The 144,179-nt window shown below is 34.6% G+C and overlaps 1 protein-coding gene across 1 annotated transcript; it reads right to left on the bottom strand.

The window, feature by feature from the left end:
• Nucleotides 1-30,632: 30,632 nt before the first annotated feature.
• On the bottom strand, nt 30,633-76,009 carry FAM174A (family with sequence similarity 174 member A). Its single transcript, XM_003920724.3, has 3 exons — nt 75,366-76,009; nt 53,787-53,921; nt 30,633-31,255 (listed from the first exon to the last, which is right to left on the bottom strand). Exons 1-3 carry the CDS (start codon nt 75,797-75,799, stop codon nt 31,252-31,254), a joined length of 573 nt encoding a protein of 190 aa, XP_003920773.1. The 5' UTR covers nt 75,800-76,009; the 3' UTR covers nt 30,633-31,251.
• Between the last annotated feature and the right edge of the window lie 68,170 nt (nt 76,010-144,179).

Here is a 144,179-nt window from a genome sequence, read left to right on the forward strand (position 1 = left end):
TCTCTGAAGTGTAAAGCATATTACTATACTGTGTACCTCCCGTCACTAGGAAAGAACTCATCGGTTGACCCAGGAGATCCCAATTAGCCCTGTTGCTTTCACTTTAAGCTGGCAGATGCTGTTATAATCTCTAAACATTCAGAAAATAGATATTTAATTTAGAAAAATAATTTTAAATTCTCAAAATAAAAATTTAAATATTACTCAAACAGCTATGTCTTGAGAAAACAAGACAAAACAATTAAAATCTCTACCATTCATAAAAAAGATATTTAATTTAGAGAAAATAATTTTAAATTCTCAAATAAAAAATTTAAATATTGATCAAACAGATGTATCTTGATTGGTGTAAATATGTTTATTGGAGCCATAAAAAAGAAAATATTAGGAGTTAAGAGAGACTCTTGAGAGTTAGAACAGAAAATCTACCAGAAATGAATAAAAGGAATTACAAAACACAAGTAAGGAGTCAGCTCAAGTCACAAATATCAATATGTATTTACTTTAGCCAGGAAGTTACATTATTCCCTCAATAACCCTCAGTGGACACATAGGAGGAGAGAAGACATTATTCATATAATAAAGATTATTCATACTGGTTATCAGCAACATACACTGGAGATGGACACTAAGGAAATGTGGGAAGGTTAAAGAGTGGAGTGGGAATGATTTTAATTAAATTTAACTGTATATCAAATTACTATCATAACCACACAGGAAAAAAATTCAAGTGGTTTTTAAGCACAATTCTGACTATACATTATTAGTGAATTATTCCTTAAGAATAAAATATAATTTCAAAGAAATCTTATAAATCTTACATTTCTCTCAGTAGCTTTATTGTTAATGAAAGTATTGGAAAGTAAATAGAAATGTATATGCAGTGTAATTTTATAACAATTGTATATTCAAATTGCTGGCCAAACCAAATAAACAAACATATTCTTTTTTGTACATTTTATGTTTTCTTGTTTTAAGACAGAGTCTCACCCTGTCACCCAAGCTGGAGGGTAGTGGCATGATCATGGCTCAATGAAGCCTCAAATTCCTGAGTTCAAACAATGTTCCTGCATCAGCCTTCCAAGTAGCTAGGACTATAGGTACACACCACTACACCTGGCTAATTAAAAAATCATTGTAAAGATGGATTCTCCCAATGTTGCTTGGGCTGATTTTGGAATCCTGGGATCAACCAATCATCTTACCTCAGTCTCCCAAAATGCCGTGATTATAGGCATGAGTCACTGCACCCAGTCATATTATTGTTAATAGTTACTAAGATTTTTCATGTCAAGTGAAAAAAGGTGCAATTATAAAATCAAAGAATTTAAGAAGAAAGTCTGTAACCATCTAGTAGTAGTGAGTACTCCTATAACTTACATACCCAAAGTTTGGTCTCCATATGGTCTACTAAAATAAACTTTGGACACATTCCAAAAGTATATCAAAGAAAACACAACATAAACCTGGAATTTCTGCTGTATAAGAAAACCAGGGAGCCTAATGGAGAAGGTTATCAAAAGGACACAAAATCAGCTTACAAAGGTTCCTGCTGGCCACATTTTGGATAATCAAAGCATCATAAGTGACAAGATGAAACAATGATACACAAAAATCTATGAATCCATAGTATCACTAAAAAATGATAAAAATATTTACATTTATACAACAGAATAGATTGCAAACATAAACATATTACTATATAAATGTTCAATAAATGCAAATCATTGTATTGCCTATATTCAGAAAATAAGTGATTTCTAAGATACATTAATCAATTTCCTGGTAAATATGAGAGGTTTCACTTGTAATAATTTTTACTTTGCCACAAAATGGAAGGTCATAAACTTTAATATGTACATTACACAATGTTTAACACTTAATTACAGGATAAATTCAAAATTACTTGTATATTTCCTACTGGTACAAATCCTGGTTTCTAAAAACTCATTACTATAGGAAGATAAACATATATGAATTGCGAAATATTTTCAATGAAAATTATATACTCTTAAATAAAAATATATTTAACATATGTATTAATATTTATAATACTATTATAAAGTCTTTTTTATAATTATAACAACTTGAATTATTTAATGTAAAAATAAGAAAAATCAATATTTTTATCACAATAGAGATACAATTTTTAAAAATGAATATGTCATACATCTGTCAATAGCAAATCTAGAAAGAAATTCTCAAAGAAGATTCTTCGATCTTGCAATTGTTTATTTCTAATAAATACAAGCAGAGATCTATCAATTCACAGGATAATTAAAAATCTCCTTTATTCAGGAGGATAAATATGAAGAGATCATTAATTCAGGGCACTGACAAAAGAGAGCAAATGTCCACAGTTTTTATTTAGCTGTAAAAGTCACAATAGTAGTCTTTAAATAATTTATGTGACTGGGTTGTCACTTAGGGAGCTGCAAATATGCCATTTACTATCCTTACTAAGAATCTGCATAGTTTCTCCATGAGAATTATTTGACTTCCAGTGAGAATTGTCTTTCTTTTTTTAAATAACTTTGTGCTTTCTGCTTATGAGAGTTTGATAAAATTCCTGTTTCTGTAAGTTCTCATAAAACCAAATGCATATATGTGTAAATTCATGACATCTCATTATTCAAAAGTTATTACTGTTGCTTCTCCATGTATTTAGAGTCTGATTAGCAAAAACAGAAGAGATGACAGAAAGAGTTTCTTTGTTATGGTTATCTGCCAAATGAAAGCAAATACTTGGTAATTCTAAATATATGTGGCAAAGGGAACAGGAGATAGGGATAATTCAAAGCATTTCCCTTCGGAATTTAGATATAATGCTGCATGTAATAACATTTCAGTTCTAAAGGTATGTGGAAAGCCTTCACAGGTAAAACATAAAAAAAAGTAATCCAGTAATCCAAACCTATCAGTCTGTGACATGCTTCAGAATGCAAAGAACAACGTTTAAGGGTGTGTGTGTGTGTGTGTGTGTGTGTGTGTGCGTGTGCAAGCATACTTGCATACTTATGCATTGTGTGGGGAAGAATTCCTCTAGTAACCTCTCTGGAACTATTGTTTCTCCTGTGTAGATAATATAAAAATTTTTGACCAATGTTTTAAAATGCCTGGACTCAATGGGTATAAGCAGACAGAAGAAAAGACACAAATAATCAGAAAAGGGCACTTCCAAAAACATAAAGGGCTTTCAGAAAATTGAGGAGAATTGTTAAGCAGCATGCTAAATATTTAATGCCCAAGAATATGAATTAATTTGCTTAGCTGGTGGCATGTCTTCTGGTACAAAAGCAAGTTTTCAGTTCAGTGTTTCTCATTCTTGGGAAATTTATTAATTTACATCTTCATAATATATTGATGCAGTTCTATGCTAGATACTACACTAGAAATTGAGGAAAAATAATGAATGATGCAAAAAGCTTACCTACATGGAGTACACATTTCTGTGCTTATGGTAAGAGAGAAGACATATAATTAAATTAAATAAGTAAACATATAGGCTAATTTTATACTGGAATTACATACAGCAAATTAAATAAACAAGAGTGGTATTAGGGAATAACTTGGCTAGATGATGGTTAAAAATCCACAGGGGAGATGTTTTTGGAGAAGGGACATTTAAATTGACCCTAAAAGATAACTGGATCTGACTAGCTATGTGAAAAACCAGTAATGAGTTCCCTTAGACTAAGTAACTTGCCCATAGCCAACTACTCCATTAGAATAAAGCTTAAATTTAAACTCAGGTTTTCCTACTACCAGATTACTCTTCTTGGCAGTAAATATTTCTATACATGTAATCACATCCTATTCAAAACATTCCAATTTCTTTTCTTCCCCTTTTATCAATCACCTTTCAATGTTGGAGTGTCCCAGGACTTGATCTTTGACACTTCTCTTTCACCTATCTGTGCTACAAGTATAACCTTTGCATTCATGTTTCAGCTCATGATTTAAATAATCACCTATAAGCTGATGACTAAACATATCCTAAAGACATATCTCCAGTCTGACTCTCTCTCTGATCTTCAGATTTATATTCCTAATTGCTTATTTGATAACAGCAGTGTCTAACAGATATACCAAAATTAACATGCCTTGAAGTGAAATATTGGTAGCCCTCTTCCAAACCCACTTCATTTTAAATGCAATTTCATCCTGCCATTTGCTAAATCAAAACAATTTGGAGTTATTCTTGACTCTTCTCTTTCTTTTATAAACTGTCTCCAATTCATGAGCAAATCTTGTTAGATATACTTTCCAAATATGTCCAAAATAGGTTACTTCATAACAGAGTAATTTCTTCAAATATATTTTCTAGTTTCCACTATATATATTCTATGATTTTAGTATATTGTTGATTTTCTTGTTCTAATATTGTGTTCTTTCAATGTCTATCAGTTTCATTTATCATTCAAATTTGCCTATACATTTCTATTAATCTTTATTTCTTCCTTATCTTTGTAATTGTCTATTTCTTCTTTATAATCCTGTAGAAAGATTATCTAATTCCTTTTTATAATTATTGTACTTAATAATATTTTATGCAAAGCCTCATAAATCCCCTCAACCAGTGATCTCCCAACCTTTTGGCACCTGGTACTGGTTTGGTGGAAGACATTTTTTCCACAGGTAAGGGGAGGGGCGAGTGGGGGTGGTTTTGAGATGGGCCAAGCGCATTATTACATTTATTGTGCACTATATTTCTATTACTATTATTAAATACATTGTGTTATATAATGAAATAATTACACAACTCACCATAATGTAGAATCAGTGAGAGTTCTACACTTGTTTTCCTGCAACTGGACTATCCCATCTGGGGTGATAGAAGACAGTGCAAGATCATCAGGTGTTAGAGTCTCATAAGGAGCATGCAATCTAGATCCCTCACATGCACAGTTCACAATAGGGCCCATGCTCCTATGAGACTCTAATGCCTCTGCTAATATGACACAGAGCTCAGGCAGTATGCAAGCAATAGGGGGCTGCTGTAAATACTGATGATGAAGCTTCACTCTCCCACCAGCCAGTCAACTCCTGCTGTGCAGCCCAACCTAGTTCCTAATTCCATGGACCAGTACTGGTCTGTGGCCTAGCGGTTGGAGGTCCCTGCTGTAAACTACTCTTAGTTTAACCCTTAGTATTACAAATATGATACTTTATTTTTACTATTACTGATGTCTCCTTGAAAACTACTGTGTTTTGTTATCTTTGAGTGTGAGCTAGTGACTTCATTTTAATTTGTGGAAGTCCTGTCGGTGTAAATTAGGAAATCTTTCCTGTAGAAACCCACCAGCTACTTCTGGTAGCTGGTAAGTAACAATTAGATGGAGATTCTCTTTAATCTTTTGCTTGTTTTTTTTCCCCAAGTGAATATTCTCACTAAGAAGTCCCAGTCATAGTTCCTACATCTTGCTTTTGGCCCATTGTTCAGTATTCAGATAGTCTTTATAGTACTGATATTGATTTTGCCTTTACTGATGCCAGCATCTCTAGCACGACTTCATGTTTTGTTGCATGCTTACCTATTTGAGGAGGAGTTATCCTTGAAGACCACTGCTACTTCGTATGAGAACAGCATTGCTTCAAAATGTGTGTCATGTCTACGATCTAATGGTTTTAAAGTTAGAGGGTTTTTTATATCAACAATCTAGAGTAATATTGGACAAGGGGGAAAATAATATTTCTTATATTTTAGTTTTATTTTCAAAAATGGGTATTAAAAATATGCCATGGTTGTTAATTTGTTTTTCCCTTAAATAATTACCACCGGTTTTACCTTATTTTCTGTAGGCTATGTTTTCAGGTACATACAAGTGTATGATTGGTATTATTTTCCTTTTAAAATTAAGTAAACTCCTTATGTTCTATTTAATTATTTTGTGTTAAATTATATTTTTTAGATAATGTCACTTTTCTTGTGAATCTGGAATCTTTGTCTAATGAATATTTTTTCATTCTTTTATTTTCAGTCACTTTACTTTGTTTTACAATGGGTGTACTTTTAATAGAGTTATATTTTTATAATTTCAACTTCAGAGTTTGTTATAAAAGACAAGTTTACTTTTTCTTATTGTGAATGTTAATATTAATGTGTACTTTATCCTTTTGCAATTTTGTTTATGGTTCATGCTACCTTTGGTACATTATTTTCTTTTTACCTTTCATTGAATTTATAAGCTCCTCCCTTTTCCTATTACTCATAATTAACTTATAATTCTACTTTTAATCTTACTGATTAATCTTAAATATAAAACAGACTTATTTACTTTCAAAGTTTTCTGACAAATTTCAAAGCCAGCACAGAAATACATTTTACCTTCTTTCCTGTTTATTTTCCCATATTCTTCTTTTTCTAAACTTATTTGTATTAAACAACATAGTTTACCAAGTAACTTTTTAATCATTTCTTCCTGCTTTCCACTCTGTTCTTCTGGATTCATTTTATTTCTTGTTGAAGTGCATCTTTTAATATTTTTTCCTTAAACTACTCACATCTGTGAAACTCTTAATCATGTTTTGCCTATACATGTGTTTATTTTATATCTACTTTTAATAAAAGATGATATGAATAGAAAATTCTAGGTTGCACAATTAGAGACAGCAAAGGGGATACTGTTAGCCTCAGAAAAACACTTCTCTGCACACAAATTGGAAAATCTAGAAGAAATGGATAAATTTCTAAATACACTCCCTAGACTTAATTAGGGAAATTAAATTTCTAAACAAATCAATAATAAACTCTGAAATTGAATCAGTAATAAATAGCCTACCAACCATAAAAGCTCAGGACCAGATGGATTCACAGGCAAATTCTACAAAGAAAAGCTGATACCATTCCTACTAAAACTTTTCCAAAAATTTGAGGAGGAGGGACTATTCTCTAACCCATTCTATAAAGCCAGCATCATCCTAATACCCAAACCTAACACACACACACACACACACACACACACACACACACACTAAAAAGCCTCAGGTCAATATTTTTGGTGAACATTGATGCAGAAATCCTCCACAAAATAGTAGCAAACGGAATTTGTGAGCACATCAAAAAGCTAATCCAACACAATCAGTAGGCTTTATCCCTGGAAGTAAGGTTGGTTCTACACAAGCAAATCAATAAACATGATTCATCACATAAGCAGAACTAAAACCAAAAATCACATGATTATTTTGATGAATGCAGGAAAGACTTTCAATAACATTCAACATTCTTTTATGCTTTTATGTTAAAAATTGTCAATAAACTAGGTATTGAAGGAGTATACCTGGAAATAATGAGTCATCTATGAAAAATCCACATCAAACATCATACTTAATGTGCAAAAGCTATAAGCATTCCCTTTGGAAACCAACCTAAAGACATGGATGCCATCTCTTACTATTCCTATTCAACATAGTATTGCAAGTCCTTGCCAGAGCAATCAGGCAAGAGAAAGAATAGAAGGCATTCTAAATAGAAAGAAAAGAAGCCAAAGTATGCCTGTTTGCAAATGGCATGATCCTATACCTAGAAAACCCTAAAGTCGCAGCCCCAGAGCTCCTAGTGCTGATAAACAACATCAGCAAAGTTTCAGGGTACAAAATCAATATACAAAAATCACTAGCATTCCTATATACAAACAACAGCCAAACTGACAACCAAGTCAGCAACACAATCTCATTCACATTTGACACTGAAAGCCAAGTCAGGAACACAACCTCATTCACATTTGCCACAAAAAGAATAAAATACCTAGCAATACAGCTAACCAGAGAAGGGAAAATCTCTACAATGAGAATTAAAAAAACACTGCTCAAAAAAACGATGAGTATACAAGCAAATAGAAAACATTAGAAGAATTAATACTGTTAAATGGCCATACTGCCCAAAACAATTTACAGATTCAATGCTATTCTTATTAAACTACCAATGACATTCTTCACAGAAGTAGAAAACAATGCTATTTAAAATTCATAAGGAACCAAAAAAGAGCTTGAATATCCAAAAAGAACAAAGCTGGAGGCATCACATTACCAGATTTCAAACTATGCTAAAGAGCTACAGTGAAAAAAACAGCATGGCACTGGTACACAAACATGCACAATGGAACAGAATAGAGAGTCTAAAAATAAGGCTCCACACCTATAACCATCTGTTCTTCAACAAAGCTGAAAAATAAGCAATAGAGAAAGAACATCTTATTCAATAGATGGTTCTGGGATAACTAGCTAGCCATATGCAGAAGATTGAAACTGTACCTCTTTCTTACACCATATACAAAAATCAACTCAAGATTATTCGAAGACCTAAATGTTAAGCCCAAAACTATGAAAACTCTGTAAGATAAACTAGGAAATTTTGTTCTTGACCTACAACCTGACAAAGATTTCAGGATAATCCTAACAAAAGCAATTGTAACATAAATATAAATTGACAAATGGGACCTAATTAAATTTAAGAGCTTCTGCACAGCAAAAGAAACTATCAACAGAGTAAACAGACAACCTACAGAGTGGGAGAAAATATTTGCAAACTCTGCATCTGACAGAGGCTTCATATCCAGAATCTGTAAGGGACTTAAATAAGTTAACAAGCAAAAAACAAACGAGACCATTAAAAAGTGGGCAAAGTACATGAACAGACACTTTTCAAAAGAAGACATACATGCTGCCAACAAGCATATGAAAAGATCAACATAACTGTCATTAGAGAGCTGCAAATTGAAACCCCAATGAGATATCATCTGACCCTGGTCAAAATGGCTATATATCAAAAAGTCAAAAAATAACAGATGCTGGTTGTGGATAAAAAGGAATGCTTATATACTATTCCTGTGCCTGTAAGTTAGTTTAACCATTTCCATAATTTAACCATTATGGAAAGCAGAGTGGCAATTCCTTAAAGAGCTAAAAACAGAACTACCATTTGACCCAGCAATTCCAGTCATGAGTATAAACCCAAAGGAATATAAATTGTTCTGCCCTAAATACATATGCACAAGTATGCTCATTGGAGCAGTATTCACAATAGCAAAGACATATTTTAATTTTAAAACTTAAAAAATGTCTGTTTATACTACAGTTCATATATATTTATATATTTATAAGCTTTTGTACATATGTATACAAAAATGATATAAAGTTGTTTTACATTTGTTTTCTCTTAAATTGCCATTTCCAAAATTTGTATGATAAATATTTTTAATCTCAGAAAACATGATAAAATGTGAATTTTCAATGGTAATGACAGACTTTCACAGTGAAAATAGAGTTGGTAATAACTGGCAATATACTTAATAACTTATGATTAAGACATTGTTTAGCTTGTGAGCTGTTCATTCTACTGTTTCTGGCAAAACAAACAAACAAAACCAATACATATGCTTTCTTACAACACTCCAGGCCTAAAATCTAGGATACTGAGCGTGCTGGTTCATCTGGCATATATGTGAGAAACAGATGGTTCTTCCATTATGCCCCAAAAGCCAAAAAATAAGGGCTCTTACAAGCAAAGCAATAAATTACTTGCCAACTTCTTCATGGTTTAATTAATTACCCAATAGATATTAATATGTAAATCAGTGAAATATGTAAAGTATATTAAGTTGGAAGCAATGTGAAAAATTCAATGACTACAAAAGAAAGTAACAAATTGTTCAATAAAGCAGTAGAAGAAAATTTGCCATATAAACATACATTCCTTGGAAAATTCTAAGAGAAATAATAAGTGAAAGTGGAGGAAAAAAGTATTAGTAAACAATTAGTTTGGAATCATCATCAGATATTTTTTTGGTCACATGTATGATTAGGAGAAAATTAATATAGAAAATTGTGTTTTGATCTATGTCTTAAGGAGACATATTTGAAACACAATGGAAATGATTTTTACACAACTAAAGAAAATACTGGGTTAGATTTATTTTAAATCACTATATATAATCTAAGCTCCTTAACGGCTGGGAAAATAATTCTCACTTTTAGTTCCTAATTCGTCAGTCTAGTAATCTCCATGTAGTATGTGATCACTAAGTCATTGCCAAATTAAATAAAATTTATTGAATTTTCCAGAAGTAAAAAATAGTAAAAACAATTAAATACATGTGAAAAATAATAAACGTTAACTTAGAATACCTAACTTTATTGGATATAAATATTTTGACCTTTAATTTGTATTTGTCTTATAGAAACTGTCTTTAAAACTATTTGGATTTTACAAGATTTATCTTTGTTTTAATTTTTCCTGTGCCATATACTTATTTATTACCATTTCTAGTTTAAGAATTGGGAGTAGCATGTCAGTCAGATGGCAACTGTTAAAAAGTCATAAAACAATAGATGCTGGTGAGGCTGTAGGGAAATAAGAATGCTCTACACTGCTGATGGGAATATAAATTAGTTCAACCATTGTGGAAGACAGTATGGTGATTCCTCAAGAAACAAGAAACAGAAATACCACTTGACACAGCAATCCCATTACTGGTTATACCCAAAGGAATATAAATCATTCTACTATAAAGACACATGCACGTGTATATTTACTGTAGCACTATTTACAATAGCAAAGACATGGAATCAACCCAAATGCCCATCAGTGATAGACTGGATAAAGAACATGTGGTATATATACATCATGGAATACTATGCAACCATAAAAAGGAATGAGATTATGTCTTTTCCAGGGACATGGATGAAGCTGGAAGCCATCATCCTCAGCAAACTAACACAGGAACAGAAAAGCAAACACCACATGTTCCCACTTATAAGTGAGAGTTGAACAATGAAAACACATAGGCACAGAGAGGGGAACAACACACACTGGGGCTAGTTGGGTCTAGTGGGTGAAGAGAGAGAACCTAGATGACAGGACAATAGGGACAGCAAACTTACCATGGCACACATATACCTATATAATAAACCTGCATGTTCTGCACATGTATCCCGGAACTAAAAGTAAAACAAACAAACAAAAAGAACTGGTAGTAGAAGTGAATTTTCTTTTCAAAGTGAAGCACTTAAAAACTAAAAATAAGGTGTATTAGTACATTGGCATAGAATTTTACTTATGAACCCAAGAATTGGCCTACTCTGCAAGGCTGATGTATCCCTATTCTTTTAAGGCAAAAATAGCTTTAAACTTTTCCAATGAAGAGAAAAAAAGAAAAAAAAAAGCAGCATCCAACTAGAGGGTAGCTATGTTTATGAACCCTAATGCTCGGCCAGTAGATATTTTTGCATAAAGCAAGGCCTGCTAACCATGGAAACGTAAACCTAAATCGTGTTGCCAGCCAGCTTTGATGGTGAGACACAGCTGTAATGTAGAGCCTGACTGTAACAACAGCCTTGACAGCTTTTATGCTGCTTCCATTAATATATGTAAGTATTCACTCTGCAAGGGAGCATGTTAAGAACCAAAGGCATGCAGCTAGGGTACAAAGATGAAATAAAGAAATAAACAGAAAACAAATCCCCACCATGGAACAAACAGAACTTATTGAAATTCCCTTCATGATACGTGTCACATCAAATACCATTCCTCTTTATTCCTAATTCTTGTAATTAATTAAGAATTTTTGATAATGACATTCAGTTTTTAAAGACAATATATTGGTATCAAACTATAGAATAGGTCACTTAAGTACATGGTGATTTCTTTATAATATATCATATTTATTTATGATTTCATAAGGTATATATTTTGCAAACAGTCTACACATTATATGTTCTGTATCTTTTTATTTATAATATTCTCCCACAACTATCTATTTCATACTATTATTACCTGAGTTGCCTATAAAATCTTAATAAAATGCATTATAGTAGTTATTTAATTCTTCAAAATTTGAAACTGTGTCTACAACCAATTTTCATAATCCATAGAAAACACAAATAATCATGGGCCCTATAATTCACTTTTTAAAACCACATTTCATGAGAACACAACACATATTAAAAGATTAATTAGAATTTATTTTCATTATTCATTTTTAATTTCCACTTCTATTTTAGATGTGGGAGTATACCTGCAGATTTGTTACATGGGTATATTGCATGATGTGGAGGTTTGGAATATCGATATTGTCACCCACATGGTGAGCATAGTAATCAGTAGGTAGTTTTTCAACCAATATTCCCTCCCTCCCCACCCATTAGTCCCCATTATTCTAGTCTTTGTGTTCATGTCCACTAAATGCTTAGCTCCCACTTATGTAGAATCTATAAAAAACTTAAACAAATCAACAAGCAACTTTTAATATATAGGCACACACTTCTTAAAAGTGCATGAAAGAATCAAAGAATGCACACTTCTTAAAAGAAGACACATGAGTAGGTAACAAAAATATGAAAAAATGTTCATCATCACTAATCATCAGAGAAGTGCAAATCAAAACCAAAATAAGATATCATCTCACAACAGTCAGAATGTCTTTTATTAGAATATCAAAAACAAAAAACAAAAAACAAAAAAACACAAAAAAACAGATGCTGGTGAGGCTGTGGAGAAAAGTGAAAGCTTATACACCGTTAGAGGGAATGTAAATTAGATCAGCCACTGTAGAAAGCAGTTTGGAGATTTCTCAGAGAACTTAAAACAGAGCTACCATGTAACCCAGCAATCTTATTACTGTGTATGTTCAACAGAAAATAAATAATTCTACCAAAAAGTCACATGCATTTGTGTGTTCATCTCTACAGTATTCACAACAGCAAAGACATGGAATTAACCGAGGTAACCATCAGTGGAGTATTAAATAAACTAGAATAAATAAAAGAAAATCTACCATCCTCATAACCTCAGTATTTTTTTAATATTGTTTTATTGTGATAAGAACACTTAACAGGAGATCTATGCTTTTAACAATTTCTAAATATACAATACAGTGTTGTTATCCATAGGCACAGTGTTGTACAACAGATCTCTAGAATTTATTCACTTCCACAAATGACATTTTATGCTGTCCCTTTCCACCAGTGCCCCAGGTCCTGGAAGCCACCATTCTGTTCTTTGAGTCTGTAATTTTGAGTATTTGAAATATTGTATAAAAGTGGAATAATGCATTATTTGCCCTTCTGTGGCTGGCTTATTTCGTTTATCATAATGTCCCTCAAGGTTCATCCATGTTGTTGCCTACTACAGAATTTCCTTCTTTAAGACTGAATAATTTTCTATTGTATGTATATACCACTTTAAAAAATCAATTTGTCCATCCATAGACATTTAGTTTGTTTCTGCATCTTGGTTATTGTGAATAGCACCATAAGGAACATGGGAGTTCTATCTCTTAAAGACCCTGATTTCAATTTCTGTGAATAAATACCCAGAAGTGGGACTGTTGAATCATAAGGTAGTTCTATTTTTTCCTTTTTTTAAATTTTTTTATTTTTTATTTTTTATTTTTAAGATGGAATCTTACCCTGTCGCTGACACTGGAGTGCAATGGCACTATATTAGCTCACTGCAACCTCTGCCTCTCCTATTCAAGGGATTCTTCTGCCTCAGCCTTCGGAGTAGGTAGAATTACAAGCCTGCACCACCACACTCAGATAATTTTTTTGTATCTTTGGTAGACACAGGGTTTCACTATGTTGGCCAGGCTGGTCTCAAACTCCTGACCTTGTGATCCACCTGCCTCAGCCTCCCAAAGTTCTGGGACTACAGATGTGAGCCATCTAATGCGGCCAGTAGTTCTGTTTTTAATTTATTTTAGGAACTTCCCTACTGTTTTCCATGGTAACTGCACAATTTTACAATTATACAGTGAACAAAGTTCTGATTTCCCCTCATCCTTGCCAACACTTGTTGTCTTTTGTTTTTTGATAATAGAAAAACTAATAACCCAATTAAAAATCAAGCAAATAGTTTAATACGTATTTCTCCAGAGAGGCCAACAGGTGTATGAAAAAAAAATGTTTAAAATCACTAATCATCAGGGGAATGAAAATCAAAACTACGATTATATTACATCTATTAAGATGGCTATTCTTGCAAGCTCAGTTTCAAATACCTCACAACCTCAAGTTATTTTCCATTCAAAAGCCTCACTTTAGTAACATTCCCATCAAGTGCATAATACTTTGATTTCCTTAAGAAATGAAAAAATGATGAGCAACCCATTGATCTCTCTACTTTCACTGCCCATCACAACTATCATTTTTTCATTTCTTTTTCTCTACAGCTTAGATTCCATTTCTAGTCATTTTCTATAGAAAATGTTCATTTTTTTTAACTTTTAAGTTTAGAGGTACATGAGCAGATTTGCTTCATAAGTAAGCTTGTGTTATGGGGGTTTGTTGTACAGACCATTTCATCTTCCAAATATTAAGCCTAGTACCCACTAGTCATTTTTCCAAATCCTCTCCCTTCTCCTACTCTCTACCCTCTGAAAGGCCTCAGTGTTTGTTGTTCCCCTCTATGTGTTCATGTGTTCTCATAATTTAGCTCCCGCTTATAAGTGAGAATGTACAATGTTTGGTTTTCTGTTCATGAATTAGTTTGCTAAGGATAACAGCCTTCAGCTCCATCCATGTCCCTGCAAAGGACATGATCTCATCTTTTTTATGGCTGCATAGTATTCTGTAGTGAATATCTACCATATTTTCTTTATCCAGTCTACCACTGATGGGCATTTAGGTTAATTCGATGTCTTTGCTATTGCTATAGTGTTTCAATGAACATAAGCATGCATTCAGCAAAGGTCTAATATCCAGCATCTATAAGGAACTTCAAAAAACTTACAAGAAAAACAACCAACCACAAAAAAAGTGGTCAAAGGACATTTAAAAAAATGTATGTGGGCAATCACTATATGAAAAAAATCTCGACATCACTGATCATTAGAGAAATGCAAATCAAAACCACAATGAGATATCATCTCACACTAGTCAAAATGGCTACTATTAAAAAGTCAAAAAATAACAGATGCTGATGAGGTATGGAGGAAAAGGAAAGCTTATATACTGTTGGTGGAAGTGGAAATTAGTTCAACCATTGTTTAAGATGGTGTGGTGATTCCTCGAAAACTTAATTACAGAAATACAATTTGTCCCAGTAATGCCGTTACTGGGTATATACCCCAAGGAATATAAATCATTCTATTATAAAGAAACATTCTAGTCATTTTATTATCACTTGCAAATACTCACAAATGCTTTGTCTTTTTTTTTCTTTCACACTCACTTGACAAAACATCAGCGTACTTTAACCAACTCTAACAGAAATAGTGTATTGCCTGCACAATAGTCATTACTCATTTCCTGTAAAAGAGAACTCCATTTTTTTTCTTTATAGTCATATCATTCATTGTATCCAGGTGATTTAGGCAAAGCTGACTCAGTCCCAGAAATAGGTCCTAATTAGGCTAAGCTAATCATATTTTCCTAATCCAGTGACTGGGAAGAGGTTGAAACATGAAAATACGACTGTTTTGACTAATGAAAGAACATTTTCTATGTGGCTTCTGAAAGCAATTTCTTCACACTTACAGAGACAACAGTGTTATCATCCCTCTTCTTTATCTAAACGCTGAATGCATGTGGCTCCTAAAACTGTGGCAGCCATTTTGCAACTATGAGGGGAGCTAGTCATAGAAAAGTCAACACCAGGAAAAAGCCGTGTGAACTTAGGTTACTATGAATCACTGACTTAACTAACCCTGGTACAATACAATGTTGGGACTTGGTTTTGTTTGAGAAAATAAATCTCCCTTACTGCTTAAGTTGTTTGGAATTTTGTCTTATGTGTGGCCAAAAGTATCCCGAGAAACCCAAGATATTAATCAGCAAGGAATCACATACCTGGTTTCTGTTTCAAATTATGATCAATATCTTTGGATAGGCACTATTCACTATCCCACATTCTTCTGGTAATTTTACTTTCCTATTGGCTCAAGTTGCTATTTTATCCATCTGTTTTTAAAATGATGATCATTTTCATGGCTCCACTCACTCTACTGATAGTCTCATCAAAATCTCTCACTTTTACATTACCATTTTTAGTCTTATCAGTATCTGCCTCCAGCTACTTCTCTCTTGTTACATCTTAAGAAAAGTTTGTGCTCATATAAAATCCCAAACCCTCCACTTGAATTCTAGATCCCCATCACTCATGCTTTCTAAAGGACTTTGATTTCTTTTCTGAGTCTCATTTCTTCACCAGCATTTATGGAAACGAATAAGCATTTCTATATTGTCCCTCTATCATGTCAAATGCAGTCTTCAAATTACCTTTATCTGGCTTATGTCCTCATCATTGATATTACTCTAATAAGTCCAGTGATAACCTTCATATTTCTAAACTCAATACATAGTTTTATGTCGTTATTGAAATTTTCAGCCATCTCTGATACAGTTGACTACTCTATCTTTCCTTAAAAATGTTCCTTTCTCCCATAGTATCACTACCCTTATGTTAATTTTCCTATGTCAGTAGTAATTTTAAAAGATTCTTCTGTGTATCTGTGTATCTTCCTCCACTATGCCTTTGAAAACAGAAATTTCTTGGAGCTCATTCTGGGCCTTCTACCACTGTAAATCTATGTACATTCCCTAGGTAAGAGGTGATCTCATGCATTCTCATAACTTTTTCCCCCTAAATCACATGCTACTCACACAGACACATACATAGTTCTTTTTCTGCAATTTGTAGCCTACTTAGTCAAAAACATGTAATAAAGAATTATTCACAATCTCTAGATGAGGTTTCTCCAAAAAAGATCTTATAAGTTTTCTTTTCTACAACTAAATCTATATAATCTCCCTAGGTTATTTCCTTTTCTACCCATGATCAATATTGTCATTATGTTGATAATGCACATTAAAAAAAAACTCTAGTCAAGAGCCATGGATGTAAATACTATGGTATTTTGACAATATTCAAAGCATATTTCAATATCTCTGAGTTCCTGATCCATACCCAATTGTCTACTTGATATACTCACTTGGCCATCTTATCCAAATCTCTTTTTTTTTTTTTTTTTTTTTTTTTTGAAACAGGGTCTTGCTCTATTGCTCAGGCTGGAATACAGTGTTGCAATTTTGGCTTACTGCAATCTCTGTCTCAATACAGCCTTTGCCTCCCAGTAACAAGCAATCCTCCCACATCAACTTCCTAAGTAGCTGGGACTATAGGCATGCACCACAACAAGCAGCTAATTTTGCTTTCTTTGTAGAGACAGGGTTTTGCCATTTTGCCTCGACCTACAAAAGTACTGAGATTATAGGCATGAGTCACTATGCCCAGCAAAAATCTTACATTTAACATGATTAAAGCGAAAATCTGGAAATTGGGAAAATATTTATCTCAAACCTAATCTTTAGTTAATCTTCCCTGTTCAGCTGGGTATACTACAACTTAGCTAATTACTGCAGTAAAACTACTGGCAGTCATTTTGACTCCTCCCTTTTCTTTGTCTTTCCCACACAATCTATTAATAGGTCCAGCTGGTTGGTTGTATGTCAAAATCATATCAGGCATCATTTGCTTAAATCCATTTCATGTGTCACCACCCTAGTCCCATACATCACCTATATATTTCAAAAACCTCCTAACTAGTTATAGTTTCTCCAATTTTCTCCACTTACTTCAGTCTAATATATATATATATACGTATATATATATATACGTATATATATATATATACGTATATATATATATATATATATATATACACATTAGCCAAAGCCAAAGGCAACCTTTTAAACCTAAATTGAATTACACCATTACCCTACCCTAGGTCTTTCCATTGCTTCCTCTTCACATTTCAGTTATAATGAAAGCAAAAGTTTTTGCTAGACCTTTATAACCCTGCATAATCTGGCTTGTATTGCCTTTTAGTTTTGTACCAGACTTCCTCCAACAGCTCACTAAACCCCAGGCACCCTCATGTTCTCTAAGTTTCTGTAACAGTTCGAATTACTTACCATCTAGGGAATATTGATATTGCAATTCCTTGGAATGCTTTCTCACTAATTTTTTACATGTCTGTCTCTTCTTATTCCCACAGGTCTCATTTTAAATGTACCCTCTTTGAGAAGGGTTTTTTGAAAAGCTTTTCTTTTTTTCAATATTAAGTAGCTTAACCTCACCTGCCAAAACTTTTCAGGCAAAGCAACTCAGTATTTTATTCAGAGTACTTATCATAATCTACGGATTTTACCTGCGTGTGTACACTGCTTTACTGTACAAACAGTACAATAAAGTAAACACTGCTTTATTGTCTGTTTTCCTTACTAGAATAGAAGCTTCATGTGGTTGGAGGTCTTGTCAGTCTTTCCCCTCTGTGTGAATGACTAGCACATGGAAGGTGCTTAATGAAAACTTGTGAAATTAGTGACTAAGACTCACTTACCTTATCTGTGATTCAAAGAGAAACATGAAGTGATACACCTTTTAGGAAAAAGCCTCTTATAGCTCTCCCTGAGTACCCTGAGATACCACCTCTCATTTAATACCCTGAGATACTCTTATTTCTAGCTCTTAACTTTTCTTGCTACCTGTCAATATTCTAATACTAAGGATTACTTATGTTTATTTAAACCATGTCTTATTCTAAAAAGAAATTTCAAAATATCTGAAGTACCTTTACAAAACAAATATCAAGAAAATTTCATACTGAGAAAAATCAAAGGAGATTGCCTCAAAGAGGAAATAATGTATCGGTAACTATCATTCAGTGAGAATTTACTTCATATAGATATTATACTAATAACTCTTCATGCTATCCTTTATTATCTTCCCAATTAAACTTATAATATAGGTGATTCATCCAAGTTTTTCAAAAGAAGGATACTCAGGTTTATAAAAATTAAGTAATACTGAAAGCTATACAGCTAGCGAAGTACGGCTGTCACTGAAGTCTGTGTGCTGAACCTATTATGCTGTATTTGTCACTGTTACGTTGTTTTTCAACAAGGAGAGAAAATACAATGAAGCCAGATATGGCAAATTCTACATATCCACTTATTCAACATCCATTCTTGCATCTTTTTTAGCTTGTCTTTCTGTAAAGTTGAGTCTGAGAAGCTAAAAACAGCAATCCCTAGACTGCTTTGTGATACCAAACAGAAGTTTGATGGAGCAAAATGAGGCAGCCTCTGGCAGGGAGATCTGAACCTTTGGCACCTTTAATCACAGAGGTCTATTTTTTCAGGGGCAGCTATAGCAGTTCCCTTATCCAGTTCCTAATGCCACAAATGTTAAGTGACAAGTGTGGCAGCAGAGATGTGTCCCTTTAGACCAGGCATCCCCAAACTATGGCCCGCGCGCATGCGGCCCCCGAGGCCATTTATCGGGCCCCCCGCCGCACTTCAGGAAGGGGCACCTCTTTCATTGGTGGTCAGTGAGAGGAGCACAGTATGTGGCGGCCCTCCAACGGTCTGAGGGACAGTGAACTGGCCCCCTGTGTAAAAAGTTTGGGGATGCCTGCTTTAGACAATTCTGTCCCTGGCCAACCTACGGATTTTAAGAGATAACAGTTGTCACTTAAATTAGCTAGAATGCATTCTTGTTGCATTAAGTACCTCAATTGATTTAGTAATTGTTACTAGAAATACATTGCTATAAGAAACAGAAACTAAATTAGAGTTTAATGGAGAAAGTGGAGAGATGAAAATTCCGGTTTTGGACACCAGACACAAGAAAGCTGAACAGACTTTATATACAATGGAATATATTTGGATTAAATTGTCACTTGATGTACTTTGTAAAGCAAAATACATGCTGACCGAAGGTATATTATTTGAAAGAGTAGGGACTGATTAGAATGTTGGCTAGTGCTGGCTCCTATTGCCACCATTAGGAAAATTCTGCAAGAGCAAGATGGACCCAAGTGAGAAGTAAATAGCCTGCAAGCACAGACGGAGCGAAATGCCACTTAGATAAGGAAGCACTCTCTGCCCACAGCCTGACATTTATATTGCCAGAGAATCCTATAATTTGAAGACATAGAAAAAGGAAGAATAAAAGCAATTTTAATACTTTAAATAGAAGCCATTGCAAAGATAGCAAAGCAACAGACTTAGCAAGAGATAAACTCATAGGCAGCCAGGAAAATGCAGTTCATCTGAAGGCAAAAATGAGAGTAAGAGTTTAGCCTCTTCCCAGGTATATTATTTTTCAATTATCCCAAAACAATGGACATAAAGGCCCAATCATAAAGCAAGAATATTCCATGTAAAATATTTTGACGAGGTAAGATCTTTAGCTACAGTTACTCCTACAGGATACTGACTAGATACAAGTAAGCTACAAATGCTCTAACAGAACTGTATAGTGACCAAACACCCTGTCTGGACTGCAAACTTTCATGACTGTCATTGACCCACTTAAAAATTTACCAAAGAATCACCACACTCTTCCAACACACAACCACAGACACTAGTTACTAGGGGCTGTACAAGAGTTCTTCAGGCTTTTGAAGTATCAGATCTGTACAACATCTCAGAAGGCAGAGCCAGGGAACACAGAAACTGAATGAAGAAGTAAAAGACTGACTGACCAAGAGCTTACTCTGATGATGGTCCACGGAGTCTGTGTCGTTCCTGATCAGCAGGATTTGAGAGATGTGAGATCAGTAACCTCTCTATATTTGCTTAATTCCTTCTTTTACTGGATGACATTTCTCAAAGTAGCGAATCTATTTCTTCTCAAACATTGTACATGTTTTGAGAATAGATACTTTATCTTTTAGGTAATACAATGCCAGACAAGTAGGAACTACTAGTTGTTCTACTGTTGAGATTAAATATCACCAAGATCACACACTTTGAACTCTGAGTTGGATGGCATAACTAGAAGACAGTTTGAGATGTCTCTACTGGAAAAGAGGTAATTATATTACATCATTTAAAAGAAGACTGTTTAAAGAATGTTAAGGATTAGTCAGCCAATGTATGAGCTACAGAAAATTTTGTTAGATTCCTATCAAATATCCATTTTCATCTTTCTCACTAAGAGAACTCCTCATTTATTTTGTTTGTGATTTGGCAATGAACAACCCCCCTCTCACACACACAAACACACATACACACAGAAAGCCATATTTTCCAGTACTTTGCTGCTCGCTTTCTGAAATAGGAAACAATTCTTTTCAATGAGAAAAGGTTAAAGAGTGCTGAGAATTTCTGGGAAGTTTTTGCTTTAGCGCATTAAATAATCTCTGACAATAACCCACCATAAATTGCCTCCCTTTCTTTACATAAATGCTCCATCATATACCAGGAGGTGAAGTTTAATTTATCTTTTCATGAACCTGAGAAGGCCTTAGTGACTAATTTGGCTGATGGAATACAGCAGAAGTTACATTCAGGAACTTCTGAGACTAGGTCTCATAAAGCCTTTCAGTGACGAAAAAGTTTATTTTCACAGCAGTCAGAATTTATAACATGCTGCAGTAATGCAGTAAATAGAAAATGGTCCTAATGAATTCTATATCAGGTTAAGGAGATTTCCAGGCAGAATGTTGAAAGTATCTGTTGGTTTCTGTTGGATGCATAGCATTAGGTACTTACAGAGAGAATGAGATTTTTCAAAAGACAATATTCAGTGTTTTTTAGAAAAATTAAGGGAAAAAAGATTTAAGACTTACTGTGTTCAAAATACAATTATTTATCATTGCTAGGTCCTCCAATCAGCAACATTTTTCTCAAAATAAGAAATATCCTCAGAGTAAAACTCAATCCCAAAGTGTTTTCAGTAACACATGACATCAGGGTAGAATTCATTTCAATTGAGCAACTGGAGGGCCCTTTACTGACATCTCAAAAACATGTATGGCAGGGCTGCAACAAGAAAAAAGGCATCTGTGAATAAGAAGGGGTATTTTAAAGACTCTCTCAACTAGACAACAGGGCTCCTAGGAATCTTAAGGCTGTGAATTCACAGTATCAAGACTCTAATTCTAAAATGAAGAGGACCCTGTCTGATGAATAAATTGTGGGGCTAGCATTTGTCTAATGGTGTGAACCTCATTAAGACTGAATTAAAAGTCAGAGAGGCAGTTCAGAATTTTTTTTAAAAAAAGAGCCGGTGGGGACTCAAACTTTTTGTAGGAGAAAGTAGGCTGAGAAAGATATTTAACAGCAAACACAGGTCGTTGCTAACGGAAAAGAACGGAAGTGTAGGGCACAAAGACAAGTGCCTGTAAGGCAGAGCCAAGTGGCATAGAGACACATTCTCTGGGGCAGGACTGGGCCCCAGTCAAGGAACTGGTGACATGTGCTCAGTTAGACTTCAAAATTGCCATCCCTGAGTGACTGCTATCTGTCTCCTGCCAGAGCACAGTCTTTTCTAAATTGATTTTTTTTTTCTGCCAGTTTACTGGCCTTGTATCACCATTGTAATATGGAGCATTCAGTTGAGAAGATAACTTATTGTGCTACTGAGCAGGTAATTTGTCTCTTTGCTTCAAAATTCTTCTGTTGAAAACAAACTATGCTTTAGGAATTGCACCCGAGAAGTTGGACCCTCATTCCCCTTGAACTTTATTTGAATGATGAATCCTGGACTTCAAACATTAGTTGATTTTGCATGTGGGAAGAACATGACTATTGGTAGCCAGAGAGCAGACAGTGGTGGATAGTTTCCAAAAATAGTCACCATTGAATCCTTTCTCTGTGCCCACATACGCTATTTTTCATATGATGAGGTGGGATCTAATATCCTTTCTGTGAGTTTGACCTCACCTTATAGATTTGCTTGACCAATAGAATGTGATAGAGGCAATATTCTCAAACAAGTGAAACCAGATTATAAGAAGACTTACCACTTACATTTTAAATGCTTGCTACTGGGAGGCTTCCTCTCAGAACCCAGCTGCCACGCTATGAGAAGCCAAAGCTGTGTGCAGGCATTTCAGCTGAGCTCCCAGCCAAGTGCCAGTATCAACTCCCAGCCTCACGAGTGAGTCATCTTGGACTTCCACCTCAGCTGAGTATTTAGCTGATTCCAGTCCCAGACACAATCTGACTGTAATCAGAGGAAAGACCTCAAGTGAGAAAAGCTAGTTAAGCTTTATCGATCCACAGAAGAAAAGACGATGATAAATATTTTTAGCTACTAAGTTTTGAAGGGTTTTATGTGAAATAATAGAAACCTGAAACAGCTGTTCAAAGGGCCAACCATATTTCTTTCGGTCTTTCCTCCCGACTTTTGCAAACAAAGGCAGGACGGTTGAGCTGGAACAGTTATCTTAAGATCACAAAGAAAATAGCAAAGCATTTTTAGAGACCCTTGAGCCTGGATCACCTGAGCTATAAAGAAGCACTAGAACCACAGATGCCCTGAATTTAAGATATAAGAAAACAGAATCTCCTATTTGGGTTTTTGGTTACATGTAGCCACATAACCAAACTGATACTCCAGGGGTAAAGTGAATACATAGAATGATATTATACAGTCGTGTACTTTGATAAACAGGGGTTTTGGGTCATCTCCCGAGTTTTGTGGACAAAAAGAAAGAACCAGCCATATAATTGCAAACTCCTCAGAGTATGTAACTTAAAAATAAAACTAGCTGCTCAAGGAAACCCCAAAATTTTTGATACTGAAGTAAAATATTGCTCAAAATCCCTTATAAAACATATATGCTGTGATATATTGTACAACTTACCCATTACTAATACGTTAAATATAACCTTATTGTTTACAGCTATATATTTGATAGCATATCTGTTCAGCAGCGGCATAATAACAGATAGTTAAAGGAAATTCTACAAGAGGAAAACAATGTAGTCGACTTGTACAGCTGGTAGCAGTCTGAATTAACCCATGGATAAAATTAAGAATGTAGAGAAATTGGGGGTCAGTGATTTCTGCTGCCAGTCTTTATAAAAATCTCTTGCTAGTAAGCTTTGGATAAATGAAGCTGCTAAAATCTTGCAGTGCAAACATTACGTGTGATTAAGGATGGACTCAAATGCTTAGATGGAGATAGAGTTCAAATTCTCTAATGGAAAATGGAGAGCCTAATTAGTGTAAATGCCTGGATGGAAGGCCCCAATTCAATCTGGAAATTGGCTCAGATGGTACCCAGTAGAAGAGTAAGGACTTTTCTCATAGAACATTTCTGTTCATTTCACCACACAACAAAAGACACAGAAAACTGAGATGTTAGTGGTCTGGCCTATAGAATATATGTCCAATAATTTTAACTTGAAAAAATTAATTGGGTATTGATAATTTCCCTGTTTGATTGTATGCATATATGAACAAGGTATTGCTTGGGGTATGGGATGTGATGGAGATGCTAAGGGATGATTGCCTGACTTCTGGCTTGTGCACTTGAATGATTGTTGGTGCCCTTCACTGAGATTAGTAATACAGAGACTTTGTATGAGGATGATAATCACCATCAATTTGAAGTATCTCTGGGCCATCCATGTGGGTTGGAAGGTATATGTGTGTGTGTGTGTGTGTGCGTGTGTGTGTGTTTGTGTATGTGTATATATACATGTGTGTGTATGTATATATATCTTCTTGAAAACATCGCTCTTAAATATCAGATAAAATTTAAGAAAATCCACATTTCTGATTAATCTGCTGTCCAAAACAGCATTAATGTTCCCTTCAGCTTGACTGAACTTTAGACAGGCTTCTATCTAACTTGTGGCCACTTACCTACTTTTTTTTTGAGTATATGCCTTAGACAACATAATTATAAATTTACTATTTGTGCATTTCAGATGTAAATATTTTTTAAAGCCTCTTGACAAATTTAGGACACAGGCATATTTTACTCAAGGACCAAAAAGTTGCCTTTTCCAAGTCTAAATAAATGTCAAGGGAGGTAGCACCAACAGTTTCTATGATAGAGTTTATGACACTTTATGACAGATTGTAGTTTTTCAACTTGGCTCCTATCTTCTTGAAGCCAAGTTGCAAAACTATCCTCTATCATAAAGATGTAAGAAGTTTAGTTTTCCATTGGGTAAAGCCAATTAGCAAACAAACACAGATGCCCTATGATTCTCCAGTACATTCTGACCAGGCATCCCGGTGCTTAAAAGCCATTCCTGCCTTTTGTTCCAGAGACATTCAGTTTAGATTTAGTTCTGGCATCTCACCGTTGCAGCAGCCTTGAATAAAGTCTTCCTTGCCTGTTTAACTTTGGTGCAATGTTTTATTTGAAACTGGATTAATATCATAACTGAAGTAATGGGTGGTTATGACCCGGGAAAGATGAGTGTGAAGATGAGAAGATCTAGGAGAAACATAAAAGACAGATACATAAGTATGCAGAGATACAGAGATACAAACAAAAAGAGAAAGAAAAAAAAATGAAAAAGGAGGATATCAGAGAAACTAAGGAAAGATAGTGATTGTTTTATAGGTTGTTTCAGACTGTATTTTGGGAAAGGCTGCCTTAGATAGCACTAAAATTTATCCTTCAGTTAATATAAACTATTCAATGGTTGTATACAAACAAGATTATGTTACTTCTCTGAAATGAATTTTACTGGATTATATTGTAGTGTAAGTACATCTAGTATAAGACACACTAGTCTGTGTTAAAAGACATTATAAGAAAGATGTGCATGATAGTTTTCTGGAGTTACTATAGATATATTGAGGAAAGTGTTCACTACTTTGTACCATAGAATCTCCTTACATGACTCCTTGAGAACCTTGGAAAACAAATTTCCTCTGGTTTCTTCACTAGCAGTAACTGAACAGCTTTTGCCTCTCTCTTGAGTGAAATTTATGCCACATTTTCAGCAACTTACAGATTTGAGACCATGCAATTATGCTGTGACCTAATTTTCCTACTTTTTGTTTCCTTGAGCCTCAATATCCTCACCTCCTCAAATTGATTCTTTTTTATTTTACATGCATTTACAAACAAACTTTTCCTTTCTTTGGAAACAAACTGAGACTTTTCCATTGGCAAAAATAAATTTTCTGAACTCATTTAGCAGGCCATTTGCTACTTTTTAGCTGTTTGATTTGGAGCAAATTCTGCAATTTTTCTGAGATTTAGTATCCTTATTTGCAAAAATAGGGATAACTGTCCCTGCCTCAAAGTTACTGTGAGGATTGAATGAATTAACAAATCTAAAACATTGAACACACTAGTATTCAATAGTCTTAACTATTAATTGTATGTGGAAAACAGTGGGCTGTGGAAAAAGAAACAATGAAGATAAGGAAGATTGGAAAAACAACGGAGCCAGAATCTAATATAAGGTATGGTCACCTCTGAACTCTGCTTTAGATCACAGTGTGATTATCTACACACTAATAAAAAGTTCTCCATTTGGAGTTACAATAGAATCACTCATGGAGCTTTCTAATTGTTATAGGTATTTAGGCCGCTCCTTATGGCAATATAACATGAATCCGTAAGGATTGGACCAGTACACATCTATTAAGAAAATATATATATCATAGGCTAGGTTCCATCACATTTCTCCTACACAAGTTGTCTTGCTCTGCAGCACTCCTATGAATAGTCCCTTTGGTTCAGCTAACAGTTTTTTGGCTTTCAGGTTCTTAGATATAATTTTATACAAAGACAGCAAAAAAGAGGTAAAGGTAAATAAACTGTGCACAGATGTGCATGGCAGGTGCCTTTGTTAGGAATAATGTTCAGTGCCTATCAACTAAAACAGAAGCAATAAGTATTCCTGTGGATGCAAGAAATAAAATTGATGAAGGTACCTTAATCACAAAAGGCTAGTTCACCTGTAGAAAGTTAAAATAATAAAAGTATGTGGTATTTTAAAATAATTCACATATCTTGAAAATGGGATACTAAAATTCATTAGACAATACAAGTCAAATAACTGGACTGCTTATTTTCCAGCTAATCTAGCTGAAGTCTAACAATAAAATAATTATCAGCAGAAATGATGCAGAGTTTGTCTTTTCTGAAAGATTATACCTATTGATTTTACCTTAGGATTTAGGATTTGTTAAATCCATAGCTGTAGGTATACTGTATTGCAGATCTGACAAGCCAAGGACAACTAATCAAAAGTCACATCTGTTGCTTGGAAACAGGTAAATCTGCAGACTTCCTGCCCTTTCTGACTGCACTGGGAACAGTCTACCTAAACATTAGCTTATTTATCTGTGAGAAACTATTGGCTCATGATAAGTTTCCTAGTACTGGGAAAACAGAGTTAGAAAATGTGTCTGAGGGTCCAGTTAGAAGGAGGAAAGGTGCATTTATTTATGAGGCTGGCTGAAAGGGCACAATCTATCCTGTTACAAACAAGCAAACAAACAAACAAACAATAACTGGAGTAGGGAGTCTCCCTCTGTTGCCAAGGCTGGAATGCAATGGTGCGATCTCGGCTCACTGCAATCTCTGCCTCCCGGGTTCAAGGGATTCTCCTGCCTCAGCCTCCCAAGTAGCTGAGAATACAGGTGCTTGCCATTATGTCTGGCTAATTTTTGTATTTTTAGTAGAGACAGGGTTTCATCATGTTAGTCAGGCTGGTCTCAAACTTTGTATTTTAGGAAGGGGGCTTGGGCCCTGAATGGATGAATAACAATATATTCAATCATGCACAGATGAGTAAAAATATATTCAGTAAGCAAAATACATAAAACAAGGGAATAAGAACCAAAGTCTGGATGTTAAAACATTCACATACTTCTTGCTTTGGAGACAAAGAATTAGAAAAAGTCAGCTGTCAGCCAAAGCTTCATGCTATGTCAAGAACTTTTTTCCAGTAAAGGACTGAGAAGAGTCAGAGGATAAAATAAACTTCCATTCCTCTTTAGGTAAATAGTAATACCTGTGGGCCCAGTTTCACCTAAAAAGAACCCTGACAGATTAAGAGAAGTTAACTATCAGAGCTATTTTGCTTACTTTGCTTCAAAAAGCCTATTTAAGAAACAACACCTGAGTAATTTCAACATATTCCTGATGATACGACGTGGGTACTGTAAGAATGTGCATAGTAAGAATGAAGTGCAAATATGAACACATATACTAGAATCTGATGCAAAAATGGAGCCAGAAAACCAGGATACAGATCCTATACTGTGGATCTACAATGGGATCTTTCAATGAGAGATGCAGCAGCCATAGTTTCTTACCAGTCAGACATGAACGTTTTAGAGACAGTTCCTCCCCAAATTCCCTCTCTTCTACCTTTACCTCTTGACATGTAACATGTGACTGGCATAGACAGATAAAATATGTTAAAGACAATGAATTTAAAATATTCAACTTCTAATGTAAGAAATGGTGAGAACTAATGGAAATAACATACATCTTAGCAAAATTGGTATTGAGAATACTTTTTGCTTGATTCTTCTAAGGCACAGAATATAAAGCTGTTTATTTTAAAAAAATCTTTGAAAATGATGGGATAGCCAAAGGGGTATTTAGGGAAATAATAACTCTAATTGCCCATTTTTATGGAATAGATCATTCCACTGCCTTCATCCCTTCATTTATTTCCTTATAAGCTATTTTTCACCTCCCCACATAAGAGAAAACAAACTATATTTTCTTTATTGCTTCACATAATGGAAGTCATTAGATAATTTTAGAAAATAGAAAAGTAAATAAGGTAAAAATGATAAGACTATAATGAGTAAATTAAAACGAATATAATTCAAACTAAAGTACCAAAGAAAAAACATTAAGAAAAAAAGACAGAGGATAGGTGATAAAGGACAGTGAGCTATATCCTTTGTAAAATAATGAAACTCAAACACCAACTAGAGTCTGATGAGGTGCAGGATGACCACTCAGCCAAGGCAACCCAAGGATTTGTTTCCATAGCAGTGGGTATCCACCTAATAATTAAAGTGGGCAGAAAGACGCTACTTAATTTTCTACCTCCACAAACAGTGGGTTGGTCAGAAGCTTCAAGCATAAAATAACACCCGTAAGTTATTCCAAAACTTATTCTTTCTTCCCATTTTTCTCCTGCTGAGCTATAGACTCAACTATACCAGTTCTACCAATCTCTTAACTCCTAGGTTTGGCTAAAAGCAGTAACACCACTAAAAGGAGGTACCAAATGGGAAAGGAGAATAACAACATGTTTTTGTTTTATCTCAGGTATCACCAGTTATTTTTAAAGGTACATATAGAGTTTTAAGGTTTTAGGCAAAAATCCTAACAATTTCATCAGCATGCTTATTATGTATCTAAAGAAGCTAAAATTCAGCCTAACAGCTTTGTAAGTGATTTTGTAGGTGTATTATCTGAGTCTTTAATAAAAATGTGGCTTATTATGATAATTATAACTAGATTTACAGTATAGGAATCACTATATGAAAATAATAAAGGAATTTTTAACAAACATGACAAAATTTCCATGTCCAGTTGAAGGATATCCTTTTCAAAGTAGTCATCTAGAGAAACTGTATATTTCTAATTCAGTTGGTGCCAGTGATGAAAACATTTTGACAACATCCCCTTTAAAAGCAAATTGGAGAGCATTTATGAAAATATTCCTTTAAGTTGCCTTATCAGAATTCTTATTCTTTGATTCTTACTTCTAATTAGTGTTAATGAAAAAGCTAGCTTATAAATGACAGCAGTTATTAAATGAATTATTTCCAAGATACTATAAGATTTTTTCCACGTCACAAAATATGAGGTATGGGGCCATATTTAATCCAAACATGTGTTCTGTGCTAATAACCTTTTAAAATAGGAAGATTTCATATACAATATCTAGAGGCTTGACTTCTCTTGAAAATTAAAAACTAAGAGTTAACAACACAGGCAAGTATTTTCTCATGGTAACTATTAGTGGGATCTGAAGAGAGGCCAATTCCTTTAGAAGAAGAAATACCTTCCACTTTAGTCCCTGCTCATACATTATACATATATACATTGCCATCATGTTGACTTGATTCACCATGTAAAGCCAGTTGGCACACAGGTAAAAGTAACTTTGCATTGTGGATGGCCAAATACTCCAATTTACTTCCTTGCTAGAGGATTATCTATCCTTGCCTTGTAGAACTTGGATGTAGCTTTAAGGTTTGTTTTGGCCAATAAAATATGGGTGAAATTGAAATTTATCACCTTGAGGCAGAACCTAATAAACTAGCATGCGGTGCATTATGTCTGGATGCTTAGTTATGAGCCGATATCTGGGGCAGAGGTTTTCCCAACGTCTTTGGTCCTAGAGAAAAGACTACAAAGAGCAGAATCAGAGTTCATAACAAACACGTAGTAGAAGTGAGAAATAAATCCTTGTTGCAACCCATTGTGATTTGGAACCATATGTTAACTCTCTCTGACCTAGCCTATCCTGACTTACATGCATATTTAAATTAGTTCCATGGTCCTAGCAAGCAACAAAAGTCATGACCCAGCTTTTCCTATAAATTCTCCTCTAACTTCTAGAATGTGAAAAACTGAATCTCAATGCGGTTAAATAATTGTTCAGAGATCATGATGTTGGTCTCTACATATAGATCTGACTCCAATGTCTATGTGTTTACTTTAATTCCTCAATCTCTTGTTGCATAAAACAGTCAAGTATTTGAAATATGCCATTATTTCCATATCTACCTCTTACTGTACAATAAAGATATAATATGGCTTTGAAATTCACAGATTTCTGAAATATCTAATCAAAGTACATACATTACTTTCACATAGTAGTTGCTAAAACAGAAGAACATTTTCATAGATTTTTCAATAAATCAGTTACAAAGATATATATTAATTTTCAATTCTATAGTCTTTAAGTTTATTTTATAAACACATTATTTGGACCATTTTAAGAGAATTTTAAATCATATTTATTGTTTTGCAAACAATAACTTAGACATTTCTTAATATTTTAAAAACCCCAACACAAAGTAATAAATTTGGCTTTTCCCCACAAAAAATGGGAAATATCTTTCAGTAAAGGAAATTTTAAATGATTTTTACACACCGGTTGGTTGTTGGAATTTACAGCTTATTAACATATGACACCAGCAAAAAATAATTAGCATTAACTAATTAATACATAAAAGAAAACAGTTTACAATCATATGGTAAGCAATAAACAAAAACTGATCAGAAAACACCATTGTATAGTAATTGTCAAACTGATAAACTATTACGGTATAGTTTATCCCCAACATCTCTGAGCTTATTAATAGAGTATTTCTATACATATAAAGATATAATAAAAGAATACAGTATTTATTGCAACAACAAATTAAAGGTTGTCATAATGTATGAAACTTAAATACCCGCCCCAATATTGATATAGTGGCTTCTTATTCCTTAAACATAGAAATTCCACTCTTCGCTGTAGAAAGATAAAGTCCTTTCATCAAAAGGCACATTCTTATCTGGAAGAAAAAGAAAAAAAAATAAATAAACGCCCTTTCTGGAACACTTTAAAAACATTTAAAAATATTCAGAAAGATTTAGAGAGGAAGAAAGAGTATAATCAAATTATTCAGTCTTAAAAAATTATTAAAAAGAACACCAATAAAACACATGCATGAATTGTCTAGATTATTTCAGAAATTATCTTTTAAATTGAAATTCTAACTTTTTAAAGAAATTTTATATTTAACTATTGTGAGTAAAGATTATCTTATATTCACAATAAAGTTTACCCTCATATAATATGCATAAATGACTTTAGTTGACTTAACTATACAATAAAGTTGACCGTTGAATGACATGGGTTTGAACTGCGTGGTACCACTTATGTGCAGATTTTTTTTCAATAAATACATTCTAAAGTTCTTTTGAGATTTTAGAGAATTTGAAAAATATCACAATAAACTACATAGTTTAGAACTATCAAAAAAGGCTAAGCACAGTGTCTCAGACCTGTAACCCAGCACTTTGGGAGGCCAAGGTAGGCAAATCATTTGAGGTCAGTAGTTCAAGACCAGCCTGGCCAACATGGTGAAAGCCCATCTCTACTAAAAATACAAAAATTAGCCAGGTGAGATGGTGCACGCCTATAATCCCAGCTACTCAGGAGGTTGAGGCAGGAGAATCACTTGAACTTGGGAAGTGGAGGCTGCAATTAGCACTGTACTCCAGCCTGGAGAACACAGCAAGACTCCGTCTCAAAGAAAGAAATATTTTAAACAATTAAGAAAGAGGTATGCCATAAATTGATAAAATAAAGATAGATGCTGGTCTATTTTATTACTCATAATCATAACATATATATATATATATAAAAATCTATAAACTGTTAAAATTTATCAAAATTTATGCACATAAGCACAGATTGTACATGGTGCTATTTGTAGTCGAGATATGTAAGTAAATGTAAGGATGCAGTATTATAACTGCATAAAATTAACTGTAGTACATAGTATACTACTGTAGTCATTTCACAGTCCCCTCTAGTTATTGTTATGGTGAGCTCAAGTGTTGTTGATATTTACTTAAAATACCATGTGACACTAATCATCTCCACATGGGCAATTTGTATCTCCAGTAAATTGTGTACTGCAGTAAAAGTGATCTCTCATGATTCTTGCATAGTTTCTATTGCATTTAGTGCAATATCATAAATCTTGAATAACATGATGGTACCCATACAAAATGACACTAGTGATGCAGGAACTGCATCTGCTCGAAGCAGAAGTCATGATATTACAAAAAAAAAAAAGTTAGATGGCTTCATATGTATTGTAGATGAAAGTCTGCAGCAGGGGTTGCCTGTCATTTCAAGAAAAATGAATCCAGCCTGAGGATCACTATAAAAAAGGAAAAGAAAAAGTTGTGAAACTGTCACTGCAGCTTCATCAGAAGGCACAACATCTCTGCACTTTTTGTCAAATAACTTTTTATATCATATTAAAAATTCAGCTTTTACATGGTTGTATGATTGCTGTAAGAAAGACAAACCTACAGACTCTAATATAACTTGAGAAAAAGCAAAATCATTATACTATAATATAAAGCAAAAGGAAGGTGAAAGATCTAAAGCTGGAAGATTTAATGCCAACAAAAGATAGTTTACTAATTTCAGAAATGGGTTTGGCTTAAAAAAATATATCAAGATAAAAGGAGAAGCAGCTTCTGCTGACCAAGAGGCAACAGACAAGAGTTCCCAGAAATCACTGAGAAAATCATTGAAGAGAAAGGACATCTGCCTAAACAGTTTTTAATACAGATGAAAGTGCCCTATTCTGGAAAGAAAAAATGCCACAAATGACACTTATTAGTAAGTAAGAGAAGTGAGCAGTATGATTTAAGACCGACGGGATAGACCAACAGTGCTGTTTTGTGCAAATGCAGTAGAGTTTCTGATCAGGATTGCCCTTGCATACAAAGCTGCTAACCACTAAGCCTTGAAGGGAAAAGATAAACACCAGCTGCCAATCTTTCAGTTGTACCACAAGAAGACCTAGATAATGAAAACCCTTTTTTTTTGGACTGGTTCCACTGATGCTTTGTTCCTGAAGTTAGGAAGTACATTGCTAGTAAGGGACTGACTTTAAAGTTCTCTTAATATTGGGCAATGCCTTTGGCCTCAAAAAAACTCATGAATTCAACAGTGAAGGTATTGAAGTGTTCCCCTTGCCTCCAAATACAATGTTTCTAATTCAGCTTTGAGATATATTTTAAACACACATATTTTTATAGATTTTAATTCTAATTATACAACTTACTTTACTACTAATCTAAATCCTGGCTTCCAAAAAAATTCCTGCTAGTAAGAGCTATCATAAAGAAAAGCATTCAACCAAACCAAATTAAAAAAAACCCAAAGTGTACAGATTTTGCAAACTTAACAAATATTCCGTTATAATCTTCCATTACATTTAGAACTTCATTGGAAAAACATCTGAAAACAAATAATGCTCTTTTTCATCTTGTCTTATCTAAATCTTTAGTCAGCAATCTGTAATATTTCTCTGAATAATTAGTATAAGCAACTGAGGGTCTAATATAGTTTTACTTTAAAAGTAAATTTAATCCTTTAAAAAATATACTGAAGGTTATTTAAAAAATAACACTTAGAATTCTTTTGCACAGCTCTTGTCCTTTTAATGCTTAAAACCGATAATATTGATAATAAATTTGTGGACTATGGGAAAAAAAGTCAATCTGTAAAATCAAACTTGTAGTTTCATAACTTAGGAAAATAACTCAAAATGACTAGGACCTAAGCCAAATTCTATCACTAAATAGCCTTTTGAACTTGACCCTAAGGAATATCTACAAGATTTTTTTCGAATAGAAAGGTACCTACCACATAGAGTCTCTTAAGGTATGGTTTCAGAAAGGCATTTTGAGACTCATAATTAACCTTAAAACATATGCAAATAAGCATAACTGTCTATTATGATCTACTGATCATAATACATGTGCGCAACATTTTCTTGAACCTGTTTATATTTATAAGACCGTATGACCAGTTCTCTCATTTAGAGTATTACATTCCTTGAGTGGGAATTTCCTCAGAATTCCATTCTAGATGTTTTCATGCTGTTCAACATCTACTACAGGAACTACCACTCCCCACTCCCTCCCTGGTATGACTCAACCACAAACCAAATGTAATACTGAAGAAGGCATTCTTATTTATATGCCCAACTGAAAATATTTTAAACTCATCAAGAATTAATCCAATTCTTTTCCAGCCTTAAGCAGTATACTCTTAACTCAAATAATGATAATGTTATCCATTTAGTCACCACTCCAATAGGATTAGTGAGGTCATCTTTACTTTTCATGTCCTGAGTATTGCATAGTAGCATTGTCTTGTCAAGGTTTTTCAATTCCTTACATTGCTAAACTAGCCTCTGCCTCAGCTTTGACACCTGTCACCTGAACAACTGAAATGACCTCAAAATACTGGACCTTCATTTTTTTCCCCCAAACTTTAACTCATCTTTCACAAGGTTACCAGTATCATCTTCTAGAATATAAATGTGACAATTTCACTTAAAGCATTTGATGATCTATAAGCATTTTTACAACGGATGAAACCCAAACACTTAGGAAGGTTTTGTTTTGTTGTTTTTGTTTTTTTAAATATGATCTTCCTGATTTTGCCCCAACTCTAACAGTTTATTTATGACCCCACCATATACACTACACTATAGAGAAAGTATGCACACATTCGCAAACATGGCCATCCCATGGATCATATTTTCAACTCACCTTGACAGGCAACTTTCTCTCTTTTCACAGGCCTATTCTTTTCTTTTTCTTTGTTTCTTTTTGGAGACGGAGTCTTACCCTGTCGCCCAGGCTGGAGTGCAGTGCACAGTGCACAAATTATGTATGCTTCCACCATATATCCTGCACTCTTTAGTTGCATATTCCCCAACAGGGCTGTTCCATGGCTTATATTTTCAACTCGCTTGACAGGCAACTTTCTCCTGTTTCATAGGCTATTTTCTTTTTCTTTTCTTTCTTTCTTTGTTTTTATTTTTGAGATAGAGTCTCACCCTATTGCCCAGGCTGGAGTGCAGTGGCATGATCTTGGCTCACTGCAACCTCCACCTCCTGGGTTCAAGCATTTTTCCTGCCTCAGCCTCCCAAGTAGCTGGAATTACAGGCGCCTGCCACCACGCCCAGCTAATTTTCATATTTTTAGTAGAGATGGGATTTTACCATGTTGGCCAGGCTAGTCTTGAATTCCTAACCTCAAGTGATCCACCAACCTCAGCCTTCCAAAGTGTTGGGATTACAGGCGTGAGCCACCATGCCGGGCCTTCATAGGCTCTTATTTGATTAACGTAGCTTTTAAAAAATAACTGTAACTCAACTGTCACCTACTCAAGTAAAATCTGTTTCGCTGTCCCTCAGTTGTTCTTTCTCAGGAATCCCAAAGCAATTTGAAAAAAGTGGAGCATTTAACATGGTATGAGAAAAATAGCTAAGGATTCCTATTCTCTGGGGAGGTGATATACAAGTGTAGAAGGTAGACTGTTGACTCAAAAAAAATGCTGCAGGCCAGGTGCAGTGGCTCATGGCTGTAATCCCAGCACTTTGGGAGGTCAAGATGGGTAGATTACCTGAGGTTGGGAGTTTGAGACCAGCCTGGCCAACTTGGTGAAACCCCGCCTCTATTAAAAATACAAAAAACTAGTTGGGTTTGGTGGTGGGCACCTGTAATCCCAGCTACTCAGGAGGCTGAGGCAGGAGAATTGCTTGAACCTAGGAGGCGGAGGTTGCAGTAAGCTGAGATCATGCCATTGCACTCTAGCCTGGGCAACAGCCAAAATCTATCTCAAAACAAATAAACAACAAAAACAAACAAAAGACTCTGCAGACAGAACCAGAAGTGCAAAGTATAATCCTAGTTGGTCTGTTAACAGGAGGCTCTTTTGGCAAGAATAGCAGGGATAGAGGCTGTTCTCCAAAATCAAGCAGAACAAGCCATCCCTCACCTGTGGCCAGCAAAGATAGAAGACTGTAAGTGTGATGGTTGATACTGATTATCAACTTGATTGGACTGAAGGATACGAAGTATTGATCCTGGGTATATCTGTAAGGGTGTTGCCAAAGGAGATTAACATTTGAATCAGTGGGCTGGAAAAAGCAGACCCACACTTAATCTGGGTTGGCACAATCTAATCAGCTGCCAGCATGGCAAGAATATAAGTAGACAGAAAAGTGTGAGAGACTGGCCTAGCCTTCCAGCCTGCATCTTTCTCCCATGCTGGATGCTTCATGCCCTCAAACATCGGACTCCAGGTTTTTAGTTTTGAAACTCAGACTGGCTCTCCTTGCTCCTCAGCCTACAGATGGCCTATTGTGGGACCTTGTGATTGCATGAGTTAATACTTAATAAATTTCCGTGTGTGTGTGTGTGTGTGTGTGTGTGTGTGCGTGTAATCCATTTGTTTGTCCCTCTAGAGAACCCTAATACCGCAAGTATGACCTCTTCTATGAACAGTACTATATTTCACAGTTTAGCAGACACATATTTTTCACATTTTAACATCTCTGAACTTCAGATGTATCTTTCAATTGATGGCATCTTTCAGTAGTTGTCAGACAGCTGACAGTTCTTACACACTTGCCATTGCCTGTATGTGTGGATCAAAGCTTTTTGCATTGTTGTCATTTTGAGGGAATTACATGCATTGTTGGTATTATAAAGGATGAATTTAATGAGGTTTAAAATACCTTCAAAAAGTTTATTTCATGAATCACCACTGAAGCAAGTTTTTTTTTTTTTTTAATACATAGAATGACATAAAAGAGACTAGTAAACTCTAGCACTGAACAATGGCATGAATCCCATACATTCTTGCCAAGAAACAAATATCTCTTAAGATAAAAGATACCCCAGATAAATGAAAACTCTGCTAGTTTCCGTTTTGAGAAACTATTATATACCAAGCAATGCAACTGCAAATATAAACAGCCAAATTCTGTAGAAGGAAAGCACAATGAAAAAGTACTGAGAGGCTAGTGTGCATGATTCTTGTATAATTTAAAAATCTTGCCAGGTTATTTTACAATTTAATTGACAGCTATTCCTTTTCTTTCTTAATGATGTACTTAAAATTAATGGTGTCTTAGATTAAATGAATAATGAAGTATGTCTTTACAGAACTTGGATCAATTTCAAGTGAAGAGAGGGGAGAAAAAAGGAGTAGAATCTTTTACTAATAATATTTACATCCTGAATTGACAAAACTTAAGTGGAAAATAACTGAACAGGAAATTTTCAGTTTTCCATCATTATAATATAAAATGAAGACTAAGAATGTTATATTCTTGCTTAACTACATTCTATGGCAGTGAAATGGATTATGAGTATACATAAATCTATTTAAAATATATAGTCTTGCATGAAAACAAACACAGGTAACCACAACATTTAATACCTTGATGGCTTTCAACATATTTAAAATAGGTATGCAACACATTGGGCTATGCATGCTGCTAAGTTTAATAGGTACAAATATTTTTTAAATTACATTCATTCTTTTAATCACTAAACATGTGTTGAGTTTTTATTAAGGGTGAGAAATATTGCTTGGTACTGAATGAGATGATGAGGATCAACAAATAGAAAAAATACATTTTTTAAAAAGAAAAACATAATCTCCTTCTTTATTACTGCAAAACTACAAATAAATGTTGGAAATAATTCAGAGGATAAAAAACTCTGGCCTAGAAGGGAAGCCTGAATTCTAGAGTCATCTTGATCAGTTATTGCTGGACATTCTCACGTTTTTTGGATTTTTGTTGAGGTTTTGGATAAACTAAATAGTTTTCAATTAAGATTCAGGATTGTCTTTTTAGGGTAGTCTTCAAGATTAAAACAGCCAATTACAGAGACTAAAAACTGGGAAAGATTTAAAAGTGCAGTCCAATACATTATTTGGCAGGCAACTTGGTAAGGAGGAGGAATCAAGATTCAAGAGATTGGTCTAAGGGCATTCAGTCAATAATAGGCACACAAGAAGCACTTAAGTGTATATGATTATGCTCTGTTACTCCTTATTTTATCATAATACTTCTCAGTTCTGGATGGTTTAGTCATTGAAATCTGAAGATTAGATCCTATGTCAAATACTCAGTTTTCTATCATTTACAGAACTTCCACTGTACTAAAAAAAAAAAAAAAATGCTACTCTGGTTATAGCAATAAATTCCTATTTCTTCTACAAGCAAACAGACTATAAAATAATAAAAAACCAAGACATTCTACTAGTATGGGCTATACTCTATCCTGCTTACTTGTTGTCCTGGATACCTCCTCTTTCTTTACAAAACTGCTAGTCATGAATAATAATGCCTTAGAATTCATGCCTTCATTCAGTGACTCCAATCCCAAATATTTCTCTTTTATCAGTGGACAAATTTAACCTTCAAAAACTATTTTGAAGAGTCAAATAGTGACACACTATAAGTTATCTACTAAATATTTATTTTCTTTCTTTTGTTCACTAATAAAAATGTTCGTGTGTTTGTGTGTGTGTGTGTGTGTGTGTGTGTGTGTATGTATGTGTCTGTGTGCGTGCATGTGTATGAAGGATTGGAAATTCTGATTTCCAGATATAGAGGTAGATGTGTGGATTCTTGTTTTCCAACCTCTTGTTGCCTAAAACACAGATGTGATGGCTGAAACTACATCAGCCTTATAACCAGCAAAAGACAAACATAACGAAAGGTTTGAGAAAATTTAGATCCTGTAATCAAAGGGTCATTGAATTAATACCAGGAGCCAATCTCTGCAGACTTCTTATGATAAGAGAAAAACTTTTAAGTCTCTGTAACACAGGGTTTACTATTACTTGTAGTAAAAGAACATCATCCCATCCTACCACATAAAATCTTTCTCTATGAGGCATAGCAAGCAAATGGTATTAATATATTTCATGAAAACCTCAGTTTGACTATTTCCCAAGAATCAAGAATGTTCTACCTCTATATATCACATGACACAATTAAAAACATAACAGATATTTAAGGATAATTTAAAGCTAATGCAGATAAAGTATCAAAATGTCTATAAATACAAATTCAGTTTGAATAGACAAACTGTTCTAGTGCAGTCAAGGGTATCATCACTTTTTGTTCATTTAAATGAATTTGCAAATATTAGACTCTTGGAGTTTTATTCTTCCCAGGTCTTTTTAAATAAGATATAATGTCTTTCCATTTTAGATAATAAACACTGTTCGAGAGTGCTGGGAAAAGTTAACACCTAATAATCGCATTTAGGACTTTTTCTTCCCATAAACTTGAGGTCCTGGTTTTCATGTTGTCCTTCAACCCCATCTACGGTTGGTAATATTCTCCCTCCTATGTCCATCCCTTCCACTTTACACCTTAAAGTTTCTGCAATCCAAAATTAAAAAAAAAAAAAAAAAAAAAAAACAGAGAGAGAGAGAGAGAGAAAAGACTAATTCAGCTTATCACTTACACGTGGAATCTAATAAAGTTGAATTCATAGAAGTGGAGTGATATATGATAGTCACCAGAGGCTGCTGTGTTTGGGAGGAAGGGAATGGGGAATTGTTATTAAAGGGTGCAAAGTTTCAGATACATAGGAAGAATAGATTTTGAGATACATTACACAGCAGGGTGACTATGGTCAATAATAATGCATATTTGAAAATAAATAAGGCAAATTTTCAAGTGTCTTGCCATAAAAAATGACAGTTAAGTGAGATGATGAATATGTTAGTTATTTCATCATTCCATGTCATATGTGTATAGGAAAACATCAACCTGTACCTCATAATTAGGATTTTTTAATCAAAGTAAATTTTAAAAATAAAAAAATTCTGCAATCCAAATAATTACCAAAGAATTGAAATCTGAAACTAAAGTAGCAACCATTTTATTAAATAAGTCAACTACTATATGAGTAAAAACCTGTGATACATTTGTTCTGTAAGAGCATTCATTTAATAGAATTCATTTAAACTAGATCAACCAAACATTTGCTCTAGAACTGTGAGTGTCCAACACAATAGCTACTAGCCACATCTGGTAATTTGAATTAAAATTTCAATTAGCTAAAATAAAATTAAAAATTCAGTTATCCAGCTGTACTAGCAGCATTTCAAAGGCTCAAAAGCCACATATGGTAACTAGCTAGCAAATTAGCACATTGTGATGTCTAATTGTTAATGGAGCAAGGCAAATTTTCTCCTGTGGCTCAACGTCCACAGAAAAGTAAAACTCACAGAAAAAATTTATATGAAAGTTTTTTGCTACCTGTTTAATGACAAACACAGCAAAGTTCCCTTTAAGAGAATATATAAGAATTATCCTACTAGTAACACACCAGTGGACAAACTAAAATAGAAATTTCTAAAGTAAATATGAGCACTTTAATACAGTATTATATTCTATTTACTTTGATGAAGATTAGTGCTTATTCTGATACTATGCTATACCCAACCGTTAAGGCAATGTTTTAGAAATTAGAACTATAGTATTTTCAAATTGATAACTATTTGAATAAGACCTTAATGAGGGTTTCTCACTAAACACTTATATCGAATCTGCAATCTGGTTCTGATATACTCATGTTAACAACCAGAAAATATTTTATGGCCAAGTACCACATTGAGCACAAAATGTAATCAACACATACGATACAATAGTATATTTAATGAAGCATAACAGCAGTAGCCAAAAATCAGATTTAGGGCTTTTTAAATTACATACTTGGCAGAAATTACAACAATAACATGAAATGACAGACGTATTAGCTTTCAGAAGCTGTTACCAAGATTGTCAAAATGTCCTCTAGTTTATATCATTATAAAATAATAAACTAATTATAAAATAATTTTAAAACTTAATTTTTATTTATAATTATTATGGATATATAATAGTTGTACATATTTATAAGGTACATGTGATATCTTGATACAAGCATACAATGTGTAATAAACAAATTAGGGTAATTTAAAAATAATTTCACTAAATCAAACAAAATAGCAAGAAGAGATTGTTTCCAATTATTGTTTTATGCTGTAAAGCATTCTTTTAAACTGTGTTTCTTGAGACTGGTTATAATAATTTCCATTTTGCTTTGAGAAAAGAAATAATTTTTAGTCAGCATATGTGGCCTCTGATTCCTCGTCAGTTTTTCTGTCTGGAAAGCTGAAAACTCTACTAACAGTTCAAGAACTGAGATTTGTTTTTCAGTTTTATAATTCTTTTGTGTAAAATGATTGAGCAACTAAACAAAAAAAAATGCCTCATCATTAACAAAATTAGGATAATAATAGCACATTCAAGAAAAGTTATATTAATCAAGCAGCACAAACTTTTTTTCTCTGATACCTACAATTTTTTCCTCATTTGATTGTATTGAACCTCAGCGGTTAACATGCAAGTCATAGTTGGTGGAATGGTGGTTAGCTACTCGGTATCTGCTCCACCTGAACTGATAAGACTGAGCTAATCATGCTACTTCCATTTTCCTCCCCAGGTCTAAGTTGCTTAGTTTATGAATGATCTCATAACTTAATCCTGGACAATGATGTGAAAAAATAAAAATAAAAAAACGACTGTGTTGGAGGACCCTGGGGAAACCTTTCTCATTCTTAAGGAAGAGACATAGAAGAGCGTGTCCCTAACTTCCAGTTAAAGTCAACATCTGTTTGTAATTATAGGAATTGTCAGCATGATCCTCTTATCAGCCTAAGAATAAAACCAACACAGAACAACTAGCAGAACCACGGGAATCAGAGAGGAGAGACGCAAGAGCCCTGAGGTTCCGTGCCTGGAGAGGCCCCTATCTGTGACATTCTGTTACATGACAAAATACACGTCCTTTAGGAAATTTATATTAAACCATATATTGGCATTTCATATGGTTCAATCTAATATGAAGAAACAGAGAAAATAATTACCCCACACATCTTAATGACCAATAACAATCTATTCTGATGTATTTAAGGCCACAGTAAAAACACCCCTCTCAAAAAAAGCTGACTACAAAAAGCTAGTTTTGTAAAACTGTAAGCAAGGAAATTCATTTGCCTCTCTGGAAATGACTTGCTTCCTGTTATTTCATGGATAGAATTCAGAACATGAAGAGGAACTAATTTTAAAAACACTTAAACAATGAAGACAGCACCAGTAAGGGATGATCTAACAACAATTATTAAAAGTTATACTAGACTAATTAGATTCTGTACTATAATTGAAAAGGCAGACAAATCATACTACTTATATGCTTTACTTTAGGAGTCTGTATTTCAAAAATCAACAGTAATATAAGTAGTAGTATAGAAGACAGAATGAACAGAATTTAGAATTATCCTCTTTAGGTATAAATCAAACAAATATTAAACAAATGGAATGAGATTAATTGCAGGATACTGCAGATGATGAAGTCACTTGAACTAAGCCTCAGTTTTCCTATCTTTCCAATGACAGCAATGGGAACTACTCTGCAAGGAATGTTTTTAATGATTTCATAGTGCATTTGGATCCTAGCATAATGTCTGATACATCCTGCACTAATGTAGCTATTTATTAACAAGCAGCTGTCACAATCACTCTTTTGCAGTTCTGTTACTTGACTCTGTTCAGGACAGAAATAAAAGTTCTCTTTTATGAAAAACTACACCATTTACTTAGATATTCTTTTCTGCTCTTTTAGTTATTTGAATATTATCCCCACTCTCCCCAGTAGAATATAGGTTCTTTGCTAATTTTTATTCAATAAGAGTCAAATTTGGGTGAAGAATTTTAAAAAGAGAGAAGTAAACAGGAATAGAAGTAAAGCTAAAAACTTTATTGCTAAACAAGATAGATGAAATATGACTTGGTAATTTCAATAAAATATTTACTCCAAGAGTGAATGTTGGACCAAGTCATCATAAGTCTGAGGTCAGGCATGTAATCTGAGCACTTTGGGAGGCTGAAGAACGTGGGTCACCTGAGGCCAGGAGTTCCTGACCAGCCTGGCCAACATGGTGAAACCCTGTCTCTATTAAAAATGCAAAAATTAGCCATGTTTTGTGGCACACCTCTGTAATCCCAGCTACTCAGGAGGCTGAGGCATGAGAATTGCTTGAACTTGGGAGATGAAGTTTGCACTGAAAAACTGTTAAGTCTGGAAATCTGAGGAACTGTATGTTTCTTTGTCCTTTAGAATTCAGTTCAGTAGTACATTGTGCTCATATATAGAGTTCATTAACCAAATAAAAATAATCATTGTTTTACACATGACTGTCTTAACCATGTGCTTAGGATGTTTTCAGAGAGTTTTAAACTGGCTCAAGTGTTGTTTTAATAGGAAATGTCACATTCTATTAAGAAAAAACTTAACTTGAATCAACTTTACTACCTTTAATTAGACAGATTAATATAACTTCCAACAGCAGGAATACTACTAAACTGATTTATTTATTAAATCATACTGGGGCTTGGGTGTATTAACAATGATATTTTAAAGTACTTCGATAAAACTTTCAACAGTTCTAAAAAATATCAATCAGGAATATCAGAGTCAGTAAGGGAATCATCCTTTCAGTTCAATGGTAAAATCCAAACTGCAACACTTTTATGTTTCCTGATATTCTTTGATGGCAGACTTTAATTTGCTTGGGTTAACAAAATATGTGACTAATATAATCAGTACAGCAACATATAACACATGTAACCATAGCCACCAGACTTTGCTGTTAAAATGGTTGTAAAACCTACTCTATCCGTTGCAGAATATTTACAGCAATCTTTGCAATTGAAAGTAGATTCATTTATAACAATAACAACGGTAAAAGATGCCACATTTCTCGACTTTTCTATTACTTTATGATAAAGTAACAGTAAAGTAATTGTGCATACACACACACACACATACATAAGAATATACTTTATATATTGAAGTAATATATAATCATAAACATATGTTTAAATAAATATTTTTATATATTTGTATTTACTGGAATATATATGTATATACTTAAGGATTTAATCACAAGGAAAATCAGTTATGTGAAAATTATGCATATAATTTACCACTTGTTTTCTAAAATCCAGTATTTTATGGACAAATTTCTTGATAAAACAATTTACAATTACATTAAGAAGTAACAGAAAATCGAAATAGCTCTATGTCTACCAAAGAACTTTTCCCATCTAATAAAAAAGTTCATTCCTTTAACAATGTCAGTCATTTGTTCTATCAAATACTGAAGGCAGAAATGACGGCAGTGTTACACAAATTTTTAAGACATAGTTGCAACGGGATCACTTCCCAACACATTTTATGAGAAAGGCAAACCCCAATATCAAAATATGACAAAGATGCTACAAAATACACACACACACACACACACACACACACACACGCGCGCGCGCGCGACAAAGGAAGACTGGTCTCAGGAATATTATTTTGGTTTAACATTCAAGAGTCAATGAAATTCAGCATATTTATTGACTAAAAGGCAAAAAACAATCCCTTTCAGTACATGCAGAAAAAGTATGTGACAAAATTCAACACCATTTATGATAAATACTCTTAACAATCTAGAAATAGTAGGAAATTCGTTTATGCTGACAAGCAATATCGCCACAAAAACAGACAGCTAACCTTCTACTTAATATTGGGGCTAGCCCTATCTGATATTTACTTCCTATAATGCTATGGCAATCAAAATAACTGGATATATAATATGCATATAATCCAGGATGTCCAACTATTTTAAAATCCACCTATTAGCAATTTTAATTCCCTCTGCAATCTTTGATCATCTTTGTCATGTAACTTAACTGATTTATAGGATCTAAGGAATTAGGATGTTGGCATTATATGGCTGTTCTGGGAAATCTTTGGTCAAGTTCCTCTTTCAGGGCTGAAAAAGATCTTATAATATATATTCACATAAGTATAGAATTTTTTTTTCAATTTACTGGGGGTGGGGAGAATGGTATTAACCATGAGTATCATTTGTTACTAAAATGAGCCACAGTAAGATCAATGTGCAGCTTTCACACAAGATAAATATAAAATGTTTAATGAATTGATAGTTTAATGCATGTTTAATCTCTAATATCTACATTAAAAAATCAGATAGGGTTCTTCTCATTAAATTAAAAAGTCAGATAGGGTCCTTCTTCGAATAAAGTAATGGTGTTTGGAATGTATATCTCATTAAAGAAAATAAATTCTAAGCCACAGAAGGTAATACGAATAACCACACCTCTTCTCACACCTCTTTAAAAATGCTGTTACATGCTAGAAATGTGGCCGCCTTCCCCAAATTACACTCACACTGATTCCAGACCTCTGTGCTTAGACCTTGAAAAAAATAGCAGAGGTCTAGAATTAGTATGAGTGTAATTTAAATGATGTTTCATATTGTTTCAAGAAGAGAATAAAAGGAAAATAGAAAAACGGTATGACCATTCTTTGCTTCTTTGTGTCCTGAAATATCCATCCTTATTGTTCATTTTTAAACAAGAAAAGTGAATCTGATCTAGAGAAGAGCATTATTCTTGAGTTAGTCCAAAACCAAAAACTGTGAACCCCAACTCTGTATCTAAGACTCCTTTGTTCTGTATTGTGGGCCTATATATACCCATTAGATTTTTAAATGCATGAGACTCAGCATTTTGTTCATTTTCGTGCACTACTGCATGCATGCCAGAGCTTAGTAGAGTGCCTGGGGCACAGGGTAGATAGTTAATCAGTGCTGTTAATGAAAGAATGAATCTATCCAATTTGCTCTGCCCAGTGGGATATCATCTTACAGGTACCTTCAATTCCTCATCATTAGAACTGAGTTCACATTATCTGATCCATTATTCTGTTCCCAGAAATTTACCCTTAAAAGATGCCTCCAACAACACAAAATTACATTTGCATAAAGTTATTCATTGCAGTACTATTTATAATTACAAAATGACTAAAAACTACCTAAATGTCAAACCATAGGTGATTGAATAAACCATGGTTATTATGCTATAACCACCTTGGAGTAATATGGAGCTGTAACTTTATATATATATATATATATATATATATATATATATATATATATATATATAACCCTGTAGAGTAATATGTAGCTCCAAATAGTATCATATATGTTCATATATATATGGCATAGTATATGGCATGACTTATAGCTACATATTACTCTATAGTGAGTATAATGCATACATATATGGTATGACTTACAGAAAATATCAAATACAACAAAAAAGTATAATAGAGCATATATAGCATATTACATATTATGTAAGAAATGAGGGAAACATAAGAAACACATATTTCTGTCAACTTTTACCAAAATAAAAAAAAAATACAGGGAAAATAAACCAGAAAATAATGAAGTTGATTAGCTACAAAGGATGAGGTAGGATGAATGGAGTGGAGAGTAGAAGGTACACGAGAGACTGGAACTTTTTTGTGTGCCTGTATATATTTGTATGTGTTTAAATTTTCTGTATGGTATTAACTTTTGGAAGCATGCTAGCATTTTTCATATAGAAAATAAAAATAGGAAAGGAAGTGGAAACCTAAAACAGAAAGCAAACTAAAATAAATTAAATTATTTTTCAAATGACTACTATGAGCACACTGAAGAGGGGTGTGGGAAATACCTAAGCCAAATTATTTATGAACACAGTATCTGACTACATACCCTCAGTACTGGACATGATGGGACTGTGAGGAGAAAACTGCAAACTTTCATACATTTTTTTAGACCAAAGTTTTTTTTAAGCAAAGAAATTCTTTAATAAGCAAAGAAACTCAGAAACTAATTCAGTTTTATTATAAGACTGAATGAATTAGTAAAAGTATTGAAGCCAGAGATCTCATGACAGTAGAAAAACACAATTATAGAAAGGAAGAAGGCAAGCAAGAACCTGGCAGAGATAAACTGGGATGGGAGGTATGAAGTAATAGTATCTAAAGTATGCACATATGTATGTATACGAAAGCAGATGGACACAGGTATATTTTATGTATATATACATACATTTAATGGAACTGTGTGCTGAAAGGCCCAGAAACAAAGTCAACCCAGTTCCAAAGGCTTTACCTAGTGTCCATTCAAAGAAACCAGGGCTCCATGGAGAAATGCCTCATTTCAAGGCTGAGTCCAAAAGTGCCTACATTATCTTTTGAGGCTGGAAAGTAAGGTACTTAAAAAAAAATGAGACCAAGTTACAAGGACAGAAACCATTTTGAAGAAGCTTCCACTGACCACATCTGGAACCAAATGTGCACTAAATTAAGTACAGCAATGAATTATGAACAACTTACAAAGAGAAAATTATCATTACATTTTGATGATAAACAAGGAAGAAGGGAAGGTTTTTGCTTATAGGAGAATGTCAATGCTGATTGGTAAACAGAAGAGAAACAATTAAGTTTCAATTAATTATGTTCTAAGTTTCATAATGAAGACTAGATTAGGCAAGAATTGTGATGAATAGATGTTAAACATAGGGAGAAATTTAGATGAGAAATAGGATATTTCCATGATTGTAAAATGTTTCCTTATTAGTTATGGAGGGGAAAAATCATTAACAGAGTGGAGAAATTGGACAAAGCTTAAACAGATGAAGTACAAATGGACATCTGTGTTTCCAGATATGATACCTTTAAGAGACAGCATGAACTAAGAAGTATTTCAACTAAGAATGAGGAACCTGAATCTAATTATGAGGAAACATCAGAACATCAGATAAACACAAAAGGAGAGGTATGAATTCTTCTGTATACATATTATGACAGAAAAAAGAACACTTAAGAGAATAGCATAAAATGCTAAGAACTAGTAAATCTGAAAAACAAGCATATAATATTTTGTACTGTTTTTATTCTTGTAAACTTTCTGTAGGTTTAAAATTATTTCCACACAAAAAGGATTTTTTAAAAAGTAATGCATGAATATATGCTCTTTGAAGAAAAATATCAGATAGGTATAGAAGGAAAACTGAAGATGAAAAATGAATTGTTAACCTCTCTAACTCATCTTTTCACAGCCAAACTTCACAAAGTCAGAATTTTTTTTTTGTTTGGTTTTGTTCTGCTCTCGATTTTATATCAAACACCTAGACCAGTGCTTGGCAAACAAATAGCTGCTACATCATTCATTTGTTGGATAAATGAATGAATAGGTAAATAGAAATGCACTGTTCCTGTCAGTTTATTTAGATATATATTAAAGTTTTTTCTTATTAAGTAAATTGGGTCAGATTATTAAAAAACTCAAGATGACTTCATTCTTATCCCTGAAACATGCTTTACCATTATTATAACCAGTTCTCACTCTTTCACTCTTAAAACAGGACACCTATATCTTGCTTAAGATGGTAATTAAGGAAGGTAATTTAATACCTTCCAAAGCTGCCTAAATAATTCACCCCTCTCTGCCTTTCCTGCTGTAACTGTAATGCGAGTCATCCCATGCATCTGCACCATCTAACTACTTTTAATCCTTGTCACTTTACTCTTCATCTTGGTCTCCTTCAACCCATGCAAGTCAGAGTAATCTTCAAAACACAACTTTGTAATGAAAGTTTCCCTTGTGCTAAAATTTTTAAAATGACTTTTTATGACCTATAGAACTGATGATTAGCATAGATTACAATTGCTTCATGAACTTTTTATTTTTCCATCTTTACGGAGGTACAATTGTCAAATAAAAATTGGGTATGCTTAAGGTGTTTACCTTGATTTTATGATATACATATACTATGTGAAACAATCATTGCAATCACACCAATCAACATATCCATCACCTCATGCGATTACCATATTTCTGTGTGTAGCAAGAACACTTAACATCTACTTTCCTAGAAAACTTAAAAGTATACAATAGCATATTGTATTGTAAACTATATTCACATTGTTGTACATTAAGCAGTTACTCATCTTGCATAACTTACTCATCTTGCATAAATGAACTTACTCATTTTGCACAACTAAAACTTTGGACCCCCTGACTAACATCTTCCTATTTTCCCTTCTCTGTAGCCCCTTAGCAACCCCTATTTCTATTCACTACTATAAGCTTGACTATTTAGATACCACATGTAAATGAGATAATGCAATATTTGTCTTTCTATGTCTGGATTGTTTCACAAAGCGTAAATTCCTCCAGGTTCATCCATGTTGTTGCAAATGTCCAGATTTTCTTCTTTTTTTAAAGTCTGAATAATATTTAGCAGTGTATTATACATATAATTATATATATACATATACATATCATACTTTTCAAATTTATCTGTTGATATGGGTTGGCTGTGGCCCCCCCCAAATCTCATCTTGAATTGTACCTCCCATAATCCTCATGTATCATGGGAGGAACCTGGTGGGAGAAAACTAAGACATGGGGGCGAGTTTTTCGCATGCTGTTCTTGTGATATTGAATAAGTCTCACGAGATCTGTTTCATAAAGGGCAGTTACCCTGCACATGCTGCCTTGCCTGCTGTGATGTAAGACATGCCTTTGCTCCTCCTTTGCCTCTGCCATGATTGTGAGGCCTCCCCAGCCACGCAGAACTGTGAGTCCAATAAACCTCTTTTTCTTTATATATTTCCCAGTCTTGAATATTTCTTCAAAGCAGTATGAAGGTGGACAAATACATCTGTCAGTGCACATTTAGGTTATTTCCACAACTTGGCTAATGTGAATAATGCTGCAGTGAACATGGTGTGCAGATCTCTCTATGCAATACTGATTTCCTTTGGATAGATATCTAGCAGTAAAACTGCTAAATCGTAATTTATTGAGGAATTTCTATACTGTTTTCCCTAACAGCTGTGCCAACTTACATTCCCAGGTCACGTGCCCATTTTAAAATTGGATTATTTGAGATTTTTGGCTACTAAGCTATATGCATTCCTTATAAATTTTAGATATTAACTCATACATACATACATATATATGCATTCTTTATAAATGTTAGATATTAAGTCATACATACATACATATATATATTTATAATAATATAAATATTTTGTCCCACTTTTTAAGCTTCTTTTCACTTTGATGATCATCTCCTTGGCTGTGCAGAAGCTTTTTAGTTTGATGTAACCTCATTTGTCTCTGTAGGTAGCACTGTCAAATGCTTTTTCTGTGTCTACTGATATGATCTTGTAGTTTTTTCTTTCAACCTATTACTGTGTTGTATTGCATTGATTTTCATGTGTTGAAAGATCTTTGCATTCCAGGGACAAATCCCACTTAGTCATGGTGTATCATCATTTTAATATGCTGCTGAATTTAGTTAACTAGCATTTATTGAGGATTTTTGTATCTATGTTCATTAGAAATATTCACCTGCAGTTTGCTTGCCTTATGGCATCTTCGTCTGGCTTAGGGAAATACTAGCCTCATAAAATAAGTTTTAAAGTGTTTCTTCTTCTATTTTTCAGAATAATTTGAGAAGGACTGGTATTAATTCTTCTATAAATGTTTGGTATGATTTACCCATGAAGTCATATAGTCCTGAACATTTCTTTGTTGGAATGTTTTTGACTACTGATTCAATGTCCTTATTTGTTACTGGTGTGTTTGGACTTTGAATTTCTTCTTGACTCAGGTTTTGTAGATTGTATGTTCCTAGGAATTTATTCATTTTTCTAGGTTATCAAATTTGTTGGCATATAATTGTTCATAATAGTCTCATGCCATTTATTTTTTATTTCTGAGGCATCCATTGTAATTTCTTCTCTTTTATTTCTGATTTTATTTATTTGAGCCTTTTCCTTTTTTCTTAGTCTAGCTAAAGGTTTATTGATTTTATTTTTTTTATTTATCTTTTCTAAAAACAAAATCTTAATTTATTTTTTTTTCATTATTTTTCTCAACTCCATTTAATGTATTTCTACTATAATCTTAATTATTTTCCTTGTTTTAGGGTTATTTTTATTTTGCCACTTTGTTAAAGGGCAAAGCTAGGTTGTTTATTTGAAGTCTTTCTTCTTTCATAACACAGGCTTTTACTGCTATAAACTTATTTCCTAGCACTGCTTTTGTTGCATCCTGTAAGTTTTGTTATGCCATGTATTTTTGGTCTCAAAATAGCTTTTAAAATTCCCTTTGATTTCCTATTTGACCCCATGATTGCTCAAGAGTGTGTTGTTCAGTGTATTAGTCCATTCTTTCATTGCTGTAAAAACATATCTGAGACTGGGCGATTTATAACAAAAAGAGGTTTAATTGGCTCATGGTTCTGCAGACTATAAAAGCATGGTGCCGACATCTGTTTGGCTTCCAAGGAGGTACCAGGGAGCTTTTACTCATGGTACAAGATGAAATCGGATCAGGTACTTCAAATGGCAAAAACAGGAGCAAGGAGGAGCAGGTACTACATACTTAAAATAACCAGATTTCATGAGAACTCACTATCATGAGAACAGTACCAAACCATGAGTCTCCATGACCCAGGCATCTCTCACCAGGCTTCACTTCCAGCATGGAGGGTTACAATTGACATGGGATTTGGCCTGCAGTTATATTCAAACTATATTTTTTAGTTTCTACATATTTATACATTTTTCTGTTTTCCTGATGTTATTGAATTCTATTTCTATTCTATGGAGTTTGAAAAAGATACCTGGAATAATTTCAGTCATCTTAAAGTTGCTAAGACTTTTTTTGTGACCTAATATGATTTATCTCACAATGCATCCCATGAGCACTTAAGAATGTGAATTTTTGGCCGGGTGTGGTGGCTCAAGCCTGTAATCCCAGCACGTAGGGAGGCCGAGACGGGTGGATCACGAGGTCAAGAGATCGAGACCATCCTGGTCAACACGGTGAAACCCCGTCTCTACTAAAAATACAAAACATTAGCTGGGCATGGTGGTACATGCCTGTAATCCCAACTACTCAGGAGGCTGAGGCAGGAGAATTGCCTGAACCCAGGAGGCGGAGGTTGCGGTGAGCCGAGATCGTGCCATTGCACTCCAGCCTGGGTAACGAGCGAAACTCCGTCTCAAAAAAAAAAAAAAAAAAAAAGTGAATTTTTCCGCTGTTGGGTGCAAAGTTGTGTATGTGTCTGTCAGGTCCATTTAGTCTATAGTGTTTAAGTCAGTGGTTTCTTTATGGATTTTCTGCCTAGATATTCTATTCATTATTCTAAGTGGAATATTAAAGTCCCCTAAATTATTTTATGGCTGTCAATTTCTTGCTTCACATCTGTCAATATTTGCTTTATAATTTAGGTGCTCTGATATAGTCATACTAATTGTCATATCATCCTGTTGAATTTACTCTTTTATTACGTAATGATCTTTTTTTGTCTCAAGAGATAGTTTTTGACTTAAAATCTATTTTGTTTCATATAAATTGAGCAACCTCTGCTTTGCTTTGGTTACCATTTGCATGGACTATCCTTTTCTGTCCCTTTTCTTTCATCTTACATGTGTCTTTAAATTGAGAATGAGTTCTTAATGAACAGATACAATTGTTTTATTCATGTTTGCCTATCCAGACTGTAATACTATTAAAATGTATAACTGATGAACATATTTTTATTAAATGAATAAATGACCAGCATTACTAAAAGTTCCTGTGTGTGTGTGTGTGTGTGTGTAAACAGCTTAGCTATATAGATAAATAGACAGATGTAGATATAGATATAGATATACAGGATATAATAGTCCAATTTTTGTTGAGTCATCATCCTTTCTGTATTCCCAAGATTTCTGTTTTCTCTGCATTTGTACCTGACTCTGGACTCTAATTCTCTTTCACCCAAGTAATCCCTCTGTATTCCAATATGTTTTTCCTTATTAGGTTGAATCTTTGTTGCCCTTTTTTCCCCATTCTATTTGCATTGGCATTTATTTTACATTCATGACATTTTATTTATCCAAACCTCTTAGGAAAGGTCTTAACACCTAGTGAGAATAGATCTCAGTATAGATATTGCAGCTATATGATCAGACCATAAACAATTAGTCCCCCAATTCTGTAAGGCAACACTATTTACACAACACTGGAACCCAAACTAAAAACAAAGTATCTTCAGAATACAAAAAGGAAACTAAGTTTACCAAGTATCACACACACAGACACACACAGACACACAGACACATACATACACACCCAAGTTAATACAAATTGCAAGAATGAAGAAGTTAACGGGTCCTAAGGTTAATACCTGGGTGATGAAATAATCTGTATGACAAAACCCCATGACACAAGTTTACCTATGTAACAACCCTGCATTTGTACCCCTGAACTTAAAAGTTAAAAAAAGGGGAAAAAAATTTAAGAATTACTTTGAGTTGGTATCTATTTCAGCAAAACAATGTGAATGTGAGCTATGGGGTAGACAGGAAAAATAACTTCATTAAACAGAATTGAAGAAAATCTGTGTTGGAATATAAACTGTTAAATGAAAGTCTACTTTACTTCTTCAGTTTACTTTGCAAGTCTTGCTTCCAGATTCCTGGAATTAAACTATTGGAATACTTACCTTCGAGGATGATTGGCATCAAACAATGTGTTATCATCATCCTCATCATCTTGTTCTAAAGGAGTCAATTCCATGTTTTCTATGTTAGTGTCCAAAACTCCGTATCGCCTAGTCTTTCGGTTTCTTCTTCTCATCCTATTAAATACAATAAATTAATGAATAAAAATTATTTAATATGGCATAGATGATCCTTAGTTTATATTTATTTGTAAGTTAAAATAAATTCTCATTCTGTTTCTGACATAGAAAGCACTCAATATCAGAATGATTACATTTCAGATACGCAAGAAATTTACCATCTAGGATTAAACTTCATGAAACAAAACCTACTCCTATATGTTTATGTGCCATCACCTGTTTCTTCTGTTTGACATACTCTCTTCTCCCTGTGTCAACTGATGGTCTTGACAAATAACTTTTAAGCCTTAGTTCAGGTACCATAATTCAAGCCTCAATTTTTAAAGGCTTAGGTCAGGTACTTCTTTACTGAAACCTCCTGTTCCAGCCTTTTCCCCGTGTCCTCCATGCTTTCCTAACCCTGTGTAGATGCCCCTCTAAGAAACTGTATGCATATCCATGTTCACAGACTAGACTGACAGCTCACAACTCTAGCCATACACCGGAACTACCTGGGGGTGTTTTTTTAGAGCCCCATGTTTAGGCCATAACTGAATCAAAAAGCAGAGCAAAAAGAATTACATATCAATATTTTGTTGAGGTTCTAAATGTGATTCCAGTGTGATATAAGACCACTATCTCAGATCAGTGGCCCTTGCAGTGTGGCTCTCTGGATCAGCAGAATAACAGTCACCTAGGAACTTATAAGAAACGCAAATCTTCACGGCTAGCCCAGACTTAGTGAATAACAAACTTTGAAGATGCAGCCCAGAAACTTGTGTTTTAACAAACATTTCTTATGCTTTTGATGCATACTCAAGTTTGAGAACCACTGCCTTAGAAGTGAAAAGATTCAAGGGTGCTTAACATTCATTATTATTACCTATGTTTTCGAAATCTCATGATTTAGAGCCCTACTTCCAGTTTGTGTCTCAAATAACTGATTCTTTTCCTTCAAATCATTTACCTTAATTTGCATTCCTACATGCCGATGTATATATCTATGTGGTGTTTATTCACCTGTCTCTCCCACTAAGTGCTATATGAGCAGCAACCAAAACTGCTTTATTCACCACTATATAACCACTTTCTAGTACAGTGATGTATCAATTAAGATGTTCCTCAATTAATTATTGAGGGTCTGAGTGACTTCTACTGTGGCAATCCAAAATCATGACCCTGCAAGGAATGCCTAAATCATCTCCAATGCAGTAACTTCAACTCCACACACAGGAAAATGTGTTTCACAAGTGTCCATTGGAGTTTAAAAACAAAACAGAAAATATTTCAGCAAGTTATCACAAATGAAATCAGTTTACATAAATTCTGATTTACTTTGCATGACATAGTAAGTGGGATAAGAAATACTCAAGCTATAATATCAACTGTAAAGAGCAACGTGAGCCTCTTCAAACATGACAGTGAAGCCCCTGGGGGGAAAGTACCTTGAACAAATACTTGAGTCTTACTAAGCATCAGGTATGGTATTAGCTTCTGCGTATAAACTGCCTGGTCTCAGTGTTAAAATTTATAAAATGTTACTAAGTGTGAATGAACACAAACCAAGAAAATTTCTATCAGTCATTACCTATAGAGCTATATGTATACACATACAAAGTGATGGAACAGGAAATAGAATTAAGCATAGTATTTAAAGTTACAAATGTACCCAATAGAAGAGTCAATAAATATCAGTACTAGCAAAAATGAAGCAGCATGAAGTAAAAAGTACTCGTTCTTTTATAGTGAGAAATTAATGTTTAGGTTGTTACATTAAGTATATGTGTGTATGTGTGAACACACATTCACACACACCATGTAGACCAGAGGTCTAAACTTCCTCTGTAAAAAATTATATAGTAGGTCGGGTGCAGTGGCTCAAGCCTGTAATCCCAGCACTTTGGGAGGCCGAGGCGGGTGGATCACGAGGTCAAGAGATCGAGACCATCCTGGTCAACATGGTAAAACCCTGTCTCTACTAAAAATACAAAAAATTAGCTGGGCATGGTAGGGCGTGCCTGTAATCCCAGCTACTCAGGTGGCTGAGGCAGGAGAATTGCCTGAACCCAGGAGGTAGAGGTTGCGGTGAGCCGAGATCATGCCATTGCACTCCAGCCTGGGTAACAAGAGTGAAACTCTGTCTCAAAAAAAAAAAAAAAAATTATATAGTATCTGACAATCTGTAGGACACATTCTGCTATGTATTCATTTAAATTTTCATTTTGTTTACCATCCTTAAAAATCTATAGATAGATGATAGATAGATAGATTGATAGATAGATATCTAGATAGATAGACATTCTTAGCTCTTAGGTCTTACAAAAACATTAGCAGAAGGAATTTGGCCTGTGGGCTATACTTTGCCAACCTCTGATTTAGACTCATAAAAGTAATTAGCAAACAAAGAAAAAAATAATAAAATCATTGTCTATGGAAAGTAGAACTAGAAAAATAGGCCGGGTATGGTGGCTCATGCCTGTAATCCCAGCATTTTGGAAGGCTGAGGTGGGCAGATTACCTGAGGTCAAGAGTTCATGACCAGTCTGGCCAACATGGTGAAATCCTGTGTCTAGTAAAAATACAAAAATCCGCCAGGCATGGTGGTGTGCACCATTAATCCCAGCTACTTGGGAGGCTGAGGTAAGAGAATCGCTTGAACTCGGGAGGCACAGGCTGCAGTGAGCTGAGATGGTGCCACTGCACTCCAGCCTGGGTGACAGAGTGAAGACTCTGTCTCAAAAAAAAAGAAGAAATAGAAAAATATAGGGAAGTTAGTTCACTATTGTGCTTTTGAACCATATGATTTAATGATACCTGCACGCAATCATTTGATTTTAAAAATGATTACATAAGAGTGAAACTAGTTGGCAACATAAGTTAAGGATATTGAGAGTTATAATTTCTCTTTCCTTTTGTCAGTCTTTTGCTAAGTCTTCAAACCCATATGGGTTCCAAACATTCTGACAATTTTAGTCAATGAAAAAGAAGTTAATGCCATGTGAAATTATTTTTGGAAATAAACCAGATCCTCCCAGGTCATATATCAAAGAGTCAATATATTAACCTGTCATTGTTAGTCACAGGACATGTTGGCAAGTCTTAAAACAAAAAATGATGAACAAAGAGCTTAAGGACTTCAACATTTAGCTCATCTGATGTTCTTCTCTACATTCAAAGTTTTTACCATACCTTCAGTGATTTCCAATCTTTCAATGAGTGGTCAAACTAGTTTGCCTAATAATACTATTTTCCCTATCCATGTATAGCCTAAACATTTGACTGCAGTGGTTTGGACCTTTTATTTTATTCTAGCTTATACTGTTCTTTAATTTAATTTTGTATGTAAATACTGTCTTCTAAAAATGAATCCAAACTATTTAGAAACAAGTTTGGATTGTTGTTTAGAATCTATTCCATATACAAAAACAGAATATTGTTAGGCATCAAGTAAATGGGTGATGCAGTTCAAATTTAAACAAATTTGCTGTTTTAGTATATGTACTGACTCATCTAAAAATGAGTCAAGAATATTGTATATTATTAAATAAAATTTAAACTTGAAATGTAATTTCTCTGAAAATGTCTTTCCTCAGTCCAAAGATATAGGCAGTCATAACTATGAGGTCATATAGCTACATGGCCACATAAAAATATCAAATATAATATAATACATACCATATTACTATATTATAGGGGTGATTTAACTCAAGGAAGGAAAAAACAATAATAAAGCTTTAGAATAATTTGGGTGATTCAACAAACACTACTGAACATACTAACAAACACTAAGTGTAAAATAAAATACATATTAAAATACACCAAAATTTTAAGTAAAAATTTGACTTTTTTAAGTGACTGTCTTTTAATATGCATTGTATATGATTTTTTAACAAAAGAAAAAGAGCTTTAACACTTATGCAATTTTAATAACAGTTCTTTTCTTACAAATTAATGTCTTTATTAAGCTTGTGATACCCAAACTCATCTATATGTGTGCTGACAATTACAAATATATACACACACATGTAGATACAGATATAGATATGCACACTTTTCTACTAGACATAGTAAATGCATTTGGAAATACAGAAACAAATTTTGCCAGCTTCTAATGAAAACAAAAATAGGGACTTTATCTACAAGTGTTTACAGAGGAAAGTATAAAAGCCTGAGCAGGCAAAAGAAAATATCTATATGATTATTCACATAAAATTACATTCACTCATCATATGGTATGCTCAGATAAATTATCCTGGTCAGACACTTTCTAGGTATTCAAGTTAATATTCAAATAGCTGCCTTAATATAGATGCTGATTCCTTAATGTTCCAACATACCCAGGTTGGTAAAAACTATTTCTCTTCCAATAACATATATATAAGTTAGAGTATCAAAATAAAACTAAACCACAAAAGTAAGTTTTATAAAATTTTATGTAAAAATATATGATGACACATAAAGAAAACAGAATAAAATTCCATTTCATTTCACTGCTCTATGAAATGGTGAACACCAATCAATATAAGTTGCTGTAACTTGATATATCCATCTAGTTTGATCTAAGTTTGTTGTAACTTGTTATATCTACCTGATTTTATTTTTTCCCTTCTGTTTTTTTTTAAACTGAGCATCTGTAGGGTAATATAATTCTTATTTTCTTTTTTAGCACACTTAAAACTAGACTGAGGAATATGTTCTTTACTATACAGACACATACACTACCCTGCATGGTTAGACATAACAATGAAACACAGTAAATAATAATCTATAACTAAAACAAAATTTTTGTCTTGACTAGTTTTAGAAAAAAGTGAACTAGTGACCAAAAATAAATGTGAAACTTCTTTTTTTACCATTGAAATATAAATGAATAAATATTAGTGAATCACAATTGTAGTTGTCTATACTATTCATCAGGAAATTCAACCCAATTGAATATATGACACATAGTAAAAATTCTTTTGATGAATTTGACATCAATCTCATCTTTATTCCCCATTTCCACCACCCAATCCATCAGCTGTCAGAATGATTTCTTCAAGAATCAGTTACTAATAAGGGATGTGTTTGCATGTTACAGGTTGAATTATGTACTCCAAAAATTCATATGTTGAAGTCCTGACCTTATTTAGAAATAGGGTCTATTTTGAGGTAATAGACTTTATAGAGGTAATCGAGTTAAAATGAGATCACTAAGGCAGGCCCTCAACCAAGATATACTTATAAAAAGGAAAATTTTGGAGATAGACATGAACACAGGCAGAATGCCATGTGAATATGAAAATGTCAAGAGAGGCCCAGAAGAGATCTTTCCCTCACAGACTTCAGAAGGAACCAGCCCTGGCTGTACTTTGATTTTGGATTTCTTCCCTCCAGAACTGTGAGACAATAAATTTCTGTTGTTTAAGCCACCCTACCTGTGGTCCTTTCTTGCAATAGCTCTAACAAATTAATACAGAATAGAAGAGATGTATTAGGGAAGGGCCTGTGGAGGATAAAGAGACAAAAGGGAAGGTGAGGAGATCCCACAAAGGGTGATATAGGTCTGACACCTGTGAAAAAATGGAAAGGAAGGATGACCAGCTAGAAAGAGCTGCAGCTTGCAGAGCACTTCTGAAAGAGTCTTGACCAGGCCAGTGGCATGCCTGTAAGCAAAGGTTGCCCATTAGAGGAGTTCCCTGTTAGTGAAGATGGCCAGGCTCTGCTCTACTCAGTCATCGGCTAGGGACAAGCTTAGGAGTTACTACCCTGGCATGAATGCTATGATGGACCCAAATCTGTGACAGCAGGAGGATGTCAACCAACTTTATTTCCTGTAGGATGTTCTCTTGAAAGGAGGTCTGATCCATGTATCTCCATGGCTGCCATAATCACAAGGAACTACTGATTGTACTTCCTAAGAAACAATTATATTCATTTATATTGCTTCACCATACCACTGCTATCCTATCATGTCTTCCTCTGCCAACTAAAATAGTTTCCTAAATCACGATCTCTACCTACTCTGATCACCCACTAACATTCCCTTCATCCTCTAAAACCTTCAGTGGTTTCCTATTATTCAAGTAATGAGTCTGTAATATATGGCCTACAAAGATGCGCACAGGATGGCTCATACTTTCATCTGTAGCCTCACCTTGCTCTTCACTCCACATTCCACTCCAGGTTCTCTACTTCAGCCACACAGCCTTCTCTCAGTCCCTCATGATGTCCATGCTTGCTCTGTCCTTGGCCTCACACTCTTCTCCCACCTACCACAATACTGCTGTGTGAATGCCTGTTCATCTTTCAGCTGTCAGTTTAAATACAACTTCCTTGGAAACCCTTTTGTGTTCTATCTAGTTCTATCTAGCTAGGTCACAGGCTTCCACTGAACCTATGTACATGTCCTTTAAAGTGCTTATGAAAAGTTCACTTGTATATTTATTTAAGTAACTATTTGTCATCCCTACTAGACATCTGGTTTTGTGAGAGTAGGAGCTATATCTGTTCTTATTCACCACAGCAGCCACAGCACACAACTTCTGCCATAAAGTTGATGACTGATAAATACTGCTAAATAAATTGACTAAAATATATATATTCACAATATATCTTCTATTTTCTCTGCATCAAAAAGATGTCTAAAATTGTATATATAAATCATCATCTTGAATAAAAGACGCTTGAAAGAATATTTCCAGATACATACCACAACAAAATCTAAAGCAGCTAGCCAAATTTTAAATCCTAATATAGACCTTTGGAGGTCAACAGTTTTCTGACTCAGGACAAAAAAAAAAAAAAAAGTACTAGAATATTTAAATATATTAAACATGTACTCACATCAGGAGTTCCAAGATTCCATTTAGAATGTTTTAGGTATGGTCATAATCTACCCTAACTAGAATCACTAATATTTAGCTTTTATACTATGCTGAGTAGTTTTATATTTGTCCTTTGGGTATGTAAATTTACCATATTCTAAAAACACAGTTTTCCTTCATAAACACTACGAATAACTGAAATCTATCCTTTCAAAAGCCAAACTGGATTTTTGTTCTAATTTTAACTACTCAGCACTCTACATGGAGCCATATTTAATGCTAAAGATATTCCTCCCTTCCTATACAGAAGATAATGAAATTTTTTTTAAAGTCTCTTTTTAATCTCTCCGGATCATTATAATTAGTGACCTTGATGTAAACTCTCGGGAACTATTAAAATGTATGTGACTCTATGTTGCAGTTCACAAACTACTGTATTTTGAATTCCTTTAGCATTTTTTCATTATTTTTTAAAGCCCTTTCTATTAGCCTGACAGTTATCAAGCTCTGTCCCCTACCACAATCTTGACCACGTGCATCATTAAGTAGAGGGTCCCTCCAATGAGATACCCTGCTACTGCTGAGTTCTAGTAAAGTGCTCACTGCTAAAACCCAAAAGTAAAAAAAAAAAAAAAAATCAAAAGCATGTTCATGCATGTTCAGAACACTGCAACCTTGTTTTCCTTGATGGATACCTTTTCTCTCCCAACTCCTTGTAATTCAGTACATACAATCAGTTCCTGTGCTTAGATTTGTCTCCTGTTTGATGGCATGCTGGCAAACAATCCCAGGTAAAGTAAACCCTAAATCATTGTTACATAGTTTGGCTTTGAAGTATTCCATATGAGAGTATGTAGCACAGTTTCCTTGTCATCTCTCCTCTTTGTCTTGACATGGATTTGTTTTCCCTTTTAGGCCGTAAAGCTCAGCATGTGAGTCCTGATAATTCTTCTGACATCCATTTCTAAAAGTTCTGCATGGATTTATTTCACAATCAACATTAAAGTCCTATCTACATGTTCAGTACCCCCAAGATTCATCCTTTGCGGCCTCTCACTGGTTCTATAACCAATGCTTTCCGAATTATCCTATAATCTCCTTTTATTCCCCTGATACTGATGCTGTCTACAGCCCCATCAGATCTACCATCTTGCTAATTATAGCTTTAGCAGTCAGGTGCCACACAGGTATACATATAGATAAATATACATATATAAAAATACATAGAGATTTAAGATATAAATAATACAAGTATTCACATAAAAATAATGCATAACATTATTTGTATATATATTTAAAGCTTCTATTTTATAAGAGAAAATTAAAGTACAAAAATAAAAATAGTAATAATAATAGCAATGATTTATGAGATGGAGTTATTAAAAACATTATAATAAAACTCTCCAGATAAATTAGAATTGCAATTCTAGATACAAAAACATCTGATTATGAAGAACTGATGTTTTCTGTGTATGCACATATGCCAGGCATTGAGCTAAAGAGCTCATAAACACTATCTGATCCTCACAACAATCCCGCATGTTAAGTAGCTTCATTTCATCCATAGAAAGGTGGAAACTACAGAAAATTACATTTGGGACAGTGAATGGTAGAGCTAAAATTCATACATAAGTAATTTGACTACTGAGTCTAAGTTTTAAAACACTGAGACAAAAGGTATTCCTAAGGAATCTAAGTAATTTTAATCAAGGTCACAAAATTAGTTGACAAAACAGTCTGCTGATCCTCAAAACAACTATCTTACATTATACCAGACTAGATAATTGTTTTAGTTGAGCTATATTGTCTAGTTCATCCTTATGTAGTAAAAAATAATAACTTGGCAGCTACTTGCATTAACAAGTACAATTATGTTGTTTTGATTAGTTGTTCTGATGAGTCTCTCTCTTAATTTTGATCAGAGTAATAGAATCTGCTTTGTTTAGAGGCAACTTTCTTCTGGCTTAACAGAAACATGATTTTGTTTAGAGAGTAATTGAGCCCAGCCCTAAGGAGTACATAATAATCAATTCAAACCAGTCATAAAAATATAATTTTCCTTTTGCTAGTCATTGTCTAGGAGTAAGCAGATGAAGCAGTTCAGACAAATGAGATAGAAGTGGATGTCTCTGGTGGTGGGGTTTACAGGAAAGATTTTTCTCCCTGATTAAAAAACAAAACAAAACAAAAGCATAGAGAAGGCCTCTTTTCATGGTCCTTTCCCTCCTTCCTGCTTAAGATACTATTGTGTGAGAATATATTATTTAGAGCAGAGGTAGCCATCCTATAGAAAAGCAAAGATAGAAAAACACAGAATTATTATTATTTTTTTAAGACAAAGCCTCACTCTGTTGCCCAGGCTGGAGTGCAGTGGCATGATCTTAGCTCACTGCAACCCCTGCCTCCTAGGTTCAAGCAACTCTCATCGGAATAATTTTTGTATTTTTAGTAGAGATGGGTTTTCACCATGTTGGCCAGGCTGGTCTCAAACTCCTGACCTTAGGTGATCCACCTGCCTTGGCCTCCCAAAGTGCTAAGATTACAGGTGTGAGCCCCTGCGCCCCACCAAAATATGGAATTCTTAATCATCTCTCAAAGCCACTGAACCACACCTGGACCTGTTCATACACATGATAAGTAAATGACAATAACAAAATATTTCCTTGTGTTTAACTCACTTTTAACTGGAAATTATATTATTTATAGCTAAATACCTCATAATCTATAAGGACAATTAACATCTTAGTTTCTCTGAGCCACATTACTATCGTATGTCACCTAGATGTGTTTCCTTGTGACACTCTTTAAGAATCTTTCAGGCAGGTTCTATTAGCAATCCCTCCACTTTGAATAAGCTAATCAAATGTTTTCTTAGCAATTTTCAGTCTAAAATAACACTGACACAAAAAAGCCCACTAATTTTTCATAGCTTCATTTTATACTGATTTTCTCAGCCTAGCACAGTTTTCTTATCTCCTTGTAGATCATCATATCCTTTCCACCACATTCTTTCCTCGGAGATTTGGCAGCCCAGATTGAAGAACATGACTGTTTTCAAACTGGGCTCTTTGGTGTCCTAGGTTTCTGTGGAGGTGTAGCCAATCAGTGCAATGTTGCTTTTAGTTAGCTTATACATTAGGATTCCATCAAAAAATATGGAAAAATTATTAAAACAATGCACAAGACATAACATCACGGAATCTGTCATATCCACTGCCCCTAGTTCTCAGAAAAACTGCTCCACTCATACTTTTTTATGAATGCGCAGCAATGGTTAATCATATTTTCTACCATGAAAAATTGCTTATGCCCACTAGTAACTAATATAAGCCTGGGATGAGCACCTTTCTAAACTAGAACTGTCAATCCCTAGGCTAGATTGTGAAGGATGGATGATGTGGCCTAGCCTATAAAGATAAAATAACCCAACTGGAATATCAAGTTTAGGAAGTCAATATGGAAGAAAATATGCATATATATATATGCACACATAAACATGAGGCAGTTTTAATGGGTGATAAAGACTAAAGGAGTCAAAATGATAGTACATAGAATAAAAAGAATGATGAGTCATAGATCACAAGAAAGCAAAAACTCAGAGAAGCCAGAAGCTATGGAATAGAAAAAAATATACATAGTAAGCAGTGGACAGTGAGAAGAAAATAAGAACAGGCAATTAAAGAGCAGATGAATTTTGTTCATTATCTGTGGCAGCATCACTTTTTGAAGAATTAGTATAGTTTTGCAATGGGTATCAACGTGTATCTGGCATAGTACATATAATTTATAGGAAAACACAGGGAGATTGTGCAGATCAAGCTAATGGTAAAAGTATTAAGTGTGTATTATTTCCAGGATCAACAGAAATTTGTTTTACTATTTTGTAAGATGCAAATTTATACCAATGAAAGAGTAAAATATAATCAATCAATCACTTCAATAACTCACTGAATAATATAGAAGAAATGGCAAAAGTAGAATTCAAACTCTGAGTTCTGCAGTAGTTTCGGCACTCTTTCAGCAGTATGACCTTTGGTCTATCACTTCATATGGTAGATATTATTAGTTTTCCTTAAATCTTGACCTCCCTCCCCCACTTAGTACCTACTTACTTCTCATAGTAGGCTCATCACTAGGACTGGTCAATAAAACATGAACAGAAGTAACTGTGTCATTTCTGGGTTAAGGCATTTGAAAGCTCCTGTGCATTCTCTAGTGTCTCTCACCAAGCTCCAACAACTGTGAAGAACATATGTTGACATGGCAAAACCAAACATTAAAGGCAGCTAAATTGCTGATACCACATGGAGGACAACTGTCTTGGAGGATAGCCCAAATATGCAGCTAAATTTTCTTAAAGGAAAAATAAAATTTTATTTTAAAGCCATTCAGATTGAAGTAGTTTGTTCAACTGTAGCTTGTACTATCCTGATTAAAATACTTAGCTTCTCATATCAGTTTCCAAATTTGAAAAGTTATCTGTTCACCTCAGAGTGAGATAATATCTCAAATGAAATAAGATAAGTTTTATCAAATAATTTTATAAAGTTTTCTGTATACATCTATATAAATTTAAGGTGTCTACAGTATACCTAATGACAGGAAAAATAATAGTTCCTTTAAACAAGAATTATAAGCAATAACACAAGGTTATACTTATGTCATTTTATTAACATGTAACATATACTTATGTTATTTTTATTAACATGTAACAATGTGAATGTTCTATATATTCTAGTAATAAAAGAAAGTTAAAACTAAAACTATCATACTAACTAGAGGAATAAAAGTGTGTGTGAAAAATTACACACATATATATAATTAGCACAGAAACATAGAGACAATTTTATCATTTGCATGTTTTGCTTTACTATTGAGATGACTGATGGATACATAAAATTACAATATAACTGCAATCAAACCGTACTATATGTTACCACTTTTATATTACAAAAACATAATACAGTTTGGCTACACAGAAAGAATTGACATTACGTGGCAACCAAAATCTTATAATCATCAATATTTTCATGTTATTCTATGAATTGTTAACTCTATACCAATTTCTTCTTCCAGAAAAAAAAGGAGTATTAAGGAATATAGCAATAAAAATTTCTCCAAAAACACCAAGGAAAAACTGATTTCTTAAGAAAATAATTTAAGTTACTATAAGATTCTCAATTTATGACTGAAATATTTCTCTAGATCTTTTATATCATACTGAACAATGCAAATTACCAAGATATCTTTCAACCCAATTTCAAAATTTTACTGTATTTCTCTTATTTTAGAAAAGATCAAACATGAGTTATTTTTTCAATGTAGTCTTCAACAAAGGTAAGATCAAATGCAATAATATAGAAGAAAAATACTACAATGGGCACTGGAGATCATGACAAAAGAACTTAAGAACTTTGAAAAGTAGGAGCAGAGGTGATACTCATTAGCTATTTAACAACTAGCATGGCATAAAGACCATCTAGTCAGAATAGATGCTTTCTGTAGCAATCGGTCCAGATACACTGGTGGAGTGCATTCACAGAGCACTACCACCTGAGCACTGCTACCAGTTGATAGCAATGTTCAAATGCTGATGATTTTGTTTTCAAAAAATCTTTATAATAACTAACCAGAAGCATCTCAATATAGGTTCTCCATTTTGTCCTAAATCCAACCTCTATCAATTACAGGGGAATGCATTTTCTGGTTGTACTCTAATAACCTGAGGACTGCATTCATGTTATATATACACTGGTGAATTATCTGCACATTATCTTGGGTAAATACATGCAAGTAATATACACCCATTAAAAAAAAAACAAACAATTGACTTTCATGCACAACCATGTATCACGAGTTTTCAGTATGGAATTGGAATGAGTTAAAATGACTACATTACTGCAGGATTGATATTAACACCTCTCTCACATAGCTACCTCATATTTCTAATCTTTATTTACATGTTTTGCTTTTGATTTCTTATATATTATTTTGGTTTTTATTCCTCTCCTTTCTCTTTCTTCCTTCTCCTTCCTTCTCTCTTTTTTTTTTTGACAGGATCTCATCTGTTTCCTAGGCTGGAATGCAGTGGTGCGAACAGGGCTCACTGCAGCCTTGATCTCCTAGGCTCCAGTAATTCACTTCAGTCTCCTGAGTTGGGACCACAGGTCACCACAGTTATTATTATTTTTTGTATTATTTTAGCAGAGATGAGGTCTTGCTATGTTGCTGGTCTTGACCCCTGCACTCAAGCAGTTCTCTTGCCTTGGAATCTCAAAATGCTGGAATTACAGGTGTAAGCTGCCACGCCCAACCTGATACATTATTTCTAATTTCCTTTTGATATTAATTCAGAAAATGTGAAATTCTACTATTTTCTAAATAAGGCATAAAAAACAAACAGTGTAACAGAACCAACTATTATAGTCCACTGGAAATAATGTCATAACAGGTATTCTCAAAATGGTCTGGTATCACAGGGATTTCCCAGTAGAGTACATGTTCCATTTCATCTTCAAAGACAACCAGGAGTTAAACAAGAGAAGAAAAAAAGAATGAATGCAAAGAATTCCACTCCTTGAAAAATGTACTTCCATAAAAATGTAGTGCACTAGAGGCTGGAACACAATATAAAACAAAAAAAATGATGAGAAAGAATCTGATTAAGGAGAGAATTAAATACTAAACTAAAGAGTATGAACATTATCCCACGAAATGCCATAGAACTGTGCTGCCCAACAGAACTTTCTGCAATGATGGACATATTCTGCATTGTTCTGTCCAATATAGTTGCCACTAACAACACGTGATTATTTAGTTCTTAAAATGTGGCCAGTCGGCCAGGTGAAGTGGGTCACACATGTAATCCCAGCACTTTAGGAAGCCAAGGTAGGCAGACCACTTCAGCTCACTAGTTCAAGACTAGCTTGGGCAACATGGCAAAACCAAATCTCTATAAAAAATACATTAATTAGCCAGGTGTGATGGTATGCACCTGTAGTCCCACCTGCTTGGGAGGTTGAGGTGGGTGAATGGCTTGAACCTGGAAGACAGAGATTACAGTGAGCTGAGCCAGACCTTATCTCTAAATACATAAATAAATAAAAAAAATGTAGCTAGTGTATCTAATGAACTGGAATTTTACATTTTATTTTTCATCAACTTGGGTTTTGTTTGTTTGTTTTAGACAAGGTCTTACTCTGTCACTAAGGGTAGAGTGCAGTAGCGCAGTGTGATCATGACACACTGCAGTCTTGATATCCTAGGGTTGAATGATCCTCCCACTTCAGTCTCCCAAGCAGCTGGAACTTACAGGCCTGCACCACCATACCCAGTTAACATACACACACACACACACACACACACACACACATACACACACATATATACTTTTTACACATACACATATATACATGTATACATACACAAGTGTTCTCATATATATATATATATTTTTTTTAATTAATTTATTTTTTTGATAGGGTTTCACTATGTTGCCCAAGCTGGTCTCAAACTCCTGCACTCAAGAGGTTCTCCCACCTTGGTCTCACAAAGTGTTGGGATTGAAAACATAAGCCACTGTACCCAACTAATGTAAGTTTTTAAATAGCCACCTGTACCTAGTGGCTACCACATTGGACAGTATAGCAATAAAGGATTATAAGCACACACATAGCATGACAGATTTACATCTCAGAGGGAACACCATCTGTTCAGTGTGGATGATAAATTGAAAAAGAGACAGTTAAAGTGGAGAAAAGTTAGAAACAATTGCACAAAAATCTAGTGATGTGAATCTAAACTAATAGAAGGTTAGTTGAGCTCACAAAGCAGTTATGTAGTCAAGAAATTGTTAACAATTGAAATTGGATGACTGTATGTAAATCGTAAGCAAAAGAGAGACATGGGATGGCTCAGGTTTCTCATTTGAGAAACTGTGTAGATGATGGTGTTATTCACCTTATAAAGAGCATGCAACAAGATTTGTCCAGGGATAAAAATGATTGTTTCAAGCTTAAACTTGAAAACAAGTCTGAATCATCTATCCAGTAAGAAGTTGGTTGGCTATACATATCAGTAATTCAGAAAGCAATTAACAGCTTAGTGGTAGCCATCAAGGAAAAGAATTTTTGACGGATCACCCAGGGAACATGGACAGTGAAAGCAGAAAAAGTTTAAGAAAGGGCCCAGAAAACACTGACAGTTGGGAGGTGAAAGTCTTTCTCTTCCACAAAAATTCAATGGATCTCTGTGTATTCTAGGAACTAGACTGGGCCTTTAGGGGCCAAAGATGAGTAAGATAGAGACCCTACTCTCTAGACATTAGTGTTGTAAGAGAGTCCTAATTAGGAAGAAGAGTTCATGGAATAAGAAATTCACGAAGAAGCTGGGGATGAAATACTCAAGGAGGTAAGAAGAAAATCTGAAGAGATGTCTCAGAAGCCAAAGTAAGAACTAGTACACTGAGTGCTACAGAAAAGAGGGGAAAATATCCATGAAACTGAGACAATGTGGTTATTAATCATCTTCTGCATGAGTAATTCTAGAGTGCTAAAATTAGAAGCCAAACTGCAAAAAATATTAAGAGAGAATGAAAGGTATGGAACTAGAAACATTTCAATGGAGAACCTCTCTCCGGTCCTATGGCAAGAGCTTTATTGATTCCTGTCTTCTCAATCTTCCTTTCCCATATCTTCAATATTTCCTTCTGTCCTGGCTCTTTCCCCATTACTGGCATTTAAACAAAACTGGATAGTCCATTCTTAAATGTGCCCCTTTCTATAGCTCTCATCTAATACTTCTCCCTGGCCACACAGTTAAGAGTGAAATGAAATATATCCAATAAGTAAAGGTCAACTGAAAACAGATTCGGTTATCAGGGCAAGTTCGTAAAAGATTCATGCTGACTAGAGTTAAAGATTTCAGACTTCTATACGAATATAATAGTTTTTGCTATGCCATAAGTGACTTTTCAACTAGCCTTGTCCAATGGGAATGAGATTCAAGAGCAGCCTTCTCCAAATAGCTTGATCTCTTGCTGCCATATTCTCAAAAGTTCAGTTTATTACCAAAAAAAGCAGTGGTGCTCCTCCACTAGATAAGCTCCTTGAACATAAACATGATGTCTTTATTATCTTTGAAGTCCTAATGTTCAGAACAGTTTGAGAGATATAACATTCAAATTTATCAGAAACAGATTTCTGTGGGTTTAAAGGTAGTTCGTATATGATAACTTATCAAACTACTTTACATAGTCCACATTCAGTATTGCCCTACAAATCTCCCCAGCCAAGGTGCCATACAAGCAAATGGTTATTGATATAGTGAGACAAAGATCTCCTTAGCTCTTGAGAGCACTAGGCAGGGTCACAGGTGGATATCAGGGTAGGTAGTCTCATACATTTACCCAATAAAGATCTCTATGTGTGGCATTATATGAGGAAGGTTAGGGAGCACTGCTCTGGCCTCAACACCCCCAACAAATTAGCACATCTTCACTTTTACCTCCTAGAACTGCACACATAACAAATATCACTTAAAAACAGAGCACTGTGTTATCACTTTACACTGATCCCTATGTCAGTCATGTCATCATCTTGGTATTTTGGCAGTTGACACACAACTAACTTGATACTTCACAATATTTTAAGTGTATGAGTAAACATTTTGTGAAAGGAAGTTTCATCACTGCAAAAAAAAATCCATGACTTGAGAACTTGTACTTGTTAAATACATTTCCAAGTTTCTGGGTCTCTTTATATGCAAAACATTTAACATAAACTGCTTGGCTAAATAAATATTGGCAAACCAGGACAATTTACATGTTAGGAAAACTCCACTTTCTAAGGATATATAAACAATTATAATTGAAGTTCCATGAAGGCAGGGATTTTCCTTGTGCACTACTAATCCTCATCACAGAGCTTAGTACTGGCACATAATAGGTGGTAAATAATATTTACTCAATTAGTGACAGTCATTAAATACACAAATGGTTAGTCAAAAGTACTCCTGGTTTTGCTTAACTTAAGTGATTTCCAGGGATGTTTTATAATTTTGAAAATAGGGCTAGAACATAGGACTTGTAGGAGGAAAAAAAAACTTAACGCATATGCTGAAGTAACCAGAAAAAGAGAAATGGTTATTAAACTCATATGCATAAATCATTAGTGACTTGCTTCACTAAGGTGGAAATATGTGTGACCATATTAACAGATGTTTCTTTAAAATATTACCATTCCCTGACTATGTCTAGCAAATCAGGAAAATCTTTGGATGAGGGAAGGAATATAAGGAGTTGAGGTAGGAAACTAAATTATTTCACCTTGGTACAAACATGATAATCAATAAATGTTAACTGATTTTTTTTAAAAAGTAAAATTTGGAGGTTTAACATCCAACAAAATCATATGTTTTAAACCAAAAGGCACTGGGCACATACTATACACGTTATTTTTCTCCATAAATAAGCTAGCCATCTTTATGTGCAATATCACTTTAAATTGGTTACTTTAAAAGATTACAAGAAGTGGCATGATGGGTGAGCATGTTAGGTAAATTCCAGCAGGTCCTACACGCACACCCTCGGGCAAATTATTTAACCCTGCTCAGCCTAAATTTCCTTAGCAAGAATAATATTACTTACTTTGAAGGTTTTTCCAAGAATTTGAAAATGCACATAAAGTATGTGACATTATATCTGACATATAAATTATCAATTAATAACTATCAGCTATTAGGATGGTAAGTAAAACCTCAAAAATAATCTTTCAGTTACAAAGTATGGTTCTTTGAAAAAACCTAATGTTGTGTCTTAGCTTATAGAGTGGGTTAAGCATTCAAAGTAACTTAATAATGTGTATTTCCTATACACTATGTATTAGTAGGATCTGCATTTTAATACCTTTTCATAGCACCCTTTATGTACTTATCTTAGTGATTATTTGATTAACACCCCTCTGCTTCTCTATTATAGGTTGTGGAAGCCGAAATGCTTGTTTTGCTCAAAACTGTATTCCCAGTGTCCAGTACTGGTCAGCTGAATAAATATCCACTGCTTAAATAAAGACTACCATGATAAATTTCATGCTCATCTCCATCACATGAGCATGAGCATCATATTTTCTTGAAATTGGAAAGACACTTGCTAAAGAGCATAGAGGTGTTTTTTTTTTTTTTTTTTTTTTTTTTTTTTTTTTTTTTTTTTTTTTTTTTTAAGTAGAGGGGTAAACTCTAAGCCTTGATTTCCTTCCAATATACCAAACTGAATAAATAGTGAAAAATCATCAGTGGCATGGCATGAAAAAGGAAATAATTCCCTGCTTTTAAGGTAAGAATCATTATTCAATTATGACAAAAATTGCTTTTATATAATTATCATACATGCTCAAACTAACAACCATCTAGAGTGATTTCCCCTTACCCCCAGCCTTATACAAAACTGTGGGGAGAATGTCCTACTGAGAGGAAGGAAATATAAGTATTAATTTAGATCTTCACATTTCTTTGTTCAATCAGTAAGTAGCAATTATTCTTAAATTTCCAAATCCTTACCACCTACCTGTTCAGCAATATAATGGAGGAAGAGTGCTCATTCACTTATTCAGTGCCCACCATATGCTGCACATGATGTTTGGCACTGAGGATAAAAGGGAGATTAAAACAGACAAATCTTTTCTCATAGAGGTTGTGTTCATTTTAGGAAATCTACTTTGTCCCTACTGTGTTCCTTGTACGTGTATATATTTTACAGGGAGAATCTGACTGTTCTTTGGAATGTTTACTCCAAAAGGAAGTTACTGCTACCCACATATTCATTATAACTGAATTAAGCTGAAAACAAAACAATTTGAAAGTCTCCTAGAGTTCAATGTAATAACATTTTACAAGTAAAATATTTTCCGCATCACCTCAAATCAGTTAAGAAAATAATGATTTTGGCCCATTCTTTTCCCTTGGCACAAATAACTAATTTCACTGCACTGTCACACATAGTTTTGAAATGGGAGCCAAAATGAGCATTCACCAAAATAATGAAGAAAATGATAATCTGGAAGCAAAAAGTATGAGTTCTAAACAATGCCCAGACACTGTTGGCATCAATCAAGCCTTGGATGCCAGGCAGCCATCTAAATGTAGGACTCGGACTGCATGAATGTGTTACATGCTGGTTAAAGAAAGTAGTTTTTATTAGCCACAGTTCAGAATTTGGCTGTTAACACATATCATGTTTCTGAGTCATCAAATAAAATCTGATTGGAAAGACTATATCTGTCCAAGTTTTACAACAGTAATGACAGAAAATCAACGGCAATAAATATGTGTATTTAAAATTATTAAAAAGGGGAAGCAAAAGGAAAAACAAGCAAGGAATTTCTCCACCAAATTATCATTATACTCATAATTTATATGTTGAAGAGATACAACACTAAAGAGGCCATGCATTTTTATAGGAACTATATACAGACAGCATTAAATATCCATTCTATAGGAACTATATACAGACAGCATTAAACATTAGTTATATAGCGAAGAAAATAATTTGTTTTAATATTCTTTTAATCTTTTTTTATATCAAGAAGAAAATCTCAATTTGGTGGTAATATGTTTTAAACACTTCCAGAACATTTTCTAACTTCTTTAACAGAGTGTGAGCACAGATTTGCTAGCCTTGTAAACCAACATTATCTAGCTTGAATAATATTGCTTATACCCGTGGTTCTCAAATGTTTTGGATTTCTTTACATTCTTAAAATTACTCAGGACTCTGAAAGAACTTACAATGATGTGAATTACACATATCAACTTTTAATATATTAATTAAACTGGAGAAAACCTATACATATCAACTGATTTAAAATAATATGAGTAAACACATTACAGGTTAACATAACTCCCATGAAAAGTAACTATATTTTCAAAAGAGAAAAAAATGTAAAAAGAATGACATTTAGATTTTTATTTCCAAATCCCTTTAATATCTGGCTTAAGGTGATAGAAGTTGGTAAAAAGTAGAAACAAAAATAGGAAACAGATTTTTATATTTACTTCTCCATTAAATCCTTTGCAATGTGTTGTTCGGTTGAAACATACAAAGTAATTCCATCTTCACACGGATATAAACTTTTAATAGAAGGAAACGTTTTAATAGCCTTTTTATATACTACTGGTTATTTCTTTTTCATACTACTACACCAAAACTTGACGAGCAGTTTCTTAAAAGTTAGTTGCAATGTGGAATCCGAAACAATATCTATCAACTATTTGTAAGGCCTTTAACAGCATGTATTATTTTGAAAACAATTTTAATATTGTAGATACCCTGAAGAGGTCTAAGAGGTCTAAGTGAAACTCCCACCTCTGTGGTTCCCTGGCCCACATGTCAAGGACCTCTGGCTTACACTATTTTGTAACCAGCCAAGTGATGTTGGTTTTCCATTCATGATAATAATGACTTGTTTAAAGGGAAACTTTTGCTTTAAATAATCAGTTAAAAGAAATACTTTAAATTATAATACAGAACGTAATTATGGGAAAAATGTGAAGTAATTTGGAAAACAAAAAAAACAGCACAATCTGCAAACTTACCCTCTACATTTATTTTACAATGAAGGAAACTGCTAAACAGCTTTCCTTCACCTTGATTCTTTGCTGGCATCTCCTAATTGTGAGGTCTTGGCTCTTTTTTTTTTTTTTTTTGAGACGGAGTTTCGCTCTTGTTACCCAGGCTGGAGTGCAATGGCGCGGTCTCGGCTCACCACAACCTCCGCCTCCTGGGCTCAGGCAATTCTCCTGCCTCAGCCTCCTGAGTAGCTGGGATTACAGGCATGTGCCACCACGCCCAGCTAGTTTTTGTATTTTTAGTAGAGACGGGGTTTCACCATGTTGACCAGGATGGTCTCGATCTGTTGACCTCGTGATCCACCCGCCTCGGCCTCCCAAAGTGCTGGGATTACAGGCTTGAGCCACCGCGCCCGGCCGAGGTCTTGGCTCTTTTTGTCAACTCTTCAGGAAGGCGATTCTCAAGTAATTAGGTATAAGCGAATTACCTACGTGGCAGATTAAAGGCTAATACTAGGAAACACTGATGGTAAGGAAGAACTTTTCTTCTCCCGAATTTTATAAAAATAAAATATCCATAATAAGGCACCTCTACACTTCTATCAATCCACTCAAATACATATTAATTTCCTATTAAGTGGCAGCACTGTACAAGAATTTATAAGACTCACAAACCTACTAGATAGCCTGTTTTTAAAGACTTTGCATTCTGATTGGCAAAATTTTGACCATTGGCAAAATGTAGAGTAGAAAAGTAGAAGTATTTTACAAGACAGAGTTGTCGAAATTCAAGGGAATAAAGATTATCTTTCCTTCAGAGAAAGGGTGCCCTTTGAGGCTGACGTGGGTCGTGGGTCCTAGGTCAGATGAAGAGATTTGGAGGTAGGGCGCTAATTTATAAACAAAAGGCAGCAATTAGTTGTAGGTTTAAACTGCCCCAAAGGTAACAAGCCTTTAAGACAGTCAAGTGACATTCTTAGGCAGGAACCCCTGATGTTGGGGAACAGGGAAAGGGTGACAGAAGTCAGCCTTGCTGGAGGACATCACTGGCCTGAGCAGCTCAGGCCCACGGAGCCCCACCGAGGCTTTGCCTCACCTGACCGTCCTGACCACGAAGTACACCAGCACCGCGCCGCTCACCACCATCAGCACTGTCAGGGCCCGCTGGGTCATGGGCTTGTCGCCAGGATTGGGGCTCACAGCAAGGCCGCCACCCACCGAGCCTTCCCCGGCCTTCCCTCTGTGATCCTCCGCCTCAAGCCCGGCCCCAGGGCTGCTGCCATTGCCGCCCTCGGAGCCCCGCGGCCCCGCAGCTTCAGCCAGACCACGGCCCGGCTGCTGGGCAGCGGTAGGGCCCGGTGGCAGCGGCGGCAATGTCCGTGGTCTAGGGTCAGGAGGCCCAGGACCTGGCTCGGCTTCGGCTGCCTGTAGCAGCACTGCCAGGGGCGCGCTTAGCTCAGGCAGCAGCAGCAGGAGGAGGACGGAAGCCAAGAGGTGGCTGAGACAGCAGCAGCAGTGCGAGGCCTTCATCGTTCCCAGACTGCTCTCTCACCACCCGGGGGGCGCTGGGCCCGCCACGCTGGCTCCAAGAGGGACCATAGGCGCAGAGGAAAATGAAGAAGAGGTGACCAAACGGCAGGGAGAGGCCCGGTCGTGGCAGGTGGCAGAGGCTCTTGCAGCTGCAGCTACCGGGAGAACCGGAAGTTCGTACATCTCAGCGGCCACTGCTGCTAAGGACGCCTTCGGTTGCTAACTTGTAGGGGTGCACTCGGTGACGTCAGAGGCCCAGCGCCGAGTGCGCACGCGCATTTGTGGAAAGCGCAAGAGTTTGTCTTCTGGAAGCTTTGCTCTTTTCACTGTTAGTGAGGAGCGGTCGAGAATGCGTATTAGCAAAGTAAGTAGACAAAAAAAGATTGTGTAACATGTATAGCAACTCTCTCCTGCAGGAACCTTGGGAGAATGGGAGCTCATAATCTGAATTCATTGGTGTCAGACTGCAATAACACATTTAAGCAGTAAGCCGTAGGGGCTTAGTTTCCTCAGCTTGATTACCAGCCTTAGGCGTGTGGGTCCCTCACCTCCCTTTCTAAAGAGGGTTTACTTTAGTAAACTTTACCATTGTAATTTTTTTCCCGCTCTCCTTTTCAGATGTAAATGTTTTTAAAAAGTTGTGGCCAGTTTTGTAGTTGAAAACTATCTCAAGGTTATGGAAGCCGTGCCTTTGAAATATAATCAGCAAGGAAGATAGTGAGCCATCTCTTTTGTGTGGGAGGATAGGAGCCTAACCGCTGTGGGCTTCTCCCTTCAAATCGTAAAATCACCTCCTCTCGTGGAGGAGAAAATTTACTTTTCCTTTTGGTAACGTCAATCAGCAAACTCAGGTAGCCCATGATCTTCCCAACATAGTTCTTAAAAACTCTCCACTACTGTTTTTTTTTTTTTTTTTTTTTTTTTAATATTGAGCTTAGAAGAGTTCTATCCCCTTTCTCGACTGCCAGTAATCTTCAATAATGTCTTCCTTGTCTGTTTGACTTAGGTAATGTGGAACTTCGATTTGTGTGGATAAAAAACGAAAAATCTGAACAAGATCAGAAATTAATATTTGCCAATTTATTAAAATGTTTTTATTCAACAAATTGTTTAGAGTTCCTACTCTTATTTATTTAGAGATGGAATCTCGCTATGTCACCAAGGCTGGAGAGCAGTGACGCAATCTCGGCTCACTGCAGCCTCTGCCTTCCGGGTTCAAGTGATTCTCCTGCCTCCGCCTCCTTAGTAGTTGGGATTACAGGCATGCACCACCACGCCCAACTAATTTTTATATTTTAGTGGAGACTGGGTTTTACCATGTTGGCCAGGCTGGTCTGAAACTCGTGACCTCTAGTGATCTGTCTGCCTCCGCCTTCCAAAGTGCTGGGATTACATTCTGATTACTGAGTAATGAACAAATGTGGCTGATCCTTGCTTCATAGAACTTAGGTTCAAGTGGTGATAATAATCACACTAATTTTGAAATCTGAATTGTGTTTTTAAAATGAAACATACAACATCTATACTACAAATCTTGAAAAGTGCTCTTTTAGGTAGAGTGGACAGGTTTTAGCTGCTTTCAGGGAGCAGGGTGAAGTGGTTGCTTCTGTCTGGCAGAATTGCAAGGATTAAGAATCTTAATGTTGAGTTTCAGTGTAAAGAAGCTCATTTGTAGTACACCCTACCTAATGTCACCTTCCAAATGGCATTTATCAGTAATAAAGTAGCCCTGGTGATTTCCCATCTTGCTTACTCAGAACTTCATTCCACATTACAAATGGAATAGAGTTAGTATTTAATGCTTCTCCCCACCCCCCTCCCCAAATGGAATAAAGTTAGTATTTAATGCCACCTCCCCAAAATGTGCAACATCCAACTTGTCAAAAAAAAAAAAAAAAAAAAAAAAAAAAGGAAAGGAAAAAAAGAAAACGTGCATTATCTTTCCTTCTTTCCAAAATCTGATTTTGTCATGTGTTATTCATCGTGATTAATGGCATTATTCTCCCAGATGTGCAGGCATAAAGCCTAGGTATCAATCATTACCCCAAATTCCCATCTGCAGGAGTCCTTGGCAGTAACTTGGACATGCAAAGTGCTAAATGATTCTGAAATCTTAGAGTAAAACTAATGTTTCCAGATGGTTAGGGAAAGGCATGTTCTAATGTTTCTCAAAATGTAGCTTTCAACCCAAAGCAAAATGAGAAAAGGAATTTGTTAAAATTAATATTTTGTATCACTATTTCAGAAATTCTAGACGGAATTTTTGGAAGTGGGGACATCGACTATATATGCATTTTTAACAAACTCTTGGAGTGATTTTTCAGGTACACTGAAATTTAAGAATCTATTTCCTTTTCCTTACTACCTGCTTGCAGATATTTTCGTATCCTGTCCATTTCCCTAACTTTTTTTCCCATTAATCCATTCCTATAGGCTTCTAGAGCTCTTAGGGCGACATACTAAACTGTTTGATGCCCAGCGCTTTCTGCCTTCACTTAAACTGTCTGTATTACTGCCAAGGTAAACGTTTTAAGTGCAGATATCTCTTGCTATAGCAACCAACCAACTAAACAACAACAACAAGAAATGAACAGATTTTTCAGAGATACTGAATTCTCAACAAAAGTGGTCTTAAGCAGATAACATACCTGGAAGTTATTTTGCTCTTTTTAGAATACCATATTATTTGTAAAACATCATTATATGATGACATATTGAAACCTGTCATAGGAATGATGAAAAATTTTCCTAGGAGAAAATACTCTGTTTTGCTTCTGTGATAAAAAGTACAATTTTGAGCTCAAATATCCATTTAAAATATCTTTCAAACTAAGTAAAGTTGATTTTTTATGAATTTTTCTCTTAATTTTAATATACTTGTTCATTTACTTCTTATCAGTTGGCTTGCAAACAAGTTACCAAGCACAAGAGATAAACATATGAGGGAAAAGAAATTCTTAGAATGAGAAATTTGTGTCAAGTTACTTAAGTTCATCTGCATACTGGGAAAAGACCAACGTAATTCTAAAGGAAAGCAGTAACATAGCTGACAGAACAAATATGTTTCATGAAAATAAAAAACTATTGGCCTGCCGAGTAAAAGCTGAACTTTTCATTCTTGTATTGAAAAATGATCGTGAATTCTAGTTGAGTACTTAGTATGTACCAGATATTGTGCTATCAAATATTAAATGATTAACTTGTTTAAGCCTCAAAAATACCCCATAATTTTTCTTACTTTACGTTTGAAGAAACTGAGACATGGGGTAATTAATTTGGCCAAAATTCTCATGATTATTAACAATAGAACTGAATATTGAACTCTGGCAGTCTAGTTGCAGAGACAGATTATTAACTGCCACATTACTGTATTCTCCTATTTAAGTATTTCCATGATTTGATCCTAGCTGCTTAACCAACTATTGCTAGAATAATGTGGCATAACCAATAACCATAGAAATATCAGTGGCATACAGCAAATCAGCATTTATTTCTTTTATGTCTTTGGCCAAGCTGTGGTTGACTAACTTAAGCTAACCTTAGCTGCATTTGGTGCCAGGCTATAGGTTTAGTTAAAATTTATCCCAGTTGTCTCACAGTCTCCTAGGATCAGAGGACTATCAAAGATATTAAGGACCTGAAACTTTGAATTTCACAATTTTTATCTTTTTAAAAAATATTTTTTACTTTAAGTTTTTATTTTCATAGATTAAGGGATACAACTATGGTTGTGTGCTATAGGTGTATTGTGTAGAGGTGAAGTTTGGGCTTTTAGTGTACCCATCACCTGAGTAGTGTACATTATACCCAGTAGGTAGTATTTTAAACTTCACCACCCTTCCTCTTCCACCTTTTGTTGTCTTCAATGTCTATTATTTCACTCTGTGTGTACCTGTATACTCACTGTTTAGCTCCCACTTGTAAGTGAGAACATGCAATTATTTCCTTTCTGTATCTGAGTGATTTCACTAAGGATAATGATTTCTGGTACCATTCTTGTTGATGCAAAATACATGATTTTATTTTATTTTATTTTTTGGCTTAGTGGTATTCTATGGCACGCGCACACACACACACACACACACACACACCCCCACAGACACATATCAAATTTTCAGGTGGCATACACACACATATCCCCCACACATATGACATTTTCAGATGTCAACTTAGAGCTTTGCTGATGCGGCCAGAAAGTGGGGCAGACTGCCTTATGACTATGGGTATAAAGCAGCTATAATACCCTTAGAGGTTACTGGGGATATTCGTGTAGTGCTCAGTACAGATTTGGTCCATTGAAAGAAGGAATAAATGAATTAATTGATCACATCAAAGCACACACAACATGTTTTTAAAATGTTTATCAAAAAGCTTAGAATAATGCATTCTTAGAATGGGATTATTTTTTTCTCTGGTGACAAGTAAAATAATTTTTAACATAGTGTCTTATGATCAGCATCATTCTTGAATATGTGTCTTTTTTTCTTTCCATCCCATATATTTGTCTTGGCTTCAGATTAATCAGGAAGCCTTTAAATTACAGAGTTTGCTTTTCATCTTTATTCTGCTGCTGTGAGAGAATATGCAGTAACCATGTAACAGGATGTTCAGTGTATGTTTCTAAGATTGGCATATTTATTAGTATCCTCTTGTCATTCATGATGAACAGAGATGTTGTTAAACAAAACATTGGAAAAATGTAGATATTAACACTGGAATTCCCAGGTTCTATTTCCCTTAGCTTATTTTCTTTAATTGAGTGATATTTTCTTACATATATCTAATTATACATATAACAATTTTATTCATAGTTATATATATGTATTCCGTAAACTTGTCAAAGCTCTTTTTAAAAATTTTTAATTGACAATAATTTCACATTTTTGTAGTGTACAGTGCGATGTGTTGATACATGTATACATTGTGTAATGATCAAATCAGGGTAATTAGCATATTAATCACCTCAAACATTTGTCTTTTTTGTGTGTTGGGAGCATTCAAATTCCTTTCTTCTAGCTTTGCAGAGATATTAAAAATTACAATTAGAAACAATAAGTTCTGAAGTTCTATTGCACAGTGGATTGAATATAGTTAGTAATATGGTATTGTAAATCAAATCCCTTTCTAGAGGTTTTAGGGCATTAGGCTAGGATGTTGGCCAAGAGCAGTGTATGTATCTTCAATTTCAATCTAAGTCAAAAAAATAAAAGATAAAACAAGAAGTATACCAAGAAGCTATGGCAGATTGAATAAGCATGTCAGTGATGCTGGGTAAACATTTAAACTACATCATGTGCTTGGGGAATGTTTTGTGTGCTGATGAGAAGAATGCATATTCAGCACCTCTTCGTTAGAGTGTTCTGTAACTATCTGTTAGGTCCATTTGTTCTAGAGTGCAATTTAAATTCATTATTTCTTTGTTGATTTTCTGCCTTGATGATTTGTTCAATGCTTGTGGAGTGCTGAAGTATTCAACTAATATTATGTATCTGTCTGTCTCTTTTTTTAGATCTAGTGGTAATTGCTTTATGAATCTGGAAGCTCCAGACCTAGGTGCATATATGTTTAGAATTGTTATTTCTTCTTGTTGAATTGATCCTTTCATCATGATATAATGGTACTTGTTGTCTTTTTAGATTAAATCTTTTTAAAATTTTTTTTATTTCAATAGGTGTTTGGGGAACAGGTAGTGTTCGGTTACATGAATAAGTTCTTCAGTGGTGATTTCTGAGATTTTGGTGCACCCATCAACCAAGCAGTGTACACTATACCCACGTGTAGTCTTTTATGCCTCCCCACCTGCACCCTTTCCCCCACATCTCCAAAGTCCAATGTATCTTTCTTTTGCCTTTGCATCCTCATAGCTTAGTTCCACTTATTAGTGAGAACATACAATGCTTGGTTTTCTATTCCTGAGTTACTTCACTTAAAATAATAGTCTCCAGTTCCTGCTCCAGGTTGCTGCAAATGCCATTTTTTCATTTCTCTTTAGGCTGAGTAGTATTCCATGGTGTGTGTGTGTGTGTGTGTGTGTGTGTGTGCGCATGCGTGTGAGCAAATGTGCGTGTATCACATTTTCTTTATCCACTCATTGATCAATGGGCATTTGGACTGCTTCCATATTTTTGCAATTGCACATCATGCTTCTATAAACATACATTGCAAGTATTTTTTTCATATAATGATTTCTTTTCCTCTGGATAGGTACCAAGTAGCAAGATTACTGGATCAAATGGTAGATCTACTTTTAGTTCTTTAAGGAATCTCCACAGTTTTCCATACTGGTTGTACTAATTTATTTTATTCCCACCAACAGTATAAAAGTGTTTTCTTTTCACTGTTTCCATGCTAATACCTCTTATTTTTTTTTTTTTATTTTTTGAATGATGATCATTCTTTCGGGCATGAGGTGGTATCACATAGTGGTTTTGATTTGCATTTCCCTGATAATTAGTGAGGTTAAGCATGTTTTCATATTCTTTTTATTCATTCCTCTTGATAATTGTCTATTCATGTCCTTAGTCTATTTTTTTGATGGGATTTTTTTTTTCTTGCTGATTTGTTTGAATTCCTGTAGATTCTGGATATTAGTCCTTTGTCAGATGTACAGATTGTGAAGATTTTCTCTCACTTTGTGAGTTGTCTGTTAATTCTGCTGATTATTTCTTTTGCTATGCAGAAACTTTTTAGTTTAATTAAGTCTCATCTGTTTATCTTTGTTTCTGTTGCATTTGCTTTTGGGTTCTTGGTCATGAAGTCCTTGTCCAAGCCAATGTCAATGTCTAGGAGGGGTTTTTCCCAATGTTAACTTGTAGAATTTTTTTTTTTTTTTTTTTTTTTTTGAGATGGAGTTTCGCTCTTGTTACCCAGGCTGGAGTGCAATGGCGCGATCTCGGCTCACCGCAACCTCCGCCTCCTGGGTTCAGGCAATTCTCCTGCCTCAGCCTCCTGAGTAGCTGGGATTACAGGCACGAGCCACCATGCCCAGCTAATTTTTTGTATTTTTAGTAGAGACGGGGTTTCACCATGTCGACCAGGATGGTCTCGAACTCTCGACCTCGTGATCCACCCGCCTCGGCCTCCCAAAGTGCTGGGATTACAGGCTTGAGCCACCGTGCCCGGCAACTTCTAGAATTTTTATGGTTGCAGGTCTTAGATTTAAGTCCTTGATCCTTCTTGAGTTGACTTAGTATAAGGTGAGAGATGAGAGTCCAGTTTCATTCTTCTTCATGTGGCTTGCCAATTATCCCAGCACCATTTGTTGAATAGGCTGTCCTCTCCTCACTTTTTTTTTTTCTTTATTGAAGATCAGTTGACTTTAAGTATTTGACTCTATTTCTGGATTCCATGTTTTGTTTCATTGGTCTATGTGCCTATTTTTAAAATGGTACTATGCTGTTTTGCTGACTATTGCCTTGTAGTACAGTTTGAACACCTGATAGAATGATAGAATGCAGGTATGAATTCATCTGGTCCTGCACTTTTTTTTTTTTTGTTGGCAATTTGTAAATTACCATTTCAGTCTTGCCACTTGTTAAAGGTTTTTTCAGAGATTCTATGTCTTCTTGGTTTAATCTGGGAGGGTTGTATACTTCCAGGAATTTATCTCTCTCCTCTGGGTTTTCCACTTTATGCACATAAAGGTGTTCTTTGTAGCCTTGAATAATCTTTTGTGTTTCTATGTTATCAATAGTAATATCTCCAATTTCATTTCTTATTATTTTATTTTTATTTTTTTGAGAAAGAGTCTCTCTCTGTTGAGATCACACCAGGCTGGAATGCAGTGGTGTGATCTTGGCTCAGTGCAACTACCACTGCCAGGGTTTAAGCAATTTTCCTTTGTCAATCTCCCGAGTAGCTGGGATTATAGGTATGCACCAGCATGGCCAGCTAATGTTTGCTTTTTCAGTAGAGGCAGGGTTTCACCATGTTAGTCAGGCTAGTGTCAAACTCCTGACCTCAAGTGATCCACTCGCCTCAGCTTCCCAAAGTGTTGGGATTACAGGTGTGAGGCACCGCGCACAGTCCCATTTCATTTCTAACTGAGCTTATTTGGCTCTTCTCTCTTCTTTTCTTGGTTAATTTCACTAATTGTTTATCAATTTTGTTTATCTTTTCAAAGAACAAGCTTTTTGTTTCATTTATCTTTTGTATTGTTTTTGCTTGTTTGTTCCAATTTCATTTAGTTCTGCTCTGATCTTTATTACTTCTTTTGTTCTGCTAGATTTGGGTTTGGATTATTCTTGTTTCTCAGTTCTGTTATGGTAACCTTAGATTGTCTATTTTTGCTGTTTCAGACTTTCTGATGTAGGCATTTAATACTGTGAACTTTCCTTCTAGCACTGCTTTTACTGTATCCCAGAGGTCTTGGTAGGTTGTGCCACTATTATCATTCAGTTCAAAGCTTTTAACTTTCCACCTTGATTTTATTATTTACTCAATGATCATTCAGAAGCAGGTTATTAATTTTCATTCATTTGCATGGTTTTGAAGGTTCCTTTTGGAGTTTATTTCTAATTTTATTCCACTGTGGTCTGAGAGAGTAGTTGATACAATTTCAATTTTTTTTTTTTAATTTACTGAGACCTATGGCCTTTCATATGGTTTATCTTGGAGAATGTTTCATGTGCTGATGAATAGAATGTATATTCTGCAGTTGTTTGATAGAATGTTCTGTAAGTATCTATTTAGTCCATTTGTTGTAGGGTATAGTTTAGGTCCGTTGTTTCTTTGTTGACTTTCTGTCTTGATGGCCCGTGTAGTCCTGTCAGTGGAGTATTAAAGTTCTCCATTATTTTTGTGTTTTGGGTTATTCCATTACTTAGGTTTAGTAGTAATTATTTCATAAATTTGGTAACTCTAGTGTTAAATGCATATATATTTATAATTGTGGCATTTTCCTGTTGGACTCGTCCTCTTATCATTATACAATGTTTGCCTTTTTTAACTGCTGTTGCTTTAAAGTTGGTTTTATCTGATATAAGAATAGTTACCCCTGCTCGCTTTTGGTGTTCATTGCATAGAATATCTTTTTTTACTCCTTTGCCTTAAGTTTATGTGACTCCTTATGTGTTAGGTGAGTCTCTTCAAGATGGAATAAACTTGCTTGGGGATTTCTTAACATTCTTCCATTCTGTATCTTTTAAGTGGAGCATTTAGGACATTTATATTCAATGTTAGTTTTGAGATGTGAGGTACTATCTATTCATCATGCTATTTTTTACCTAAATACTTTTTTTTTTTCATTGTAGTGGTGTTGTATAGGTCATGTGAGATTTATGCTCTAAGGATGTTCTATTTTGGTGTCTTTTGAGGATTTGTTTCAAGATTTAGAGCTCCTTTTAGCAGTTCTTGTACTGCTGGCTCGGTAGTGGCAAATTCTCTCAGCATTTGTTTGTCTGGAAAAGACTGGTTCTTTCCCTCATTTATGAAGCTTAGTTTCACTGGATACAAAATTCTTGCCTTGTTAACTGTTTTCTTTAAAGAGGCTAAAAATAGTACCCTAATACCTTCTAGTTTGTTGGGTGTTTCTGAGAAATCTGCTGTTCATCTGATAGATATTCCTTTATAGGTTACCTAATGCTATTGCTTCACATCTCTTAATATTCTTTCCTTTGTCTTGACTTTAGATAACCTGATGACTGTGTGCCTAGGCAATACTCTCTTTGCAATGAATTTTCCAGGTGTTTTTTGAACTTCTTGTATTTGGATGTCTAGTTCTCTAGCAAGGCTGGGGAAGTTTTCCTTCATTATTCCCTCAAATATGTTTTCCAAACTTTCAGATTTTTCTTCTTCCTCAGGAACACTAGTTATTTTTAGGTTTGGACTTTTAATACAGTTCCAAACTTCTTGGATGCCTTATTTTTTTATTATTTTTTCTTTATCTTTGGTGGATTGGGTTAATTCAAAAGCTTTGTCTTTGAGCTCTGAATTTCTTTATTCCACATGTTTCATTCTATTACTGAGACATTCCACTGCATTTTCCAGTTTTCCAATTCTCTAAGTGCGTCCTTGATTTCTGCAAGTTGTGATTGTTTTTTATTAATGCTGTCTATCTCACTGAAGAACTTTCCTTTCATGTATCATCTTTTTGATTTGTTTTAGTTGAACTTCACTTTTCCATGATGGCTTTTGATTAGCTTAATAACCAACATTTTGAATTGTATTTCTGCCAATTTCAAATATTTTAGCTTGATTTGGATCCGTTGCTGGTTAGCTGGTATAATCTTTTGGGTGTGTTAAAGAACCTTGTTTTGTCATAGTACCAGAATTGCTTTTCTGGTTCATTCTCATTTGGGTAGACTATGTCAGAGGGAAGATGTGGGACTCAAGGGCTGATGTTTAGATTATTTTGTTCTACCGACTGCTCCTTTGATGTCGTGTTCTCTCCCTTTTCCTAGGAATGGGGCTTCCTGAGAGCTGAACTGTCATAATCATTTTTGCTCTTCTGGGCCTAACCACCCAGTGGAGCTACTGGGGTCCAAGTTGGTATTGGGGAGTGCTGGCAGAGTCCTGTGATGTGATCCATCTTCAGGTCTTGCAGTCGTGAACCAGCACATGCTCCAGTGAATGTAGCAGGGGAATGAAGTGGAATCTGTGAGGGTCCTTGGTTGTGTTTTTGTTCAGCGTGCTGGCTTTATGTTTGTTGGGCTCCAGCCAGGAGGTGGCGCTTTTCAAAAGTGCATTGGTTTTGGTCCTATAGTGAGGATACAAACTTGCCCTAGGGACATGTGGTTAAGAAATCAGGTTTCCCAGGTGATGGGTAGTGCTGTAGGGCTCCCAAGAGATTATGACCATTGTCTTTGGCTACAAGGGCCATTAGAGAAAGACCATTAGGTGGGGACAGGGATAGGCATGTCTGAGCTGATAAGCTCTTTGGATGGGGCTTGCTGCAGCTGCTGTGGGGCTGGGGGTGGGATTCTAGACCAAGGGAGTTACATTCCCAGGGGAATTATCGCTGCCTCTGCTGATTCATACAGGTTATCAAGGAAGTGGGGGAAAGCAATTAGTCACAGGCTTCATCCCACTCGCACACACCCCAAAAGAGACAGTCCAAAAGGCCGGTCTCACTCCCACCGTGCCCCCTCAACAGCACCAAGTGTATTTATAGCGGTTGATGACCAAGACTGAGAACTTGCCCCAGACCATGAGCTCCCTGTTGAGAAAGCAAGCAGACTCACAGTTTTTTGGCATCTCAGGGAGCCTGCAGTGGTGATTCAGTTTCTTCAAAGGAAAAAAGTCTCCACAGACTTCTGCTTGTAGGCACTGCAAGCTAGTCTTGCCTCCTACACTTTGTTGTCTCTGTACTATTGCTTTAAAATCCATTTTATCTGATATAAGAATAGCTATTCCTGCTCACTTTTGGTTTCTATCTGCATGAAATATTTTTCTCCCCTCCATTTACTTTGACTCTAAAAGGATCCTTACATGTTAGGTGAGTCTCCAGAAGACAGTAGATATTTGGTTTGTAATTTTTAAAAAATCTATTCAACAATGTATCTTTTAAGTGGGTTACAGAAACCATTTATATTCAGCATTAATGTTGAGATGTGAGATACTGTACCAGTCATCATATTGATTGTTACCTAGTGACTTTGTTTTCTGTATTGTGTTACTGTTTTATCAGTCCTATGAATTTTATACTTTCAGGAGTTATCTATTCTGGTGTGTATTGATCTTTTGTTTCAAGAATGTGAACTCCTTTTAGCATTTTTTGGTAGGGCTAGCCTTGAGTGACAAATTCCCTTAGCATTTGCTTGTCAAAGAAAGACTTTATGTTTTCTTCATTAATGGAATTTAATTTTGCTAGATACAAAATTGTTGGCTGACAGTTATTTTGTTAGGAGGTATGGGGCTAGGGGAGGGACAGCCTTAGGAGAAATAACTAATGTAGATGATGGGTTGATGGGGTATACCAAACCAACATGGCATGTGTATACCTGTGTAAGAAACCTACACATTCTGCACATGTACCCCAGAACTTAAAGCATAATAAAAAATAAATAAATTAATTAAAATAAGAAGACTGAAGGTAGTACCTTAATCTCTTCTAATGTGTATGTTTTCTACTGAGATGTCCACTATTAGTTTGGCAGCTTTTAGGTTACTTGATGCTTTTGTCTCACTGCTCTTAGACTTCTTTCCTTCACATTGCCTTTAGATAGCCTGATGACTATATGCCTTGGTGTTGTCCTTTTTGCAATGAGTCTCCCAGGAGTTAAGTTTCTTATAAGTGGAAGTCAAAAGCTATAGCAAAGCCAGGGAAATTTTTCTAAGTTCTTCCCTTAAAAAGTTTTCCGAACATTTTGTATTTTTCTTGCAAAGAAACATCTGTAATGATTAAATTTGGCCATTTTACATAAATCCATATTTCTTGGAGACTTTGTTCATTTATTTTAATTCTTTTATCTTCATTTTTTAAATCTGATTGGGTTAATTAGAAAGCCTTGTCTTCGACCTCTGAAATTCAATACTTGGTTTATCTGTTGTTAAAACTTTCAGCTGCATTTTGTAGTTCCCTAAATGTTTCTTTTATTTTCAGAAGTTATGAAATGTTTTTCTTTAGTATAGCTACCTCTTTTAAATTTTTTATTTATATTAGTTTTTTTTTTTTTAGAAAAAGATTCTTTATGTTTGTTTTCACCATTCTCTTGTATGTCCTTAAGTAAATTTGTAATCAACCCTTTGAATTACTTATCTGGTATTTCAATGACTTTATCTTGGGTTGAAGCCCCTGCTGGAGAGTTAGTGTGATCTTTTGGGGGTGTTATATAACTGTTTTTTCATATTTCCAGAATTATTTTTCTGATTCTTTTTCATTTGTGTAGACTATTTTAATTACTTTTGAATTTAATTTTGATTTGACTGTGTTTTTTTTTTTTTTTAATTTTACTTTAGGTGCATACTATATCTGACATTTCTCTCCATGTTATCCATCCCCACTTTCCCCTCCCTCCCCACCCGCTGTTGACTCTCCCCTACCCCACCCAACTGTCCCCTGTGTGTGATGCTCCTCTCCCATGAGTCCACGTGTTCTCATTGTTCAACACCCACCTATGAGTGAGAACATACAGTACTTGGCTTTCTGTTCTTAGGTCAGTTTGCTGAGAATGATGGTTTCCAGATTCATCCAAGTCCCTGCAAAGGACACGAACTCATCGTTTTTTATGGCTGCATAGTATTCCATGGTGTATATGTACCACATATTCTTTGTCCAGTCTATCATCAATGGGCATTTGGGTTGGTTCCAGGTCTTTGCTATTGTACACAGGGCTGCAATGAACATTTGCATGTGTCTTTATAGTAGAATGATTTATAGTTTTTTGGGTATATACCAATAGTGGGATTGCTGGGTCAAATATAATTTCTATTTCTAGATCCTTGAGAAATCACCACACTGTCTTCCACAATGGTTGAACTAATTTATACTCCCACCACTTGTGTAAGAGTGTTACTTACTATTTCTCTGCATCCTCTCCAGCATCTGTTGTCTCTCGATTTTTTAATGATCGCCATTCTAACTGGCATGAGATGATATCTCAGTGTGGTTTTGATTTGCATTTCTCTAATGATCAGTGATGATGAGCATTTTTTCATGTTTGTTGGCCTCATATATGTCCCTTGAAAAGTCTCTATTCATATCCTTTGCCCAGTTTTGAATGGGGTTGTTTTTTTCTTGTATATCTGTTTTAGTTCTTTGTAGATTCTGGATATTAGCCCTTTGTCAGATGGGTAGATTGCAAAAATTTTTTCCCATTCTGTTGGTTGTCGATTGACTCTAATGATGGTTTCTTTTGCTGTATGGAAGCTCTGGAGTTTAATTAGATCCCATTTGTCTATCCTGGCTTTTATTGCCATTGCTTTTGGTTTTTTAGTCATGAAGTCCTTGCCTATGCCTATGTCCTGGATGGTTTTGCCTACGTTTTCTTCTACTGTTTTTATAGTGTTAGGTTTTATGTTTAAATCTTTGATCCATCTGGAGTTAATTTTAGTGAAAGGTGACAGGTAGGGGTCCAGTTTCTGCTTTCTGCACATTGCTCGCCGTTTCCCCAGTACCATTTATTAAACATGGAGCCCTTTCCCCATTGCTTGTTTTTGCTGGGTTTGTCAAAGATCAGATGGTTGTAGACAGGTGGTATTTCTTCTGGGGTCTCTGTTCTGCTCCATTGGACCATGTCTCTGTTTTGGTACCAGTACCATGCTGTTTTGATTACTGTAGCCTTGTAGTATAGTTTGAAGTCCGGCAGTGTGATGCCTCCAGCTTTGTTCTTTTTGCTTAGGATTGTCTTGGCTATGTGGGGTGTTCTGTGATTCCATGTGAAGTTTAAAGTGGTTTTTTCCAGTTCTGTAATGAAGGTCATTGGTAGCTTGATGGGGATAGCATTGAATCTATAGATTACTTTGGCAATATGGCCATTTTCACAATATTGATTCTTCCTAACCATGAGCATGGAATGTTTCTCCATCTTTTTGTGTCCTCTCTTATTTTGTTGAGCAGTGGTTTGTAGTTCTCCTTGAAGAGGTCCTTTACATCTTTTGTTAGTTGTATTCCTAGGTATTTTATTCTCTTTGTAGCAATTGTGAATGGGAGTTCACTCTTGATTTGGCTCTCTGTCTGTTATTGGTATATAGAAATGCTTGTGATTTTTGCACATTGATTTTCTATCCTGAAACTTTGCTGAAGTTGCTTATCAGTTTGAGAAGTTTTTTGGCTGAGACTATTAGGTCTTCTTGATATACAATCATGTCGTCTGCAAATAGAGACAGTTTGACTTCCTCCTTTCCTAATCAAATACCCTTTATTTCTTTCTCTTGCCTGATTGTTCTGGCTAGAACTTCCAATACTATATTGAATAGGAGTGGTGAGAGAGGGCATCCTTGTCTAGTGCCTGATTTCAAAGGGAATTCTTCCAGCCTTTGTCCATTCAATATGATATTGGCTGTAGGTTTGTCATATACAGCTTTTATCATTTTATGATATGTTCCATCAATACCTAGTTTATTGCGAATTTTTAGCATGAAGGGCTGTAGAATTTTATCACAGGCCTTCTCTGCATCTATTGAGATAATCATATGGATTTTGTCTTTGGTCCCGTTTATGTGATGGATTATGTTTATGGATTTGCATATGTTGAACCAGCCTTGCATCCCTGGAATGAAGGATACTTGGTCATGATGGATAAGCTTCTTGATGTGCTGTTGCAGTCTGTTTGCCAGTATTTTATTGAAGATTTTTGTGTCGATGTTTATATGGATATTGGCCTGAAGTTTTCTTTTTCGATTGAGTCTCTGCCTGGTTTTGGTATCAGGATGACGTTGGTCTCATAAAATGAGTTAGAGAGGATTCCCTCCTTTTGTATTGTTTGATACAGTTTCAGAAGGAATGGAACCATCTCCTCTTTGTATGTCTGGTAGAATTTGGCTGTGAACCCATTTGGACCTGGACTTTTTTTGGTTGGTAGGCTATTGATTGCTGCCTCTACTTTAGCCCTTGTTATTGGTCTCTTCAGGGTTTCAGCTTCCTCCTGGTTTAGTTTTGGTATAGTACAAGTGCCTAGGAATGTATCCATTTCTTCCTGGTTTACTGGTTTATGTGAATAGAGCTGTTTGTAGTAATCTCTGATGGTAGTTTGTGTTTCTGTGGGATTAGAGGTCATATCCCCTTTATCGTTTTTTATTGCATCGATTTGATTCTTCTCCCTTTTCTTTTTTATTAATCTGGCTAGCAGTCTGTCTATTTTGTTCATCTTTTCAAAAAACCAGCTCCTGGATTTATTGATTTTTTGAAGGGTTTTTTGTGTCTCTGTCTCCTTCAGTTCTGCTCTGATCTTAGTTATCTCTTGTCTTCTGCTAGCTTTTGAGTTTTTTTGATCTTGCTCCTCTAGTTCTTTCAATTTTGATGATAGGGTGTCGATTTTAAATCTTTTCTCTCTTCTCTGTTGCACATTTACTGCTACAAATTTCCCTCTCGACATTGCTTTAAAGGTGTCCCAGAGATTCTAGTATGTTGTGTCTTCATTCTGGTTGGTTTCAAAGAACATCTTTATTTCTACCTTGATTTCGTTGTTTATCCAGTCAACATTCAGAAACAAATTGTTCAGTTTCTAAGTGGTTGTGTGGGTTTGAGTGTGTTTCTTGATCCTGAGTTCTAGTCTGATTGTTCTGTGGTCTGATAGACTGTTTGTTATGATTTCTGTTCTTTTGCATTTGCTGAGGAGTGATTTGCTTCCAATGATGTGGTCAATTTTAGAGTAAGTGCAGTGTGGTGCTGAGAAAAATGTATATTCTGTGGATTTGGGATGGAACATTCTGTATATGTCTATTAGATCCGCTTGGTCCAACTCTGCATTCAAGTCCTGGATATCCTTATTAATTGTCTGTCTTGTTGATTTGTCTAATATCGACAGTGGAGTATTGAAGTCTCCCACTATTACTGTGTGGGAGTCTAAATCTCGTTTTAGGTTGTTAAGAACTTGCTTTATGTATCTAGGTGCTACTGTGTTGGGGGCGTATATATTTAGGATAGTTAGTTCTTCCTGTTGGATTGATCCATTTACCATTATGTAATGTCTTTCCGTTGTCTCTTTTGATCTTTGTTGGTTTGAAGTCCATTTTATCAGAGACTAGGATTGCAACCCCTACTTTTTTTTTGTTCTCCATTTGCTTGGTAAATCTTCTTCCATCCCTTTATTTTGAGTCTATGTGTGTCTTTGTATGTGAGTTGGGTTTCTTGAATACAGCAAACCGATGGGTTCTGACTTTTTAATCCTGTTTGCCAGTCTGTCTTTTGATTGGGGCATTTAGGCCATTTACATTTAGGGTTAATATTGTTATGTGTGAATTTGATCCTGCCATTTTGTTACTGGCTGGTTTTCTTTCTCATTAGTTGACTGATTTTCTTCATTGCATTTTTGGTCTCTGCCAACTGGTTTGCTTTTGTTGTGACTGGTAATTGTTCCTTTCCATCCTTAGTGTTTCTTTCAGGAGCTCTTGTAGGGCAGGTCTGGTGGTGACAAAATCTCTCAGTAATTGCTTGTCCGTAAAGGATTTTATTTCTCCTTCACTTATGAAGCTTAGTTTGGCTGGATATGAGATTCTGGGTTGAAAGTTGTTTTCTTTAAGGATGTTGAATATTGGCCCCTACTCTCTTCTGGCTTGTAGGGTTTCTGCCAAGAGATCTGCTGTGAGTCTGATTGGCTTCCCTCTGTGGGTGACCTGACCTTTCTCTCTGGCTGCCCTTAGCATTTTTTCCTTCATTTCGACCCTGGTGAATCTGGCGATTATGTGCCTTGGGGTTGCTCTTCTTGAGGAATGTCTTTGTGGAGTTCTATGTATTTCTTGAATTTGAAATGTGGACTGCCTTGCTAGGCTTGGGAATTTCTCCTGGATAATATCCTGGAGTGTGTTTTCCAGCTTGGATTTATTCTCTCCATCATATTCAGGTACACCGGTCAAGCGTAGATTAGGTTTTTTCACATAATTCCATATTTCTTGGAGGCTTTGTTCATTTCTTTTCACTCTTTTTTCTCTTGTATTGCTTCCTCTTTTTATTTCATTGAGTTGATCTTCAATCTCTCATATCCTTTCTTCTGCTTGATCAATTCGGCTATTAAAACTTGTGTTTCCTTCACGTAGTTCTCGTGCTGTGTTTTTCAACTCCATCAAGTCGTTTATGTTCTTCTCTAAGCTGGTTATTCTAGTTAGCATTTTGTCTAACCTTTTTTCAAGGTTTTTGGTTTCTTTGCATTGAGTTAGAACGTGTTCCTTTAGTTCTGAAAAGTTTGTTATTATCCACCTTCTGAATCCTGTTTCCATCAATTCTTCGCACTCCTTCTTGGTTAAGTTGTGATCCTGTGTTGTTGAGGAGTTGTGATCCCTTGAAGGAGATGCGATGTTCTGATCTTTGATGGTTTCACCTTTTTTGCACTCTTTTTTTCCCATCTTTGTGGATTTACCTGGCTGTGGTGTCAGAGAGCTGCTTGATGAGGTCACTTGTCTGCCTGTGGAGTCCTACTGGGTTTCTAGGGACTCCTTCAGGTTAGTAGGGAAGCTTCCTGTGTCTTTTTTGTTTATGCTGGGAGATTAGGCCCGCTTCTTCTGCTGACCTGTAGGCTTCTGGGTTGTCAAGAATGTTGTCTTGTTGCTACATGGGCTTCCTGTGTTTTTTGTTAAAACATGTAGCCCAGTCCCACCCCTGTAGTGGTGGGCTGTGCCCTTCATCCACTGGGCTGGATCATTCAGGTTTCATGTCAGACTGTGGCACTGGTTATGCAACCCACTAGAGTCAGAGCTTTAGCCCTCTAGTGTTTGTAGGGGAGGGTACGGACTTGCCCAGCTGCACCTGGCCTTCTCCCCCTTTCAGCTTCCTCTCTCTCCAGTCATGGTGTAGGGGCTGCCCAGCTGCTGCGGCTTATAGTTCCCTCTCTCTCTGGGCAGGGGGAGGGGGCAATAGCTCAGTCTGAGACTCTTATTCAACTCTGCACTTGTAATTCCTGGCGCTTGACTGGCAAAAATCCCATTCTGTGTATTGCTGAGGCTTTGGGGGAAGCGCTGTATCTGGACTGAAATGCCAGAGGTAGAGCCTCTGATTCACCGGTCAGATCTACTTTCTGGGTGAAGCAGCACCCCTCCTCACCTCGGTCTGCCTTAAGTGGGCTTTGCTCACCCTTGGACCAGACCTGTTGAAATGCTTTTGGTACCTGAGTTTGAGCTAGGAGATCACTGGGTTTCTGTGTCTCTCTCGCTGGGTGTTGTGCACTGGAGTTGTGTCTAATCTGCCATCTTGGATCCTCCTCTACATACTACCTTGACTTTTTTTTTTTTATTTGTTTTTTTAATTTCCTATTTTTTCCCCTTGAGGATGGCACATTATTGATTATTGTTTATTTTCACCTAGCTTTGACTCTGGGTGTCTTCAGTAGCAAAGACTGTATGAGTTCCTTGGTTGTAGAGAAACTTTAGCTTTCTCAGACACTGGTTTTAATAATGGTGTACTAAGTGCCGGAGTAGGTTCACTGTCTCTTGTGAGTTGGAATAGCTGAGGTTTAATGAAGCTTAACTTATTCCCTAGTGGTGTATACCTAAAAATATTTTTCCCCCTAGTATCTTATTCACTGCTTTGAAGAGTTCAGGCATCGAGTCAGTAGGAGGTGCACATGCATAAAAACTGACTATGGCTAAACAGGTAGGTAAATGCAATGCTCCAACCATGGGCAAGAGGTCCCAGCCTTAAATGAGGTGGCTGGGGAGTTCTCAGCAATATCCTCTGAGTTCTTTTCAGGAGAAAGGGAGGGAGTCACCACAACTTTCCATTAGGCTAGCAACAAAGTGTTTCACCTCCAAGGCACACTCCTGATGCAGTGTTCCAGCTATTCAGATCAGACAGGCACCTCTTTTCATCTCCAGGAATGCTGATGTTCTGTGTAGACCGGGATTGTCACTCTACCTCTTGTCCAAGCATGAACCTGGGGGGACTCCTGTGAGAATACAGTATGAAAGGCTGTCTACAGATGTACCCTTGGTGGGTTACCATGGGAGAACCCCCAACTGTGTCTGCAATGGTGAGTGAAGGGAAGAAGTCTCCTTCTCCAATTATCTTTGTGAGCCTCAGGGCTGTCTGACTGTTGGGATAGAGCTGTAGACTTTCCCTACTGGACCCAGCATTGCACTTGTGCCTCTGCTGAAAGAAACTTCCCACAAATGGAAAGCTCAGGGACTTGAGGTTCCATGGGGTGCTCCCTTAATGTGGAACACTCCCTCTTCTCCAATGAGTAGAAGTCTGCTGGGAACATTGGTAACTGAGCAACCCCAACCTTCTGGAGGAATTGGCAAAATCCGAGCTATCTGATATAACAAGAAGAAATTGCTGTTGATTTTTAACCTGTAAATTCTCTTAGAATTTTGTTTCCCTAAAATGAGTGATTTGCTTTGTGATGCTTGTTGTTTACTGTGTTTATTATATATGAGAAAATGAAGAATAATGTGAAAAGCTGAGCTGTAACTTGTAACTGTGGCTCTGCTGAGCTGTAACTTGTAACTTTGGCTCTGCTGAGCTGTTCTTGTAGAAACAGGAACTCTGTGTAAGAGACAAACCACATAACCTGACTGCTGGAGAGAGATAACAGTACGTAATAAGCTTCTCGTTGCAGAGAGCCTATAAACGAATGTGTAATGGAGAGGCTTATTACCTTGATTCCTTTCCCAGGAAAGGCATATTGATTATGGCCCTGGAAAGGGAATGTCACTCTTAACGAGAGCCTATAAATGGACATATGAGGGGCATCAGTCATGAGGCAAAACCTCTGCGGTAGAGACTAGGATGTAAAAGCCTTTCTTCTCCCACTGCTTCTCCAGTCCTGCATGGGGATCTCCCCCATCTTGCAGTTTTGTGGTCAGGCTGGTTGTCTTGTGTCAGATCCTGTTCCCCCTGCAGCTGTGAGCCTAATGCTTTTCTTGCTGATGATTTTAAGTTTATGTTTAACCTCTATTCTTGCTAAGGTTTATGGTTTCTATGCTGACATTGTGATCTTTGTGTACCAGTTTTGCAAATATATTCCTTTTGTATGATCATTACCATACTGTTATGTAGCCTCACTCCCCTCCCCTATTGAAAGAGCCTAATAAAAGCTGAAGTTTCAGGTTAATTTTAGACATCCATGGAGTGACTTTATGTAGTGTCTCCCATGGGCCCAGCTTTGAAGAAAACTTTCTTTGTCTTTTTTTTCTTTTTCACTGACCACTCAGTCACTGAGAGATCTTGAATCCACATTGATATATTGGGAGCTGGTCTTTCAATAGAAGTCCCTGAGGAAACTACTGTGAGTCCTGCTGCTGCCGTGGATCTAGTTGCCCAGTGGAGCTGCCATACTCCAGGCTGGGTCTAGGAAATGTCTGCAAGGAATCCAGTGATATGACCTATTTTTCAAGTCTTTCAGCAATCAGTACCAATATCAACTCTGATGGGAGTGGGAGGGGAGTGACATAGACTCTTAGATTTCTATGGTTATACACAGTTTTGATGTTTTGGCTTTTTGAAATGTCAGCTGCAGTAGTAATGTACTGAGCACATGGACAGGCTCAGGAGCTCCTGGTTACCCAAGCTGATGCAAGCAGTGATGATGTCTGAAATTGAGCAAAAGTTTTCTTTCCTGATTGCTGTTATTGTACCTGCAGATATTGTAATGGGCTGTGCCAACTGGCCTCTGGCCAGAAGGTGGCACTTATAAAAGAGCACCAGCTGCATGGGTAGTGGTGGAATCTGTGCTTGCCTTATGTTACTCAGGGGAGGTCCCCTGGTGCCTCAGGTAGTGGAAGGTGCCATGGAGCTCCCAAAGATCCTTATTCCTTGTTATACTACCAGGGCCTCTTGTGTTACAGTACCAGGACAGGTGGTAGGGCAAAGCCGGGTGGGGGCTGGGTCAGGTAGTTCCATCCTCTGGCTTCCTATATACAGGTGCAAGCAGTAGCTCCAGTGAAGATTGGGGAGAGTTTCCTGTCTGCTGGAGTGATTTTCTAGGGAAGAGCACAGCTGCCTCTGCTACACAAAAGAATCTGCATGTTGCGTGAGAGGTTAGCAGTTGCCAGTGAGCGCCACTCAACTGCCACATACTTGACAAGGAAGATCTCTCACACATTGTGTTCTGCTAGGAGCAGCTTGCTGAGTCCCAGGCATTCTGCACTCAGAACACAGAACTGCCCCCAGGCCACAAACCTTTTTGCTGGAGACAGAAACTGTGGCTTTCAGGTCATGTTTTTCCCAGTCCACCATGAAGCAGGATTTTTCAGCTCCTGCATCCATGACAATAGCACATTTCCTGCTCATCTCTCAGTTCTGGCCAATGGAGTTCATCCCCACTACAGGTTATATCACAAATCTAAGTTGGGAGCTTCTCTCAATCTATGACCACCACCTGAGTTAGCTGGCAGACTTTCTCACAAGTTCCCCTGTGCAGTAAGATCAGGAATGACTTCCCTCCATGCCCACTGGAGTCTCTGAGTGCACACAAAGCATCCTTCTCATATAGTCCAGACTGCTCACTAAATCAGCTCCAGCACTGGGTAGGGTTATGGCCTTTCTCTGTGATGTAGATTTCCTGACCCTCCATGGGAGCGTATGTCACAGTGGCAGTCTGTCCCTAATCTCATGCTCTGGAGACTTAGTTTTCTGTCTGGTGAATGGTGTAGGTTCTTTCAAAGGCTCCGTGGTTTTCAATGAAACTTTTCTGTTAAGTTCCTTTGTTGCTTCTTGGAAAAAAGTTTGCAGTGTGAATTATTTTGTCTTTCCAAGTGAGAGATGCATGCTAACAATGCCTACAATCTGCCATCTTTCTACAGATAATTTCAAAAGATTACTTTCATTTTTAATTCTTTGCTCTTAGTCGACAACTACAATTTTTTAGGATTTTTAAATGTCTTCAAATACCTCAAGTAGTAACACAAACTATAAATGATCCTAGTTTAATTAATTTTTAAATTATTTATAGAATGTTCATAAGTAGTTTGATGAGATTATAACTGTGTATATCAACTCCACAAATTCCACAAGTCATTGTTATAAATTATTCCCTAATTTTTCAGTGAAAATTCAAAATTACCGTGGAAACTTAAAATATACCACATTTACTGTTTAACTATCTGTAAATGCCAGAGTGGCTTTTGCCATACAAATGGAATTACACATTAATAACTGCAAGGAGAAAAATCAAAGTTTATGATAGACATATAATAAGTCTTCAAATTGTCAATATTAAAGGTTTCTGATGTCATTTCTTCATGAGCAGATCTTCTTAGATTTGAATAAGTATCTTTATGAGTACTTTTTTCTACGTCATTTGACTTGTCAAATATGTCAAAATATGATTGACTAGCATGCCAGCAATGAATGGATAAGATGCCACACCTAGATGTCTGTGGCAGAGTCTTCTTACTACAATGAATATACTGTTTGACAAATGGAAATGCATAGTATATTTTTAAATTTCTTTAGTTTGCCTTCATCTGTTGACTCAGTATTTATGTTTTATTTTGTAGATTTCAGATTCACAGAGATACATTCGTTTCACTTTTCAAATTTTCAGTCTATTAACATGAATATAAATAAAATTATGATGTAAAATAGTATTGAAATGAGTAACATTATAAAAATTGTTTCAATCATCTTAAAATATTTTTCAGTAAAACATTTGGGGCAATATTTTCAGTGATCTATTTGTACTTTAGAATATGCTATACATTATGTTAAATAAGGGAACTGGAAGCAAATTCTAATGAACTTTCTGAATTATAACTTAGACAAAACAACAACACAAACATTTTTAATGTATTTTTAAAAAGATCGATTATATATTGTATATATTTAGGATAGATAATTCTCAAGGTTTTAAAGGCATATACAAATAAATGCCTGTTATATATGTATATGTATATTCATTGAATGATTTTGTTCATTTTCTCTCTTTGGATCCTTATTTTCTTATTTAGTTACAAAGAATTTTAGTTAAAACATGCACTATGCATATACATATATGCATATTACATATGTATATGCATTTAAAATCTTGATAATTATCTCTCTTAAAATTCTTTTTAACTAAATGAGAAAGCAGAGCTCTAGAAAGATAAAATAATTTGCCCAAAATCACTCAGTCACCTAGTTAGTAAAGTCTTCAGGTTGTTGCTTTAAATTGTTTTATTGTTTTTTTTAAATCTCTAAATCCTGTGTTCTTTCTACTAGAAATTGAGTTGATCCCTAAACTGATTAATGTCATAATGTGCTTTTTTACACAAAAGACTAAATAAATATTAATCATTCTGCTAATTTTAACTAAGGAAACCCTATATAATATCACCATATTTATCAAGCCACATAGGTATAAATATGACACTTGTGAATTGAAAATAGTTGAACAAGGAAAGGAGCCTGTGTGTGTTTGCATATGTTATGCATTGTTCCAAAACAACTACAGTACTCCAAATCATAGTAGCTTAAAACAATTTACAACGTATTAAGCCTCACAACTCTTCAGTTTAATTGGATGTTTCCTCTTCTGTTTTTACCTGTGCTTCTTCATGCTGCTAAGTCCAGCTAAGGGGTTGGATGGAGGTTCAGCTGTAACGCCTAGATGTCTGGACCTCTCTCCATGTGTTTTTTATTCTGAAGGAGACTAGATCAGTCTGGCCTTCCTCACATGTGATGTCTGCATTTCTAAGAGAGTGTGTGGTTTTTTGACTACAGCTCAGAAGTTTCCCATTGTCATTTCTGGCATGTTCCATTGGTGAGAGCAAGACTCAAGACCAGATTCAAAGAGGTAGACAAATACAATCCACCTCTCAATGGAAAGAGCAGAAATGGCACATTGTACTAGGGTTTTCAAATCAGGCCATGATTGCAGCAATCATATTTACTTTAAAGTATGAATTCAGATATATTAATAAAACTGTGTATTTCAAAATGGGTTTTATGAAATAAAGTTTTTAATACATATTATGCAATTTCCTCTTTTTCTCTCATGAGATGCCTTTAGCAATTAAATTTGGTTCTTTGTTATTCTCTTTCCTTCTTCTTTGGGACACCTTTCAAATATATATTACTTACTTGGGAATTTATAAATCTTTTACAGTGTCAGTTAATGTCACTGCATTAAACTCTAAATATCTAAAACTAGACCTACCTTTACAGCATTCCTAATTCTCTGTCAATGCTACAACTCTTTTCAGGTTCCGCCTCAATCAGTAATTCAGAATGGCATGTTTAAGTGTTAACAAATGAACGATTTTTTCCCCAAAAGAAATCTCACATGAAATCTCAGTAAATAAAATTATAATCATGGTGATTAGTGAGTGTAAACGTATTTGTAAGATAACATTATTTATTATATTTCAGTCAATGAGAAGACTGAAGCAATTTACATAAAAATACTTGCAAACAAATCACAGTTGCTTTATATTGTCTTTTTGGTTTGTTTTGGTTGCATAGGAAAGGTAAAATCCTGATTCAAATGGGGAAACAGCTACAAATGCTAACTTGAAATATCAAGATATTTTTTGACCTGAAATAAATGCTTATTACAAATGTAATGGTAAAGTATATGCTTCAATGTAGAATTCCTATCAAGAACAAAACTACTGGTACTCTTTATAATTAATATGAAAGATAGCAGTACCTCAAAATCTGAATAATAAAAAAAATAGGACACTGTTTTCATGACAGGGCTTGTATTCATTTATAGTTGATAACTATTTACTGACCTAGATGTAGATGATCCTGAGTCTTGGTTGGAAGTCACTCCACCAACTTTCGTGGATACATTAGTCATCAGAAGTAACCAAGAAAATATTTTCTTAATCTGTTTTGTACTCAGGCAAAGGATATGCTATGACAGATTTATTTACTTGTACAGCTATTTCAATTTTAACAATGTGGAAACACACAAGTCTATGTGTACACACAGGAAATATTCTTTCTTAGCCTGTATCAAAGATAGCAACTTCTTAACCCAGGGTAAAATCCTCCAGACATACCATATATAAAAATTGGGTAAGTCAAGACTTTGCCTAGTCTCTACTACCGGTTGGAGCCAAATCAAACTCATAGGTTTGTGCAAAAATCCATATATCTGGCTCCTTAATAACTGTCTAACCTCATATTTCACCCTTTCAAATTCACCACACTTCTTTTATAGTCTGTCTTGTAGAGCAGGTTAGTTTTCATTCTATCCGCTACTCTGTTGTTTCTCCTGCTTATAATGTTCTCATATTTCCCTCTCAACAAAAAGTAAATATTTTGCATATGTATATATGTTTGTTTGTATTCACTGTTTACTTATTTAATGTGTGGTTCAGAAAAGTTTCATCTTATATGGGAGATTAAATTTTAAGGTCAAAATTATCCTTGAAAATTTCTTCATTTCTCTTCATTGCTTCGAATCACATTTTATTTTATTTGCCAATATTGTGAAGTCATGCTTTTTGAAAAATGCCAAGCTACAAATGTAGAATAATTTTCATTCCAATGTTGTATTAATGTTGACAGAAGGATGAAATAAACAGAGCAAGTAAGGGAACAGCAGTTTTCTACTCACATTGTACAAACCTAGAATTCATGCTCATCAGGGAGACGACTAAGTGAATCAACAATATCACTTATGTTATTTCTCTATCCTAGCATACACATACAGATTGATTCAGTAATTTAATAAATGTACAATTTGATGTCACCATTATCTCCTTTCTCTATATGTCATGTATCCTAAATAGCTAAATGATCATAGGGCTATAGCATGTTCTCTATCCAGTTTCTACAGAACATCAAGTGCAATACAAAACACAAAGTTCTCAGTAATAATTGAAGTACTGTTAAAGCAAGAATTAATCTAACATATCAACACTCTATCAAGAAGCTTGTATTTTGAATTTTAGTAATATAGAAGCTGACCTTTTGAAATAAACTCAAGATCACCAAATATTACCTATAAACATAAATATTGGTTAAATGTGTAAATCAAATCTCAGAGTGAAAAATTAATGAATTACTAATGCCTTTTTATTAAGAAGCTTGGGAATAAAAACCAATAAAACACCACATGTATATATATATATATATATATATATATATATATATATATATATATACATACACACACACACACACATATATTTGCTATATGTGTGATCCATTGGTTTTCAACACAGATGCAAAGACAATTTAATGGAGAAAAGAGAGTCTTCAATAAATTGTGCTGGAACAATTATACACCCATATAAGAAATAAATACCCTCAATCCTTACTTTCTAATTTACACAAAAATTACTTCAACATGAATTATAGAAGTAAAACTCCTTTGAATCTTGTCTTATAGAAAACATCAAATACTATCTTTGTGACTTTGGATTAGTCAAATAATTCTTAGATATCACAGTAAAAGCGTGACTTATTAAAAAAGAGAAGATAAATTTGGCCTTCATGTACACTAACAGCTTTTGCCTTTTGAAAAATATGTAACAGAATGAGGAAGTCATTGTTAAGGAAAAAATATTTTGATGTTATATAACTAAAAAAGGACATGTATTAGTACATATAAAAACTCATTAAATAAGAAAAACAAATTTAAAAGAAGCAAAATATTTTAGCAGACATTTCATCAAGGTAAAAATAAATATATATGGCAAATAAACACATGAAAATATGTTTAATATCATTAGTCATTGCCTAAGTGCAAATTAAAATTGCAATGACATACTACTACACATCTATTAAGAGTGTTACAATAAAATAAATATACAAATAAATATTTATAAAAGCTGAAAAGTGTGTATTTTGCTGGTGAGAATGCATACTGGTACAGCCTATTTTGATGTCAGCTTGTCACTTTCTTATAAAGTTCAATATATAGTTAACATGTGACCAGATACCCAACTCCTGGATATTTATCCAAGTAAATGAAACAAGTTTACACAAGTTTACACAAAAATCTAAAGGCTAACCATAAATATTTTCAGTGGCTTTTTTTCATAACCACAAAACTGTAAACAACCCACTTGTATGTAATGAAATAATCACAGCAATTAAACAAACTGTTGATATACAAAGTAATATAGATGAATCTTAGATGTAGTATGCTAAATGAAAGAAGCCAGATTCAAAAGGCCACGTGCTGTATTATTTCACTTATAAGAATGTTTGAGAAAGGCAAAGCTATAGGAGCAAAAAACTAAATGTTTACAGGTGTGTTTTTTTCTGAGACCTATCTCCTTGGCTTGTCCAGGACCACCTTCTCCCTTTCCTTGCTTGGCCTTTCCTCTGTGCCCCAGTTCCTGGATGTCTCTCTTTGTGCTTAAATTTTCTCTTCTTATAAGCACACAAATTAGATTGGATTGGGGCACATGCTAACTGCCTCAGTTTAACTTACTCACCTCTATGAAGGAACTATCTCCAAATATTCTGAGGTACTGGGAGTAAAACCTTAATTGTATGAATTTGGGAGAAACATGGTTTAGCCCATAATAATGTGTTTGTCAAAAGTTACAGAATTTTTTAGACCAAGAATGTTCGAATGATTTCATTTGCATTACACCTTAATAAACAAAAATTAAAAGGTCATAATCAACCCCACTGGAATTAAGTTGACCTACAAAAATGTGATTACATCCTGAAGAAAATACAGGACCTTTTCAAAATGTACTAGGAGAAACTAGGAAGAGACATTAAGGCTCGATTCTTGGGAATACTGAAAAAGGTGACAATATAAATTTAATATAAATTTACATTAAAGAGGGGTAAAATTGAGATAAGAGCATTGCCAAGATAAACAGATTCTAAACAGCATAGTAGAACCCTGACAAATGATGAAAACTTGCTACTAGGATTACTCCTGTATGTATTAATGTTATAATTTTATTATTATTAATGTTATAATTTACTTATGACACTCCTTGGCGTGTTTTTTTATTGGTGTTTGTCCCTGGAGTTGACTGAGTTGCTCAGTACTTTTGTATATGTCATGCACCTAATATATTCAGCCAATACCTAATGTCTCTTCAAAAATTTTTTTTTGTAACACAACTTTATTTTCTTCTGGTACCCCAATTACACATATAATTGACCTTTAAATATTATCATATAGGTCAGTGAGACTGCTTCTAATTTTTTTCAGCATTTTGTCTTTCTTTGCTTCAGTTTCTATAGTTTGTACTTTTTACTCCTGGTTCACTGTTCTTTTCCTCTGTAGTTTTTAATTTAGTGTAAAGATTCTTCAGTATTTGTTTTAGATATTATGGTTTTTCAGTTTCATATTTTTCCAGTTTTTTTTGTTATAATCACCATTTCTCTATTGAGATTCTATAATTGTTTTGTCCTTATGATTAGGAGTTGCCTAAAAAACTTGAACTAATTTTTAATAGCTGTTATAGGACATCTGCTAATTCTGACAAATCTGTCATTTTTAGTAACGGTTAATGTTTCTCCTGGTTATGGATCTCATTAACTGCTTTTTGCATGTTTTTTTTTTTTTACTTTATATTGAGCATTACAAATATCATCTTGATTATTTAGATTTTGTTGTTTTCCTTAATAGAGAAAGCTTTACTTGAGGGCTTCAGTAGACCTACCACTAAAATGTAGCCTCTCTGCTACCTATTGTCCTAAATAATAGCTGGCTAATTAGAATTAAAACATCTGTTCTGTGCAAGCTGAAACAGTTGTTCAGCTCATGACTTCCTAGTAGTTGCGCTTCCTCTAGCAGTCATTCTCTAGCCTTTGGGAGTGAGTGCCAGCTTACACATGTTCCACTTGGTATTCAGCCAAAGACTGAAGGCAATTCATGCGGATTTCTTAAACTCCTTCTTCATACACATATATTCTCTCCTGTACACTGCTCTGAAAATTTCAGCTATCTCAGTAACCTCAAATTCCCATCTTTTTTCTTCTCAGCTAGTGACACCACTCTTGGGCTTCCTTTGGCTAGTCAGGAGCATGCATTCACACAGAAAACCAGTATAACAATGTGGCTAACCTATTTTGTTTACTTTCTCTCAGTGATTGTAGTCCTGTGACACCTATTATCCAATGTCTGGAGACAGTTCTTGTATTTCCCAGTTTTGCAGGTATTTGTGGTGACAGACTAGGTCCAGTAGCAGTTACTTTTTGATAGTAGAAAGTGAGTCATAAAACTGTACTCTACTACATAGATGTTGGTAACACAGCAGGGCAGAAGCTCCAACACTTAATGTATATGTATCATAGTATCCACGGCAGGAGGATAAAATTGGAAATATTATCCAAAAATTGTCTCCAAATTATACAAACTCCTTTTGCAGACAAGTTAACATTTCTAAGAAATATGTAGTTACAGGCATCATGAATATGTAAAAAGAATGAAGTTGCATATTAATGTGTCCTTATTTAAGGCATAATCAGTATAAAAGCATTGTGCAGAAATTTAGACAGCAAAGAGTCAGGAATATACAGGTTCAGGTTCTCAAGTTTGTGTGTCCAAGTCTTATAGATACCACGGGCTTAGTTAGGCAGAGAAGCACATCAAGGTGAGAGGTTATGCATAAAAAAGTCTCAGTGCAGATTTTAGAAAGCCAAGGAATGATCAATATAAGACACACCATGGCGTTTGTTGCCAATGCTTTTGTTGTTTTGGTCATGAATTCCTTGCCTATGCCTATGTCCTGAATGTTTTTGCCTGGATTTTCTTCTAGGGTTTTTATGGTGTTAGGTCTTATGTTTAAGTCTTTAAGCCAAAATAGACAAATGGGACCTAATCAAACTCCACAGCTTCTGCACGGCAAAAGAAATAGTCATTAGAGTGAATCGGCAACCAACAGAATGGGAAAAAAATTTTGTAATCTACCCATATGACAAAGGGGCTGATATCCAAAATTTACAAAGAACTAAAACAGATTTACAAGAAAAAATACCAAATAACCTCATTCAAAAATGGGTGAAGGATATGAACAGACACTTTACAAAAGGAGACATACATGAGGCCAACAAACATCTGAAACAATGCTCATCATCACTGGTCACTGGATAAATGCAGATCAAAAGTACATTGAGATACCATCTCACACCAGTTAGAATGGTGATCATTGAAAAATCTGGAGACAACAGATGCTGGAGAGGATGTGGAGAAATAGGAACACTTTTACACTGTTGGGAGTGTAAATTAGTTCAACCATTGTGGAAGACAGTGTGGCAATTCCTCAAGGACCTAGAAATAGAAATTCCATTTGACCCAGCAATCCTGTTACTGGGTATATATCCAAAGGATTATAAATTGTTCTACTATAAGGACACATGCCCACGAATGTTCATTGCAGCACAGTTTACAATAGCAAAGACCTGGAACCAACCCAAATGCCCATCAATGACAGACTGGACAGGGAAAATGTGGCACATATACACCATGGAATATTACGCAGTCATCAAAAACGATGAGTTCGTGTCCTTTGTAGGGACATGGATGAACCTGGAAACCATCATTCTCAGCAAACTGACACAAGAACAGAAAACCAAACACTGCATGTTCTCATTCATAGGTGGGTGTTGAACAATAAGAACACATGGACACAGGGAGGGCAGCATCACAGACTGGGGTCTGTTGGGGGGAAATAAGGAAGGCACAGCAGGGGGTGGGGAGTTTGGGAGAGATAGCATGGGGAGAAATACTAGATATAGGTGAAGGGGAGGAAGACAGCAAATCACGCTGCCGTAAGTGTACCTATGCAACAATCTTGCATATTCTTCACATGTACCCCAAAATCTAAAATGCAAAAAAAAAAAAAAAAAAAAAAGAATGACACACCATACACACCATGTACTGTTGAACTCTGTGTGCTATTCTATTTCACTTATAGCAGTAAATACATAATTTTTTTGTCTACAAATTGTAATCAGGCCCAGAAGAAAGTGAGAATTCTGTGGAGGATTATGGCAATCGGTAAACAGTTTCTCTTCCTAATTATTGTAGGCAAAGTAGAGTGTACCTTATCATAACATCAAAAAGTTTCACTTATCTCACTGGAGAGCAAAGTAGCATTTGTTCTCAGGAAAAGCTTGACAGGCTCACCATCAAGAGGTTTTAAAAGCTGAATTTAACAAGGTCTTGTATTGCCAACTTGCAGTCACTTAACAAATTTTGAATGGACATTTAAACAAAAGATACAAATGTCTGATAAACACACACAAAGATAAATTAATCATATGAGAAATGCCAAGTTAAACCACAGTGAGATTGTCATTTTACACCCACTAAAATTGCTGTAATAAAAATACAGTAACAGGTGGTGAAAATGTAGAAAACTGGAACCTTTCTACCATGCTGAAATTAATGTAAAATGGTGCAGCTACTTTGAGAAACTTTAGCAGTTTCTTAAAAAGTGAAATGTACATTAATCTAGTGATTCCATCCCTAGATATCTACCCAAAATAAAAATATGTCCATAAAAGAACTTATATGTGAATGTTCATAGGAGCATTATTTATAATAGACAAAATTTGGAAAAGAAATTAAATGTCCATCAACTGGTGAATGTCCAAATAAAATGTACTATATGTATATAATGGAAAGCTGTTCAGCAACCAAAAGGAACAAACAACTGGTTCATGCTTAACCATGGATACGCCTCAAAAACATTATGTTAAGTTAAAGAATTCATAGGAAATATGGAACTATAGGATCCTATGTGTACAAATTGTCTAGAAAGAGAATTTTAGATATAAAATGTACTGACCACAATTAGGTGATAATAGCGGAAATGGGGATTGTTTGTAAATGAACACAGGAATTTTTTTTTTGCATTTATGGAAATTTTCTAAAACTGGATTGTGATGATTGCTCTACAACTCAAAATTGATGAAAAAATACTTAATTTTACACTAAAATGGATACATTTTATGGTTTGTATTGTATGACTCAATAAACTTGTTAGAAAACATCAATAACCTGACATCTAAATAAAAAATATGACAAATTAGAATGACATTATAGCATTTTATTATATGCTCAGAGATTAATTTTTTAAAAGTAGCTTTTTAGCACCTGAAATTTTTTTCTTATCTTTAATCACCTGTGGGAAACAATCAAAAACTTCACTTTACTGTGGGTGAATGGGAAGTAGAAGGATTTTTTACTTTTTAAGTTAGAAAAGAATCACTTATGGAATAGTTCTAAATTTCCCATACGTATGTTTTAAAGCCATTTTTGTATAATAACATTAATGGAACAAAATCTGGTAAAGTGATCATTGAAATTCGATATTAATGTAGAAGTTTTTATTAGGGTGGTGCAAAAGATAGTTGTAGTTTTTGCCATTACTTTTAATGATCACTCACTCAAAATAAAAAACAATGAGTTTCACATTACTTTCAATGGCAAAAACCGCAATTACTTTTGCACCAACCCAGTATATCTTCTGCATGTTTAGTTTTTTCTCAGTGTTCCATACCCTGAAATACATAAGTTAAAATTAGCATCCTTTGTTTCACATTTCATATTATTGGTTCCTTGAAAGAAGGTGACCACAAAAGGAAAGGATATACTCTGTGTGAGACCATTACCTTTTAGATACTGCCAGATTTACATATAAACTCTTTAAATAAGTTCTTCATATAGGAGTGACTACCCAGAAAAGGCTGTTACACACTTTGGAGGATTTTACTATTTTTTATTGTGACAATTGCTTTTTCTTGCTCCTAAATTACCTGTATCTCCCAGTTACTACTTTCTAGAATGCATTTGCTATGTAGTGAGACAAACAGTATAATGAACAAAAGAGAAAGGTTGCTAAATAATTCTCCTTGTGCTTCCCATGCTTGCCACATCCTTATGTGAGGTGTCCTATCCTTAGTTCAAAACTATTTTAAGATTTGCTGACATTGGATATATATTTTTCCAAGATCAATATTCAAAAAATACTCAGATTTACTCAGACTTACACATAAAGATGTCTATTAAACCTTTGAATTCTGTAAGCATACACATACTCTTTAAAGAACTGTGAAATTCCTGAAAGTGTTATATTAGGCAGGTGTTCTTTGCAGTAGTCTTCAGCATACATTATTTACAACCAATTGTCTATGTGTGTCAGTGTTCTCTACTAATTCTCACGTGAAGGAAAAGTTGTTATGTGACTGGTAACCAGGAGGATATGATGTCCCTTGGGTTAATTTCCTGGAGTATTCCTTGTAGTATTATCTAATATTCTCATAGTCTGTGCAGTCAATTATCCCGAATATGCCATTGTCTATTTCAGTTTCAGAGTCACACAGCTGTGAGAATTGTGGTCATTTACGTGAATCTTTATATGTAAGTGTCAGGCAGAAAAGGAAGTTATAACACAAAGATTAAGCCCTGGTCACATCCTGCATCTGCTTTAATAAACACTCTGGTTGGTGGTTGGATGACTTGATGAAAGCCAACAACCTTTTGATTTCTGTCTTTACCTACATCAGCGGACCCATACAGTGAATAGAAGCTTAATAGTTCCCAACTATCATACTCATTTCAACAACATCCATCCAAATGGAAGATATCTTGATTGCAGCAGTGTCTGGGGAATTAATGCTGTGGGTGGTTGATAAACCCTGTTTTTGATGATGTTGATGAGAAGTCTTTTTATTAGCATACATCAATGAATTAGAGAAATTTGTGTCACATTGATACATTTGTCTCTTACCTACTTGTTTATTGACTCAGTTGTTCTCAAAGTATAGTTTATGGATCCTGGGCAGCCCTTAAGATCCGTTGAGGGTATCAATGAGGTCAACACTCTTTCGTAATAAAACTAATACATAATTTGCTTTTTTAACTGAGTTAACAGCAGATTGATGTTGTAAAAACAATGATAGTAAATCTGCTTTTACCTTAACATGAAATGAGGTAGCAGCACCATTATATCAGTAATCCAATAGTCCAATAATCACTGAATTTTTATTGCCATATACTAATAGTTTAATGAAATAAATACTGAGTTTCGCATGAGAATGTTCTTCATGAAGTAGTAATACTATTAATTTATTTAAATCTCGACCCTTCCATACATACTTTTTCAATAGTTACTATGACAAAATGGAAAATATGCATAAATCATTTGTGCTGTATCCTTAAGCATGATGACCACCTCTGATAAAAACACAGTTGTTAAGGTGCAAACATAGTAAACATCTTTTTAGTGAAATACAATTTTTACTTAAAAACACAGCTAACAAACATACTATAATTATTCAGGCAGGCTTTGACAGATTATTTCCTCAAAAATTGTTAAAGTGAATCTCATTTCAAGAAAAAAAAACTGACAATATTTGTTGCAATGACAAATTTCAAGCTCTCAAGGAAATAGAATTTTTGAAAACATGTCTGCCACCATGAATGTGACAGTTTTCCAATACTCAGATAATATTCCAATGAGAACACCAGTGATGTTAACAAATGTGATAATGAAAGGTGTCAGTTTTTGGAAGAAAGATCTGTATAATTCAGGTAACTAATATTTTTCAAATAAACCAGTGGAGGATGTTACAAAGTTATTTGTGGTAAAAGTCAATTATCTGAAGTTTTTGATCTGTTCATGGTTTAGAACAATTACGCAAACTAGATTTGTTATATTTTTGCTGGTAATTTTTTACATTGTGACATTAAGCTTTGTTCTTGTTGCCTGTTTGTAAAGCTAGCCTCAACAGGAAAATGTTAACTCAATTCTTCTAGATGATTATTAATGTCTGCGGTGCTAATAAGATGAAACTTGATGCTAAACTCCAAGAGAAGCTTCCCTGAGAGGGTTTCACTTTCTGGTTGCTTTGTTGCTCAAATGTGGTCTTGGTTCTTGACATTCACTTTCATGTTTTCTCTCTTACATGAGACCGGAGACAACCAGGACAGACCCATTCAAGCATGAATTGACAATTTAACCAAACTTCAGAGATGATTGGTCAGCAATGCTTATATAAAAAGCTCTTCAATAAAATGTGAAAATTGCTTATACAAATGGGAGTCATTTCTGTTACACCCAGTGCAAATAGAAACGGGAGGCAATGAGAAAAAACACTCAGGTCACAAAGGCCTGGGCTCCAAGAATTGTCTCCAGAGCAAAATGGCCCACTGTAAGTTTAAGTCTGGTTTTACCAAGTAATTGCCACTGCTCACCAATCAAAGCTCACCAGCTCCTGCATAGTGCCACAAGTGCCTATGAACATCCTTTCAAAACAACTTAGGTAACTCTTCTCTTTCCCAATAAAATCTCAATCTTCTTCATTGTTTTTTGGACATAGCAGAAGTCAACTCAGTTGATGTGTGTGTCCTGAAAAACAATTCTATTCGTTGTATATGCCCAAATAAAACCTTTTGCTTGGAGCTTCATTGCTATATTTGTTATTTTTATTTTTGGAGGCAGAGTCTCCCTCTTCACCCAGGCTGCAGGGCAGTGGCACAATCTCGGCTCGCTGCAACCTACACCTCTCAGGTTCAAGCATTTCTCATTCATCAGCTTCCCTAGCAGCTGAGATGACAGGGTTGCACAACCACACCTGGCTAATTTTTGTAATTTTTAGTAGAGATGGGGTTTCGCCATGTTGACCAGGGTGGTCTTGAACTACTGACCTCAGGGGATCCACTTGCCTTGGCCTCCCAAAGTACTGGGATTATAGGCATGAGCCACAGCACTGAGGCTCATATTGACCACCTGATCTTTTAATGTCTTTATCAATATGAACTGAACCTAAAAGTGTGAGCATGTAGGTTCATTAACTTCTTTATTCCATTCTCTTTTTCATTAGGTAAATTGTGTTATATAAATTCCTTTATTTTGTAACTATAGCTACAAATAACAAAATACAACATTCATTTTGGATGAACAGGGACAAAAAGACTCACCTTTTTATTTGACTGTGATGGTTAATACTGACAGTCAACTTGATTGGATTGAAGGATGCAAAGTATTGTTCCTGGATGTTTCAGTGAGAGGGTTGCCAAAGCAGGTTAACATTTGAGTCAGTGGTCTGGGGAAGGCAGACCCACCCTCAATTTGGTGGGCACAACCTAATCAGCTGATGGATGACATAAAGCAGGCAGAAAAATGTGAATAGGCAAGACTTAACTAGCCTCTCAGCCTACATCTTTCTTCTTTGCTGGATGCTTCCTGCCCTCAAACATCAGATTCCATGTTTTTCAGTTTTGAGACTTGGACTGGCTCTTGTTGCTCCTCAAGCTTGCAGACAGCCTATTGTGAGACCTTGTGATTATGTAAATTAATATTAAACTCCTCTTTATATATATGTATATATATGGTAAATATATAGAGAGAATAAATATATATAGTGTGTATATATGGTATATATAAATATGTGTGTGTATATATATATGTGTGTGTGTGTGTGTGTGTGTGTGTGTGTGTGTGTGTATGTAGTAGTTATTTAGTTCTGTCCTTCTAGGAACACTTACTAATACACTGACCAATGACTCTTCTTTTAACATTACCATTGTTGTGCACAGATTCTAAAAATGTAAGAGAAAGATTCCATTTTACTATATTCAGAATGATTCTTTAAGAAAACTCCTTCTAGCCTAAAAGTTCTCTTGGAAGATCTCTCGCTTCCTGATGAGAACTGTAGTTTAATTTCGATGATGACTTCTTACGTTTTTTTAATCTTTCAAATAATTTTTTACTGCTCTGTAAAGAGCTGAGGTGTGTGTAGGGGTTGTAGGAGTAAGCTGATAAAGTACTAACCATGGATTTTATATTTAAATTTCTCTTACAAGTTATGTGCATCATGTTTTGTTTTGTTTTGTTTTGTTTGTTTTGTTTTTGCAATATAAGACAGATGTGAGTTCCTGCTTGGCTTCATGGGTTACAATTTTTCTTTACATTTGCCTAGCTGACATTCTGAGACTTGAGGTCTGAGCAAGGTGCACATGCAACAGCCTTGCATAGACTCTGTACCAATTGTGTGAAGTGAAAGTCTCTATAATACATAAGTTATTCTACATCACTCATCATGATTTTACTTCTTGGGTCAAATCCTGACAGACAAATAGTAATGTAGAGACTTCAACAAAGTTATCAAAGAGATTAATCCCAAATATTGGCAAAGGAATCTAGCAGAAGAATCTGAAAGCATTACTTTATGTTCTTGAAGCTGGTTTCACATCTCTGGATGCATATTTCTATCCTTATTTTAGGTTAGAGAGTATTTTATGCAGTAACACTGAGTTTCTTCTAAGGTAGAATATAGCTCCTAGTAGCTATTTCTTCAAATGTTCACTCTCAAGCCTACTAGACTTTTCAATCTCAAGTGTCTTCATTTTACTTTTACCTGCCTACTTGGTGACTACTCGGAGAGTTTGTTCTTCAGTCTATGTTAATAGCCCTTAAAAAAGATGGTCACACACTTTGCTCTTTGTGTAATGAAGTCTTTACAGCAGCAATTCACCTAGGCTTGTAAAGGAAGTGATGCACACATTTTCTTCTTCTACTTTAAGAGCTAATGTGGATCTAATACTTTTTGGTAGAAGTTGAGTAGAGCAATGGAACACACCTAGCTCAGCACTAAATTATTCACAATGTGTGAGGGAGCAGTAGATAACAGCTTTTTGACTAGGAGTTGCCAGATAGTCATTTACTTCTTTTCCAGCAAGCTTGTTTCTTGGCACACTGGGCACTTCATTTTTTCTCCCTGCCAGATATATCTGAGTCACAGGTTCACTTATAGGGCCTTTATCCCCTCTTACAGTGGCATCAATTATGCTACAAGTATTCTCTTAACACTTATCATGTACTTGTCACAGAACTAAGCCTATACCTAGGTTGGAATGAGACAAACGGTATGAAAGCCGCTTCCATTTGTGTAACTATTTAGCATATTTTTGGGCACATAAGCTACCCTCCAAAAGGGATAGCTTTTTTTGAGGCTAAAAAATAAACGTGGTAGCTTTCATTGAGGCAATAAATAAATAGTGGTACTTTAAAATTTTTACCTAACTTGTATTTGCCAGTTTTATGTAATATAAACCAAGTACTCATTTCTTTTTCTGACTAAGACTCATGTTTCCATTACAACAGACAGCATATGTGGCTGGGAAGAAATGGTTTACAGCAGATCCTTAGGCTTTGCTTATTATATATGCTATGCCCAAGACTTCGACTTTCCATTTACCCAGCAAATATCTGTTCAAATGATTATTCTGTAGAAAGCACTGCAGATTGGGGAATTCTACTTAGAAGATAACAGAAAAAAAAAATTCTTTCTTTTTATTTTCTTTCCATTCATTAGTCCATCCTACAACAAGACAGTAAGATGATGGTCAGCAAGGTATTTGTATGAAACAGCAGAGAAGAAGTAGTACTTACTAACTTTTTACAAATGCAAGTTAAAAACTAAAAGAGAAAAACAAACTATATAAATCACTGAATTTGACTGAAACAAAAAGCACAAACAAGCATATACAAAAAAGTAAAATAGTGTAAATTAAAATACATTCCAAGGCAGGAACTTATATTTTTATAAGTGGAATACAGGGTAAGCATTATTATGAGTGGTATATTTAATTTTGTTATATTTTCTAAATAAGTCACTGCAATGTAGCACATCTATCAAAAGAGGAATGTCTAAAGTATGTTTTTAAACCTCAAATCGGGGCAGGAGAGAACTTTCTTGCTTTCCTATTCGAGTTCAAATTCTTTGGATTCATTTTCTTAATGTTGGCTATTTTCTCTTATTATTTCATTAAAGTTACATTAGTATCTTTTAAACTTTAATAAAAAATAATTATAATAAAAAATTACAAAAGTTTAGTGTGTATTAAAGAACTATTCCTGAAACCGCATTAAAAATGTGGGCCATGTGAAAAAATGTATAAAACAAACAAAATCATTTATATTCTGCCTCAGTCATTATTAGTATTTATTTATTCATTTATATTTGTACAATCAGTGCTTTTGGAAATGATTTAGGGAAGCTTATAAAAATACATAGTGTACCAAAATACATATCAAAAAGAAGTCAAGAAACTTTACTTGTGGCAAAGATAAGGTAGGAACAATAGAATGAATTCAAAAGCAACAAAAAAGGTATGCCCTGGCATACAATAGCTTGCTTCAAGGCTGTGATCCAGCACTGCACTAACAGTAAAGCAAGAAAGAAGAGATTAAACATGAAAACAGTTTCTTGAGCCATGCTTCGAAAATATGAAAACAGGCCAGTTTTTCAAGAGACACATTTACTGCTCATCCAGACACCAAACATAAATATCTTCACTAGACCAAAGTTCATTATCTGTGTTCTCTTTGTTGGTGTTGGTTTTCATATTTTTGCTGCTGCCTGTAATCCCAGCACTTTGCGAGGCCAAGCTGGGTAGTCAGGTGTTTGAGACCAGCCTGGCCAACATGGTCACACCCCAACTTTACTAAAAATACAGAAATTAGCAGGGAGTGGTGGCATGCACCTGTAATCCCAGCTACTCAGGAGGCTGAGGCAGGAGAATTGCTTGAACCTGGGAGGTGGAGGTTGTAGTGATCTGAGATCACACCACTGCACTCCAGCCTGGGTGACAGGGCAAGACTCCATCTTAAAAATAATAATAATAATAATAATAAGTAAATAAACATACTTATCTTGCACAAATTATATATGTAATTCTGTGAATAACAAATTTCAAGTACACAGCTTTATAGACTTTTAAATTAATCCAAATCAATTAGTTTTGAAAACAAATTTCAAGTACACAGCTTTATAGACTTTTAAATTAATCCAAATCAATTAGTTTTGAAAATATCAGTTGAGATGATTCTCCAACCATTTCTTAGTTACAGACCATTTTGAATACCTGATGAAAATAACAGTGTCCATAAAGATTAATATGCATAAAATATATGTGCAATTTGAAGGTGTTGTTATACCTTCCCTTACTCAACGTTTAATAATCTTCAAGCAAGAAAAATTAACAGACTACTTAATTTACAGGATATACTTTCTAAGTACTATTTATTTACACAAGACTTTTGAGAAATTTACCAGTAGTGAACGTCAGATCACTTTTATGTGTTCTGTGATGATACTTAAACCAGAAGCAGATAGGAGGTTTTTTTTTGTTATTGTTTTTTTTTTTTTTTTTTTTTTGGTTTGGGTTCATTCATAGTTTTTTTTTTTTTCTTATTATACTTTATGTTTTGGGGTACCTGTGTAGATTGTGAGATATTATATAGGTATACACATGCCACGATGGTTTGCTGCATCCATCCCCTCATTCATCTACATTAAGTATTTCTACTAATGTTATCCCTCCCCGATTCCCCCCAACCCCTACTATCCCTCCCCTACCTTCCTACCCCCCAACAGGCTCCTGTGTGTGATGTTCCCCACCCTGTTTCAATGTGTTCTCATTGTTCAACATGTACTTATGAGTGAGAACATGTGGTGTTTGTTTTTCTGTTTTTGTGTCAGTTTGCTGAGAATGATGGTTTCCAGTTTCATCTATGTTTCTGCAAAGGACATGAACTCATAATTTTTTATGGCTGTGTAGTATTCCATGGCATATATGTGCTACATTTTCTTTATCCACTGTATCATTGATGGGCATTTGACTTGGTTCCAAGTCTTTGTTATTGTAAACAGTGCTGCAATGAGCATATCTGTGCATGTGTCTTTATAATAGAATGATTTGGGTATATATCCAGTAATGGAATTGCTTGTTCAAATGGTATTTCTATTTCTAGATCCTTGAGGGATCACCACACTGTCTTCCACAATGGTTGAACTAAGTTACACTCCCACCAACAATGTAAAAATATTCCTATTTCTTCACATCCTCTCCAGCTTCTGTTGTCTCCAGACTTTTTAATGATCACTGTTCTAACTAGCTTGAGATGGTATCTCAATGTGGTTATCATTTGCATTTCTCTAATGACCAGTGATGATTAGCTATTTAAAATATGTTTGTTGGCTGCATAAATTGTCTTATTCTGAAAATTGACTGTTCATATCCTTCACTCACTTTTTGATGGGGTTGTTTTTTTTCTTGTAAATTTGTTTCAGTTCTTTGTAGATTCTGTATATTAGCCCTTTGTCAGATGGGTAGCTTGAAAAAAATTCATTCTATTTTTTTTATTCTGTTGGTTGCCAGTTCACTGTAATGATACTTTCTTTTGCTCTGCAGAACTCTTTAGTTTAATTAGATCCCATTTGTCTGTTTTGGCTTTTGTTACCATTGCTTTTGGTGTTTTAGTCATGAAGTCCTTGCCTGTGCCTGTGTCTTGAATGGTATTACCTAGGTTTTCTTCTATGGTTTTTATGGTGTTAGGTCTCATGTTTAAATCTTTAATCCATCTGGAATTAACTTTTATAAGGTCTAAGGAAGGAGTCCAGATTCAGCTTTCTGCATACGGCTAGCAAGTTTTCCCAACACTGTTTATTAAACAAGCAATTCTTTCCTCATTGGTTGTTTTTGTCAGATTTGTCAAAGATCAGATGGTTGTAGATATGTGGCATTTATTCCAAGGCCTCCGCTCTTTTCTATTGGTTATATTACAGTTTTGGTACTAGTATCATGCTGTTTTGATTACAGTAGCCTTGTAGTATAGTTTGAAGTCAGGTAGCATGATGCCTCCAGCTTTATTTTTTGTTTTGCTTAGGATTGCCTTGGCAATGCTGGTTCTTTTTTTGGTTCCATATGAAGTTTAAGGTGTTTTTTTTTCCAGTTCTGTGAAGAAGTCAATGGTAGTTTGATAGAGATAACGTTGAATCTATAAATTACTTTGGGCAGTATGGCCATTTTCATGATATTAATTCTTCCTAACCATGAGCATGGAATGTTTTTCCATCTGTTTGTGTCCTCTCTTATTTCTTTGAGCAGTGGTTTATAGTTCGCCTTGAAAAGGTCCTCACATTCCTTGTTAATTATATTCCTAGGTGATATCTGTCTTCCTTGAATGCTCTCCTTTCTTGGCTTAACTGGCAATAATATTTTCCTTCTTATCACCTACTGTTATTTATCTGGCTGATTGAACATTAGCTTTTTAATCTGCTCTGTTACCCACAGATGAACAACATCTTTTTCCTTGTTATGATCTTCCTACAGTTATTTCTATGATACAAATGTACAAAATTATTTCTCCACTATTATATTTTCCTCTGAAATAAGAGTAATTTTAATCCATGTAGGAAACTCTGATCATTCATGTATTATCCAATAGAAACTTCAAGTATATTATGTCCCAAGATAGAAGTAGTATTAATAATAATGGCAATGAAAGAAATAGTAATATAGTTTACAGACATTATTTGTTTTAATCTGCATAAAAACCCCTTGACAGGAAATTATTCCATGTCTTTTACTATGGACAAAACTGAGAATCAGAATTCATTAAGTAATGTGCACAATGTCAAAAAGCCAATAAGGGTAAATAAAATTATTGGAATGCAAATCTATCTGATTGCTAAACTCTGCTGCTTCCTAAAAGTAATTTTATATACAATAAAACAACCTTTTTTGTTGTTGTTTAAAGCTCAGTTAATGACTTTAGCAGCCACCTACCACTTATACTTGAAATTTAAGATACATCTCTGACCACTCCATCTCCAACACTATTCAATTTGTTTCTGAGTTGTGATAAATGGGTGCTAAAAACTATGAAAATAAATTTCCTGCTTTTATTTTTTTTCTTCCACTACCTTTGTTCACAGACTTTCTGATCCATCCTCTAAGTCTTCTTCCACACCCTACTTCACTTATCATTCTGAAACTCAAGGCTTTTTATTTCATTTCCTTGAATAAAGTTTTTTAGTTAGAAATTCTCATTGTATACAAGAGAAAGTCCAAACTCCCAATCTTCTCTTTCACATTATCTGTTGTAATGTCTAGTTTTATCCCTTGTCACTCAGCCCCATGCTCATTTGGCTTTAGATTTATCCTACCATTGGTGTGTGAACCTACTAGTCACTTTTATGCCTTCACTTATTCCTTTGCTCATGATCTTCTTTCTGTCCTTATTTTCTTTCCTCACTGAAAATTCACTTCATCTCTTTTCATCACTGGTACATTTATATTCAGATAGGTTGCTTATGGCTTTATCTCCAAATAAACTGACAGGTTTTCTGGGAAAAGTCAGGTCTTCATTTTCACCATCTTACTCTTTTTTCTGTAAAGGCCTCATTGTCTAAAACTTCTTGCACAAAAGGCTGAGGTTGAAATTTTTGATTCATAGCCACAGTGAGAAAACAAGAGACATGTTCAAAATCTATATATAAGGTTTTGAGATCCTAAAAAATGATATAAGTAAGAATAATCATAATAATTAACTTTTTAATAAATTACAATGTGACAATGACACATGAAAAACTCCCACCACAGCATTACCTAGTAACATTTAAGGGCACTTAAAATACAGAATAGAGCCTAACAGACTTCAGATATAGAAACATCAATTGTATACAGTAGTTGGGAGATCAGAAAAGCATTTTACTTCTCAAAATTTATAGCTGTAAATATAACTAGGAAAAAACAAAAAAGCAATCAATATTTATATTTATTAATACAGTTCCTCTATTATAAAGGAAAAAAATATATAAAGCATTAGAAACAGTGATTATTTATCAGGCACTCCCAGTGAAAAGCAATTCATTTTAGGAGATAATTGTTAATTTTTCTCAGAATTTGATAAGCTATGGAGACCATAAAAATGATAACAAGATTTGAATATCATCCTCAATACTCCTATAATTTTATACCATTGCATGAATATATATTCTTTTAAAATTTACAAATATCAGTTATGAAGTTATATCTTTTGCCACAAAAAATATCTCAGTAGTATTTTCAAATGGTAACTATAAAGGCAATATCACGACTTCAACACAGTAAAATATATTTAGACAATTCATATAAAATAAGACATTTTCAAAATGAATTCTCCAGATTTTTTAGGAACCTCCAAACTGTTCTCCATAGTGACTGTACTAATTTATATACCCATCTACAGTGTACAAGGATTCCCTTTTCTTCACATACTCACCAGTATTTATTACTGCCTGTCTTTTGAATATAAGCCATTTTAACCAGGGTGAGATGATAACACAAAAAAATAAAGAATATTAGCAATTATAATAGGAATACAATGACAGATGAAAATCAGACCACAGTTTTAAAGGAACAAATCATTTTAAATTAAATAATATACATTATTTTTATTATATTCATTATATTATATTATATTTACAAGATATGTAATAGCATATGCTACTAGAGCTGATTTTAAAGTGTACAAAACTGAAATAAACCAATTTACTTTAAATAAATGGAAAAATGAGTCAATGATCTTTGTTCCTTGAAAACCCCTTTAAATACTCATAACAACATAATGCATTGTCTGTAGTAACAGTAATAAAAATGATTTAAGCAGTATGCTGCTAAATTGTTCTAATCACAGGCCAACTTAGAGGAATCATGAGAAGAAGAAATATCAACATTTACCTATCCCCGTATATGGAGATCTATCTTCCTAGTAATGATGGCAATTCATGGAGTAGGGAGATAAAGTGTATATGACGCTGCACAACTTATTTCCTATCCTAATTAGACCAGAGTGAGGAGAGAAACAAAAATGCTTCAATATTCCGAACTTGCCTTGGTTACAGGTCCTTAAATTAACCACTTGGAGTTCTGCATGATAATCCATCACTCCTGCCACAAGAAGAAAATGTGCCTCCACTTTCTGCAGTGTCCTTTTAGCACCCTATACTGTCAAGGGAGAAAGGTTTACAAGTTCTAGCATTATGACCAGGGCAATGGGAAGTGAGAGGAACAGTTTCCAGCTACGTTTGTTGACTTTTTCAATTTGTCTCTGTAGGTCTTTCAAATGTTGTCTGACCTGACTACATGTAGGCTTTATTACTGAGAACATGTGCATTCCAAAATGTTATGTCTTCTTGATCTATTTTTGCTTTAACAAATATAATGTTCATATACAGATATGGATACAGATATATAGATAGGTGTTTTCCACTTTGAGCTCTATATCGTTTGTCCTTAAAATTGTTACTCTGATTTCTTTTACTTCATATTAATCTGACACTTTTCCACTTTTTTTTTGCCTGAACTTTATACATCTTATTTTATGCATATGTCTCCTGAACAAAAGTGTTGGGTCTTATGTTTTTCTTGATAACCAATTGATAATTTCTATATTTTGATTAGTGAGCTAAATCATGTTTGAATTCTGCAGTGACCATTGTAGTTTGACATATCTAACTCATTTTATTTTATATTTTTCATTTAAATACTGTCTTTTGTTTTTATATTTTGTTCTGTAATACATTAGATAGGTAGATGAGAAGTAATGGAATAATTAATTTGATCCATTAATGTCTATAGAGCAAGCATCAAACATTAGAGATGAAAATACAAGAGAGGAAGGAGGGAGAGAAAGAAGATTTCTGGAACAACTCAGAACCAAAACTGTAATTCATAATAATGTTTCAGGGAAATAAAGGAGGCTGTAGCAAAGGAGAATGGAAGGAGGCAAGAGTTATTTTTATGTTCAGTATTTCTGCTTTATTCTTTATAAATTCTTGTTTCCCCTTCATGCTATCGATAGTCTCTTCATTTTTTGAATGTATTTATTATGATTATTAATTCTTGTTTGTTTAGGCTGCAGAGCATTGTCTTTTTGTTATAGGTCTGCCCCTCAAATGTCTGATAATTTTTTCTTGTAAACTGTGGGTAATGGATAAAAATTCAGACATGCATTGACTTTGACAATTCCTGTTTGTTTTAGAGATGTGGAATGCTCAAGGCAATGTCCTGTAACTTCTTTGCCTTAAAATACCTTCATTTGATATCCCCACCTTTTGAGGGGATATCAAATGAAGCCCTTAGATCTGTTAGAGTTCTAAATGTACTCTCTTCCAAGAGCTCACTCTATAAATGCAGTGCTTCCCACATTTGGTTGTGCATTCTAATAACCTGGGATACTTTACTAAATATTTGATGCTCACTCCTCAGAGAGTCTCATTTGCTTGGTTAAAGTTGTGTTCCTGACATCAGAATTTTTTATAGCTACCCAGGTGACTATAATGTGTAGTCAAGGCTAAAAGTGCTACTTCAGCAGAAGACTCAGTTTACAGAGAAAAACTCCTCTTATTACTCCATTCCAATGTTTTTGCATTTGCAATATTCTACTTGTAGGGGTGCTTAAACTATAGCACACTTCAATGAAATTACAGATTCTGAGGCCTACCTCCCCAAATTCTGATTCAGTAGTTTGGACTGGTATTTGAGATTTTTCATTTTTAACAAGGCCCAGGTAATGTTGTTGCTATGTGCCCTACTCTCTAAGAGAACCACTGTCCTACTGTCGATATTTATGCATATACAATACTTAATTTCCAAAAAGTACATTAACAGGTTGCTGGTAATTATTTTCTCAATATTTAAATAACAAATTATTTAAGACAGTATAGCATGAGTGTTCAGTAAGAATAATTTTAACTTAACTGAATTAAAAGAGATTTTATAAAATAAAATAACTTGAAATTTTTGAATACTCTTATAATGAAGTAGGAAAATCATAGAATGTTAAATAACACACTGGAAGTTACTATTCTGACTGGAAAGCTGGAAAATAACAGATTTATTAAAATTGGTAATGATCTTGAAATTTTGCTATAAATATTATCTTAATTTTATTAGTGCTTAAAGTAGAAACATGAACACATCATTTCCTAATATACTCTAGTCTAAAATAATTTTTAAAATATTTTAATAATCATAACAGAGCTCAAGCTATTTTTTACTTAAACTGAATAAAACTATCATTTTTGATAAGTTTTTTTAAAACTATCTTAGAGATGTAATATAATAGTTTTTGTCCTATTAAAACAGATCATATTATAAATTGAATCATGCTAAACTTTAAATGGATTTATATAATTGATAAGTTCAGTTTATATGATATAGATTTGTGTGATGTACTATAACATTGATTTTTTACAAAATGGAGATAGGGTCTCCCTAAGTTGGCCAGGTTGGTCTTGAACTCCTGTTGGCCTCCCAAAGTGCTAGGATTACAGGTGTGAGCCAGCACACCCAGCCATATAACACTGCATATTTTTCATAGCTAAAAATCTAAGAAAATGTCAGTAATATTTAAAATCTTCAGATGTGACTACTAACGCATGGCCTAATAATTCATTTTTTATGTTCCCTACATTATGTGTGACAGAAGCTTCAAAGCTTCTATTTCCAAATAGGAATTCTGCATGTAAGTTACTCTTGATGTGAAATCCTAGCTTGTAGGTACATGGCATTGCATTGCTGAGAATCATGACTTTCACAAGAGGCTTTTCAAAAAGTATCATGAAAACTTCCATGCTAGTGCAACCATTTTATTAAATCTAAACTTGGGCTAGGAACTTGCAATGGTTTTACTTTTTCCCTGGTTGCTGCTTTTAACCATATTGATCAAGTCTCTTCACAATTAAAGGCATCTTTGGGTTCATAGTAGGACAAGAGTGATAGTTTCCTCAAATAATCCTGGAGGAGTGTTTGGCCTCATATATGTTCTCTGCTCTCATTAGAAAACATGAAACTCAGTTCTGTTTCCTTGTTATCAATTCCAAGGCCACAAGAAGGCCTACTTACCAGTCTGTACTTTTGTTGCAGAAAAGTGATCATGTTGACCTCAGAGCATGAAATTCTAATGCAATTATTTTGTTTGTTTGTTTTTACTTCAAATCTGTTTTTAGATTCAATTAAATAAAAAGTTTCTCTGATATACATCTGTGTAAAGTTTAAAGGCAGGTTTCCTTAAATATACAAACTGATTTATTTGCACAGTTTAAAATATTTAGAAATATATTTGATTGGAGATGTTATAGAACTATCTAATTTGTTTGTTTGATATTCCCCTATCTCCTCTACCATCACCACTCATATCAAAAAAAGAGAAGAAATAAATGTTAAAGAAAAGAAAGAAGGAAACGTATTTATCTTAAACTCTTTCACCAAACCTATGCTTTCCTATAGAGCCATCTCAATGACAGAAAACTAAATAGAACATTTGACATTAAACATCACAGAGTGAATTTTTAGAAGGGATGTGGGTGACCCTATACATAATATAGGATACAAATAGTATATACTCATATTTATAACTTACAGAGTTAAATTAATAAAAGTTGAGCAAGAGACATTAGTACACTAAAGTTGTGGAAGATATTCTAGAGAAAGAATCTTTTAAGTTGGGTTCTAAGGAAATAAGAGGTCCAAAAAATTAAAGATGATGTACTATGGAGAGTGGGCAAAAGGAACAGTTACATCAGGACTGATACAATGAATATTGAGGCAGAAGGAGAGACTAAAAATACCACCTCTGATTCACTCAGATTAACCACTAACAACTCAACTTCCAACTATCCTCTCCGAGCTTTCATTAATGTAATTTCTAAAATCCAATTCTTTCATTTCCTGAACATAGTAGGGAGTGGAGAATGCAAGTTCCTGGAGTATGACAGACTCAGTGACTGAAAGGGTAGGTGGCCTGCATCTCACTGGTTGTTCCTCAGCTTTTGAGCCCTAAAGAAGACTGTTGTCCCAATGTCTGCTCTAGATTTTCTCTCTCCCTATTAATGTAAAACAAGCATTTTAAAATTATTCAGTAAACTAAATTAAATAAAAGCTATATGCCTAGTTTATTGAACAGAATGTTAACCACAGGTTAGAGAAAATCATCTCCTCAAACTAGTAAACCACAGAAGAAAGGGCATTCCTTTTCCGAGGGTAAATATTATTTTTAATATCTACTTTGTGTAAAAGAAACAATGATAGGAATTTCAGCATCTTCTTATGAAAAAGGATGAAACTCAAAAGATAATATAGTAATTCTAAAGAAACAGAAGGAAAAAAAAAAACTATCAATCTAAAATTCTGTACCCAAAAAATATTTCTCAACAATAAAGCAAATATATTTTTAGACAAATATTGACCTTTTTTTTTTAGTAGACATGAACTATAGGGAATGCTAAAAGAATTTATTCAAGCTTTGAGAAAATGATAGTATGTGAAGACAAAAAGGTAAAGTACTTATGTATTTGTAGGAAAATATTAAAAAATTAAGTCCATGTAAAGAACTGCACTGTTATTAAGTTAAATTATGGAAACATAGTATATAATAATGAAAGAAAAAAATAATTCATTATCTATTTTTTTAAAAACCTAGAAGAGTGAAATTGCAATGTGTCTAATAGAAAGAAATGACAAATGCTTAAGGTGATGGAAACTTCAGTTACTCTGATTTGATCATTACACATTGGATGCCTACACAAAAATATCATGTGTACCCCAAAAGCATATTAAACTATTATCTGACTATAATTATTAAATTTGTTTTTTGAGATGGTGTCTCACTCTATCACCCAGACTAGAGTGAGGTGGCATAATCTCAGCTAACTGCAACCTCCGCTTCCTGAGTTCAAGGGATTCTCCCACCTCAGCTCCCTGAGTAGCTGGAATCACAGGCGTGCACCACCACACCCAGCTAATTTTTTTTTTATTTTTAGTAGAGATAAGGTTTCACAATATTGGCCAAACTGGTCACGAACTCCCGACCCCAGTGATCTGCCCCTCTTGGTCTCCCAAAGTGTTTGCATTACAGGTGTGAGCCACTGTGCCCCAACTAAAAATTTTTTAAAGTAAAATATTTTAATTTCTTAAATGAAGTTTTCATTTTTAGAGGTTCTCTTTGGTCCTTAAAATAATATCTAGCTCTTCTTTCAAATCCCCTTCCTTTTTATAGTTGACTAATAAGAATTTACTTCTGTCAGTTTGCTATTGGTTTTCTATATGCCTTACAGCATTTTTGGTTCCTCATTTTCCACATTTTTATTTCCTTTTCAGTTTATTTTCTTTTTGTAATAATTTTTATATTGTTTTAGTTTCTTTTGTGTATATTTTATATCTATATTCACTATAGTTATTTTGTAGATTATATTTAATATCCTCAAGTTATATACCAATTTAGATTTACACAGCTTAATTTTAATGACATACAGAAACACTGATCTTTAACTTCTTTGTTCCCATTCCTTTCACTTGCTGATGTCACAAAATTATATCTATTTTTTTTTTTGGTTTAAAAACATAAACTAATATATTATAAATTTTTAAGACAGTCTTGCTCTGCTGCCCAGGCTGGAGTGCGGTGGTGCAATCTTGGATCACTTCAGACTCTGCCCCCCAGGTTCCAGTGATTCTCCTGCCTCAGCCTCCTGGGTAGCTGGATTACATGCATACACCACTATGCCTGGCTAATTTTTGTATTTTTAGTGGAGACAGTGTTTTGCCATGTTAGCCAGGCTGGTCCTGAACTCCTGACCTCAGGTGTTCCACCCGTCTCAGCCTCCCAAAGTGCTGGGATTACAGATATGAGCTACTGCACCCAGCCATAAACTAATATTTTTTAAATGCATTAGTGTCTTATGTAGAAAACAAAATGTATAGTTACAAACAAAAGTTAAAATAACACTAGCTTTTAAACTAATAATTATTAAAAAAATATATTAGTGACTTTCTGTTGAGTAGAGAACAAAACATGGAGTTACAAACTGTTATCATATTACTAGATTTTTAAAGTGTTTAAGTATTTATTGTGCATTTTCTTTACTCAGATCTTTATGCTATATATGACTTCAAGTTACTATCTGGTTTCTCTTAGTGGAATTAAACTAGACAGTACTATCTAATTACTGCCTATACTTTTAAAATATGTATATATACCATATTTTTAGATCCAATCATCCATTGTTGGACACATAGTTTGATTCCATGACTTTAGTATTGTAAGAGTGTTTAATGACTTGCTTCTCTTTTGTTCCTTTGAAGATTCTTTTTTTTTTTTTTGTCTCTTGAAAGTTTGATTAAAGCATATCTTTATACGTGTATCTTTGAGTGCATCTTATTTGGAGTTCATTAAGCTTCTTGGATGTTTATGTTCATATCTTGTGTCAAATCTGGAAAATTTTCAACCATTATTTCTTCAGATCTTCTCTCTTACCCATGTCCTCTCTTTTTGTACATTTACTATACATGCAATACGTATGTTGGTCAAGTTGATGGTGTTCTGTAAGTTTTTTTGACTTTGCTTACTTTTCCTCAATATTTTTTTCTTTCTGTTCCTTAGACTTGATAATTTCCCTTGTTCTGTCTCTGGATTTGCTGCTGTTTTCTTCTATCTGCTTAAATCTGTTTTAAGATACCTTTAATATTTTTTCATTTCCATTATTGTACTTTTCAGAAGAATTTTTTTGTGCATCTTTTTAGGTTTTCTATCTTTTTTTTTTGACATTTCATTTTGTCCATACACTGTATTCTTGATTTTCTCCATTTCTTTATTTAGGACTTTGAATATCTGTAAGAAGGTTTTTTTTTTTTTTTTTTTTTTTTTTTTTTTTTTTTTTTTTTTTAAATCATTATCTAGTAGATCTGCTATGAGATCTTTCTTCAGGGATTGCTTTTGTTTTGTTTGTTTATTTTGTTTTTTTTTTTTGTTTGTTTGTTTGAGTGGACCATAATTTTTGTTTCTAAGTATGCTTTGTGATTTTTTTGTTTGAAATTGAAGATTTGAATCTACAATGTGGTTACCTCTGGAAATTAGAGTATTCCCTTTCTCCAAGGTTTGCTCTTTGTTATTGTTATTTTTATTGCTTTAGGCTGGCTCTGTGTTGAGGTGTGTAAATGTAAAAGGTATATTTTGCTCACCCTAGCTTCTACAAACTACATGCAAGCTGCTTCGGGAACAGGTGCACAGCTGCCAGTCATGGAGCTGAAGGTGGAGGTAGTCACTATTGTGTTAAGAGCTGTGACTGACTGAAATTAATCTAAATTTGCTATCCAAGGCTTCCCCTAGAAGTTGCAAGCCTTCAGTAAACTCCAGAGTTCCAAAATAGTTTATCAGACAGATTCTGCCGGTTCAATTGTTGTCACGATGGGAAGACAAATTCCCTGTGTTTCCTGCTCACCACTTTCCCAGAATTCTCTTTAAATAAAATATTTTTTTTCTTTATACAACAACCTAGGAAGGAGAGAACAAAAGTTCTAAGTTGTTAAGACTATCTAAAAGCAGTATTTTTTAAATAACAGGTTAAATTCATTATTAAAATAGAAGAAAACTTTGGACCGTAAACATATTTAAATGTGACAGCTTCACTACCCATTAAAATGGGTATTAAGTTATAACATGTACCCCCAAAATATGTACATCTATTGTGTATCATTTTAAAATTAATAAAATAAATAACAGATACATTGAACTTTGTTTTACACTTGAAAATATAATATTTTTATTAATTAGAATTGTATTTTTGAGGAAAAGTTACATAATGTTACATAATTTTTACACAATGTTTTATATTTGCACAGAAATGACTTTGAAATGTTTTTTAAACAATGTATCATACTTCCAGATGAAACTCTGTTGCTTATTTACCTCATGTTGTTTCCATCATGAAAATATTCTTCATCTACAAGCTTCAAAATATTCACATTAAATGGCTAATTTGTTGTTTTCTCAGAAGCCATGTAACAAACATTTTTTTGACTATATTCTTAAAGCTAGATATTGTTCTAAGTGCTAGAGATTAAGAAAAAAGATAAATAAAACAAAATTTTTCTCAGAGAATATAGTTTCTTTATATTCTGACAAATATAAATTCCACATAATGTATTAGATATAATAGATATTTGTTTAAGATTTAAAAATGATAAAATAATTTTGATGTAGAATGCTAAACATTATAATAAAAATTTGCACAAGTTGCAAACGTAGAAATGTGGATGACATACATGTGTGGAAGACATGAGAAATGATTAAGTCATTAAGACCGCTTAATATAATTGGAGGAAATATCTAGTCCCAAGTTTTTGAAGATCATAGATACTCACACAGAGAGTAACAATAAAAAGGACATTTTAATATATAAATAGGCACAGAAAAATGAGACAAAATATTGTATTCAAGTAACTACTAGTTTATATTGCTAGATTGTGATGTCCAAAGATTAGAAAACAACAAAAGATGAAGAAAGGAGACAATTTAAAAAGCCAGTGCAGTGATCCAGGCAAAATGGAAAGAGAACCAGAACTAACTTAGTGACAGAGACCTGAGAAGGAAAAGAAAAATAGCTTCAAGGAATACTATACTGAGGAAGCAGGAACTTTGGGACTTGTTGATTATTGAAAAGTAGGGGATATTTTAATCACTCTATAGTTTCTAGTGCCTTATTAATCTTTAAATATGAAAGCTGATATTATTAGAATAAAAATATCTTTAGGTATTTATATAGTACTCATTGTATGCTTGCCATTTAAATGTCTTAACTGTTAATAAAATTTTTCACTTATAATCTGGAAATTTTATTGATGACTGCACAGAGTAGTTAAAATTATTAATACAAAGTGAAATATTTTTTAAAAATAACAATAAAAGATTAAATGTAATGAGTCTAGATTTATTTAAATCCCAATGTCAGTTAAATAGCATAGAGCAATATTTTTATAATATGCAAAACTTTCTAAATTCTCTTGTATATTTTGAGAATATCCTTCAAAAATGCTCCATTAGCCTCTTTGCTTTTAGTTAGTTAACATAAAAAATAAAGTAGAAATTCTTTTCTGGCAGAGTGCAGAGAGACATTTTAGGTCCTTTTCTCATTAAACGCACACACACGCGCATGTGCACACACACACACACACACACACACACACACAGAGCAACTTTTCTTTCTTTGATGCATTCAACTTCATAAAATACCTTCATCTGTGTTCCCTTCTACAATGTAACTAATTGAATTTTTGTTTTCTTTTAAACCGTAAATGGAGCTGTAATGTTCTGGTTACTAAAAGTGACTGAAGTAATGTAATTCTTGTTAGAATTCATTTGATTACAGGCTTGTTCACTGTAATCAAGCAACAGCAAATACTTTTCTTGACAAAAACAGGAAATAATTTATAAAACTCAGTTGGAAATTTTTTCGTTGTTGTTCAGGAATAGTGTTTGCTAGGCATAGTTAATTTGTTGCTAAAAAAGAAAAAAGGAAGTTACAATTTAGCCATACAAGGATTATTTATGAGGATATATCAACTGTCTTTAGCTTCATTCTAATATACAATCAATATTCAGTAATATCTACGGGTGTTGGATTTTATGCATATGCTCATGTTTGTATGTATGCATAGATGCACATATATGCATCTCCATAAATATTATATATAATCCGTAGGTATGTTTATTGGCCATCTTTTTCTGCTTAACAACCAACCACAAAACCTAATTGATTTAAACATGTTTTTCAGCTCATGATTCTGCGTATAATCAATTGTTGGTTGGTCTCAGCAGGAAGGTTCTCATGATTAACCTGGGTCTACTCTTGCTTTTGCAGTCAGCTACTGATTAAGTAGACAGATCCACATTTAAGGGACTTATTGGCTGGAACAATAGTTGCAAGTGGGCTATGGGTCTCTCATTATCCAATAGGCTAGTTCAGGTTTATTAAAGTTGTGGTGACAAATTTCAAGGTGGAGAGAAAGCAAGCTCTGATGCTTAATTACCCATTCAAGCCTCTGCACGGGGCATATTTGCTACTGTTCCATTGGCTAAAGCAAGTTGTATTTAATAGGGCCAAGTATAAAATCCATGTAGGATGAAAATTTCCAAAAGGGTAGGCATTCAGTGAAACATGAGCAAATTAGCAGCAATTATTGCACTAGTCTACCACAACATGTCAGTCTGAGGCAAGCTTGTCTATCTCTCTTTTTCTCTCTATTTCTACCTCTCTACCTATAAATGAAATGACTAAACATATAAAATCAGCTCCTACAATTGGCAGTATAACTTCTGCCTCATGATTGGCCATTTCACTGAAGCCAGTGGCATGATTTCAAAGAGAAGTAGACAGAACAGCATTATATTATAGAACCTGTTTAGCTAGCACTTTTTACATTGTGACTCTTTCTTCCTAATTATTACTTTATCTACATCTTTTTATTCTGGAAATGTATATATAATATGTGTATTATTTTGCAAATTTCAGTAGCAGAGATACCCATAAGGTGACCCCAATATTTCCCACTTTCTGGCATTCATGCCTTTTATAATGTCCTCATCTGTGACTTGTAGACTATGGCAAATTGAATGTCATTCTCATGATTACATTGCATTTTGTAAGACTCTGTCTTGCTAGCAGTCTTGCTCCCATTCTTCTGCTGGCCTTAAGTTATTTGCCATTGTGAACTGCCTATGAAAAGGGACACATAACAAGGAACTGTGGATGACCACTAGGAGCTGACAGTGTACAGCAAGAATCCAGGTCCCTGAGTCCTAGCTTGTAAGAGGATTATTCTCCAGGTAAGCCTCTAGATGAAAAAGTAGCTTCGGTCACTATCTTGAATGCAGCCTTGTGAGACCATATGCAGAGGATCCAGATAAGCTGTATGTGGACACAGAAGCTCTGAAATAACAAAAGTACGTTATTTTAAACTTCAAATTTTTGATCATTTGTTACGCAGCAATAGAAAACTAAGACACTGGCAAATATGTACATCAGTTAATATCCACATTAAAAAAAAACCTCAAATTTGTCCCTGTTTTCGTTTAATGTTACTTTTTATACAAAGCCTACATTAAAAAAGTAATGGCATTATGGATTTGAAGCAAATGGAAATGTATAGATTTGCATTACACATTTTTCACTTTCTCCACCTATTTTCATATCTTATACTTCAGATCAAGACAGAATTAGCTTTTGGAATAGAAGACTTAATGAAACAATTTAAAAATTTTATTTACTTACTGTGTTCAGCATTTTGTCATGACATGGCATATGTGTTTACAACCTTATTTCTTCCAAAACAGTAGGGAATAATCATTTTCATTGTGTAAAGAACTGTGAATTTACAATGATTAATCTCTCCAAGTTATTATGTATTTAACTGAAAATATTTTGAATATATGCAGAGTTCTTCATATTTTATCTCAAGGATAGGTGTTCTCTTCAACGATTCAAGGATTAGTTGGGTGAAATAAAAGTATCAGTTTTTGCTATTTTTGGGCCATAGGAAAAAATTAACACTAAAAGTTCATATAGTGAGATTGTTTATAGAATAATTATTTATTTTAGCTTATCAAAATGTATTGATTTTAAGTAACTTGTATGTTCAGGCAGACAAGAGAAAACTGTTCTTAACATATTTATTTTCATCTTCTATTAATATGCCCATTTTAATGTTGTATGAAATGAGAGTCACCTGGTGAAAGATCATTTTGATGTGACTTTGATATAAATGCATTCTGTGCCCTATAATTAATGCTATGATGGTAATGTTAATGAGTTTGGAGTCTGATAGAATTGCAAGAGAAATAGGAAGAACAAAGCAACAGTATTATTACTATTAATTTTGCAAGTACCTTCTAGTTATTTCACCTTTGAAATATCTTTTTTACTTTCTTTCAAAAATTAGCATGTCTAATTGAAATAGAAATTTCAAAATCAAGTCCTATAATGCCATATAGTATATTAGTAGAGGTAAGCAGAGCTTTAAAAGATGCATCTATTTTAAAATAAAAAATATTCCTGTTGTTCTCCAAAGTTACACTTAGAAGAAAGCAAACATTGAGAGTAAGGAAACAGTGCCAATGATGACAACCCAAGCACTATGTGAGTAACATGCAAATTTTTAGTTCTGGATGACAGTCATTCAGTGTTACAGGTAGCTGCAGCAGTGGACACTACCTTAGAATCGTTTAAAGATACTATTTAAAGGTTATATTGTAGAGGTAGAGAAAAACAGAGGAAATGGAAGAAAGCAGATTCGATTGAAACTTTGTGTTTTCTTAGAGGCCGTATGGTGTTAGTTAGAAACTAAGCTACCTACAAAATAAGACCAAAGATGAATAAAATCACAATGTTGCGGCAGGAAGGAGTCTTCATGAGTGTGAGCAAGAATCAAGTAGTGTCAGCTTGCATTTTTCCAAAACCTATAGAGCTGATTAGGGAGAGAAATTCATCATTATGTTACATATACCATTCCACATTCTCATGCATTTTTCTGGGTCATTTACTTGAGGAGAGATTTCAGCAAAAGCCAATATATCTTGTTTCATTTAGAATGCCAAGATAGTGTGACATTTGTGCAATTGAGATATTATTGGTAGAATAACAAATTCAATACCTGATAAATATCATTTTCTCAGCCAAGCAGATTTAAAGATTTAGTTATCATCAAGTTAATTTCCAATAAAAAAAGACAAAATGTAGAACCAGGTGGATAGTGAGTATTCAAGTTTTAAGAAATGACAATCAATTAAGCCAATTAGAATTTTACAATATTAAATAAAAAAATACAGGACCATAAAATAGATATACCTTTCAGCAGAACAAACAATAGCATATTTTAAAAACACAAGGTTTACATTCAAAATATTAAGTATAAATGATACTGTAATAATGTCATTCAAAATACCCTTTTTCAGATGAAGGGAGTGCAACACATGTATAAATTAAATATATTTAAATCACATGGGATATATGGAAGAGAATAGAATTTGAAATAATCTAATATAGTTTTCTTATTGTCTCAATGAATGAACTGAAGCCAAGGATAATCAGTCATTCTAAATTATTAATTTTGGCAGTCAGAAGAAGGATTCTAGACATCTGACCTTAACTCTTTACTCTTTATATATTATGCTGGAGTAATTATTTAATTTTCTTTAATATGAGAAAATCAATATGTTATACCTCTCAATTTAATGCTTTTATATTGATAATATTTTGTGATTATACAGAAGATAACCTATTTATTACTATATATCTATAAATGTCTACTATAAAAACAGATGTGTGTATAAGCATTGTAAAAACTGTAGCTCTTTTTATTGTAACAAAATATTCTTTAAATAAGGTTGATAGTTTCAATATTTAAACAAATATTTGTTCAATAGGTAAATGGTACTGTGTGACTTTATTCATTTCACAAATCACTTTATGGTATTTTTATATTAGGAAGATAATATTTGAATGTGATGAATGTTAGTGCAACTAGATGCATTTACATGCATAACTTATACAATAATAGCTATAATTTCTTGACTTTTATTACTGAGGAAAAATTATTCTAATTGTATAAATCTTCATATATTACACTCTTACTCATTATTTTTTCTGAATAATTTGAATGAGGATTTATAAAACATGCTTATCAAATTTTGTTAGAATATATTTTAGAAGAAAATCTAGGCAAAACCATTCAGGACATAGGCGTAGGCAAGGACTTCATGACCAAAACGCCAAAAGCAATGGCAACAAAAGCCAAAATAGACAAATGGGACCTAATCAAACTCCACAGCTTCTGCACGGCAAAGGAAACAGTCAGTAGAGTGAATCGGCAACCAACAGAATGGGAAAAAATTTTTGCAGCCTACCCATCTGACAAGGGGCTGATATCCGGAATTTACAAAGAACTAAAGCAGATCTACAAGAAAAAAACAAACAAGCCCATTCAAAAATGGGCAATGGATATGAACAGATACTTTACAAAAGAAGACATACAGGAGGCCAACAAACATGAAAAAATGCTCATCATCACTGGTCATCAGAGAAATGCAAATCAAAACCACATTGAGATACCATCTCACACCAATTAGAATGGCGATCATTAAAAAATCGGGAAACAACAGATGCTGGAGAGGATGTGGAGAAATAGGAACACTTTTACACTGTTGGTGGGAATGTAAATTAATTCAACCACTGTGGAAGACAGTGTGGCGATTCCTCAAGGACCTAAAAATAGAAATCCCATTTGACCCAGCAATCCCATTACTGGGTATATATCCAAAGGATTATAAATCATTCTACTACAAGGACACGTGCACACGAATGTTCATTGCAGCACTGTTTACAATAGCAAAGACCTGGAACCAACCCAAATGCCCAACGATGATAGACTGGATAGGGAAAATGTGGTACATACACACCATGGAATATTATGCAGCCATCAAAAACGATGAGTTCACGTCCTTTGTAGGGACATGGATGAACCTGGAAACCATCATTCTCAGCAAACTGACACAAGAGCAGAAAATCAAGCACCGTATATTCTCACTCATAGGTGGGTGTTGAACAATGAGAACACATGGACACAGGGAGGGGAGCACTACACACTGGGGTCCATTGGGGGGAAATGGGGGAGGGGCGGGGGGGTGGGGAGGTGGGAAGGGATAGCATGGGGAGAAATGACAGATACAGGTGAGGGGACAGAAGGCAGCAAACCACACTGCCAAGTGTATACCTATGCAACAATCTTGCATGTTCATCACATGTACCCCAAAACCTAAAATGCAATTAAAAAAAATATATATTTTAACATGATAGTTTTTTAATACCAGAGGCAGAATCCAGAAATACTACAGAGAGAGAAAGAATAAAATGAAATAAATTTAATAGAAATAAATATCAGACTTTCTGCATAGAAAAATATCAAACCTAATAATTATCAGTACCAGAATTTATACAATAATTCTGGTATTTTAGTCCATCGTTAATTATCTCAATATAGGTCATGTAAATGACTTATTATAATGTCAGGCAATTTCCAGTTTTTCCTATGTACTCAATTAATTCACAGATCAGTAAATGGAAGTTGCAAGACGCTAAGTAACATGTACCAGTAAAAATAGTTTTTCAGCATGGGTGTTGAAATTCAAGATAATATTATATAATAAAATATTATTCACAGTTTCTATCAGCTTTTTGCTAATTAATATCTTTATACTGTCTTATATATAAATTTTCAAGCAGTGGATTTTGTCTTCTCCTATCCAACATCCTTCAGGATGCAGAGAAAACTGGTTAGATCACAACAACTTTCTCCAGCTTCCTCCAAATACATCAGTTGTTTACATTGCTGAGAGAATAAACAGAGATGATCTTCAACTACAACTTTCCTTTCACATTTGAGAAGTGGGCATCCTCTGTCATTTACAGAGATTTTATAAACCAACAAACATTCAAAACATGTCGTGTAACAATTTATAAAGACAAAGAGTATGTCACATTTTTGTTCCATTACTATACACATTATCTAATTGCAAGTGTAAGGCAAGGCTTATTTTGCTGTACTCTCGCAGTAATGTAAATTGAGATAGTTTATACTCATCCCTGTTTCTGTTTTAATGAACTCACTGTATTATGCTTAGCTTCTGGCACCAAATTAAAAAAACCTCAATAAATAAAAGAGCACATAGAAATGATTATGATGAGATAGAAGCATGTGTCAAAATAATGTGACCATGAAAAAAAAATATAGGAATATTTTATCTGAGTATGTTTTGGTAGCTGCTTTCAAATGTGTTTGTGTGCAACTTTAAAAGTAGAGTTAGTAAAATTAGTATACACAGATATAAAGTTAGGTGTAATAAAACAGAGCTCTCATAAAATAGAAGGCTATGTAACTGTGTATTCTGTAGATGACATAGGTATTCTCAGAATTTAAAAATTTCTGGTTTCAGAAATTTTTGTAAGATGCTGATTTTTTAGGAAAGGGGTGAGCAAAATATTGAGTAGTAAATCCACTTATGAGTAGTAAATCCACTGTTAATTGTTTCCTTTGCTGTGCGAAAGTTTTTTAGTTTGATAAAATCCCAACTGTTTATTTTTGTTTTTGTTGACTATGCTTTTGAGGTCTTCTTTATAAAATCTTGCCCAAATAAATGTCCTAAGCATTTTCTCTATGTTTTCTTTCAGTTTTTTCATAGTTTTTGGTCTTACATTAGGTCATTATTCCATTTTTAGTTTTCTATGAAGTAAGAGGTGGGGATTTACTTTTATTCTTCTGCATATGGATATTTTAAGTTTTCTTAGCAAAATTTATTGAAGAGACTGTGTTCCCTGGATGAATGCTATTAGCACCTTTGTCAAAAATGCATTGGCTGTAGAGGCATGAATTAATTCTGGGTTCTTTGTTCTGCTCCATTGGTCTATATGTCTGTTTTCATGCCTGTACCATGCTGTTTTGGTTACTATAGCTTTGCAATATATTTTGAAATGTGATAGCATGATGTTTCCAGCTTTGTTTTCTTAAAATTAGGATTGCTTTCCCCATAAAAGTTTTTGTCATGGTTCCTACAAGTTTTAGAATATTTATTCTATTTCCATGAAGAATGTCACTGATATGTTGATAGAAATTGCATTGAATCCATAGATTTCTTTGGGTAGCATGCTTGTCTTCTTAATTCTTCTGAATCATTAGCATGGTGTATCTTTCCATTTGTTTGTGTCCCCTTCAATTTTTTTTTTATCAGTGTTTTATAGTTTTTCTTGTAGAAGTATTTCATCTATTTGGTTAAATTTATTTCTAAATATTTTTTACAGCTATTATAAATAAAGTTGACTTATTGGTTTCTTTTGCTGGTAGTATCCACCAATAAATTAAAAAAAAAAAAAAAACTTACGGGAAATGGACACAGCTTTGGATAAATGCAACTTACTAAGATTCAACCAAGAAGAAATAAAAATTGTGAACAGACCAATAACAAGTAATTAATTTAATAAGTAATAAAAAGTCTCTCACCAAGAAACAGCCCAGGTATAAATAGTTTCACTGCTGAATTCTACTGAACTTTTAAAGACAAATTAATATAAACCTCTTCTAAAACTATTCCAAAACACTGAAAGAGAGAGAATTCTTTCTAACTCATTCTATGAGGCCAACATAACCCTGATTTCAAAACCAGATAAAAGCACCACCAAAAAGGAAAATTACAGGCAATATCCCTAATAAACATACATGTGAAAATTCTCAACAAAACATTACCAAACTGAATCCAACAGCATATCAAAAGGTAATACATTGCGATCAAGTCGGATTTATCTCAGGGTTGTAAGGATGTTTCAACATATGCAAATAAATAAACTAAATAAATGTGATACATCACATCAACCACATGAAGGACGAAAAGCAAATGATCAGTTCAACAGATGTAGAAAAGTAATTGATAGAATTTAACATTGATGCATGATGAAAGCTCTAAATAAATTAGGTATAGAAGGAAAGTAGCTCAGTGTAATAAATGTCACATATGACAAACCCACAGCTAACCTAGTAAATGGGGGAAAAGCTGAAAGCTTTTCCTTTAAGAAATGGAACAAGATAAAAATGCCTACCCTCCCCACTTCTATCATAGTACTAGCAGTTCTACCCAGAGCAATTAGGCAAGAGAAAGAAAGAAAAGGAATCCAAACTAGAAAGAAAGAAGTCAATTTATCTGTTTGCAGATGACAGAAGCTTGTGTGTACAAAAACCTAAAGATGCTGTCTAAAAATCCTTAGACCTGAAAAAGAAATTCAGCAAAGATGCAGGATACAAAATCAGCATATGAAAATGTGTACTATTTCTATACATGAACAACAAGCTAGCTGAAAAAGAGTTTTTTTTTTTTTTTTTTTTTTTCTGAATCTGGTTCTTACTGTTGCATTTCTTGACAAAGATATTATTCATGCTCCTTTATTCTACTTTGATTATCATTGTTTAAATGTATTCATGTTCCTAGCATTTCTTATTTAGCACTGTTTATTTAAAATTATAAATTTGAGTCAAATACTTCATAAGATAATATTCAACTATATTTATTACAGTGTGGAACATGAAAAGATTCAGAATTTTAAAAGGCAAATGTCTTTAAAGAGCAAAATTTAATTACACTCTGAATATTAAGTACATTTGAGGGAGGTGTCTTCAAGTTTAAAGTTCTTTTTTTGGATTCTACATCTGGAAGAAATAAAATGCAAAGTTTTAAAAATTTATTTTAAACTAGCTTCTAAATATCATCTCTGATTTTTATAATTTTCATCAGGTCACATATCCGAGAGCCATCATTTATTTCATTTAATTAGGGGCTTATTCTTCTCTGCCCCATGGGCAAATAATTTTTACACTTTGATTCTAGATCTCAGACAGACAGCAGTGTTTTTGCTTGAGACTTGATCTGTTCTAACATTGACAGTTTTCACTTTTTTGACACTGTCATATTCTGATTTCTCAGTCAAAGGAAAAAGTTCCCAAACCTTGAACTCATTGGAGGGTTGAAAAGTTAGTTCTTCTTTAAGTAATACCTTAGAAATATAATAATTTGAATTGGTGTAGCTGTCCCTTAGGACTATATCTTATCAACCAGTTTTTACTATGCAACTAAAGCCCATAGTTTCTACAGTGATAGGGTTAATTTGCAATATGCTAAAAAATGAAGGTAGTCAACGTGCATAAATCACTTTGTTAGTATTTCAAATGATCAAATTCATTTTACAAAATGATGTCAATCCTGAGCTGAAAAAGAGGTTTTACATTTTTTTTTTTTTTAACGTAGGGGGAATGAGACAATCAGTTTAAATAATTTCAAGCCTTCAAGACCAATGACACACTTTTGTTATTTATGCAATTCAAGTTACCTGGGTTAAGATACAAGCTTTTTGAAAAAGTAGACTCAGATTCATTTTTGAAACTATATACCTTGTAATTCACAGTACTTTACAGATCATGTATTAAATACACACACAAACACACACACACAAAGTTAAACAAAATTCAAAGCAGGCAGTGAATCAGGTAATTAGACTAATATGTTGTTTGGAATTAAAGTCAAATTCTTTTAATTGGCACATCTCAGTGGGAATAGAAATACAAACTTGTAATTAAGTGATTGGCCTGATTATCAAAGCCTCATCGCTCATCGGCATGGATTGTGCACAGAGAGTCCCTTTTTTTTTTTTTTTTTGGCTTGAGTTTCTCAAGCAACTGTAACATGCTATGAGAGATGCATAGTATAGCTGTAACAGGAATTTGATGTCGACTAAAATGAACAAATGAATATAGAGTGAATAATCTAGGCTATTCAAAGCTATTTCACAACTGTATGTAAGAAATAGTGTTTTCAGAAAAAAGTGTTATTTTAGTAAAATAATATTTTTTTAATTTATAATCGGTTAAATATACTAAACTAAAGCCTCTGCCAATTAAGTGGGTTTGCACAGTGTTTGTCATTATTAGACACACAGCAGTTTCAGTTCAGATATATTCTCTGGAGTCCAGCCACATTCTGTGAGATATACAGATGGAAATCGGTAAGCAAGAATGATATTTTTTCTTCATTTTCATCAAATGTAAAAGCCTGCATGGGGGTGGGACAATTCAGTGAAGGTCATTCAACCACTATTAATTAGGAATTTGTAGTAAAACAGAAAGAGTCGGAGCAGAAGCTTAAAATGAATTGTAAATGGCAATAAGAGTTCTCATAAAATCTTAGAGAATATACTGAAATATTTAAGATACTAAACTATATCAAGTACTTTGGGAAACTTATTTGCATTTAATTACAGTGCTATTTAGGAATTATTTTCAACTGTTCCTAATATGGTGTTTGGATATCCTATTTTGTGTATATATATATATATAGCTGAGCCTGAGTGTTATGTGAGTACACACATTTGCGTGTATATTACCTCTATCTACATTTCCTACCAATAAGAAAAGCTCTATGACCTATAAAGAAATTATATTAAGTGAAAACATGAAGGACAAAATTAAAATATGTGAGTTACAAGTTATTTTCCTTGTCAAATATTCTGAATGGTAGTGTTATCATTTTCAAGAAACCATTAAGGTCTTACCTTTAAAAAATAGAAAGCAACTTACATTTTGTATTTATACTGCATGGACAGGTGTTCTGGGTGAGATAGATGCTAGCTCACCCCCAATCATTCACATTAGCTTTCCTTGCAGTCAAAGACTATTTATACTGTGAAGATTGTTGTTACTTTATAATGAAAATTCAGCCCAATAATGCTTTGTGTAATATGCTCTATTCCCTGAAAACAATGTTAATAGACATGCTAGTAAAATATAGAGATGAACTTGGATTGTAGTTTGGGTTAAAAGGTCACCTCAGCAAAAGATAATCATTTTCCATTAAGGTCGAAATCACTATGCACTTCACTGAACTATATGGAAGGACACAGTGTCTTATTAGAAGATTAGTTTATATTATGGGATGACAGGAATGGCTTGTAAAGTGTGATTCATGCTCTGAAACAGCACAGTAAAGATCATTTTTCCTCTGTCTTGTCTATACTAATGAAAAGAACTAAGAAACTACATCCTAGACTTTACAGGTCTATAAACATAAGGGAATCAGGTCACCCTATGCTACCACTGTCACTCCCCATTCATATGTATTGTGGTTGCTGTCTTTATCCAGGACCACACTTGCATAGAAGTGGAAATAGAATCTGTTCAGTTTGCAGGAATACTTTCTCATTTTCAGAATGAAGAAGATATGGAGCACTAAATGATAAGAGAAACTCAATTAAATATGCTCTGTGAATTTATTCTATAATTTATCTATTGATATATTCAGAGTAAAAATAGTTTTACCCAATTAATTGTAGTTACTCATGACCAAATAATTCAAATACATTAAAATATTTAGAGAACTCTCAAAATAGTTTAAAATAATGGAAACAATCCATGATCCTTGGTGTAAGGAAAGATATAGTACTGAAGGATATCTAATAGTGCATTTATTATTATAATTTTCATACTTATTGTATAGATTATATATAACTGGAAGAGAAAATTTACAGTAATCCTCTTCAATATAAAAAATTCCATATTGCAAGAAAGATATAATTATGAATTGTCGCTTTATATTTATTATAAATCTACATAGTTACTGTAGAATTATAACATTAGACAATGAGTAGAAATTTAATAACCTTTTAAAGTATATGGTTATCTAACAGGATACATCTTAACTGAGAAAAGTAATATTATTTGCTAGATTATTTACTATTATTTCCTACTTAGACAAAATCTACAATTGTTGGTTTCCTATCATATAAAATACAATATCCCTTTACACTTTACAAATTGTATTCTTAAAAAAACATACTATTCAAACCCCAGTTTAGATGCCATTTTATTTCTAGAAATTTCACTGACCCATTCTCAGAAATAATTACTCTGTTTCTTGTCCATTTCCCACTATAATTCAATCATCTATTTACATATAGCCTGTCTATCTAGCTCTTGAATTTATGAAAATAATTCATCCAGCACAATGATAATACAATGATGTGTGTGTGTGTGTGTGTGTGTGTGTGTGTGTATTTAATACACAAAAATATTATTGGCTATGTGGAACAAGACTTCTTAAAAGAAAACTGTAATATAGCCAAATCCAAGAGAAGAGGATACATTGGGAAAAATTAATCACCACCATCAGAGATAAAGGTTGAGGTAAATTGCTTAGTTTTTAGCTTTTTATAAGCTGCTACGTGTATTGGCATGAACCTTACTGGATCTATTCACGTTTTACTTTTTTCTCAAAAAGATATAAGATATATAAATTGCTTAAAAAATTAGAATAGATTAAATGACTTATTATTGTCTGTTTATAACCATACATTAATTGATACAAAAAGAAACTTCAACTAAGAAACTCTACCAGATGTGTGATCTTTAGCCGTCTGAAAAAGGTGTAATCCAATTGTCAATATATTGAGCTCGGTTAAACACATCTTAAAAGCCTGGACTAATTATAGCCTCTTTATTTCATACTAAAGAAAGAATGGGTTTGTATATTCTTCTAGAAAAATAAAGTTGGTAAGGAGTCCAGCTCCTAGTTAAAATGTGTGTGTGATTTTTCAGGCCTGACAATAGATGATTTCAAAGTCTTTACCTGGCAGGTCCAGGTCACACACAGAAACTGTCCTCCCTACACAGACAGGGTGAACAGCTGGTTCTTGGCAGCCTCTGAGTAGAGTTGCCCTCAAGATCCCAGCCCTCCATTACTCCTTCCGTTCTTCCTATATTTACATTCCTTGCCTGGTAAGAGCCTTCATTCCCAGATCTCTTTTTCTGAGACCTTGGGGAGGAGTCTTCAGATGTCTTTGCCTAGGTCTCCTCATGGAGGGAGGAGGGGGAAACATCAAGACACTTTACTCTGACTCAATATCACTCCTAACCCTTCACCCTTCACCCTCACCACCTTTTCCACATATTTCATCCCGGATTCCATAGGTATGGCCACGGCCTTTTGTTCTGGGCACCCTGAAAACTGAGATAACTCTCAAGTCTGTGCTGGGCCAGTATGCTGTTTCATGAGGGAAAATGAAACAGTGAGTCAGTGTTCTCTCTGGTTTTAAACTCTTGCTTATACCGTAGCAGGAGGTGACTGAAAATCGAACTCTTTTATTTCTGTCTTGCTGATTTAAATGTCTACTCTGACAGCTGATGCCTGCTCAGCTGAGTTATCCAGGTGGGATAACTCATTAAACAAAGAAAAATCCACAAGATGTAACAATATGCAGAAATCAATTACCATTTTGAAATGCCATGAAAAGATAGGGGTAACTGGCAGGTATATTTAAGTCAGAGGTTGATACGTCATCCCTTCTTTATATTTAGGCCAAGGATCACATAGTAGTATTCTCCAAAAGTAATGACATTTTTCTGTGTTTCCTTTCCCCTTCAGCTATGTTGAAATGAATTCTTTAGAATGCAGGAATGTTCCCTCTCCTCTTCATCAGGGATGCCTACCTAGCACTTGATGAGAAGGAAAACTACAAGATGGTTAACATGGCAACAGGGCATAGGATATGTGTACTCCCATCCATATTTGCAAAGCTTCTTAATTTGACATTTATTAAAGATAAGTTAACTGATTATCCTATTTTGTAAAAAAAAAAAGTCAGTGTTTAGCTTGATAGGGACAGCACTGAATTTATAAATTACTTTGGGCAATATGGCCCTTTTCATGATACTCATTCTTCCTAACTAGGAGCATGGAATAT

The sequence above is a fragment of the Saimiri boliviensis genome, chromosome 1 (genome assembly GCF_048565385.1).
Source record: "Saimiri boliviensis isolate mSaiBol1 chromosome 1, mSaiBol1.pri, whole genome shotgun sequence".
NCBI classification, from domain to species: domain Eukaryota; kingdom Metazoa; phylum Chordata; class Mammalia; order Primates; family Cebidae; genus Saimiri; species Saimiri boliviensis.

Coding starts and splice junctions, on each gene's coding strand:
- FAM174A (XM_003920724.3), bottom strand. CDS start 75,799: ATGAAGGCCTCGCACTGCTGCTGCTGTCTCAGCCACCTCTTGGCTTCC. Junction 53,922..75,365: donor TTCGTGGTCAGGACGGTCAG/GTGAGGCAAAGC, acceptor TGTATTTAATAG/GATGAGAAGAAGAAACCGAA.